The 144,179-nt window shown below is 44.5% G+C and overlaps 2 long non-coding RNA genes and 2 other non-coding genes across 10 annotated transcripts; 1 reads left to right on the top strand and 3 right to left on the bottom strand.

The window, feature by feature from the left end:
- Positions 1 to 40,238: 40,238 nt before the first annotated feature.
- On the bottom strand, positions 40,239 to 40,342 carry LOC115935716 (small nucleolar RNA U13). Its single transcript, XR_004071334.3, has one exon. It is a non-coding gene; the product is annotated as a small nucleolar RNA U13 (small nucleolar RNA).
- A 33,286-nt stretch (positions 40,343 to 73,628) lies between these two features.
- Positions 73,629 to 92,730, bottom strand: LOC129524217 (uncharacterized). Of its 7 annotated transcripts, XR_008667954.2 has the most exons (5): positions 92,616 to 92,730; positions 79,809 to 79,908; positions 79,035 to 79,240; positions 78,407 to 78,503; positions 73,629 to 78,067 (listed from the first exon to the last, which is right to left on the bottom strand). It is a non-coding gene; the product is annotated as an uncharacterized lncRNA (long non-coding RNA). The 7 variants fall into 7 exon arrangements; XR_008667957.2 differs by lacking the exon at positions 79,809 to 79,908 and having other exon boundaries at positions 79,035 to 79,237; positions 92,616 to 92,727; XR_008667956.2 differs by lacking the exon at positions 79,809 to 79,908 and having other exon boundaries at positions 92,616 to 92,726.
- On the top strand, positions 92,421 to 143,749 carry LOC129524218 (uncharacterized). Its single transcript, XR_008667958.1, has 4 exons — positions 92,421 to 92,698; positions 115,804 to 115,926; positions 142,005 to 142,146; positions 143,442 to 143,749. It is a non-coding gene; the product is annotated as an uncharacterized lncRNA (long non-coding RNA).
- Positions 105,291 to 105,394, bottom strand: LOC115935712 (small nucleolar RNA U13). Its single transcript, XR_004071330.1, has one exon. It is a non-coding gene; the product is annotated as a small nucleolar RNA U13 (small nucleolar RNA).
- Positions 143,750 to 144,179: the final 430 nt, after the last annotated feature.

Genomic DNA, 144,179 nt, shown 5'->3' with positions numbered 1-144,179 from the left:
ACCCCAGGACTGGACGCCACTGATTTGTGGAGGGGTCGGCCAACCCTGCAATAGGGATCAGCTCCGACCCACGGACGGAGTTCCGCCCTCCGCATGCTTTTGTAAATAAAGTGTCATTTGCCCCTAGCTGACGCTGATTCATTTGGGACTGCGGGGTCTGCAAAGCCTAAAATACTGATGAACTCGTCCTTTTCAGAACATGTTTGCCAGCCCCTGCATGCTGCAGCCCAAGACCAGAAGTCCTGCAAGTCTCTGGAGTTCGCTTCCTGCTGCAGGTCCTGCCTCACGGGTATTGGATCAGTTACATGCTCTAGGGACACTCCCTGTTGTTTGGGGCAGAATGGGGTGCACCTCCTCTTGCCCTCACAGGGCCTGGGTCCCCTTAACTCACTGTTCTCCTTGTTTGTGACTGGCCTGCCTCTCTTGCAGAATTGGGAGAGCCCTCAGGGTGGAGGGAGCAGGGCTTCACCTGTGAATCTCATAGCTAGCCAGGGTCTGACATACAGTAGGCGCTCAAGGTATGTGCTGTCTCAGTGGTTTAGTTGAATGATCTTCACTAAAGCCATATAAAAGCCTATGCTGGGCCGGGAGCTGTGGCTGATGCCTGTAATCCCAGCACTTGGGGAGGCTGAGGCAGGTAGATCGCCTGAGCCCAGGAGTTCAAGACCAGCCTGGGCAACCTAGTGAGAACCCGTCTCTACAAAAAAGAAAAAGAAAAAGAAAAAAAAAAAGCACTACATGCGGTGGTGCTTTCCTATAGTCCCAGCTACTGGGGTGGCTGAGGTAGGAGGACGGCTTGAGACCTGGGCTTGAGGTGGTGGGTTGAGGCTGCAGTGAGCTGTGATTGTTCCGCTCTACTCTATCCTGGGCAACAGAGCAAGACCTTGTCTCAACAAAAGAAAGAAAGAAAAAAAAAAAAAGCCTAGGCTGACTGTTCATAGGATGAGTAGAGGAGTCTTGGTTTGTGCAGAGAAAACTAGAGAGATTAAAAGAATGTTTGGCTGATTCAAAGCTTTCTCTGACTTCACTTTTGCTAAGAATTTGATGACTGTCATTCATCGAATCGCAATAACAGCAAACAATACAGGTTTTTTTTTTTGCAAACAATAACAAAAATAGTTTTCATAATGTGCCAAGTATGATATAAACTGCTTTACATGTATATCATTCACATAATTCTCACAACAACCCTATGATGGGCACTATTATTCCTGATGTACAGATGAGGAAACTGAGGCACAGAGTGGGTAAGCGACTTGCCCAGGTTATATACAGCTAGTAAGTGACAGAGCTGAGACTCAAATCAGGCAGCCTGGGGCCAGAGTCAAAGCTTTTTTTTTTCTCTCTCTCTCTTTTTGTGGCAGGATCTTGCTATCTTGCCCAGGCTGGAGGGCAGTGGTGCAATCACAGCTCACTGTAGCCTCCATCTCCCAGGCTCAACTGGCCCTCCTGCTTTAGCCTCCTGAATGGCTGGGACTACAGGCATGCAGCACCATGGCCCGGCTACGTTTTTTTTTTTGTTTTTTTTTTTTTTTTTTGAGACTGTCTTACTCTGTCATCCAGGCTGGAGTGCAGTGGCACGATCTCGGCTCACTGCAACCTCCACCTCCCAGGTTCAAGCAATTTTCCCTGCCTCAGCCTCCTGAGTAGCTGGGATTACAGGCACCCGCCACCATGCCTGGCTAATTTTTGTATTTTTTTTTTTAATAGAGATGGGGTTTTGCCATATTGGCCAGGTTGGCCTTGAAGTCATGACCTCAGGTGATCCACCCACCTGGGCCTTCCAAAGTGCAGGGATTACAGGCGTGAGCCACCGTGCCTGGCCAGGTTTTCTAGTTTTTGTACAGATGAGGTCTCACTACCTTGTCCTGGTGGATTTTTAACTCCTAGCCTCAAGTGATCCTCCTGCCTCGGCCTCCCAAAGTGTTGTGATTACAGAAGTGAGTCACCACACCTGGCCCAGAGTCAGAGCTTTTAACCACTATGTTACACTGCTTGAGAGTCACAGTAAGTAATAATAACCCCACCCACAACCATGCAATTGTGAAGCCACCTCACAGGGTCTCAGCAAGAGCCACCCTTCCAGTACAGCAGTCATCAGCCCCACCCGCTCTGCTGAAGCCTGCAGGGGAGGCTGCACGGGCAAGGCAGATGACGCATCCTCTCAGAGAAGAGGAGTTCAAATCCCAGAGCCGCCTCTTCCTAGCTATGTACCCTCAGACAACATCATTAATTTGTTTTCCTCATCCTTAACAATGGGGCTCACAGCCTCTTCCCCGGGCTGTTGTGAGGGTGACATAAAGCATGTCCCAGAGTAGATACAAAAGAGGCCAGGTGTGCACAGGGTGGTGGGTAGGGCCATTCAGCCCAATTGCGGCCATTCATTTAATGGGATCCGGATACACCTTCGTCTACGGATCTAGCCAATTGCTGCTGCCTATTTAGGTTTTGCCTGAATCTTGATCAAGAATATCTGATAACCTTTCCTGCTTTGTTTTATTTGAAAACATTGTAAACTCAAAAGGGCTTTTTAAGTCACCTCTGGCCTCCGCCCTCCGAGCGGCACTCTCTCCAAGCCACTTTATATACACATTCAGCCCTCCTCTCCCTTCTACCAGGAATAAGACCGTGGCCATGTCTCACTGATGATCCAATAGGATAGAGACGGACAGAGAAAGAATCCAGCCCCGACAAAGCACACTTAACTTTCCAGCCGGGCACGGCTGTCAAAAATAGGAAATGAGTTTCTGTGAAGCTCTCTCTCTTCCTCCTCTGAGAAAATCAAACTGAGTCTCAAATTAACCCAAAGGTGAAGAGACTGGCTGTGGTTTTATCTTTCTGTCAACCCCCTCTTCGCCCTTCTTAGATTTATTAATGTAAACCAATCTGTGGACCTTTTGGCCTCACGAATTGGAACTAAAGCTGGTACTGAGGGAGGGGAAAGGGTTTACGCTAAGGCAACAGCGCCACCTTGTGACCAATATTTTTACTACTGTCAATGCGCTCCAGCCGCGGACCTCAGAGGGTGGTGATGCGGACAAAATATGAACAAGATTGCTTCCCGAAACTTCTCGGTTTTGTCAGCTGTTATATATATATATATATATATATATATATATATATATATATATATATATATGTTTTAATATATGTGTTTATATATGTGTTAATAAATATATTTTTATATATTTTATGTTTTAATGTTTTTATATATGTTTTAACATATATTTGTTTTTATATGTGTTTATACATATTTGTTTTAAAATATATATATGCTTGTTTATTTTTCTGCATCCAATCATCCATTATATTTATTTCTAAGAGACGGGTCTTGCTTTGTCACCCAGGCTGGAATGCAGTGGCTACGGTCATGGCTCACTGTGGCCTTGACTTCCTGGGCTCAAGCGGTCCTCCCAACAGAGCCTCCCAAAGTGTTGGGATTACAGGCGTGAGCCACTACGTCCAGCCTTGTCAGCTGTTCAAGTCTTAACCAGAGCATTAAATACGGACCATACACATGTAAATCACGGATATACAGTGCATTGCCTGTTTTTGCATGTACCTCAAGAGTTGTAGACTCCGGAAAATGGGTGCTCTTTATTCATTAGGTGGCTTATGAACACGTTTTGCGTTTTAATGCATTGTCATTAACCCATTCATACTGTGTCCCAAACCCTGTAGTGACATCAGAGAGAAAAATGATACATACCACAGAGTCCCTGACTTTGGACAGATGACAACCTGGTCAAGATGATTAAGTTCCCTCAAATTGCCTTGAATTGGCCTGATACCGTCTCCCCACACCCTGTAGCACCCAAATGCAGGTAGACAATGAAATTAAGTGGATTTCAAACACGACCACACTAACTCTAAAGCATTCGTCACTGGCCAAGAAAATGTGATTAGGAGCTTACTCGAGCTAGCAGATTCCTTCAATGCATTCAGTCCTCCCTTCACCCAAGGACAGATTAGGAAGCTCCAGCCAATGGCGCATGTCTGTCTGTCACTGAGAAGGAAAATGGAAGTATCTTTTCTTGAGGAGAGAGTTCCCTTCGTCTTTTCTTTTTTTCCTTTATCTCTTTTTTCCTTTGTTCCCTCCCTCCCTCCCTTCTTCCCATCTTTCTTTTTAACTTTCAGCATTTCAAATCTCCAGTGGATACATTTCTGGTGAAAAGTCTAACTAGAAAAAAAATTGGGGTAGTGGTGGTGGTGGTCATGCTGGAATTTTACAACACGGATTATCTCAGGGTACTCAGAAAACTCTAATGGCTATTATGAGTGTCTTTTATAAAGTAAAATTGGAAACCTAAGTTGACTGTTTCTTAATAAATTCAGTTTGTTTGGCAGACAACATATCTCCAGGCGGAGGATCTTTATTTTTTATTTTATCTTTCATCTTTAGATGAAACAGGTGGAACCCCTGCTTTAGATAGAAGTAGGTGCTGACCTCTAGTGGACATGTGTAGCAATACAGCTCTACACAGAAGTAGGTGCTGACCTCTAGTGGACATATATAGCACTACAGCATTACAGAGAAGTTGCTTAGGGAGAATACTATTGAAAAATGCACTCTACAAAGATTGCTCTGTTTTCTGCTTTTGCGGATCCCGCAGGATCCTGAAAATTTCTCCTGTACCTTCCACATTTTGGGAGTGCTACAGTTTGGGTATTTGACCCTCCAGATCTCATGTTGAAATTTGGCCCCCACCATTGGAGGTGGGCCTAGTGCCAGATGTTTGGTCATGGGGGCAGATACCTTATGAATAGATTAATGCCCTGGGCAGGGGGTTAAAACGAGCTCTTACTCCGTTAGTTCTGGAGGGCTGATTGTCAGAACGAGGCTGGCACCTCCACCCCCACCTTGCTTCCTTTCTTTCCATGTGGTCTCTGTACACACCAGCTCCCTTTCACCTCTGCCCTGAGTGGAGGCAGCCAGAGGCCCTCACCGAAAGCAGATGCTAGCACCACGCTCCTTGCACAGCCTGCAGAACCATGAACCAAATTAAATATCTCTTCTTTATAAATTACCCAGTCTTAGGTATTCCTTTATAGCAACATAAAATGGACTAAGACAAGGAGCCACAAATCTGCAATTCTTTGGCTGATAAATTATCAAATACAGCTAACTAGCTTCCTCTCTTTTGCACATGTCTGGCCTGTCTCCAGGCACCTCTGCTTTCTCTTCATGAAGCACCCAGGTAACCCATTATCCAGAGCTCTTACTAATTCTATTCAGTGTTTGTTTCTTGCTGCTGGGGCAGGAGGTGGAGAACAAAGGGAATGAGGGAACACTGAGAAATTTCTCTTCATTGTGACCAGCTAGAGCAAATTGTCCTTGGTCTTCTAACCCTGCAGCAAGTATTTATTGCTAAAACACACACACACGCGCACACACACACACACACACGCATGCCATTTATGCAAAACACATTAGTAAGGGTATTTTTCCTCTTTAAGCACCAAGGAAAGCCAGGAAGAAACAGCGCAAACAGTTTTGGATGGGAAAACAAACAAGGTTCTAGCCCTGGCCCTGCTCAAATGACCATAGGGCACTAGGAAAGTCTATCAGTTCCTCAGTTTTCTTTTTTCTTGTTCCTTTTTTTTTTTTTTTTTAAGACCGGTTCTCACTCTGTTGACCAGGCTGGAATGCAGTGTCATGGTCACTGCTCACTGCAGCCTTGAATTCCTGGGCTCAAGTGATTGTCCTGCCTCAGCCTCCCCAGTAGTTGGGATTACAGGTACACACCACCATGCCTGGCTAACTTTTTTTTTCTTTTTAGTAGAGACGAGGTCTTGTTGTGTTGCCCAGGCTCGTCTCAACCTCCTGGGATCAAGCAAGCCTCCTGCCTCAGCCTCCCACCTGCTGAGGCTACAGGTATAAGCCACCCCTCCTGGCCCTCATTTTTCTCAAATGTAAAGTGAGAGAGTCTAATTAAGTGACCTTTAAAGACAAATTTAGCTTTGCTTTTGTATGATTTATGTTGTCTGGACTCTTACTGAAATTTCTATTCAAAGGCCCCACTGCTGAAAATTTGGTTGTTAGTGCATAGCCATGCCCGGGAAGACAGTGTGGTTTCAGGCCTGTCAGATATCAGATTGGCCCACATTAGGCATGTATTAGTTATCAATTGTTGTGTAACACATTGCCGTAATGCTTAGTGGCTTAAAACAACAACATTTATTATCTCACCCCATCTTTGGGTCAGGAATCTGGCTGTGGCTTACCTGGGTCTCCTGTCTCAGAGCCTTTTACGTGGGTGCAATCAAGGTGTCAGTTGGGGCTGTGGTCTCACCTGAAGGCTTGACTGGGAGCAGGATTCATTTTAATGCTTACTCTTGCGGCTACTAGCAGGCTTCATTTCCTTATGGACTGTTCAGTTGAGGGTTTCAGTTTCTCTTCTTTCCTTCTTTTTTTTTTCAGGGTCTCACTCTGTCACCCAGGCTGGAGTACAATGGTACAATCTCAGTTCACTGCAACCCTGCCTCCCAGGCTCAAGCAATCTTCCCACCTCAGCCTTCTGAGTAGTTGGGACTACAGGTGCAAACCACCACACTCAGCTGATTTTTGTAGTTTTTGTAGAGATGGGGTTTCACCATGTCACCCAGGCTGGTCTTGAAGTCTTGGACTCAAGCAGTCTGCTCACCTCAGCCTCCAAAAGTGCTGGAAGTACAGGAATCAACCATCGTGCCAGGCTGGTTTCAGTTTCTTGTACATGGGCTTCTCCATAGGGCAGTTCATAACAAGGCAGTGTGCTTCATCAGAATAAGCAAGTAAGAAGAACTGGGGAGAAAGAGAGAAGAGGAGATGGAAGTTACACACTCTTGGGAGCTAATAAGTGACGGCCCATCACTTGTGCCACGTTGTATTGATTAGAAGTGAGTTACTAATTTCAGCCACTAAAGGAGAGGTGATAATACAAGGAAGTGTGTGGTAGGAATACTAGGAGGCAAGGGGTCTTTCGGAGCTATTAAGAAGCTGCCTATCATGTTGTGTGACTTCAGGAAAGTGAATGTCCATGTACCTGTTTCTTTCATTGTAAAATGGGGATAATAATGCCTACCTCACAGACTTGAGGTAGGAAATACATGTAGATTACTGGGGACATTTTACCTCAGAGCCCTGTGATCATTACTTCCTGTATCCTCCCTGTAGGAGGCCTTCCATATACACGAGAGGATAATTGAATTATCCATGCTGTTTTATGTTTTCTCCCCAAATAGGCTTTGAGCTCCCTGAGGAATAGTAGCAAATGGAAAATAATGAAAATGTGATGATTTATTTATTTTACCCTTACAGTTACAAATCAAAATAATAAGATAATCTTTAAGCCACCAATTGTATGCAGGAAAGAAGTTCAGTAGTCATTGGAAGGCTGGTTTCTGTATTTCTCACCATGGTATTCCTAGCACCATAGCACCTGGTCTGTGGCAGACACTTAATAAATATCTCCTGAATTGTACACTGTTTTTGTTTTATAAACTATTTCTCAACGAAACTGGAATAGCATATTGTTTTGGCTTAAAGAGGCTGCAATCTTCTTAATATCATAGGGAATATTATTGAAAAGAAAGAACCCAGACATCATTGTCTTACCCTTTGTTAAAGTCATGAATTTTCCACGTGGAATATTGTATGATTTATGGTACTTTAAGAAAAGAAGCTCCCAAGAAAGCATAGTTTGAATGATGATTATTATCAGAAATCCAAAGGCCTGTATCTTCAGCATAAGGGTGAACTAGCCCTCAGGTTTTCATAATCTGGTTTGTTCAGGAAACCTCAAGCATTTCCTAGATGGGTAGTGCCTCTACTGCAGGCAGGAGCATGTGCAAATCCTCTCTGGGGAAAAGAAGCCTCATCCAATGTCTAAGTGCTTCCTATAAATATTTTTTTTTTTTTGAGACAGAGTCTCACTTTGTTTCCCAGGCTGGAGTGCAGTGGCACAATCTCGGCTCACTGCAACATTTGTCTCCTGGGTTCAAGTGATTCTCCTGCTTCATCCTCGCAAGTAGCTGGGATTACAGGGGCCCGCCACCATGCTTGGCTAATTTTTTTGTATTTTTAGTAGAGATGGAGTTTCACCATGTTGGTCAGGCTGGTCTTGAACTCCTGAGCGCAAGTGATTCACCCACTTCAGCCTCCCAAAGTGCTGGGATTACAGGTGTGAGTATCATGCCTGACAATAATTATTGTTAGTATAATAGCAGTACACAAAAATAATAAATGCAAAAGGAGAACAAAATAATAACTAAGAACCAGAAAAACAACAGAACAAAGTCCACAAAGATGTCATTGGAATATTAAAATTCCAATAAGAATCGAAACAGTTGAACACAATTAAACAACTGTCGTTCTTACTATATTTAAATGAACAAAACATAAGCTTGGATGCATCTACGGGGAAATAGAAGTAAACAACAACAAAAAGCAAATATAATAGAAAAAACAAATATAGCTTCTAGAAATAGAACACACAATCCTGAAATTAAAAGTTCACCAGATTGGTTCACAATCATGTTAGGCATAGCTGAGGAGATAATTAATCACCTTGAAAATAGGCACAAAAAATTTTCCAGAAAGTAGCGCAGAGAAAGAAAAGATCAAATATATGGAAAAATGATTAATAGGCAGAGAGAAAAAGTCTAACATATATTTTATTGATGTTCTATAAGTAGGGGGGAATGGGGCAGCAGCAACGTATGAACAGAGAAAGGTGAATAATTTTTTAGAAGTGCTGAGAGAGAGCAAACCACAGATTTGCTGTGAATCGCAAACTGGTTCAATACAAAAAAATTTACACTGAGATTACAGTAAAGCTTAAAAGATCAAAACAATGGAGATCTTAGAAACAACCATGCCCAGAAAAGGCTGGGCATGGTGGCTCATGTTTGTAATCCCAGCACTTTGAGAGGCTGAGGCAAGATGATTGCCTGAGGCCAGGAGTTTGAGAGGAGCCTAGGCAATGTACTGATACTCCATCTCTGGAAAAAAAAAAAGTATAATAATTAGCTGGGCATCATGGTGCACACCTGCAGCCCTAGCTACTTGGGAGGCTGAGGTGGGAGGATTGTTGGGTCCAGGAGTTTGAGGTTACAGTGAGCTGTCATTGTACCACTGCACTCTGGCCTGGGTGACAGAGCGAGACCCTGTGTCAAAAACAAAACAACAAAACAAAACAACCAGAGGAAAAAGACATCTTCAAAGAAGCAGCAGTGAGACCAACTGCTGACTTCTCAATGGCAACAATGGGAAACCAAAGACAATGGAATGGCATTGTCAATGCATTAAAAGAAAATAACTACTACTTTATATACCAGAAAGAGCTATTTCAGGAATGATTTTGAAATAGACATATTTTACATTCAGACAAAATGAAAGGTTTTTCATTATCAAATTCTCAATGAGGCAAATTCTAAAGGATATATTTCAAACAGAAATCATATGATACTAAATGGAAGAAATGAATATAGAACACAAAGTGGTAAATATTGTCTGGGCATGGTGGCTCAAGCCTGTAATCCCAGCACTTTGGGAGACAGTTGCAGGTGGATCACCTGAGGTCAGGAGTTCGAGACCAGCCTGGCCAACATGATGAAACCTCGTCTCTACTAAAAATACAAAAATTAGCTGTGTGTGGTGGTGGGCACCTGTAATCACAGCTACTCGGGAGGCTCAGGCAGGAGAATTGCTTGAGCCCAGGAGACAAATGTTACAGTAAGCCGAGATTGCAGTGCTGCACTTCAGCCTGGGCGACAAGAGCGGAACTCCACCTTAAAAAAAAAAAGTGGTAAATATCTAGATAAAATCTATATTAACATTGGTGAGATAAAACAATAACAATACCTTGTGAGGTTTAAAATAAAATTAAAATACATGACAATGCCAGCAAATATGTTGGAGGGGGAGAAATGAAATGTAAGTATTCTAAAGATTTTTAATTGTCCAAGAAAAGAGTAAAATATTGACTAACTTTAGAATCTGATATGTTAATTATGCATGTTTTAATTTCTAGGTATCCAGTAAAATAGTGGAAATAGAATATATAACTTATAAATCAGGAGTAGGAAAAACAGAATAATAAAACATAATTAAGTAGCAAGAAGGTGGAAAACAGAACAGACAGGACCATTAGAAAGCACAAAACAAGACTGAGCATGATGGTTCATGCCTGTAATCCCAGCACTTTGGGAGACTGAGGCAGGCAGATAACTTGAGGCCAGGAGCTTGAGACCAGCCTGGCCAAAAAGATGAAACCCTATCTCTACTAATAACAAAACCCAAAACAAAACAAAAAAGAAAGCACAAAACAAGATGCTAGATTTAAACTAAATCTATTAGCAACTGCATTAGATATAAGTGAATCACATGCTCAAGTTAACAAAGATCCTCAGGTTATTAAAAAAGAAGGAAAACGAAATCATGTGCTATTTAATAAGAGATGTTTTAAGCATAAAATAATCAAAGCATGAGTAGGAGGATAGTGTATTAGCTTTCTATTTCTGCTGTAACAATTTATCACAAACTTAGTGGCTTATGTGATACAAACAAGGTTTTATTGAGCTAAAATCAAAATGTTTTCAGGGCTGTATTCTTCCTGCTGGTTTTAGATACAAAAACATTTTTGGCCAGGTGTGGTGGCTCATGCCTGTAATCCCAACACTTTGGGAGGCCAAGGCAGGAGGATTACTTGAGCCCAAGAGTTCAAGACCAGCCTGGGCAACATAGGGAAGCCCTATCTCTACATAAAATAAACAAAATTAGATGGGTTCAGTGGCATGTACCTGTAGTCCCAGCTACTCGGGAAGCTGAGGTGGGAGGACTGCTTGACCCTGAGAGGTAGAGGCTGCAGTGAGCTGAGATTGTGACACTGTACTCTAGCCTGGGCAACAGAGTGAGACCCTGTCTTAAAAAAATAAAAAGAAATCTATTTTGGGGTCTTTTCCTGCTTCTGGAATCTTCTAGAAGTTGCCTACATTCCCTGGTTCATGGCCTTCCTCCTTCATCTTCAAAACCAGCAATATTCAGCCAAGTCTTTCTCACATTGCATCATTCTGACCCAGTCACTACTTCTGCCTCTTTCTTTCACTTTTAAGGACAACGATGATTATACTGGGCCCAACTGGCTAATTCAGGACACTTTCCCTATTTTAAGGTTAGGTGATCCCCTTGGCTACAAAACGTATTTGACAGGTTCTAAGGAACTAGAATGTGGACATCAATGAGGGCCATAGATAGGGAAAGATATACCATGAAAGTATTAATCAAAAAGAAAGCCAGGGTAGCTATATTTCTTTATGTTTTAGAGATAGATGTCTTACTATATTGCCCAGGCTCACCTCAAACGCCTGGTCTCAAGGAATCCTCTTGCCTTAGCCTCCCCAGTAGCTGGGACTGTGGGCATGTGCCACCACACTCAGCTTCAGTGTAGCTATATTTATATTAGACACAACAAACTTTAAAAAGTCAAAAAAGACCTAAATAGATATGCCCTATTCATCAATTGGAAGTCTTAATTTCATTAAAACACCAAATTTCACCAATTTAATCTGTGAATTTGATACAATCCCAACCAAAATCTCAGCAGGAGTTTTTGTAGACAGAAAAGTTAAACATAAAATTTATATTAAAAAGCAGAGGGGATTGCTGGCAAGATGGCCGAATAGGTACAGCTCTGGTCTGCAGCTCCCAGCAAAATCGACGCAGAAGGTTGGTGATTTCTGCATTTCCATCTGAAGTACCTGGTTCACCTCATTGGGACTGGTTGGACAGTGGATGCAGCCCACAGAGGGCGAGCCAAAGCAGAGTGGGGCATTGCTTCACCCAGAAAATGCAAGGGGTTGGGGAATTTTCTCCCCTACCCAAGGGAAGCCGTGAGGGACTGAGGCTGAGGAACCGTGCCCTCCAGCCCAGATACTGCGCTTTTCTCGTGGTCTTTGCAACATGCAAACCAGGAGATTCCGTCCAGTGCCTAAGCCACCAGGGCCCTGGGTTTCAAGCACAAAAGTGGGCGGCCGTTTGGGCAGACACTGAGTTAGCTGCTGGAGTCCTTTTTCCATACCTGACTGGCACCTGGAACGCCAGCGAGACAGAACCGTTTACTCCCCTGAAAAGAGGGCTGAAGCCAGGGAGCCAAGTGGTCTGGCTCGGCGGGTCCCACCCCCACAGAACCCAGCAAACAAATATCCACTGGCTTGAAATTCTCACTGCCAGCACAGCAGCAGTCTGAGATCGACCTGGGATGCTGGAGCTTGGTGGGGGGAGGGGCATCTGCTATTGCTGAGGCTTGAGTAGGTGGTTTTACCCTCACAGTGCAAATAAAGCCACCATAATGTTCAAATGGGGTGGAGCCCACCGTAGCTCAGCAAGGCCACTGTGGCCAGACTGCCTTTCTAGATTTCTCCTCGCTGGGCAGGGCATCTCTGGAAAAAAAAAAAGGGCAGCAGCCCTAGTCAGAGACTCACAGATAAAACCCCCATCTCCCTGGACAGAGCACCTGGGGGAAGGGGCGGCTATGGGCGCAGCTTCAGCAGATTTAAACGTCCCTGCCTAGCAGCTCCGAAGAGAGCAGCAAATCACCAAGCACAGCATTCGAGCTCTGCTAAGGGTCAGATTGCCTCCTCAAGTATGTCCCTGACAGCCATATACCCTGACTGGGAGACACCTCTCAATACAGGCCAAAAGACACCTCATACAGGAGAACTCTAGCTGGCATCTGGCAGGTGCCCCTCTGGGATGAAGATTCCAGAGGAAATAATAGACAGTAATCTTTGCTGTTCTGCAGCCTCAGTGATAATAGCCAGGCAAACGGTCTGGAGTGGACCTCCAGCAGATGTGCAGCAGAGGGACCTGATTGTTAGAACGAAAACTAAAAAACAGAAATGAATAGCACGTCCACTCAGAGACCACATCCAAAGGTCAACAACATCAAAGACCAAAGGTAGATAAATCCACAAAGATGTGGAGAAACCAGCACAAAAAGCCTGAAAATTCCAAAAACCACGCCTCTTCTCCCACAAAGGATCAAAACTCCTCGCCAGCAAGGGAACAAAACTGGACGGAGAATGAGTTTGACGAATTGACAAAAGTAGGCTTCAGAAGGTGGGTGACAACAAACTCCTCCAAGCTAAGAGAGCATGTTCTAACCCAATGCAAGGAAGCTAAGAACCTTGAAAACAGGTTAGACAAATTGCTAACTAGAATAATCAGTTTAGAGAAGAACGTAAGTGACCTGATGGAGCTGGAAACACAGGACGAGAACTCCGTGAAGCATATGCAAGTATCAATAGCTGAATCTATCAAGTGGCAGAAAGGATATCAGACATTGAAGATCAACTTAATGAAATAAAGCATGAAGACAAGATTAGAGAAAAAAGAATGAAAAGGAACGAACAAAGCATCCAAGAAATATGAGACTATGTGAAAAGACCAAACTTACATTTGATTAGCGTACATGAAAGTGAGAGGGAGAATGAAACAAGTTGGAAAACACTCTTCAGGATACAATCCAGCAGAATTTCACCAACCTAGCAAGACAGGCCAACATTCAAATTCAGGAAATACACAGAACACCACAAAGATACTCCTTGAGAAGAGCAACCCCAAGACATATAATTGTTAGATTCACCAAGGTTGAAATGAAGGAAAAAATGTTAAGGGTAGCCAGAAAGAAAGGTTGGGTTACCCATAATGGGAAGCCCATCAGACTAACAGTGGATCTCTCGGCAAAACCCTACAAGCCAGAAGAGAGTGGGGGTCAATATTCAACATTCTTAAAGAAAAGAATTTTCAACCCAGAATTTCATATCCAGTCAAACTATGCTATATAAGTGAAGGAGAAATAAAATCCTTTATAGACAAGCAATTGCTGAGAGAGTTTGTCAGCACCAGGCCGGCCTTACAAGAGCTCCTGAAGGAAGCACTAAGCATGGAAAGGAACAACTGGTACCAGCCACTGCAAAAACATGCCAAATTGTAAAGAACATCGACACTATGAAGAAACTACATAAACAAATGAGCAAAATAACCAGCTAGCATCATAATGACAAGATCGAATTCATACATAACAATGTTAAACTTAAATGTAAACTGGCTGATTGCCCCAAATAAAAGACACAGATTGGCAAACTGGACAAAGAGTCAAGACCCATTGGTGTGCTGTATTCAGGAGACCCATTTCATGTGCAGACACACATAGGCTCAAAATAAAGGGATGGAGGAATATTTACCAAGCAAATGCAAAGCAAAAAAGAGCAGGAGTTGCAGTTTCAATCTCGGATAAAAGAGACTTTAAACCAACAAAGATTAAAAGAGACAAAGAGGGCATTACATAATGGTAAAGGGATCAATGCAACAAGAAGACCTAACTATCCTAAATATATGTGCAGCCAATACAGAAGCACCCAGATTCATAAAGCAAGTTCTTAGAGACCTACAAAGAAACTCACACTCCCACACAATATTATTGGGAGACTTTAACACCCCACTGTTAATATTAGACAGATCAATGAGACAGAAAATTAACAAGGATATTCAGGACTTTAACTCAGCTCTGGACCAAGCGGCCCTCATAAACATCTGCAGAACTCTCCACCCAAAATCAACAGAATATTCCTCTCAGCACCACATCACACTTATTCTAAAATTGACCACATAATTGGAAGTAAAACGCTCCTCAGCAAATGCAAAAGAATGGAAATCATAACAAACAGTCTTTCAGACCACAGGGCAATCAAATTAGAAATCAGGATTAAGAAACTCACTGAAAACTGCACAACTACATGGAAACTGAATGACCTGCTCCTGAATGACTACTGCGTAAATAATGAAATTGATGCAGAAATAAAGATGTTCTTTGAAACCAATGAGCACAAAGACACAACGTACCAGTATCTCTGGGACACATTTAAAGCAGTATCTAGTGGGAAATTTATAGCACTAAATGCCCACAAGAGAAAGCAGAAAGATCTAAAATGAACACCCTAACGTCACAATTAGAAGTACTAGAGAAGCAAGAACAAACAAATTCAAAAGCTGGCAAAAGACAAGAAAAAAACTAAGAAGAGAGCAGAACTGAAGGAGATAGAGACACAAAAAAACCCTTCAAAAAATCAATGAATCCAGGAGCTGGTTTTTTGAAAAGATCAACAAAATAGACCACTAGCCAAACTAATATAGAAGAAAAGAGAGAAGAATCAAATAGAGGCAATAAAAAATGATAAAAGGGATATCACCATTGATACTACAGAAATACAAACTACCATCAGAGAATACCATCAACACCTCTACACAAATAAAGTAGAAAATATAGAAGAAATTGGATAAATTTCTGGATACATACACCCTTCCAAGCCTAAACCAGGAAGAAGTTGATTCCCTGAATAGAACAATAACAGGTTCTGAAATTGAGGCAATAATTAATAGCATGCCAACCAAGAAAAGTCCAAGACCAGAATGATTCACAGCAGAATTCTAAAAGAGGTACAAAGAAGAGCTGGTACCATTTCTTCGGAAACTATTCCAAACAATAGAAAAAGAGGGAATCCTCTGTAACCCATTTTATGAGGCCAGCATCATCCTGACACCAAAACCTGGCAGAGACACAACCAAAAGACAAAATTTCAGGCCAATATCCTTGATGAACACCAATGAGAAAATCCTCAATAAAATACTGGCAAACCAAATCCAGCAGCACATCAAAAAGCTTATCCACCAAGATCAACTTGGCTTCATCCCTGGGATGCAAGGCTGGTTCAACATATGCAAATCAATAAACATAATTCATCACATAAACAGAACCAATGACAAAAACCACATGATTATCTCAGTAGATACAGAAAAGGCCTTCAACAAACCTCAACACCATTTTAACCTAAAAACTCTCAATAAACTAGGTATCAATGGAACGTGTGTTGAAATAATAACAGCTATTTATGACAAACCCACAGCCAATATCCTACTGACTGGGCAAAAGCTGGAAGCATTTCCTTTGAAAACCAGCATAAGACAAGGATACCCTCTCTCACCACTCCTATTCAACACAGTATTGGAAGTTCTGGCCAGGACAATAAGGCAAGAGAAAAAATAAAGGGTATTCAAATAGGAAAAAAGGAAGTCAAATTGTCCCTATTTGCAGATGATATCATTGTATATTGAGAAAATCCCATTGTCTCAGCCCCAAATCTCCTTAAGCTGATAAGCAACTTCAGCAAAGTCTCAGGATACAAAATCAATGTGCAAAAATCACATGCCTATACACCAGAAACAGACAAACAGAAAGCCAAATCATGAGTGAACTCCCATTCACAAGTGCTACTAAGAGAATAAAATACCTAGGAATCCAACTTACAAGGGACGTGAAGCACCTCTTCAAGGAGAACTACAAACCACTGCTCAAGGAGATAAGAGAGGACACAAATAAATTGAAAAACATTGCATGCTCGTGGAAAGGAAGAATCAATACCGTGAAAATGGCCATACTGCCCAAAGTAATTTATAGATTCAATGCTATCCCCATCAAGCTACCCCTGCCTTTCTTCACAAAATTGGAAAAACTACTTTAAACTTCATATGGAACCACAAAAGACCCCACATAGCCAAGACAATCCTAAGCAAAAAGAACGAAGCTGGAAGCATCACACTACCTGACTTCAAACTATACTACAAGGCTACAGTAACCAAAACAACATGGTACTGGTACCAAAACAGATATATAGACCAATGAAACAGAACAGAGACCTCTTAAATAACACCACACATCTACAACCATCTGATCTTTGACAAACCTGACAAAAACAAGCCATGGGGAAAGAATCCCCTATTTGATAAATGGTGTTGGGAAAGCTGGCTAGCCATATGCAGAAATCTGAAACTGGATTTGTTCCTTAAACGTTACACAAAAATTAACTCAAGATGGATTAAAGACTTAAACCTAAGACCTAAAACCATAAAAACCCTAGAAGAAAACCTAGGCAATACCATTCAGGATTTAGGCCTGGGCCAAGACTTCATGACTAAAACACCAAAAGCAAAGGCAACAAAAGCCAAAATTGACAAATGGGATCCAATTAAACTAAAGAACTTCTGCACAGAAAAGAAACTATCATCAGAGTGAACAGGCAACCTACAGAATGGGGGAAAATTTTTTGCAATCTGTACATCTGACAAAGGGCTAATATCCAGAATCTACAAAGAACTAAAACAAATTTACACGAAAAAAAAGAACCCCATCAAAAAGTGGGCAAAGGATATGAACAGACACTTCTCAAAAGAAGACATTGATGCAGCCAACAAACATGAAAAAAAGCTCATCATCACTGGTTACTAGAGAAATGCAAATCAAAACCACAATGAAATACCATCTCATGCCACTTAGAATGGTGATGATTAAAAAGTCAGGAAACAACAGATGCTGGAGAGGATGTGGAGAAACAGGAACACTTTTACACTGTTGGTGGGAGTGTAAATTAGTTCAACTGTTGTGGAAGACAGTGTGGCGATTCCTCAAGGATCTAGAACAAGAAATAACATTTGACCCAGTAATCCCATTACTGGGTATATACCCAAAGGATTATAAATCATTCTATTATAGGGGCACATGCACATGTATGTTTATTGTGGCACTGTTCAAAATAGCAAAGACTTGGAACCAACCCAAATCCCCATCAATAATAGACTGGACAAAGAAAATGTGGCACATATACACTATGGAAAACTACGCAGCCATAAAGAAAGATGAGTTCATGTCCCTTGCAGTGACATGGATGAAGCTGGAAACCATCATTCTCAGCAAACTAACACAAGAACGGAAAACCGAACACCACATGATATCAGTCATAAATGGGAGTTGAACAATGAGAAGACATGGACACAGGAAGGGAAACATCACACATCAGAGGCCTGTTCAGGGTTGAGGGGCTAGGGGAGGGATAGCATTAGGAGAAATACCTAATGTAGATGACGGGTTGATGGGTGCAGCAAACCACCATGGCATGTGTATACCTATGTAACAAAACTGCACATTCTGCACATATACCCCAGAACTTAATGTACAATTAAAAAAATCCTCAGCAAAATACTAGCAAACAGAATCTGGCAATATATAGAAAGAATATACACTATGACTATCCCAGGAATGCAAGTGTGTTTAACATACCTAAATCAATTAACAAAATATACTCATTAATAGAATGAAGGACAAAAAAACCAGATGATCAACTCAATAGTTGCAGAAAAAGCATTTGACAAAATCCAACACCCTGTCATGAAAAAAGCCACCCAACAATCCAGGAATAGAAGGGAAATTCCTCACCCTGATAAAGAACATCTAGGGAAACCAACAAGTAACATCATACTTAAAGGTAAAAGACTGAATTTTAGGATTAAGAACAAGATACTGACATCTGCTCTTGCCACTTCTATTAAACATTGTTTTAGAGGTTCTAGTGAGGGCAATTAGGTAAGAAAATGAAATAAAAATTGATACAGATTGGAAAAGAAGAAGTAAAACTATCTCTATTTGCAGATGACATGAGCTGGTATACAGAAAATAGAAGAAAATCCACTAAAAATCTCTTAGAACTAATAAATGAGTCTTGCAAGTTTCAGAATACAAGATGAATATAAACAATATTTCATTGTATTTCTATGTTTTCCTAGCTTTTTCATTTCACCAAGTCCTGATGGAATCAATCGTATTTTTGTACAGTAGCAATGAGCAAACTAAAAATGAAATTAAGAGAGTAGTTTTATTTAGAACAGCACCAAAAGAATAAAATACTATATTTGTCCATTCCCAACTGCTATAAAGAAATACCTGAGACTGGGTAATTCAAAACGAAGAGGTTTAACTGGCTCATAGTTCTACTGGATGTACAGGAAGCATGGCAGCATCAGCTTCTAGAGAGGCCTCAGGAAACTTTCAATCATGGCGGAAGGCAAAGGGGGAGTGAGGCATCTCATGGTCAGAGTAGAAAGAAGAACAAGCGGGGTGGGAGGTGCTACACACTTTTAAACGACTAGATCTCCCAAGGACTCACTATCACGAGAACAGCACTAAGGTGATGGTGCTAAACCATTTATGAGAAAACTACCCCTTTAATACAATCACCTCCTAACCAGACCCCACCTCCAACACTGGGAATTACAATTCAACATGAGATTTGGGTAGGGATACAGATCCAAACCATATCAAATGCTTAGGAATAAATTAACAAAAGAAGCGCAAAACTTATAAAATGAAAATTACAAAACATTATTGAAAAATGTTAAAGAAGAGCTAAATAAACGGAAAGACATCCTATATTCATGAATGGAAAGATGTAATATTGTTAAAGCGGCAATACTCCCCAAATTGATATGGATGTTTAATGCAATCACTATCAAAATCCCAGCTGCCTTCTTTGCAGAAATTGACAAGCTGATCCAAAAATTCATATGGAAATACAAGGGACTCAGAATAGACAAAACAATTTTGAGAAAAAAGACCAGGTTCACATTTCTTAATTTCAAAGAACTACAAAAATATGAAAATCAACACAGCATGTAACGGGTATAAGAATAGACACATAGATCAATGGAATAGAACTGAAATTCCAGAAATAGGTCCTGGCATGTACAGTTAATTGATTTTTTTACTAGAGTGCCAAGACACTTCAGTGGGAGAAAGAACTGTCATTTCAACCAGTGGTATTGGGTCACATGGATTATCCACACGCAAATGAATATCCACATGCAAATAGAAATTTACATGGAATAAAGCTGGATGCATATCTCACACCATATGCAAAAATTAACTAAAAGATTGATTAAAAACCTAAATTAAAGAGCTAAAACTATAAAACTCTCAGAAGAAAACACAGGTATAAACTTGCATGTCCTTAGATTAGGCAATGGTTTCTTAGACATGATACCAAAAGCATAAGCAATAAAAGAAAAATATAGATAAACTGGACATCACCGGAAGTTTAAATTTTTGTGCCTCAAAGGACACGACCAAGAGAGTGAAAAGACACTCTACAGCATGGTAGAAAATTTTTGCAAATCATGTCTGATAAGAAATTTGTATCTAGTATAAAGAACTTCTACAACTCAATAATAAAAAGGTAATAACCCAATTAAAAAGTGGCCAAAGGATCTGACATTTCTCCAAAGAAGAAACACAAACGATGAATAAGCACATGAAAAGATAGTCAACATTATTGGCCATCAGAGAAAAGAAAGTCAAAACTATTGGTATCTAGTGGGATATACCAATTCACACCACTGGAATGGCTATTATAAAAACAAAGAACAAAAAACTAATTAAAAAAAACCAATAATAACAAGTGTTGACTGGGTACGGTGGCTCACATTTGTAATCCTAGTGTGTCCGGAATTGGTGGGTTCTTGGTCTCACTGACTTCAAGAATGAAGCCGCGGACCCTCGTGGTGAGTGTTATAGCTCTTAAGGCAGTGCGTCTGGAGTTGTTCTTTCCTCCCGGTGGGTTCATGGTCTCGCTGGCTTCAGGAGTGAAGCTGCAGACCTTCTCGGTGAGTGTTATAGCTCATAAAGGCAGTGTGGACCCCAAGAGCGAGCAGCAGCAAGATTTATTGCAAAGAGCCAAAGAACAAAGCTTCCACATTGTGGAAGAGGACCCAAGCGGGTTGCCACTGCTGGCTCGGGCAGCCTGCTTTTATTCTCTTATCTGGCCCTACCCACATCCTGCCGATTGGTCCATTTTACAGACAGCGGAGTGATCTGTTATGACAGGGCGCTGATTGGTGCGTTTACAATCCCTGAGCTAGACACAAAGGTTCTCCACCTCCCCATTAGATTAGTTAGATACAGAGTGTCCACACAAAGGTTCTCCAAGTCCCCACCAGAGTAACTAGATACAGAATGTAGATTGGTGCATTCACAAACCCTGAGCTAGACACAGGGTGCTGACTGGTGTGTTTACAAACCTTGAGCTAGATACAGAGTGCTGACTGGTGTATTTACAATCCCCTAGCTAGACACAAAGGTTCTCCAAGTCCCCACCAGAGTCAGGAGCCCAGCTGGTTTCACCCAGTGGATCCCGCACCAGGGCCGCAGGTGGAGCTGCCTGTCAGTCCCGCGCCGTGCGCCCACGCTCCTCAGCCCTTGGGTGGTCGATGGGACTGGGCGCCATGGAGCAGGGAGCGGGGCTCGTCGGGGCGGCTTGGGCCAAGCAGGAGCCCACGAGGGTGGGGGAGGCTCAGGCATGGCAGGCTGCAGGTCCCGAGCCCTGCCCTGCGGGAAGGCAGCTAAGGCCCTGCGAGAAATTGAGCACAGCACCTGCTGGCCCAGGTGCTAAGCCCCTCACTGCCCGGGGCCAGCGGGGCTGGCCGGTGGCTCCAAGTGCGGGGACTGCCCAGCCCACGCCCACACGGAACTCGCACTGGCCCCCAAACACCTTGCGCAGCCCAGGTTCCCGCCTGCGCCTCTCCCTCCACACCTCCCCACAAGCTGAGGGAGGCGGCTCCGGCCTTGGCCAGCCCAGAAAGGGGCTCCCACTCTGCAGCGGCGGGCTGAAGGGCTCCTCAAGTGCTGCCAAAGTGGAAGCCCAGGCAGAGGAGGCCCCGAGAGCAAGCGAGGGCTGTGAGGACTGCCAGCACGCTGTCACCTCTCACTACCACTTTGGGAGTGTGAAGAGAGTGGATTGCCTGAGCTCAGGAGTTAGAGATCAGCCTGGCCAACATGGCAAAACCCCGTCTCTACTAAAAAAAAAAAAATTAGCCAGGCGTGGTGGCACACACCTGTAGTAGCAGCTACTCGGGAGGCTGAGGCAGGAGAATCACTTGAACCTGGGAGGCAGAGGTTGCACTGAGCTGAGATCATGCCACTGCACTCCAGCCTGGGCAACAGAGCAAAACTGTCTCAAAAAAACAAAACAAAACAAAAACCCAAAAAACCAAAAACAAACAAAAAACCTCGAAAAATAAAAAAAAAAAAAACCTAAAAAACAAGTGTTGGTGAGGATTTGGAGAAATCAAAACCATGATACTCTTCTGGTGAGAATGTACAATGGTGCAGCTGCTTTGGAAAATAGTCTGGCAGTTCTTCAAAGTGTTAAACATAGAGTTTCCATATTATCCAACAACTCCACTCCTAGGTAGATCCTCAAGAGAAGTAAGAACATGTCCACACAAAAACTTGTACATGAACATTCCTAGCAGCATGTTCATAAAAGTCAAAAAGAGGGAAAACTCCAATGTCTATCCATCAACTGATGAAGGGACAAATAAAATGTGATATGTCCATAGAATGAGATATTTGGCAATAAAATGAAGTATTGATGCTCCTCAACTCACACTGAGATTACATCCCAATAAACCATTGTAAGTTGAAAACGTCGAAAGTCGAAAAATGCATTGAATACACCTCATCTACCAAACAACATAGCTCAGCCTAGCCTACCTTAAACGTGTTCAGAACACTTAAATTAGCCTACAGTTGGGCAGAATCAGCTAACACAAAGCCTATTTTATAATAAAGTGTTGAATATATCATATAATTTATTGAATACTATAATGAAAGGGAAAACCAGAATGGTTGGATGGGTTCTTGAAGCACAGTTCCTACTGAATGCATGTTGTTTTTGCATCATGATGAAGTCAAAAAATTGTTAGTTGAGCCATTTTAAGTTGCGGAATGTCTGTATTGATACATACTACAACATGCATGAATCTTGAAAACACTGTGCTAAGTGAAAAAGAAAACAGTTACAAAAGACCGCATATTGTATGATTTTATTTATATGAAATGCCCAGAACAGGCACATCTGTAGAGACAGAAAGTAGTTGCTGCCTAGGACTGGGGTCAGTGGGATGAGGTGTTTCAGCAGTGGTGTCTAAGGGGCATAGGTTTTGTGTTTTGTTTTTGTGGTAATTAAAATGTTCTACAATTAATTGTGGTCCTAGAAGTGCACTTTGTGAAAATACTAAAAACCACTGGTTTGCATAAGTTGAAAGTGTGAATTGTATGATATGTGAATCATATCTCAATAAGATGGGTATGGTACAGGACTCTCTGTACTGAAAAAAGGAAGGGTATGGAGCAGTGAAAACTCTCAAGTGATGTTGATGGGAATGAAAATTAGCATAACCACTTTGGAAAGATGTTTGCCAATATCTAGTAGTTGAAGACTACATAGTATCTCTATGACTCAGCAATTTTATTCCTGAATATATCCCCTTGGGAAACTTGTACACATGTGTAGCAGGATACATTTATGAGAATAGCAGCGTTAATTGCAATGACTCCAAAATGGAAACAACCCAAATGTCCATCATTAGAGTGTGTAATTAAATTGTAGTATGGCAATATCATGGAAGACTGTTGAGAGAACAAAATGAATGAACTAAAACTATTCTCACCAAATGTGGATGAATCCTAAAAACTTAATGTTGAAGGAAAGAAACATGACACCAGAAATATAGACAGTATTAATTCATTTACATAAAGTTCAAAAACCTGAAACTAAAAAGCAGAAACTAAAACACAGAATTTAGGGGGGCTATCCATAGATGGTAAAAGATAAAGAAATACAAAGAAAGTAATTATCTAAAAAGTCAGAATAGTGTTTACTCACCCTCTGTGGGGAGGGGACACTTAAGGGGTTTTGGGACCTTGACAAGGACCTTCCTTGATCCAGTATGAGTACACAGCTGTTCCCTTTAAAATTACTCATTAAACTGTATATTTATATTTTTTGGCCTTTTTAAAATATGTAGTAATACACAATAAAAAAGCTCAAAGAAAAGTCTGAAAAATGTTTGGAATTAATAAAGAAAATGTATTAATATTTTAAAATTATTTTAAATATATTATTCGTAGATATTTGAAGCAAATTGGAAAGAATTCTATATGTTCATATATAATATTGTCCTACTGACCCAGAAATGGACATGTTGCATTATAAACAAAAGAACTCATTACCTCTAGTGCCCTCAGTGAGACTGTATGCTGAAATGTAAGTAGGTTCAAGAAGGGTTTGGAGGAATTGATGGAAGATAGATCTCAAACAGTGATACGTATGATAAATTCCTAACCTTTTGAAGTGGATGTCGAAGAGGGTAATTGGATTCTCTTCAACATGTTTCCTGTTGCTGCTGTCAGATAGAAAGCAAGACTGGATCGATGGAGGGTCTGACCCAGGAAGGCAAATCTCATCTTCTTCTGTAACTACGGAAGATACAACTCTTCCCCAGAGGATCGCATTCCACGGCAGGTGCCCAGAATGAAGGACAAGGCTCATCAACCAGTGTTTACCATGCAACTTAAGACTAGAGTAGTTTCTGGGTCCCTATTTTCAAAGAATTGATAATCTGACTGGGAAGACAAAGTGACACTCGTGACCAGAAGCTTCAAATTTTGAATTATGTGGCTTTAACAATAAATATATTCTCAGGAAAAATATTTGCAGATATTAAGTTAGGAAAATTTACAAATCAATAAGAAAAATATAAACAACCCCAAAGAAAAATGAGCAAAGGGACTGGATAGGCAGATCACAGAAAAAGAAATCCAGACACCAACAAGCATATGAAAAGTTGGTTACCTTCATACTCAAAATGCAGAACTGTAGATCAAAGCAATAAGGTGTTCTTTATCACCCGTATTGTCCATTCTCACATAGCTATAAATAACTACCTGAAACTGGGTAATTTAAAAAGAAAAGAAGTTGAAGTGGCTCATGGTTCTGCAGGTTGTTCAGGAAGCATGGCTGGAGAGGCCTCAGGAAACTTACAATATGGTGGAAGGCAAAGGGGAAGCAGGCACATCATCATATGGCCAGAGGAGAGAGTGAAGGGGGACATGCTCCACGCTTTTAAAAAACCAGATGTTGTGAGAATTCACTCATTGTCATGAGAATAGCAGGGGAGAAATCTGTCCCCATGATCCAATCACTTCCCAACAGATCGTTCCCCCAACATTGGGGATTACAATTCAACATGAGATTCAGGTGGGGATGCAGAGCCAAACCATTCATCACCTATTATCTTGGCAAATATTTACGAGTTTGAAAATAGCCAGTGTCAGTGAGTGTGTGGGCAAATAAATATTGCTTGCTACTAGTAGAAACATAAATTGCTATTTATTAATTCCTAATTACTAAATTAATATTTACTAATCACTAATTACATCCGTACAACCTTTTTGAAGAACAAGTATCCAATATCAACTTTAAAAAAACACACACATACTCTTTGACTCAGCAATGTGAGTACCAGGAATTCAGCCCTTGGATATTCACCTAAAAGTACCAGTGTAGAGATAGATAAGAAACAAGTAACATAAATTTCCCGCATGGAGGGGAAAATGGTGGCTGGCGGCTGTCTAGGAGGGATGCAATGGGGATTACAGAGAAAGAAGGGGAGACTTTTTGCTTTATAATCTCTTAGATATTTGAATTTTGAATTTTGTAAATGAGTTTATAAAATCATTAACAAATTTGTTTTACATTAAAAATAATTTTAAAAAAACTTAAAAAGAGGACCTCACCACTGTAAGATGAGTGTATATAATAATATTATTCCTAGTAGCTGGGTGACAAAATAATCTGTAAAACAAATCCCTGTGACCCAAGTTTACCTAAAAAACAAACATGCACGTATATACCTGAACCTAAAAGTTAACAAAACTCAATAATTATTATATGGTTTCAAATAGCTAGAAGGGGGGTATTGATGTTCCCAACAAAAGAGAATGATAAATGTTTGAAATAATGGATATGCTAATTACCCTCATTTGATCACTATACATTATATGTATCAAAATATCACTATGCACCCCATAAATATGTAATTATTATTTGTCAATTAAAAAACATAATTTAAAAAAGGACTTCAAGATATGTTCATTGGAACATTACTATTGCAAATCACTGAAAAATACCCAGATGGTCATCAACAGGTGACTGCTTGAGTAAATGTACAGACAGTGGAATCTATGTAGCTGCTTAAAAGAGTGAGATGAGGCCACGCATGGTGGCTCATGCCTGTCATCCCAGCACTTTGGGAAGCTGAGGAGGGAGTATCGCTTGAGGCTAGGAGTTCAAGACCAGCTTGGGCAACATAGTGAGACCCTATCTCTAAAAAAAAAAAATAGCCAGAAGTGGTGGTCCCTGCCTGTATTTCCAGCCACTCAGGAGAATGAGGTGGGAGGATCACTTGAGACCAGGAGATGGAAGCTGCAGTGAGCTATGCTCGTGCCACTAAACTTCAGCCTGGGTGACAGAAATGAGTGGGACAAACTCCATGGGGGAATATCTCCTAGATACATACAACAAAAGCAAGCTATAGATGTCTCCACAGAGGAATTCTAAGGAGTTGTGTTTTTTTTTGTAAATTAAAAAACATACATGCAGATAATCTTTGAGGGGGGAACTGGGAGTGGGGAGGGAGGAAGATTTATCTTTATTTTGAAATGTCTATATTGTTTGAATATATTACATTTTCCTTTTTAAATACGTAATTTTTACTTTAAAACATTTTAATAAAGATTTTTGGAGATCATTAATTTAGCAAACGCCTACTGAAATTTGTTGTGTTCCAGATTCTGTGGTAGACAGAAGGGAAGAAAAAGTATAAAAAAGACATAGCACCTTTGCTGGAAGAACTCAGTCTCACTGAAGACCATTTATAGATAATTATAGCACAGTGGAAAAAGCTCCACTGAGAGAGAGAGACTAATGCTGTGTGGCGGGGTCACAGAAGACTTGGGTTTTGGAAAAATTTGTCAAAGTTCCTAGGCAGAAAGAGGGGTGCTGCCCTAAACCAGGCAGAGATGACCAGGAGCTGACCCAGGTCATTGGCAATGGGATGGACTGAAAAACCTTTTCTATAGTAGAATCGACTCAAGATAGGTGATGAGTGGGCTGTGGGCAGGTGAAGGAGAAAGCTATTTCTATTTGATTGAGTTAGGAACATCAACTGAATTTGGTATTATTTTCAGAACAGCAGAAACTGTTATGCAGTGTTGGGATGCAGCAGGCATATGAAGGTCCCCACCCCCAGAGAGGCTTAAGTCTGGTTGGTGAGAAAAATGATATTGGCTTTTACCTGTCATTAGTCTAAGCTGACACTTCAATTCACTAAAACCTGCCCTTTTGCCAACAACCACTCAACCTCTCTGCTGCCATGTGTTGAAGAGCAGCACCCTGATCGACGGTTGCACTGCCTGGCTCTGCCACTCAATGGCTGCGTGATCATGAGCAAGTGACCTCACTGCTTCCACCACTCTTTCTTCATCTGTAAAATGGGGATGAGGATAGCACAGGCTTTATGACACGTAAATGATGTAAGGAATGTAGAGACTTAGCACAGTGTTTGGCATGTAACAGTGCTCACCAAATGCGATCTGTGACTGTTACTATTATTTTATAAAAATCATGGGGGAGGGACTGGGCACGGTGGCTCATGCCCGTAATCCCAGTGCTTTAGGAAGCCTAGGTGGAAGGATCGCTTTGAGTTTTGAACTCCAGCCGGAACAGCATAGCGATACCTGTGTCTTTACAAAAAATAAAACTAAAAACATAAGCTGAGAGTGGTGGTACACGCCTGTGGTATCAGCTACTTGAGAGGCTGAGGCGGGCAGATCCTTTGAGCTCAAGAGTTCAAGGCTGCAGTGAGCTATGATCATGCCACTGCACTCCAGCCAGGGTGACAGAGTAAGACCCTGTCTCAAAAAAAAAAAAAAAAAAAAAATCATGGGGAAAGGAGTTCAGGTGTTGATCAGCAAAGCTCCTCCAGGCCATTTTAAGTTGTGAGGAGGCAGCCCTGCTGCTTGAGCTGTGAGGACTGGCTATGTACATGCAGAGTTTGGTAATAACATCTGTAATAGTGACACATGTGTTTGTTACTGTGCTACATGGTCATTACATATAAATAGCAAGCCATTCACGTAAATAAAAATATTTACTTTTTTAAAGAGACCAACCTGGCCAACAGGGTGAAACCCCGTGTCTACTAAAAATACAAAAATTAGCTGGGCATGGTGGCAGGCACCTGTAATCCCAGCTACTCGGGAGGCTGAGGAAGGAGAATCGCTTGAACCCAGGAGGCAGAGGTTGCAATGAGCTAAGATCGTACCATTGCACTACAGCCTGGGCAACAAAGTGAGACTCCATCTCAAAAAAAAAAAAATGGCAATAAGAAGAAAACGGGCCAAGTGTGGTGGTTCACACCTGTAATCCCATTACTTGGGAAGGCTGAGGTGGGAGCATCACTGGAAGCCAGGAGTTCAAGACCAGCCTGGGAAACAAACCAAGATCCCATCTCTACCAAAAAAAAAAAAAAAAAAAAAAAAAATCAGCTGGGCATGGGAGTGTGTGCCTGTAGTTCTAGTTACTCAGGAGACAGGATTGCTTGAGCTCAGAAGTTTGAGGCTAGTGAGCTATAATTTCTCCACTGCTCTCCAGCCTGGGTGACAGAGCAAGACCTTGTCTCTGAAATAAACAAGAAGTAAATGCATTGTTGATAAAGTCAGAGAATAATGAGGGAAATGTTTTGTAGAGAAAACAAAGCTGGAGTGAAGGCCTAAGAAGAAGCCGAAGATGTTTGATTGCAGAGTTACGGGGCTAAAGCCAAAGCTACGTTGTGTGTGAGATGCAGAGACGCATTCCGGGAAGAGAAGGGCATCTGAGGCTTTTAAAGAAAAATCCAAAAGAAGGAATAAAGGGGATTGGAAAAGAAATGAGTGAGAAGGGAAGAACTAGGGCTGGTAGTGACCGTTTCCTCTTCCTAGAATGCCTCTTCAAAGAGAAAGCATTTATTGATGAGCTGCAATTCATTCCTTCACTTGACATCTGGAGATGGTTTGAGAAATCCTGCTGTAGAGTAGCCAGGGCTGCTGCTAATGCCTGCCTAATCCCAGATGGCTGGAAGAAGGTGGGTTCCTTCCTTCGGTCTCCTGTCCCAGAGATGCCTTTTGCATGAAGATGCCTTGGCCTTGTAGGAACAGGAGAGGAAGATGAGCTTCCTTGGACGTAGAAAGGCAAGGCTGGGAGGAGAGAGGGATCTGGGGCCCAGAGGCGAGGCTTCTCAGGTGGCCTGTGCCTCCACTACCATCACCATCAGATCCCTGCTGCATGTCTCCAGGCAAATCGATTAGTATGTCCATCTCAGCAGACCCATTCAGCAAGAATGAGTTCATATGCCAATGTATGGGTTGGCCCACATGCCCTCTGAACCAAAACCAGAAAGCAGGCTGTTGTGTGACATCAACCCCTGAGAAGCAAGGTGTCTTTCTTTCTCGTTTCTGCTGGGACATCCGCTGACTTCAGGTAGTCAATGTTACACTTAGGGAAGAGGGTGGCAGGATGAGAGGCAGAGAGGGAGAAGCAGTTTCGAGTTTATCAAGAGTGGAAGGGCTCATGCTGTATTTAATTTTATTTAATTTTTCATTTCTGTGGGTACATAGGAGGTGCATCTATATTTACAGGTTACATGAGATGTTTTGATACAAGTATGCAAAGCTTCATAATCACATTAGGGTAAATGGGGTATCCATCACCTCAAGCATTTATCATTTGTGTTCCAAACTATCCAATTATACTTTGTTATTTTTAAATGTACAATTAAATTATTGACTACAGTCAGCCTGTTGTACTACAAAATACTAGGTCTTAGGATTCTTTCTAGCTACTTTTGTACCGACTAACTATCCCCAGTTCTCCCCACCCCTCACTAACCTTCACAGCCTCCAGTAGCCATCATTCCACTATCTCCATGAGTTCAATCATTTTAATTTTTAGTTCCCACAAATAAGTGAGAAAACACAACACTTGTCTTTCTGTGCCTTACTTATTTTACTCAGCGTAATAACCTCCAGTTCCATCCATGTTGTGGCAAACGACAGGATCATGTTCTTTTTTATGGCTGAATAGTACTCCGTTGTGTATAAGCACCATATTTTCTTTATCCATTTTTCTGTTGATGAGCTCTTGGGTTGCTTCCAAATCTTGGCTGTTGTGAACAGTGCCTCAGTAAACATGCGGCTGCAGATATCTCTTTGATATACTGATTTCCTTTCTTCTGGGTTTATATCCAGCAGTTGTATTGCTGGATCATATGGTAATTCTACTTTTAGTTTTTTCAGGAGCCTCCAACTGTTCTTCATAGCAGTTGTACTAATTTACATTCCCGCCAACGGTGTACAAGGGCTCCGTTTTCTCCACATCCCTGCCAGCATTTGTTATTGCCTGACATTTTTTTATTTTATTATTTATTTTTTTGAGACGGAGTCTCACTCTGTCGCCCAGGCTGGAGTGCAGTGGCGTGATCTGGGCTCACTGCAAGCTCCACCTCCCAGGTTCATGCCGTTCTCCTGCCTCAGCCTCCCAAGTAGCTGGGACTACAGGCGCCCGCCACTACGCCCGGCTAATTTTTTTGTATTTTTAGTAGAGACGGGGTTTCACCGTGTTAGTCAGCATGGTCTCGATCTCCTAACCTTGTGATCCGCCGGCCTCGGCCTCCCAAAGTGCTGGGATTAGGGGCGTAAGCCACCGCCGTAACCCAAGCTGGAGTGCAGTGGTGCGATCTCGGCTCACTGCAACCTCCGCCTGCCGGGTTCAATCGATTCTCCTGCCTCAGCCTCCAGAGTAGTTGGGATTACATGTGTATGCCACCACACCCGGCTAATTTTTTTGTATTTTTAGTAGAGCTGGGGTTTCACCATGTTGGCCAGGCTGGTCTTGAACTCTGGACCTCAGATGTTCCACCTGCCTCGGCCTCCCAAAGTGCTGGGATCACAGGCGTGAGCCACAGTGCCCAGCCTGTTATTGCCTGACTTTTGGATAAAAGCAATTTTAACTGGAAAGAGATGATATCCCATTGTGGTTTTGATTTGCATTTCTCTGATGCTCAGTGATGTCGAGCATATCTTATATACCTGTTTATTATCTCTTCTTTTGAAAAATGTCTATTCAGGTCTTTTGCCCATTTTAAAATCAGATTGTTAGATTTCTTTTTCTATAGAGTTGTTTGAGCTCCTTCTATGTGCTGTCATTAATCCTTCGTCAGATGGGTAGTTTGCAAATATTTTCTCCCATTCTGTGGGTTGTCCCTTCACTTTGTTGATTGTTTCACTCCTTGCTCTATTTTAAAATCTTTCTGTATCCTTGGTCCCTTTTAGGAATACTAGCAGTGTCACTTTATTAGGATCTATAGTTGCATTGCCTTGAGGCCTATGAGCTTTTAAGGAGCCTACAAAAAATATCTGAGGTCTAGAAAAAAGAATGTATGACTCTAAGATGGAAAAAATTGAAATAAACATATGTTTGAACTATATGAACATGTGAACTAAATGAACAAATATATATAAAGTGTAAATTTCTGTCAATTTTATGATTGATTAAATTTAGTGTTCATAAAATGTCATTACGCGTATAGTTGAAAGCTATCTATAGGTTTACTTTTCTCACTTCACAGGAATTCTGGTATATGCCTATCTGCAGAGAAGTTGTAGCGGAATTAAATGTGTTCCTCAGAGGTAAAGAATTTCAGAAGCCGGATTATAAAAATTATTTTAATTTTTTACAGCAAAAACAATTGTACTTAACGTGAGCCACATGTGCGCTTGAGAATGCTTGATATTAGGTAGGATGAAATTTCTCAAAGTGAGAACACGGAGGGACTGTGGAATCTTAAAATGGCAATGCACACATGTATCTGCCTGCAAGGATGTTCACCACAGTTTGGTTTACAATAGCAAATAACTTCAAGTCAGTGACAACTGGAAAAAAATAGCAAATAATTTGAAATCACCTACATTGACACCAATCAGAGACTATTTTAACAAATTATGGTACCACACAATAGATATGAGGTGATTGCTGAAAATGAGGTCATCATAGGAAATTATTTAATTTGATCTAGAAAGACCTTCGAGATGTATTAAAATGTAAAACAGTTTGTGCAATATGATTGCCCTTGTTTATACAAGGAAAAACTATTTCTAGAGGAAAAGACTGGCAAGAGGTACATCAGTGTGGTCCCGATGAGAGGTTATCTCTGGGTGGTAGAATAACAAGTGAGTTACATTTTATTTTCTTTTATAATTCTCTGTGTCTTCTACCAGGAGTATTTACTATTTCTGGAAAGCAGACGGATATATTTTATACGGATAGGAAACACTTTATAATGGATGACTTTTTTCCTGATAATCAATACGTTCGAGTCAAAGAAGGCTATATGTAGGGTTGGACTGAGTGGAGTCAGCAGACATCTGCCTTTCTCAAGTTTGAGGTTGAACACATTGAAATGTTATAAAAATAGAACTACCGTTTGATCCAGGAATCCCTGGATCTACCCAGAGGAAAAGAAGTCGTGATACGAAAAAGATACTCAGACACACGTGCTTATAGCAGTACAATTCACAATTGCAAAAATATGGAACCAGCCCAAATGCTAATCCATGAGTGGATAGAGAAACTGTGGTGTATACCACATCATATAGATACATATATGTGTATATATATATATACACACACACACACACATCACATCATATATATATATATACACCACATCATATATATATACCCCATCAATATGTATATATCACATCATTCATACATATATATGATGGAAAACTACTCAGCTATAACAAGCAATGAATTAATGGCATTTGCAGCAACCAGGATGGAACTGGAGACCATTATTCTAAGTAAAGTAACTCAGGAATGGAAAACCAAACACAGTATGTTCTCACTCATAGGTGGAAGCTAAGCTATGAGGATGCAAAGGCATGAGAATGGTACAGTGGACTTTGGGGACCCAGGGGAAAGGGTGGGAGGGGGTTGAGGGATAAAAGACTACAAACTGGACGTAGTATATATTGCTCAGGTGATGGGTGCACCAAAATCTCACAAATCACCACTAAAGAACTCACTCGTGTAACGAATACCACCTGTTCCCCCAAAACCTATAGAATTTTTCTTTAAAGAAATGTCATTTAGACAGAGATTTTGACTACATAATAGCAACACTCATGTCACCACCAGTAGTCAAAATAAGCCTTTTCTTTTCTCTTTAAAAAAAATTTTTTTTATTATACTTCAAGTTTTAGGGTATATGTGCACAAGGTGCAGGTTTGTCACTCGTGTATACATGTGTCATGTTGGTGTGCTGCACCCATTAACTCATCATTTAACATTAGGTATATCTCCTAATGCTATCCCTCCCCCCTCCCCCAACCCCACAACAGTCCCCGGTGTGTGATATTCCCCTTCCTGTGTCCATGTGTTCTCACTGTTCAATTTCATGGAGCTTTGCTGTGTTGCCCAGGCTGGTTTCGAACTGCTGAGCTCAAGCGATCCTTCCACCTCAGCCTGTCAAAGTGCTGGGATTACAGGTGTGAGCCATGGCACCTGGCTTCTTTTCTATTTTCTTTTGAGACAGGGTCTTGCTCTGTCTCCTAGGCTGGAGTGCAATGGTGTGATCATGGCTCACTGCAGCCTCTGCCTCCTGGGCTCAAGCCATCCTCCTGCCTCAGTCTCCTGAGTAGCTAGTGTGCAACACCATGCCCAGCTAGCTTTTTATTTTTTTTGTAGAGATGGAGTCTCAATATATTATCCAGGCTGGTCTTGAGCCCCTGAGCTCAAGTGATCTTTTCGCCTCAGCCTCTAAAAGTGCTGGGATTATAGGCATGAGCCACTGTGCCTGGCCCAGAATAAGCCTTTAAAAAACTAAATTGTATTTTGCAGTCCTTCAATGTTGTCTCTTATGAAGACTTATAAAGATAAGATTCCAAGACTTCACCTTAGCCTGCCCCTTCTCCTCAACTGTATCCATATCTCCAGCGTGATCTCCAGCTACTCTGATGCCCCTGCGTGACTGTCTGAAGGCACAGACATGTGCCCCTATCACATTGGGTAGGGAAAAAGCAGCTTACATACAAAGCATGTCTGGCATATCCTCATTTATGTAAAATTGAAGACACCTATTTTATATAATATTAATTTTTTTTAGAGATGGGGTCTTACTATGCTGCCCAGGCTGGAACACAGTGACTATTCAGAGAACCCATAGTTTAATCTGTATACATGCACAAAACCTTCAGGAAGGAAATGCTCAAAACGTTCACTGTGGTTACCTCCGGGTGGTATCATTGTGAGCAACTTTAAAAATACATGGTTTGAAATTTTTACAGGGGTAAAACGTCATTTTTATAAAATTGGTCTGTGACTCTTGGATTGTTTGGCTCATTCTTTGTTTAAGAGCTCTGATAGGAAAGAGCAAATGAAATATGATCTCAGGCCAGGCGCAGTGGTTCACACCTGTAATTCCAGCACTTTGGGAGGCCAAGGCGGGTAATCACCTGAGGTCAGGAGTTTGAGACCAGCCTGACCAATATGGAGAAACCCCATCTCTACTAAAAATACAAAAAAAAAAAAAAAAAATTAACGGGGCATGGTAGCATGCGACTGTATTCCCAGCAACTCGAGAGGTTGAGACAGGAGACTTGCTTGAACCCAGGAGGTAGAGGTAGCAGTGAGCCGAGATCATGCCACTGCACTCCACCCAGCATAGGCAACAAAGCGAGACTCCATCTCAAAAAATAATAAAAAACAAACAAATAAATAAATAAGACATCAAAATGCCAAGTGTTGTGACTTATGCCAGAAATCCCAGCACTTTGGGAGGCTGAGGTGGGAGGATCTCTTGAGACCAGGAGTTTGAGACCAGCCTGGGCAACATAGCGGGACTCCATCTCTATAAAATATTTAAAAACTAGGTGGGTGTCGTGGTGCATGCCTGTAGTCCCAGTGACTTGGGAGGCTGAGGCAGCAGGATCACTGGAGCTCAGGAGTTTGAGGCCACAGTGAGCTATGATCATGCCACTGCACTCCAGCCTGGGCAACACAGTGAGATCCCATCTCAAAAAAAAAATTCTCAAAAATTAATTTTTAGAGAAAAAGTGGATGGAGAGTGTGCATGGTTAGCAGGATGAAGTGGGGCTACTGGAATGCTTGGCTTTGTTCTGGGGCATGTGTGCTTGGTCTTGGGGTGGTCGTCACCACTGAGCATGTTACGAGGGACACACAGATTTGATTTTACCCCAGGCCAAGGACTCAGAATGTTGTCACTGCTGAGGCCACTGTTCTTCCACGGAGGGGCACAGGCCATCTCCTTTAGGCAAGAATCATGAATGTAGCCAAGAGTCTCAGCTACCTGGGAGGAGGGGACCTCTGTGTAGGCCAAGCAAATAGAAGAAAAGCACCTTTTGAGAGGCGAACATTCAGCATTCAATTTAGAGGGTTGTGGGAGGCAGTATGAAAAGGTGGGTAATTAGGAGGATCTGGGATCAGAGAGGCTTCTCTCCCCATCCCACCCTACCACTCAAAGTGGGACCTTCTTACCATTCCAGACATGTTCAATTCTCATGCCAGTGACAGACTTGTTACCCCAACTGCTGGGAGTGTGGTCACAGACTACCTCCAGCTGCCAGCACCCCCCAGGGTTTGCCTCAGCTGCAGAGCCACCTTGCCCAAGGCCACACCCTTCAGGGCTGTCCCATGTCCAGTGACTGATCGAGAGGGCATATAAAGGCCTGGCCACCCCGGCCCACTTCGAGAAAACCACAAAGTGCCATTCAGGCTCCAGAGCTTCCCGCGTGCTGGCTGAGGCTGGCAGTGGTTGCACCAGAGCTCCACTTCTTTGTCTGCCTGCTCCTGCTCCCCTCTCTTCCAAGGGTATCATCTCAAGGGCACCCCCTGAGGAACACACTGCATACTAACCCTGGAGTCTCCTTGCTGAGGAGCCCAACCTGGGACAGTTAAGTGACTTAGTCACTCCGAGCCTCCATTTCTTTTCTTGTTTTAGAGATGGGGTCTTGCTGTGTTGCCCAGGCTGGAGTGCAGTGGTTATTCACAGGTGCAGTCATGGCTCATTACAGCTCGAACTCCTGGGCTCAAGTGAACCTTGTGCCTCAGCCTCCCAAGTAGCTGGGATTACAGGCACATGCTACTGTGCCCACCTTCCATTTCTTCATCTATAAAAATCAGGATGATAATAATTTGGTCTCCATTGCATAGGATTGAGAATTATATGAGGTCATATATGTAAAACACTTACCAACTTTGTACATAATTGCTTAATAAATGGTAACTATTGGTATTGCTATTACGAAAGAAACAACCTATCCTTGACTCTCCCCATCATAATTCATTAACAGTTTATCCAGTAGTTTAGCCCCTAAGAGAAGGCTCCAGAAAGTGTGGACACAGGGTGAATAAAGGCTGGTGGAAGACAGAAGTGAAGAAGGTTTGGAGAAAGGGATGTTACCAAACAAGGGCAGCCTGCAAAAAGGTGCATTCTTCTAATAAAATATCAGTCCGGGCCAGCTGCAGTGGCTCACACCTGATAGCCCAGGACTTTGGGAGGCCGAGGTGGGAAGGCTGCTTAAGCCCAGGAGTCTGAGACCAGCCTGGGCAACTTAGCGAGAACTTGTCTCTACAAAAAAGAAAAAAAGAAAAATTAGCTGGGTACGATGGTGCATACCTGTAGTCCCAGCTACTCGGGAGGCTGAGCCAGTAGGATGGCTTGGACCCAGCAGGTCATGGCTGCAGTGAGCTATGATGGCACCACTGCACTCCAGCCTGGGCGACAGAGTGAGACTGTCTCAAATAAAAACAAAAAAAAAAGACCAGTCCACAGGCATCTGGGCCAACAACAAGCCTCCTACAAGTCTAGTTACCACAAGGCAGTTCCCATCGGGCTGGCCACTTTGGAGCAACCTAACCAGTTGTGATCTTGGTCTGCCATGCTGGGAGAAGCTGGAGCCGCAGTAGCTTCCAGGAGAGTGGGCATCCTCCGTGGTCCATCTTCTCGAGGTGCTGGGCCTAACACAGGTAACGGTGGCCCATGCTGCAGGACTGTCCACGCAGTGGGGCCTCAGGGGTGTACAAGGCTGGGCCCTCACACTTTAACGAGGACTAGAGAGGGGTATGTCTGCCCTCCCCACTGTCACTTCTGTCTTCCGCATGCATGCCCCTTGCCCATTTCCTGGGCCTTGGTGTCCGACTGTAGGTCCTCCCAGACGCCTGGCAGCTGTCCTCCTCATCTCCTTCATGTGGTGCTCCATTCAGAGCAGCAGAGGGAACCATCGCTTTACAGTGGTGGGGACTTTTTGTTCCCTCAGATGTTTTTGTATCTGGCTTGGCTGCATTTTCCTCTAGAAATCTGCGTCCTGGGTATAGATTTGGCTTTGGGGGAGCCGTCCATCTGGATGTGTTTGATTGTAAATTACCGTCGTGTATTTAAAGTTATGGCCGTCCATGATGAAGAGCAGACCTGGGCATGTGGTTTTCTAGCCCAGAGATTGCACGAAGCCTCTGGGGCTTCAACGACTGCAGGAGGCGTGCAGTCTGTAGAGTCATCGGGTATTCTGAGACATCCTATTTGTCCCCAAGCTCTGGCAAGTGAAGCTCAGAGCAGCCCTGGCCTGCCAATCCCTTTTCACAGTGCCTATAAATTTCAGAAATCTTACTTTGAGGATATCATTTAGCTAACACATAATTTTTTTCTGGCAGTTTATTGATACTTAAAAATAATGTTTGCCGTACTCCAAGTTGGGACTAGTGTACATTGATAGTCTACCATATGGCATCACTAGGAAATAAGGGAATTCTTTCTCTCTCTCTCTAAATAAAGATAAGCCCATTAAATAGAAAAATCACTTCCCAGGTAAATCTTTCATATATATATATATGAATATATACTTCACCTTTTAAAATAATTCATATCATTACTAAATACTAATGATCTCCCAGGCTTTTACATACATTGTTGTATTTAGCCCTTAAAAACCCCAAAAAGCCGGTATTATTCTCACCATTTAGCCAGCGAGAAAAATAGAAGCCCAGAGAACTTATGTAACATGGCCAAAATTATACGCTGGGTGAGCGAGTGCCCGAGTGGGGATTTGAATTCAATTTTGTCCAACCCTGCAGCCCATGGGATGGCCACCACGCTGTGATGCCTCACTTATTTCTTTCAACTTAGAGGTGATCAGGCATATTTTTAACCTTTTCTTCATGAGTTATCAACAAAATTATGAACATCAGTGATAACGCAGTGCCAAAGGACTGACTCAGGCAGGATCCTCAGGTGAAGTGATGGAAATCAAGTAATGCTTAAGCAAAGAGAGAAGGAGCAGGGTGCAGCCGGGTCTCAGGAATGAACTGGGACTCAGACCCATACCCATCGGGACCTTCTCCATCCTTCCTCTCTGCTCTACTCCATGCACCTATTTCTATTTTTTTTCTCCCTTTTCCTGCAGACCAATCTGAAGGTGGGCAGTCCAGAGCTGGTGTCCACGACTCTAAGGCATCATCAAAGACCTAGAGTCCTCACAGCTTCCCGCTCTGCCTTTCTTTTGCTTTTGCTCTTGTTATCAAAAGATGGCTGCCATTTTTGTAGGCACCTGCCTCTCCTCCCAGGCTAGAATACAGGATAAAGGTGAAGGGCAATGGAGAATCTGTCTTTTTGCCTCCAGTGCACAGGCGCAGATCCTGCCTTACCATCATGGAACTTCTAAACCCTCAGGGAAGATAAACATGGAGCAGTTAATTGCACAACTGAAGAACGCCGTTAAGAAGACGTAAGAGTACCCAAGAGAAATGAGTGCCTACGAAAGGCAGCTGTAAGAACGTTCATATAGCTTCATGCATAATAGCCCCAAACTGCAAATAACCCAAACGCTCAACAACAGAAGAATGAATAAATAAATTTCATACAATGGAAGACTACTCGGCAAAAACAGCAACAACCCGCTGCTGAATGCAACAGCATGAATCACTCTCACAGGCGTAGGGCTGTATGCGAGAAAGCAGACACAAAAGAGCAAACGCTGCATTCTGTTGATATGAAGTCTAAGAAGAGGCCAGAGAAGACAGAAGAGCGTTTACCTCCGAAGGGGGGTTAATATTGGTATTTTTTGAGTCAGGGTCTCGCTCTGTCACCCAGGCTAGAGGGCAGTGGTGCAATCTCAGGTAATGCAACCTCCGCCTCCCAGGTACAAGTGATTCTCCTTCCTCAGCCTCCCGAGTAGTTGGGATTACAGGCTCGCACCACCATGCCAAGCTGATTTTTGTATTTTTAGTAGAGACAAGGTTTCACCATTTTCCCAGGCTGGAAATGGTTTATATCTTGATCTGAATGGTGATTTTGCAGTTGTACACATATGCAAATTTGTCAAGGTGTGCACTTGTACACTTTTCTCTATTTACATTATCCCTCAGTTTTTCTTTTCTTTCCTTTTTTTTCCAAGTCTTGCTCTGTTGCCCAGGCTGGAGTGCAATAGAGCAACCTCAGCTCACTGCAGCCTCTGCCTCCTACATTCAAGCAATTCTCTTGTCTCAGACTCCCGAGTAGCTGGGATTACAGGCGTGCATCACCACATCCAGCTACTTTTTTTTAAGTAGAGATGGGGTTTCACCATCTGTCCAGGCTGGTCTCAAACTTCTGGCCTCAAGTGACCTGCCTGCTGTGGTCTCCCAAACTGCTAAGATTACAGGTGTGAGACACCGTACCTGGCCCATTATCCCTCAATTTTTTAAAGGTAAGTGGATGTGGACCTAAAAGGGAATTTTCAAATTTTTTTTTTTTTTTTTTTTTTTGAGACAGGGTCTCACTCTGTTGCCCAGGCTGGAGTGCAGTGCTGCAATTACATCTCACTGCAGCCTCAAACTCCCAGGCTCAAATGATCCTCCCACCTGAGCCTCCTCAGTATCTGAGACCACAGGCACCTTGTTCCAAAATAAATAAAGAGAGATAGATACGTAGATAGTCCCTGAAGCTTGTAATTGGCCTTGTAGTTTTCACTATTGGCTCACAGCTGTGTTGCACAGTAGTTCTCAATTGTGGCTGTGCATTAGAATCACTTTTGTTTTAATTTTGTTATTTAATTTGATTCATTTTCTTTTCTTTTTGTTTTTTTGAGACACAGTCACACTCTGTCGCCCAGGCTGGAGTGCAGTGGCACGATATCGGCTCACTGCAACCTCTGCCTCCTGGGTTCAAGTGATTCTCCTGCCTCAGCCTCCCAAGTAGCTGGGATTACAGAGCAAACCACCATGCCCAGCTACTTTTTGTATTTTTAGTAGAGACAGGCTTTCATCATGTTGGCCAGGTTGGTATCAAACTCCTTACCTCATGTGATCTCCCGCCTTGGCCTTGCCAAAGTACTGGGATTACAGGTGAAAGCCACCACGCCTGTCTTTTTTTTTTTTTTTCCTCATGTCAGACAGGTAATGTGCCAACGTTGTAACAAGGTTTGAGGGAGGCACATTTCACACTTGAGCACAACATCCCAATAATCGCACTTATGACCTACAAAAGGATCTAATCTTTGACACAGGTAATCTATTTACATGATTTAACATTCAACTAATTTTAAAAGGTCCGTAGGAAAAGTTGCTCTCTGCCCTCTGTCTCCCAGCCTCCTATAACTCCCTCAGAGGCAACCCTCATCCCAAGGATCTTGTGAATCCTTCCAGAGATTTTATGCTTCTATAACCAAAGGCAAATACACATTATTATCCCCTATACAAATGGAAGCGTACTGATTTATACCAGCTTCATTCATACAATATTGGATCTTGAGACTTTTTTCTTACCAGTGTAATAAACAGCTGCCCCAGTCTTTTTGATGGTTGCCTAGTATTCCAGTGTCTATGTTTACCAGCATTTATTTGAGTCCCTGAGTTTTTCTAAAGATACTCATGCCCTGGGGCTTCCTCAGCTCTAATGTGCCTGGGTGTGAGGTGCAGGCAGGTGTGGGAACCACTGGCATGGCTCACTGGTCTCTTTCTTTCTCAGCCTATGGTAGGAACAGTCCGGGTTTCCTAGCACTTAGAGAGCTGGTTCAGGGTTTTGGAAAGTGAAATGAATTCCTTCTTTCTGATGAACAGAGAGCAGTCATAGATAAGACTCTCATTTGCAATGGACACAGGACCAAGAAATTGAGAAAAGCTGGCCCAAAGCCCTAGTCCTTTATGTAAGAGTAGGGAAGGAGATTGCATGGCACAGTCCCTAGGTTTGCAGATAGCACAGGACTTGACAGGTAGTGGAGATACAAACAAAAAGTCATAAGATACATGAAACTCTTGCCAGATTCTCTGAGCTACAGAGAAGTGGTAAGTGGGTTTCAGCCCAGGTCAATGAAAGATGGAATTTTTATTTTTATTTTTTTAGAGACAGGGTCTCGCTATGTCACCCAGGCTGGAGTGTGATGGCGTGATCATAGCTCACTGAGCCTTAAATGAACTCTTGGGCTCAAGTGATCCTCCTGCCTCAGCCTCTCGAGTAGCTGGGAAGTATAGGTGCCTGGCCAACATGAAATGTTGACAAAAATAGTCCAGACTATACTTATAGCTCCTAGGGCTAAACATACGTCTGTGCGTAATATTAGATTGTTTTCTGAGCTCATCAACTTTAGGCAGCCAAAAAAGTTGGCTATATGTTGGGCCCAATCAAGTAATAGAAACATAAGATAAAACATTATTATACTATCATATAAAAGTATTGCATTTTAAGAAAGAAACAGGGTCTTGTTCTGTCACGCAGGCTGGAGTGCAGTGGTGTGATCATAGCTCACTACAGCCTGGAACTCCTTAGCTCAAGCAATCCTCCCACTTCAGCCTCCTAAGTAACTGGGACTACAGGTGCATGCCACCACGCCTGGCTACTTTTTAAATTTTTTGTAGAGACAGGGTCTTGCTATGTTGCGCAGTCTGTTCTTTAACCCCTATTCTACCGCCTCAGCCTCCCTAAGGGCTGGGATTATGGCTGGGATTACAGGTGTGAGCCACTGCATCTGGCAAAATTATTGCATTTTTGAGTCTGAATTTTATGGAATTTTGGTCAATAAACCTCAGAAAAATATGCTTAGGATGTGAGCAGGGCAGTTTCAAAGTTAAAGGAAAAGGTAAGGACAGGGATTTGGAAGGAAACTGGAAGCATCTGGACTTTTTAATACGGTAAAATTGACAGATGATATGCCTAATGATTTTATTTTATAAAATTAAATAGACCTGGCCAGGCGTGGTGCCTTACGCCTGTAATCAGCAGTTTGGGAGGCCGAGGAGGGTGCATCACTTGAGATCAGGAGTTTGAAACCAGCCTGGCCAACATGGTGAAACCCCATCTCTACTAAAAATACAAAACAATTAGCCGGACATGGTGGCAGGTGCCTGTAATCCCAGCTACTTGGGAGGCTGAGGCAGGAGAACTGCTTGAACCCAGGAGGTGGAGGTTACAGTGAGCCAAGATCACGTCACTGCACTCCAGCCTGGGTGACACAACAAGACTCCATCTCAAATAATAATAATAATAATAATAATAATAATAATAATAATAATAATAATAAATTAAATTAAATTAAATAGACCTAACCTCAAACTGGAAACAACCAAAATGTCCTTCAGTAGGTGAATGGTTATACAAACTGTGCTACAGCCATGCTGTGGAGTACTATTCAGCAAGAAAAACAAATGGCTATAGATGCATGCAGGTACTTGGGATGAATCTCAAGGGAATTATGTAGGGTGAAAAAAGCAAATTTCAAAAGCTTACATGCTGTGTGATTCCACTTAGATAACATTCTATAAACGAAACTGCAAGGTGCAGTGGCTCATGTCTGTAATCCCAGCACTTTGGGAGGTCGAGGCATGTGGATCACTTGAGTCCAGGAGTTTGAGACCAGCCTGGCCAACATGGTGAAACCCCATTTTTAGGTCGGGTGCAGTAGCTCATGCCTCTAATCCCAAGACTTTGGGAGGCTGAGGTGGGTGGATCACCTGAGGTTGGGAGTTCAAGACCAGACTGGCCAATGTGGTGAAACCCCATCGCTTCTAAAAATACAAAAATTAGCCAGGCATGGTGGTGTGCACCTGTAATCCCAGCTACTCAGGAGGCTGAGACACGAGAATAGCTTAAACCCAGGAGGCGGAGGTTGCAGTGAGCCGATATTGTGCCATTGCACTCCAGCCTGGGTGACAGACTGAGACTCTGACAAAAAAAAGAAAGAAAGAAAGAGAGAGAGAGAAAGAAAGAAAGAGAAAGAAAGAAAGAGAAAGAAAGAGAGAGGAAGGAAGGAAGGAAAGAAAGAAAGAAGGAAAAAGAAAGAAAGAAAGAAAGAAAGAAAGAAAGAAAGAAAGAAAGAAAGAAAAGAGAAAGAAAGAAAGAAATCTTGTGTCTATAAAAAATAGAAAAATTAGCTGGGTATGGTGGTGTGTGCTTGTAGTCCCAGCTACTTGGGATTCTGAGGTGAGAGGATCACCTGCAACCTCGCTTGAGATTGAGGCTGCACTGAGCATGATTGCACCATTGCACTCCAGAGCCTCGGTGACAGAGCAAGACCCTATCTCCAAACAAAACAAAACACCCAAATTATAGAGATGGAGAATAGAATAGACAAGTGATTGCCAGGGTTAGGGAGGTGGGGAGGAAGGGACATGGCTATGACTGTAAAAGTGAAGGACCAGGGGGCCGGGCGCAGTGGCTCATGCCTGTAATACAAGCACTTTGGGAGGCCGAGGCGGGTGGATCACGAGGTCAGGAGATCGAGACCATCCTGGCTAACATGGCGAAACCCCGTCTCTACTAAAAATACAAAAAATTAGCTAGGCATGGTGGCTGGTTCCTGTAGTCCCAGCAACTTGGGAGGCTGAGGCAGGAGAATGGCGTGAACCTGGGGGGTGGAGGTTGCAGTGAGCAGAGATCGCACCACTGCACTCTACCCTGGGCAACAAAGTGAGACGCCATCCCCCCAAAAAAATTAAAAGTGAAGCACCAGGGACCATGGTGGTCATGAAACTCTTACATAGCTTGCCTGTGGTGTTAGTTTTACCCACCCATGCAATAAAACTATGTAGAACTAAATACACACACGCACACACAACTAGTGAAAATCTGATGTAAAACTAGTGAAATCTGAGAAAGGTCAGTGGATTGCACCAACGTCAATTTCCCAGTTGTGACATTGGGTACTACAGTTACACAAAATGCTACCGTTAGTGAGAGACTGGGTGAAGGGCACAATGGATAGATTTGAGATCTGCAATTATCTCAAACATCTAATTTAAGAAATCAAATAAGCCTAGACTGTTAGTGCTAGAGAAAAGTGGACATGGACCACTCTGACTTTTACCCAACTCAAAAGGGGTCAGCTGCTGACCTTTAATAGAGGCAGATTTTAAACAAATGAAAACTATGCACCTTTCCACACACTGAATAATAAACTTATGAAATGTATTAGCCTAACAAATGAGAGGATGAAGATTTATACAATGTGTGTGTGTGTGTGTGTGTGTGTGTGTGTGTTTCTATATATATTAATTAAAGACAGCATCTCCGCTCTGCCACCTAGACTGCTAGAGGGCAGTGGCGGAATCATAGCACACTGCAGCCTCAAACTGCTGGGCTCAAGTGATTCTCCTGCCTTGGCCTCCCAAAGTGTTTGGATTATAGGCATGTTGAGCCACTGTACCTGGCCCAAATGTACCTGGCCCATATATATATATGCAACATTGGGTTTCTAAGACACATGAAGTTTTGGGAGCATTTGTGACCTTGGAGTTTGACATCACAAATAAGAGCCTCATGCATCTACAATCAGGTCCCAAGTCAATTTAAAATGAGCTCAGTGAACATTTGCTGAGTTCCTATGAAGTGTCAGGCATGTCTTGGTTGCTCAGTGTTAGAAACGCTGGGTGCAGTGGCTCGTGCCTGTAATCCCAGCACTTTGGGAGACCAAGGCCGGAGGAAAACTTGAGCCCAGGAGTTCAAGAGCAGCCTGGGCAATATGGTGAGACCTCATATCCACAAAAAGTCAAAAAATTAGCCAGATGCGTTGGTGTATGCCTGTGGTCCCAGCTGCTCAGGAGTCTGAGGTGGGACGATCGCTTGAACCCAGGAGTTCCAGGCTGCAGTGAGCTATGATCGCATCACTACCCTCCAGCATGGGTGACAGAACAAGACCCTGTCTCAAAAAAAGAGGAAAGAGAGAAAGAGAGAGAGAGAGAGAGAAGGAAGGAAGGAAGGAAGGAAGGAAAAGAAAAGAAAAGAAAGAAAAGAAAAAAGAAAGGAAAGAAAGAAAGGAAAGAAAGAAAGAAAAGAAAAGAAAGGAAAACATAAAAGACACAACCCTGTCCCTCCTGGTAAGTGTCCCATTGTTCAGGAATTCAGTGCTGGTGACATTACTTGTGGAAGGGAAACGAATGTCACCCTGACATATTATTTTTAATGATATCCTGATTAATAGTCATACTTGAGGCTATTTTAAAAATGGAAGCAGTCACCACGAAGTGTGATAGGAATTACCCCAAAATAGACTATGTTATCCTCTGTGAATAATTTAGACACCAGCATTCCGAAGGCAGCGAGAGCATGAGGACTGTGAACAAACTGATTGGGAGCTTTGGGAAAGTGGGGCTGGCATCTTATTATCTCCGCAGCCCAGGACTTAACAGTGCGTGCTTGGTATGCAGCAGGAGCTCAATAAGTAAATGCTGACTTGACAATCACGATCTTTTTATTCTTATTTTATGTAAGTTTAGGCCAGAAGGAGCTTATGGGACTCTACCACTGATAAATGGAAACTGATTTTGACTAGGATCAGGAGGCACTGGGATAGGATATGAAATAAAAGAGAAAAAGCAGAGGACAGAGGTAAAGACCTGCTGGCACAGGATGGACCTGGAGCTGTCCTGGGAACACCTTTGGCGATCAGGGGTTCTCTGGCCTGCAGCAGCTCATTCCCAGACAGTGGCTGCTCTGCTACTGTGGACTTGAGCTTCTCCCCTGGGTAAAGGAATGAAATCCCACCCACTCACCCCTTTCCTTTCAGAAGTAGTGTGGGGATGCACCTTTATTGGCCATTGAACATTCACAGAGATGCATTTAGCATCATGAACATTATAAAAACGACAGTGGCAAATCATTACAACTGCTTTTTGGTGGTAAGCTTCTCAGAAGAAAATTATGGAAGAGATGTGGTACAAAACATGAAGACAGCATTTAGCATACCCAGCCTCATTTCCTGCCATCAATGTCAGGTTGTTGTTGTTGTTGTTGTTGTTGTTGTTGTTGTTGTTTTGAGATGGAGTATTGCTCTGTCACCCAAGCTGGAGTGCAGCAGCATGATCTTGGCTCACCGCAGCCTCTGCCTCCTGGGTTCAAATGATTCTCCTGCCTCAGCCTCCCAAGTAGCTGGGATTACAGGCTCCCGCCACCATGCCCAGCTAATCTGTGTAGTTTTAGTAGAGATAGGGTTTCACTATGTTGGCCAGGCTGGTCTTGAACTCCTGGGCTCAAGTGATCCACCCCACCTCGGCCTCCCAGAGTGCTGGAATTACAGGCGTGAGCTATGGAGCCTGGCATGCAGGGAGTTCTATCTTTAACCTCTAGGAGCAAATAATGAATACCTACCAGTACGGTGGGAACTATGGGCATAAGGAAGGTGATCTCTGTCATTTATTGGCAGAAGTGGATATTTAGATCAACACCCAAGAATTTAAAAATGTTATAGGCTAATTCTTTTTGAATGTCACATTTTTATCTCTCTCATAACAAGTCAGAGAAGACTGGAAACGCTGCAGAGTGAGTGGCCTCATGAGACTCTTTCTCTCTCTCTCTGCCATGTGAGGACGTGGTGAGGAGGTAGCCATCTGCAAGCCAGGACAAGGGCCCTCACCAGAAACGGAACTGGCTGACACCTTGATCTTAGACTTTGCAGCCTCCATAACTGTGAGAAAATAAATGTCTACTGTTGAAGCTGCCATCTATGGTATTTTGTTACAGCAGCTGGTGTAGACTAAGACAGCCTGTGACTCTGAAGCATGGATGGGAACATCTAGATGGATGTTGAAGACGTTGATTCCACAGATGCCGGTGGACCCCCTGGCCTTGCAGAGGTTGTCTGCCCTGCCAGCTCGTCTGCTGTGCCTGGAAGGTGCTGTCAACACTTCTCCTTGTTGATGCATTAGGTGATCCCCTAAGGAACACCCTCATCTCCGCTGCCAGGCTGATGACTGGATTAAGTTCCAGCACACCCTGGCTGGAAATGAACCGGGCCAGATGAGGGAGAAAAAGAGAATCCACACCTAAGGAATTGTAGGAAACAGACAGCCAGAGCGAGGGAAGGGCTTCTGGGATTGGATTTTAGGGTGTTTGATCAGGTGGGTTGGAGTGGGAGGTTGGATAAATAAGAATGGATTAACTTGGAGACTCTTTCTTAGAACATGAGGTGTTAACACCCAATTGAGGACCCTGAGGGACGGAAAAACTCAGCTGCTAGGCCAGGGTGGTACTTAGATGCCTAGAGAAAAGCAACGGAATTGTTAACACAGAGCAGAGTGGGAAATGCTTGAGCTGCTCTGGAGGATGCTGGCAGAAGGTATATGAGGCTGAGGGAGCAGGTGTGCTGGGGTGGAGAAGCAACACAGTGTTAGATGGAGACCCACCAGAGGAGAACGTTCCATGGAGGGCCCAGAAGACACTTCCACCAAGGGCACCAGGAATGAATGACATTCAGCAGTGGCTCATCAGGCCGGAAGTAACTGAAGGAGAGATGGTCACAGAGAGGGCCTCACTACCCTCCATGGGGATGAAGGGGCCCTGAGGAACAGAGTCCAGGGCAGCATGCAAGCCCCAAAAACCATGAAGCCATAATAACTCTAAAACCTGGCAAAGCTGGAGTGACAGTCATGGGGCTTGACCCTCAGAGAGTTTTGGAAGTGGTTTGTGAAACATGGCATCTCTAAAAGATAGACAAGCAGCCAGAAAGTGTGCTGCATGACATCTTTAATGAAAAACAAGGCAATTAGCTGGGCTTGATGGTGCACACCTGTTATCCTAGCTACTGGGCTGAGGTGGGAGGATTGCCTGAGCCCAGGAGTTCAAGGCTTCAGTGAGTTATGATTATGCCACAGCACTCCAGCCTGGGCAACCAAGCAAGACCCTCTCTCTTAAAAAAAAAAAGTGAGAAGGAAGGAAGGAAGGAAGGAAGAGAGACAGAAAGAAAGAGAAAGAGAAAGAAAGAAAGAAAGAAAGAAAGAAAGAAAGAAAGAAAGAAAGAAAAAGAAAGGAAGAAAGAAAGGAGAGAGAAAAGAGGGAGGGAGAGAGAGAAAGAGAGAGAGAGAGAAAAAGAAAGAAAAGAAAAGAAAAGAAAAGTATAAGACAAATAAGGCAAGAATGGAGGTCCCGTGGGCTTGAATAAAAATTCAAGATCCCTTGTTCAATTCCTAAGCCTGAGCCAATTTTAATATCAGAAACCAACAGACTGAAGAGACAGTCCCTGAAAAGAAGGAATCTATAATACTAGGCAAGTATGCATTTGTGAGGATTCCCCCAAATCCTTCCCCAAAGGGAGTTAATTTATTTGGATGAGGTTGTACACTGGGAAAAAGGGAATAGCCAGATATTTTGAGGACCATTGGACCCAGGATTTGCAATGACATTGATAGCCAGAGATCCAAGGTGTCATTATATACCCTTCTAAGAGTGGAGGTCTATGAGGGCCAGGTGATAAACGGAGTTCCAGTAAAGTCCAGCTCACAGTGGACCCACTGGGTCTGCAGATCCACCAGTGGTCATTTCTCCAGGCCTGAAGGGCACAACTGAAATGGGTGTACCTGGCAGTTGGAGTAACCTCCACATCAGGCCCTGGTCTGTGGATTATGAAGGTATCATAGTCGAGGAGGCCAAATGGAATCTCTGAACTAACCTCCTCACACCCCACACCCAGCCAAAGTAATAAAAAACAATATCACAGCAGGGGTTGGGGAGGGGAAGATTAATACCATCATTAAAACTTAAGGATATAACAGTGGTGGCCCAGGTTATTTGCCAGTCTGGACTCTGCAAAAGCTGGTTGGATACTGGAGAATGACCATAGACTACTATGGACTTTTGCCAAGTAGTAGCCTCGATTTCAGTGACTGTATTGAACATGGCATCACTGTTAGGATGGATTAGCAAAGCTTCATAGGTGGTCATTGATTTGCTGAATGCATTCTTTTCCATTCTAATCAGAAAAGAGGATCAGAAACACTGTATTCTACTAAGATGGACAATAATAAGCATTCACAGTTTTGTCTTACATCTACAGGAACTCTTCTGTTCTTGGTCATCGTGTAGTCTGAAGACATCTAGATTATATCATTACATGGGTGCCAACCTGCTGATTGGTCAAAATGAGGAAGAGGTGGCTGGTATGCTGGATCCAGGCTTGGGTAAGACACATGCACTCCAGTTGGGGGTGAGTAAGCCCTGTGAAGAGCCAGGGATTGGCCACTTCAGTGAAGATTTTAGGAATCCAGTAGAGTCAGGGGCCTCCAAAGCAAAAAAAAAAAAAAAACAAAACCTTTGTGTATCTTGCATCCTCTATCCCACTGAAGGAAGCCCAGCACCTTACAGGCATTTTTGGCTTCCAGAGGCAACACATTCTGCAACTAGGAATACTGTTTTGGCCCATATACTGAGGGACACTAAAGGTGACCATCTTCAAGTGGAGGCTCAGAGTAGAAAGGGGTGCTTCAGCAAGTCCAGACTGAGGTGCAGTTGCCCTGCTGCTTAGGCCATGAATTCTGGCAGATCCTATGGTGGTGGAGGTGTCAGTAGTGAGAAAAAGCACAATATAAAGCTTACGGCAGGTACATGGGAAGAAATGCAATGGAGGCCGCTGGAACTTTGGAGCAAGGCTGTGCCATCATCCTCTGAAACTGATACAGCCTTTGAGAATCAGCTTTCAGCATATTACCAGGCTATAGTGGAGATGGAACACTTGACCAATTTGCCCATGGGGTACTTGGTGATCACGCATTGGGAACTGCCCATGGTGAGTTGGGTCCTGTCTGACCTGCAAAACCATAAGTCTGACAGCTGCAGTCCCATCATACCATGGACGTGGTCCATCCCAGGCTGGGGCTCACCTGGCCCAGAGGGCATGAGTAAGCTATATGAGCAAGTAGTGCAGACTCCCTTGTCATTCATCACATCATCTCTGACTATGTGAGATCCTGCATGACCAGCTGAAAGAGGAGGAAAATCCCAAGCTTGCTTTGCAAATGGGTTGGCTGAATATGGGGAGCAAACTAGAAACAGATGACACTCTTCCATCCAACTACTAACCAGGCCTGACCTGCTTAGCTTCTGAGATCAGAAGAGAAAGGGGGCTGAAGCCAGGGAGCCAAGTGGTCTGGCTCAACAGGTCCCAACCCCATGGAGACCAGCAAGCTGAAACCCACGGGCTTGAAGTTCTCACTGCCAGCACAATAGTCTAAGGTCAACCTGAGATGCTCGAGCTTGGTGTAGGGACGGACATCCGCCACTGCTGAGGCTTGAGTAGGCGGTTTTACCCTCACAGTGTAAACAAAGCTGCCAGGAAGTTCAAACTGGGCAGAGCCCACTGCAGTTCAGCAAGGCCACTGTGGTCAGATTGCCTCTCTAGATTCCTCCTGTCTGGGCAAGACATTTCTGATAAAAAGGCAGCAGCCCCAGTCAGGGGCTTACACAGAAAACTCCCATCTCCCTGGGACAGACCACCTGGGGGAAGGGGCAACTTTGGGCACAGCTTCAGCAGACTTAAATGTCCCTGCCTGACGGCTCTGAATAGAGCAGTGGACCTCCCAGCACAGCATTCGAGCTCTGCTGAGGTTCAGACTGCCTTCTCAAGTAGGTCCCTGACCCCTTTGTATCCTGACTGGGAGACACCTCCCAGTAGGGGCCGAGAGACACCTCATGCAGGAGAGCTCTGGCTAGCATCTGGTGGGTGCACCTCTGGAACGAAGCTTCCAGAGGAAGGATCAGGCAGCAATCTTTGCATTCCACAGCCTCCGCTGGTGATTCCCAGGCAAAGAGGGTCTAAAGTGAACTCCCAGCAAACTCCAGCAGACCTGCAGCAGAGGGTCCTGATTGTTAGACGGAAAACTAACAAACAGAAAGGAAGAGCATCAACATCAACAAAAAGGACGTCCACTCAGAGACCACATCCGAAGGTCACCAATGTCAAAGACAAAAGGTAATAAATCCATGAAGATGGGGAGAAACCAGTACAAAAATCCTGAAAATTCCAAATACCACAATGCCTCTTCTTCTACAAAGGATCACAACTCCTCGCCAGCAAGGGAATAAAACTGGATGGAGAATGAGTTTGACGAATTCACAGAAGTAGGCTTCAGAAAGTGGGTAATAACAAATTCCTCTGAGCTAAAGGAATATGTTCTAACCCAATGCAAGGAAGCTAAGAACCTTGAAAAAAGATTAGACGAATTTCTAAGTAGAATAACCAGTTTAGAGAGAACATAAATGAGCTGATGGAGCTGAAAAACACAGCACGAGAACTTCGTGAAGCACACACAAGTATCAATAGCCGAACCAATCAGGTCGAAGAAAGGATATCAGACACTGAAGATCAACTTAATGAAATAAAGTGAGAAGACAAGATTAGAGAAAAAAGAATGAAAAAGAATGAACAAAACTTCCAAGAAATATGGGACTATGTGAAAAGACCAAACCTACATTTGATTCGTGTACCTGAAAGCGAAAAGGAGAATAGAACCAAGTTGGAAAACACTGTTCAGGATATTATCCAGGAGTACTTCCCCAGCCTAGCAAGGCAGGTCAACATTCAAATTCAGGAAATACAGAGAACACCACAAAGATATTCCTCGAGAAGAACAACCCCAAGATGCATAACTGTTAGATTCATCAAGATTGAAATGAAGGAAAAAATGTTAAGGGCAACCAGAAAGGTTGGGTTACCCACAAAGGCCGAAGGCCATCAGACAAACAGTGGATCTCTCTGCAGAAACCCTACAAGCCAGAAGAGAGTGAGGGCCAATACTCAACATTCTTAAAGAATTTTTAACCCAGAATTTCATATCCAGCCAAACTAAGCTTCATAAATGAAGGAGAAATAAAATCCTTTACAGACAAGCAAATTCTGAGAGATTTTGTCACCACCAGGCCTGCCTTACAAGACCTCCTGAAAGAAGCACTAAACATGGAAAGAAACAACTGGTACCAGCCACTGTAAAAACATACCAAATTCTAAAGACCATCAACACTATGAAGAAACTTCATCAACTAATGGGCAAAATAATCAGCTAGTATCATAACGACAGGATCGAATTCACACATAAAAATATTAACTTTAAATGTAAATGGGGCAAATGCCCCAATTAAAAGACACAGACTGGCAAATTGGATAAAGAGTCAAGACCCATCGGTGTGCTGTATTCAGGAGACCCACCCCATATTCAAAGACACACATAGGCTCAAAATAAAGGAATGGGGGGAATATTTATCAAGAAAATGGAAAGCAAAAAAAAAAGCAGGGGTTGTAATCCTAATCTCTGATAAAACAGACTTTAAACCAACAAAGATCAAAACAGACAAAAAAGGGCATTACATAAAGGTACAGAAATCAATGCAACAAGAAGAGCTAACTATCCTAAATATATATGCACCCAATACAGGAGCACCTAAACTCATAAAACAAGTTCTTAAAGACCTACAAAGAGACTTAGACTCCCACACAATAATAATGGGAGACTTTAACACCCTACTGTCAATATTAGAAAGATCAATGAGACAGAAAATTTACAAGGATATTGAGGACATCAGTTCAGCTCTGGACCAAGCGGACCTAATAGACCTCTACAGAACTCTCCACCCCAAATCAACAAAATATACATTCTTCTCGGCACCATATCACATTTATTCTAAAATTGACCACATAATTGATAGTAAAACACTCTTCACCAAATGCAAAAGAATGAAAATCATAACAGTGTCTCAGACCACAGTGCAATCCAATTAAAACTCAGAATTAATAAACTCACGCAAAACCATACAACTACATGGAAACTGAACAACCTGCTCCTGAATAACTACTGGGTAAATGATGAAATGAAGGCAGAAATAAAGACGCCTTTGAAACCAATGAGAACCAAGACAACATACCAGAATCTCTGGGACACATTTAAATAAATTTCCCTCTACCCATTGTGTAGAGGGTAATTTATAGCACTAAATGCCCACAAGAGAAACCAGGAAAGATCTAAAATTGACACCCTAACATCACAATTAAAAGAACTAGAGAAACAAGAGCAAATAAATTCAAAAGCTAGCGAAAGACAAGAAATAACTAAGATCAGAGCACAACTGAAGGAGATAGAGACACGAAAAACCCTTCAAAAAATCAATGAATCCAGGAGCTGGTTTTTTGAAAAGATCAACAAAATAGACTGCTAGCCAGACTAACATACAAGAAAAGAGAAAACAATCAAATAGATGCAATAAAAAAATGAAGGTGATATCACCAGTGATCCCACAGAAAAACAAACTACAATCAGAGAATACTATCAACACCTCTATGCAAATATACTAGAAAATACAGAAGAAATGCATAAACTCCTGGACACATACACCCTCCCAAGTCTAAACCAGGAAGAAGTTGAATCCCTGAATAGATCAATAACAAGTTCTGAAACTAAGGCAGTAATTAATAGCCTACCAACCAAAAAAAGTCCAGGACCAGATGGATTCACAGCCGAATTCTACCAGAGGTACAAAGAGGAGCTGGTACCATTCCTTCTGAAACTATTCCAAACAACAGAAAAAGAGGGAATCTTCCCTAACTCATTTTATGAGGCCACCATCATTCTGATATTAAAACCTGGCAGAAACACAACAAAAAAAGAAAATTTCAGGCCAATATCCCTGATGAACATCAGTATGAAAATCCTCAGTAAAATACTGGCAAACGGTATCCAGCAGCACATCCAAAAGCTTATCCACTATGATGAAGTGGGCTTCATCCCTGGGATGCAAGGCTAGTTCAACATATGCAAATCAATAAACGTAATACATCACATAAACAGAACCAGTGATAAAAACCACATGATTAGCTCAATAGATGCAGAAAAGGCATTCAACAAAATTCAACATCTCTTCATGCTAAAAACTCTCAATAAACTAGGTATTGATGCAATGTATCTCAAAATAACAAGAGCGATTTATGACAAACCCACAGCCAGTAACTTACTGAATGGGCAAAAACTGGAAGCATTACCTTTGAAAACTGACACAAGACAAGGATGCCCTCTCTCCACTCCTATTCAACATACTATTGGAAATTCTGGCCAGGGCAATAAGGCAAGAGAAAGAAATAAAAGGTATTCAAATAGGAAAAGAAGAAGTTAAATTGTGTCTGTTTGCAGATGACATGATTGTATATTGAGAAAACCCCATTGTCTCAGCCCTAAATCTCCTTAAGCTGATAAGCAACTTCAGCAAAGTCTCAGGATACAAAATCAACGTGTAAAAATCACAAGCATTCCTATACACCGGTAACAGACAAATAGAGAGCCAAATCGTGAATGAACTCCCGTTCACAATTGCTACTAAAAGAATACAATACCTAGGAATACAACTTACAAGGGATGTGAAGGACCTCTTCAAGGAAAACTACAAACCACTGCTCAAGGAAATAAGAGAGGATACAAATAAATAGAACAACATTCCATGCTCATGGATAGGATAGATTCAATGCTATCCCCATCAAGCTACCAATGACTTTCTTCACAGAATTAGAAAAAAACTACTTTAAATTTCATGTGGAACTAAACAAGAGCCCACATAGCCAAGACAATCCTAAGCAAAAAGAACAATGCTGGAGGCATCATGCTACTTGACTTCAAACTATACTACGAGGCTACACTAACCAAAACAGCATGGTACTGGTACCAAAACAGAGATATAGATCAATGGAACAGAACAGAGCCCTCAGAGATAATGCCGCATTATCTACAACTATCTGATCTTTGACAAACCTGACAAAAACAAGAAATGGGGAAAGGATTCCCTATTTAATAAACGGTGCTGGAAAAACTGGCTAGCCATATGTAGAAAGCTGAAACTGGATCTCTTCCTTACACCTTATACAAAAATCAATTCAAGATGGATTAAAGACTTAAATGTTACACCTAAAACCATAAAAACCCTAGAAGAAAACCTAGGCAATACCATTCAGCAATACCAAAACAGCATGGTACTGTTACCAAAACAGATATATAGACCAAAGGAACAGAACAGAGGCCTCAGAAATAACACCACACATCTATAACCATCTGATCTTTGGCATACCTGACAAAAACAAGCAATGGGGAAAGGATTCCCTATTTAATAAATGGTGTTGAGAAAACTGGCTAGCCACATGCAGAAAACTGAAACTGGACCCCTTCCTTACACCTTAGAAAAATTAACCCAAAGTGGATTAAAGACTTAAACGTAAGACCTAAAACCATAAAAACCCTAGAAGAAAAACCTAGGCAATACCATTCAGGATCTAGGCCTGGGCAAAGACTCATGACTAAAACATCAAAAGCAAGGGCAACAAAAGCCAAAACTGACAAATGGGATCTAATTAAACTAAAGAGCTTCTGCACAGCAAAGGAAACTGTTATCAGAGTGAACAGGCAATCTACAGAATGGGAGAAAATTTTTGCAATCTGTACATCTGACAAAGGGCTAATATCCAGAATTTACAAAGAACTTAAACAAATTTACAAGAAAACAAACAACCCCATCAAAAAGTGGGTGAAAGATATGAACAGACACTTCTCAAAAGACATTGATGCAGCCAACAAACATATGAAAAAAAGTGATCATCACTCATTGTTAGAGAAATGCAAATCAAAACCACAATGAGATACCATCTCACGCCAGTTAGAAAGGCAATCATTAAAAAGTCAGGAAACAACAGATGCTGGACAGGATGTGGAGAAATAGGAATGCTTTTACACTCTTGGTGGGAATGTAAATTAGTTCAACCATTGTGGAAGACAGTGTGGCGATTTCTCAAGGATTTAGAACCAGAAATACCATTTGACCCAGCAATCCCATTACTGGGTATATACCCAAAATTTATAAATCATTCTGCTATAGAAGACACATGCACACATATGTTTATTGAGGCACTATTCACAATAGGAAAGACTTGGAAGCAACCCAAATGCCCATCAATGATAGAATGGATAAAGAAAATGTGGCACATATACACTGTGGTACGCTACGCAGCCATAAAAAATGAGTTTATGTCCTTTGCAGGGACATGGATGAAGCTGGAAACCATCATTCTCAGCAAACTAACACAAGAACAAAAAACCAAACACTGCATGTTCTCAGTCATAAGTGGGAGTTGAACAATGAGAACACATAGACCCAGGGAAGGGAACATCACTCACTGGGGCCTATCGGCAGGTGAGGGGCTAGGGGAGGTATAGTATTAAGAGAAATACCTAATGTGGATGACAGGTTAATGGGTGCAGCAAACCACCATGGCACATATATACCTATGAAACAAACCTGCATTTTCTGCACATGTACCCTAGAACTTAAAGTATAATAATAAAAATAAATAAAAATGAAAAATAACAGACGACAGTCAGATTTAGGGGTGTCCCTGAAACTCAGTGGAGAGATAAGCTCTTCCCAGGAGACAGGGTTGTGAACAGTGCACCTTGTCATCAACCCTTTGCATAGGGAAAAAAAAGTGGCCCAAGATGAGAATGTGTGCAAATCCTGGATGGTGACTAAGGAGGTCTGGGGCTGAGGTGTGTGAATGTACACTTGAGAGTGGGCATACAGTGTGAAGGATTCTGTTGCACATATTCATGTCCACTAGGACACATCCATCATGGAAGAGCCTCTGAACAATCAATTAGACAAGATGACTTGGCCCAGTGATGCTGGCTGTCAGTGTCCACCCCAGAACTGGCATGACAGGAACACGAACAGATAGATGGCTGAGGTGTGGAGATGGAGGCTATAAGAGGTCAACGGCATGGCTCCGGCTTACCAGTCTAGCCACTGTGCCTCTGAATGTCAGCAGCAGAGCTGCGCCTGCTACGGCGCTATTACCCTAGGACACCAACCTAAAAGGGCCAGTGGTTTGTCTTCACAGGTGTAGATCCTTTGGGAATGGATCCGCCTTTCCTGCCCAGAGCATCTCAGCCAGCACTACCATCTGGGGGCTTATAGAATGCCTGAGCCATAGCCATGAGTCCCACACAGCACAGCAGCCAACTAAGAGACACACCTCATAGCCCACGACCATGGGGTTCGCTCACTGCATCACACACTGCAACCCCCTAGGGCAGCTGGCCTCATAGAATGCTGGCATGGCCTTTTCAAGGAGCAACTGAAGTGCTGGCTCAGAGGAAACCCCCACAAGGACGAGGTGCCATCCTTCAGTGTGCAAAGACTTGTATATGTCAGTGTGTCCCCAAAAGGAAAGACCCATGAGTCTGGAAACCAAGGAGTAGAAGGAGAGGTGACTTACCACCAGTCTCTAAGACCCACTGGGGGATTTGGGGCTTCCTGCTCTGCGACTCCGGGTTCTGCAGGGTTGGAGGTCCGGATCCAAAAGAGGACACACTCTGGCCAGGAGACACAGTTAAGGGTCTTGTTGAACCGCAAGTCGAAGCTGCTGCCGGGACACGCAGGATGCCTCGTTCGCAAGGATCAGCAGGTTAAAAGAGAAATCATCTTATTGGCATGCGTTATTGACCTAATCAGCAGCAGGAGGCAGGGGCTCTTTTACCTAGTGGGGGCGGGGAGGAACAGGGGCAGAACCCAGGGGCTGGGCTCAGGTGCCTCCTGCGGCTCCCTCACCCACTTGTAACTGTGAATACGCAGGTGCAGTCACTCCAGACTGAGCAGGGTATGATTCTAATTTAGACCCTTCAGGAATGAGGGTCCTCCCATCAGGTGCGCTACCGACACCTGCTGACCTGATAGCTGAGGGTGAGGGGAATTTAAATGCCGGGCGGAGGAGGGGTTAGGATGCTCCAAGACCCTCGGCCGTCACGGGGGCTGTGGTTTATCGCTCAGGAAGAAAGGCCCCTGGGAACTTTGGAGGAGCTGCTTTCTGAACTTTCCTGGTTGGAGAAATAGATCTGTGTGGGGGAAGGGGTGGGCGGTGGTGGTAATGAGCATGCGTCTCACGGACCATCATCAACGAGAAGCGTCAACAAATCAAGGGCCCAGGCGGCTGCGCGCAGACATCCATGGCTGTGTGTGCCCTGGGCTGCCCTCCCCGGGGGGCAGCTCCCTGTGAGTGGCTGATTGCTGCAAGGATCTAACGCCGGTTCCTGGAAGACATCCACGGATAGCTGACTTTGGCTGGAGGACTCGCTGACCCTTCCTTAGAGGGCATGCAGTCTGGGACACGTCCACGCCACCTCCTTTCCCTCTCTCCTCTCTCTTCCCTTTCCTGGTTTGCTGTCGGACACGCCATCGCAGCCTATCTTACCTCCCTTCCCATTTTTTTTTTCCTCACACAAGTGCTTTCTCTAATATAACCTTTACACATTTGATCCCGACTTGGCACCTGGTCAGTGGTGTGCTGGTAAATGGATCCCCCCCAAACAAAAGCTCTCATTTGTAGCATTGGCTGATTTCCACGGTATAGGTGGCCCCACCATGGCAGTCTTCTACTAATGGTTCTTGGGAAACTCCCAGGTAGCGGCTTCCATGAGCTGGCACCACTCACTCCAACGCAGCACTTCATGTGCCTCTGGGGGCTGAGAGACACGGAGGGGCGTGAACCCATGGTGGATCCTATGTGCTTCAGGGTAGGGTGAGTCAAAATCTGGGGAAGGCGGAGGAGTCTGCTGATTGCCAGCATTTGATCTCAGTAACAGGGTCTCTTCTCGGTGCTTGAAATGTCTCTTCGGTGTTTCGGACACTAGAAATCTGACATGCGCCAGTCCTTAATGACATATCCACAGTTCTAGTCATTTGTCTCTATCCCCCTCAATCCAAGCAGCAATCTGCCATCTGATTAGCCTTCCTAAAGCAGCACTCTGACCATGTAAATGCCTCTGCTAAAAAGCTCCAGTAGCTGCCTTTCCTAGGGAGACGTTTCTCTAAACATGTGGAATGCTTTTGGAGGATGTTAACAGGTGTCACGAGAATCCCAGGGCAGCATAAGCCAACAAGTTTGGGCAACACTGACTTTAGCAAAATGAGGCAGATATCTTTACGTCAGGATTTATCAATGTAAGCTAGCGTGCACAGCAAATTGGCCATAGGGCTATGCAGCCTTTCTCAAACCTGTTTGTCCATGGCTCCCTTCCTCCGCTTTTTTCAGAGCATCTCATAGAATTAGTGTCCTGTGGAACACTATGGAAACGGTGGATGTGCTGACTTACAGAATAAAATCCAAACTCCCTAGTCTAGCCTTCAAGGCTCGCCATTGTCTGGGTTTCAATGGCTGGCTGACCTTGTTTTCCTTCTGGAACCCTTTGTTCCGGGAAACTTAAACCACTCACTGTGCGTACCCATGGATACTTCACTGCCTTTGATCCTTTCATGTCCTTCCCCTGGTCTCTAATGTCCTTCTTCCTCTTCTTTATATACTGAAATTCATCTATTCTTTCAGGCAGCTCAATGCCACCTTTTCTATAAAGTCTCATCTGAAACTACATGAATTTGAAAAAAAAATGTGGTAAAATACACTTACGTAAAATTTACCATCTTAATCATTTTCTAAGTATGTGGTTCAGGGGCATTAAGTACCTTCACAGTGTTGTGCAGTCATTACCCCATTCATTCCCAGAACTCTTTGGCAAAACTGAAACTCTGTTCCCATTGACAGTAACTTCCCACTCTTCCATCCTCCCCCCTCCTCTCAACCCCCATTTTTACTTCTGTCTCTGAATTTGACTAGGTGCCTCATATAAGTGGAATCATACAGTTTTATTTTTTGTGTGTGATTGGTTTAGTTCACTTCATATAGTTCATCCCACAAACAAATTCACGAAGGGCATAAAACTAGAAAGTCTCCAGAAGGCTCCTGACCTGGGTCCCCAAGGTCAAGCTTGGCAGCTCCTCCATCCTTCCATGCTCATCCTGGAGCTCAGCGGCCCTGTTGAATGGAGATGTTGAAGGATGAATGGGGAATTGTTTCTCAGCATTCCTGATCCCAACTACTTTGGGAAGAAGACATCCACCCAGCGGACTGCTCTTTCTGTTTTCTTCTTCCACTCAAGGTTCATCTATGTTGTAACACGTACCAGAATTTGTTTCCTTTTAAGGTTGAATAATATTCTCTTGTTGATACATAGCATGTTTTACTCATTCATTCATTGGCCAGTGGACACTTGGGTTGCTTCCACATTTTGGCGATTGTGAATAATGCTGCTGTGAACGTGGGTGTGCAACTATCTGTCTGAGTCTCTGCTTTCAATTGTTTTAAGAACATACCCGGAAGTGGAGTTGCCGAGTCATAGGGTAATTCTACATTTAATTTTTTCAGGACCCGCCATATTGGCTTTCACAGCAGCTGCAACTTTTGACATTCCTGAACCCACACAACCTTTTACCAGCACACTCTGCGTTAGTTATTAGTTATACTCCTCAGTATATTTTTAGCCATTTATACAAGTCTTCTCTTTCTTGTATTATAAGTCCCTAAAAGGTAAGAGGCATGACACATTTTTCTTTGCTTCTTCCCAGATGTCGAGAATAGTGCATTAATGTGGTGCTCACTGATGTTCTGTCCCTTAATATTGGGCCTCACCACTTGCGGGAGGACTGAATTTCTCTCCACACTGACATACTACTAGCAGTTTTCACTAATAGTCACACACATACACACAAACACACACACCAAAACACACTCACATCATAATCTTTCTACTCTTCATTGTGGTAAACAGAGCCTCTACCAAAGGATAGCAAAGAATGTTCACACGATTATTGGCACCAAGAATGTCCTCCCAATGCACCAGCATACCTAAAATGTTGGGTGGAGATGGTGCCTTTTCCAGTGGAAGCTACTCATGGCATCAGAACAAACCCACCCCACCGACAAATTCACAAAGGGTGTAAAACCGGAAGGCCTCCATCGGGCTCCTGACCAGGGCCTCCAAAGTCAGGTTTGGCAGCTCCTCCATCTTTCCATGCTCATCTGGAGCTCAATGGCCCTGTTGAATGGAGATGATGAAGGATAAATGGAAAACTGTTCCTCAGTATCCCTGGTCTCGACTACTTTGGGAGGAAGACATCCACCCAGCAGGCTGGTCTTTCTGTTTTCTTCTTCACATTCCTCTTCGCATAGTTACTATTCCTCTTTTCACAGGTTAACATTTAACTTGGAAAAAAAAATTAGCTCCTTAGAATTTCGAGCAAATGTTAATCACTACCAGCAGTCTCCGCTGTCCACCTTACACCTTCTCCTGAGGTGGGCAAGGCTAATTTAGCTTGTCAGTGGAGGTTTTGTCTGCTGTTAACCTCTTCACCTCTTTGTCTTTCCCAAGTTTGTTTGCTTTAGCAGGGTTTAATTGGATTAAGGTTCTGGTCTCAGAGACTTTCAGATCTGGAACTTTTATTAGATGAGACGAGATCATAGAAAACAGAAGGTAGGGTGGGAGGGCCACTAATTCAACACCTGGCCCACAGGGGAGAATTAAATCCAGAATTAGTGAGAATTGGGAGCAGGACCTCCCCACTGGGGTTTTCTTCATGTTCCAAACTGCTCTTTGGAATCCATTGTCTCAAGGACCCCATAGGAGATGAGAGTATAGGCATTACCTGCGTTGCTCTCTCTCTCTCCTTTTTTTCATGTTTTAGGGAGGAGAGAGGAAATGTTGGTAGCTTGCTAGGGAGAGAAACAGTACAGTAAGACAGAGGTAGTGTGGTGTTGTGAAAAGCACCAAATGTTGTATATACAACTGGTTAAAAAACAAATAGGTAACAACTTGTGGTCTTCACAACCAGCTTTTGTGGTAATCTGAACTTGGACACAGAGCATGCTGGGAACTTGGCTCCAGGATTGGGACAAATGGTCAGTATTTCAAACACAGGACTCCAGAGGATGGGTTGAACTTGGGTGTCAAGATCTTCTGAGGAGAGCAAATGGGGAGGTAGAGGCCAATCTGATGGTTTGGAGTTTAGAAATAAGATATTCTACCAGGACCAGCATCACACGGCTTGCTTATTGCACAACTTCAGAGGAACTGTTCACAGCAGATTGGTGGTAGTTGTGGATACTTGTGGTCTTACCTGGCCAGCAGTACATTTTTCTAGGTGGCTGCCCTCCCTGCCATCCACAGTTACCATAGGTGCTCCCTGCATGCACTTAACTCCAGCTTGATCAGTTGAGGTTTTCCATCCATTTGGTCAAGTTGACTGGCACAGGGGTGGCCACCTGACCTAAGCTGGGCTATAAAATGCAAAGCTTGGGACATCCCAGTGGCCATGTTTCTTGCTGTGAACCTGGGAAGCAGAGGCCAGTTAGCAGAAAAAGAGAAGATTTCAACATCTGCAGAGAGGCGCTGAGATGAGAAACTCAGAAAGATGTTTAAGTCAGTGTTTCCACCTGTCCCTGGGGCACTGGGTTCCATGAGATACTAAATGCCTCTGAGTGTTTCAGCTGGTTCAGATTGGGTTTCTGTCACTTGAAATCATAAGAGTTCTGAATAATATGCTACCGATCAGGGTCAAGGATGTGAAAGTACTTTGTTTTCAGTGCTTCCTCAGATTTGGAACAGGAGCCTTGTGGAGGTTAAATGTAGCTCTCAGGAATTGGAGGCAGGAAAGGTGTAGGAAGGGTTTCAGCAATCCAATCAAGGAGGGAGGTTTGAGGATTTAAGCAAATAAACCAGGTGGTGGGGAGGCACAGGACAATCACTGGGCATGCAGGTGAGCAGGGCACCACCCAATGCAGGACTTAGGAGAGCTAGGCTTTATTCAGTGGGTAATGGGCTGCTGACTCCACCTCATTTGTCAAAACTGCACTGGAGTCTGGGCATGGTGGCTCTTACCTGTAATCCCAGCACTTTGGGAGTCCAAGTCAGGAGGATTGCTTGAGCCCAGGAATTCCAGAGCAGCCTGGGGAACATAGCAAGACTCTATCTCTACTAAAAATAAAAAATAAAATAAAATTAGTCAGGCATGGTGGCATGCCCCTGTAGTCCCAGCTACCTCAGAGGCTGAGGTGAGAGGATCACTTGAGCCCCGGAGGTCAAGGCTGCAGTGAGCCATTATTTTGCCACTGCACTCCAGCCTGGGTGACAGAGACAGACCTTGTCTCAAAACAAAACAAAACAAAAAAACAAAAACAAACAAACAAGAAAACTGCCTTGGAATTTGCCAAAGTAATGATTGTCATGACAATAGCATCAACAACAACAAAAAACCCAAACCAACAACCCAATTAAGACAGGGCAAAGAAAGGACTTGGACATTTTTTCAAAGAAGGTATACAAATGGTCAAGAAGCACATGAAAAGATGCTCGACATCACTAATCACTAGGGAAATGAAAATCAAAACCACAGTGAGATACCACCTCGCACCCTTTAAGGATGGCTACTATAAACACACACACACACACACACACACACACACACACACACACACACCCCACACACACCGTAACAAAGATTGGCAAGGATGTGGAGAAACTGGAACCCTCGTATAGTGTTGGTGGGTATATGGAATGATGTAGCATGCTGGGTCTTCAAAAAATTAAAAATAGAATTACCAGACACGGTGGCTCACACCTGCAATCCCAGCACTTTGGGAGGCGGAGGCTAGTGGATCACTTGAGGTCAGAAGTTCGAGACCAGCCTGGCTGACATGGTGAAACCCCATTTCTACTAAAAATACAAAAATTAGCTGGGCGTTGTGGTGGGCATCTGTAATCTCAGCCACTCAGGAGGCTGAAGCAGGAGAATCACTTGAACCTGGTAGGCAGAGGTTGCAGTGAGTCAAGATTGCGCCACTGCATTCCAGCCTGGGTGACAGAGTGAGACTCTGTCTCAAAAACAAAACAAAATAAAACAAAGCAAAACAGAATTGCCATATGACCCAGCAATTTCCACCTGCAATCTAGCCCCAAACTTTCCTTCTACTATATTGTCATTGTACCTGTGCTTAATTCTGCAAAACTTCCTCACATCTGGGATGGAGTGGATGCTAATCTTACCACTTAGGGTGTTCCCTCCACCCCAGATCCCACCTGCCTCTTGAGGTTTCCCCAACCCTCTCATTGGAAAACATGTCTCTTTCATTTGAACTCTCCAGGCATTTTGACTATCTGTCTTGTATGGGACTGCTCATATTTGCTTTGTCATAATTGCTAATGTATTTGTCTTATCTACTGGACTGTGTGCTTGCTGACGGCAGGAAGGGCGTGAGCCTTATTCATCCGCAAATTCCACCTAGCTAACATTGGTGATTGACAGGCAGCACAATTTCAATAAAGAGTAGTTGAAAAACATGACTATAGGGGAGGATGAGAACCCTGGTTATTAATGGAATGAGAAATTAGCACAGAATTAAATTTAGGAACATGTACCACACCCATGTCTATTTTCTCCTCATTTGGCTTGTGAATAGGAACAGCTATCAGTCACTAGTGTGTCCATGCTAGTCTTGTTATTTCTGCTGCACAGATGTACTGGGTTATTGTTTCAAAGAATAACCCTCCACAAAGGCTTGTTATCCCTGCTCCTTACACACACATGCATGGCAAGACAATCCTGGAGAGCCCAAAAGCCTTCCTAGAATCCCAGTGGGGAAGGTCAGGAAGATGTTCCTGGAAAAGGGCCCCTTCAGGGACTGTGAAATTTTACCCTGGATGGGTGCAGTGGCTCATGTCTGTAATCCCAGCACTTTGAGGGGCCAAGGTAGGAGGATCATGTGAGTGCAGGGGTTAGCGACCAGCCTGGGCAAGATGGTAATATCCCCTGTCTACAAAAAAAATTTAAAAAATTAGCCAGGGGTGATGGTGCATGTCTGTAGTCCCAGCTACTCAGGAGGCTGAGGCGGGAGGATCCCTTGAGCCCAGGAGTATGAGGCTGCCGTGAACTGTGATTGTGCCACTGTATTCCAGCCTGAGCAACAGAATGAGACTCTATCTCAAAACATAAATAAAATTGTTCCCTGCTACTGTCTGAATGTTTGTGTCCCCCCGCCAATCATATGTTGAAATCCTGATCCCTTGAGGTGATGGTGTTAGGAGGTGGAGGCTTTTGAGGGGCAATGAAGTTGTGAAGGTGGAACCCTCATGAATAGAACTAGTGCCCTTATAATAGGCCTGAGAGAGCTCTTTTGCCCCTTCTGCCATGTGAGGTCAGTGAGAAGGCGCCATCTATGAACAAGGGATTGGACCCTATCAGACCCCAAATCTGCCAGTGCCTTCATCTTGGACTTGCCAGCTTCCAGAATCGTGAGAAATTTATTTCTGTTATTTTATTTTATTTTTGAGACAAGGTTTCACTCTGTTGCCCAGGCTAAAGTGCAGTGGCATAATCACCGCTCACTGCAGCCTCGACCTCCTGGGCTTAAGCAATCCTTCTGCCTCAGCCTCTGGAGTAACCAGGATCACAGGCAGGCACCACCGCACCCGGCTTATTTTTTAATTCTTATTTTTTTGTAGAGATGGGGTCTCTCCATGTTGCCCAGGTTTGTCTCAGACTCCTGGGATAAAGTGATCCTCCCACATCAGCCTCCCAAAGTCCTGGGATTACAAGTATGAGGCACCATGCCTAGCCCTCTGTTGTTTATAAGCCACCCAGTTTGTGGTCTTTTGTTACAGCACCCAGACAGGACTAAGACATATTCCAAAGAGGCCCTGAACATGCGGAGCCTGGACTCATCCATTTCACAGGCCACGCACAGAACAAGTGACAGGCCTGGCTTCAGATTTGGCATCTGAAAAAAGAGAAGGAGCTGCTCCTTGGGCCTAGGGGTAATGGCAGTAAGTATTTACTGAGCACTTACCATGTGCCAAATAGTATGCTCCACCTGCACTGTGTGGTAGATACTAACCATGTGGCTATTAAGTACTTGAAATATGCTCAGGGCTGGCGGCGGTGGCTCACGCCTGTAATCCCAGCATTTTGGAAGGCCGAGGTGGGTGAATCACCTGAGGTCAGGAGTTCGAGACCAGCCTGACCAATATGGCGAAACCCCATCTCTACTAAAAATACAAAAATTAGCTGATCGTGGTGGCACATGCCTGTAATTCCAGCTACTTGGGAGGCTGAGGCAGGAGAATCGCTTGAACCCAGGAGATGGAGGTCGCAGTGAGCCAAGATCATGCCACTGCACTTTAGCCTGGATGACAGAGTGAGGCTCCGGCTCAAAAAATATATATATATATAATATATATATTATACATATAATATATATTATATATAATATATATTATATAAAATATATAATATATATATTTTAAAAATTCAGCTCTTCAGTTGCACTGAGCATATATATATTATATATTATTATATATATAATATATATTATATATAATAATATATATTATATAATATATATTATATATAAAATATATAATATATATTATATATATAATAATATATATTATATAATATTATTATATATATAAAATATATATAGTATATATATGCTCAGTGCAACTGAAGAGCTGAATTTTTAATTTAAACTAAATTTTAATTTAAATTAATTAAAATTTAATTGTTAAATTTAAATTTAAATTTAAATTTAAAAACAGATACTCTATTCAGCTATTAGAAAATATTTAAGAATTGTTGGAACTAACATGGGTATGTGAATGTACTTTTACAACTATTACATAAATCTTATGAAATCTAAATAAGAAACAAGTATTTCTGATGAAAATTTAGCATCTGAATTGAGATGCATTGGGAGTATAAAATACACATCAGATTTTGAAGATTTAGTATGAATAAAAGAATGTTAAACTTCTCATTAATATGTATTTTTTTTGAGATGGGGTCTTGCTCTGTCACCCAGGCTGGAGTGCAATGGTGTGATCATGGCTCACTGCAGCCTCAAACTCCTGGGCTCAAGTGATCCTTCCCCCTCAGCCTCCTGAGTTGCTGGGACCACAGGTGTGCACCATCATGCCACTTTTGATTACATGTATTGGGTTAAATAAAATATATGATTAAAATTAATGTCACATGTTTCTTTTTTACTTTTAAATGTGTAGCTACTAGAAAATTTTAAACACCACATATGGCTTTCGTTATATTTCTGTTGAACAGCGCTCCGTGATATGCTGAATATTTTCACATGCATTATCTCATTTCCTCCTGACAATAACCCTTTGAAGTAGACACCATCATTATATCACCTTTTTACAGAGGATGCTCAGAGAGGTTTAACAACCTACGCACAGTTACACAGCCTGGTGGTAGCGCCGGGGACCAAGCAGAGGTAATGTGATAACCAGGCTGGCGGTCATAGTGGGCTTCGCTTTCTCTGGGGGCTGAGGCCTTAACATCCAGGGGCTTTTCACGGAATCACACAGAGTGTTACAGTCTCAAAGGCTCTCATAGGCATTCCTTTTGGTAATATTTTTGGAAGATGCTATACATACAGCAATTTTTATAGCTCTGATTTGGCATTTCTGAATGTACTGGAAGCCTCAAAAAGAAAAAAAGGAAGGCACCAAGTCTGTCTGGGCTTCTGAGAGGCCCTGAGATCACATTAAATAATTTTCCTAGCTGCCCCCACATGCTGTCTTGGATAGGTTTTGGTCAATAGTGTGATGAGTGATTCGGGAATCAGATAGGACAGGTTTAGTACAATAGAAAAGCAGTCCAGTCCAGGCACAGTGGCTCATGCCTGTAATCCCAGCACTTTGGAAGGCTGAGTGGGGCAGATCACCTGAGGTCAGGGGTTTGAGACCAGCCTGGCCAACATGGTGAAACACCATCTGTACTAAAAATACAAAAATTAGCCAAGCATGGTGGCGCATGCCTATAATCCCAGCTACTCAGGAGGCTGAGGCAGGAGTATTCCTTGAACCTGGGAGGCAGAAGTCGCAGTGAGCCAAGATCATGCTGCTGCACTCTAGCCTGGGTGACAGAGCGAGACTCCATCTAAAAAAAAAAAAAAAAAGCGAGGCTACCAACCTTCACACTATGCTGTTGCTGTTGATTAAGTGTCCACATGAAGGCGGCAAGATGCTGAGGTAGGAGTAGAAGGCCGGAAAGAAGGGAGAGATAGTTGACATTTCCAAACGCAAAGTTTTCTAAGAGGCTGGCTGGAGGCTGGGAAGGCTCTCACTCTCCCTGAAAGTCCTAACACATCTGCTTCTTGCCCCACGAGAACTTGTTCCTGGGTGCCGGCTTTGCCATTTGCGGGAAGCTCAGATGCACTGAGAATGGGACATGGGACAGGGTGCTTGGAGAGCCGGGGCTGCAAGGACATGAGAGAGTTCCGGTTAAGCAAGGGAAGGAGCTGGCTGAGGATGGGAGAGTGACCAAAACCAACCCAGGGAAGTGTCCAGTCCCAAGTTCCAGCTTTGCCTGGAGACACTTTGCATCTACCTTGGGTTAGCAGGTTGAAGTGGGCTTACTGTGTCACATAGTCTGGTATTTAATCAAACAATTCGTTAAATATAATTCATGGAAGCCGAGCACGGTGGCTTATGCCTGTAATCGCAGCACTTTGGGAGGCCGAGGCAGGTGGATCACTTGAGGTCAGGAGTTCGAGACCAGCCTGGCCAACGTGGCAAAACCCCATCTCTACTAAAAAATATAAAAATTAGCTGGGCGTGGTGGTGCACGCCTGTAATCCCAGCTACTCTGGAGCCTGAGGCAGGAGAATTACTTGAACCTGGGAGGCGGAGCTTGCAGTGAGCCAAGATTGCACCACTACATCATTCCAGCCTGGGTGACAGAGTGAGACTCTGTCTAAAAAAAAAAAAAAAAACTCTTGGAAACAGCAAAATCAGAATTCACGATTATGCGAAGGGCTGGCTTCAAATTTGCAAAGATGCAGTAGCCTTGACCTAGACTGATATCTACCTGTCATCATAGGTATCGACATCATAGATGTCCCTGCCAAAAGCTTGGGGTGCTCCTACCAGTTGGTACTAATAGAGGAGGCAGAGGACAGAGCAAGCCATGAGGATTCATTAGGCTTCTTTACATGTGTTTTCCTGTTGTGTTATGTTTAAAAGGTTGAGCACCCATGTGTCTGGAACAAAGGAACAATGATGTTATCCTCAAGCAGAAAGTGGAGGCTCTGATCTGATTCTTCCTTACTGCTTTTGGGTGCCTTTACAAGAAACTCCTACAACTAGACTTGGTAGGTAAGTGCCTCTTTTCTTTCTTTCTCTCCTTCTTCCTTCCTTTCTTTCTTTCTCTTTCTTTCTTTCCTTCTTTCTTTCTTCTTTCTTTCCTTCTTTCTTCTTTCTTTACTTCTTTCTTTCTTCTTTCTTTCCTTCTTTTTTTTTTTTTGAGACAGGTTCTCACTATTATCTCCCAGGCTGGAGCACAGGGGCCCGAGCACAGCTCACTGCAGCCTCATCCTCTGGGGCTCCAGCGATCCTCCCACACTTAGCCTCCTGAGTAGCTGGGACTGTAGCTGGGATTGTGCCCCATAACGCCCGGTTAATTGTTTTGTTTTTTTGTAGAGATGGAGTCTTGCCATGTTGCCCAGGCTGGCCTCAAACTCCTGGGCTCAAGTGATCTTCCCTTCTTGGCCTCCCAAAATGCTGGGATTACAGTCATGAACCACCATGCCCACCTCTTCTAAAATGTTAAATATCTCTGGGGAAGTTAAAAGACTTGTTCAAGTGGCTCACGTGTTAGTATGAAATGGTTTAACCTCACTATCTTTATCCTAATACCTCTTGAGCATTGAGAATATAGATATTTTCAAGGGGCTGGGGGAAGGAGAGTAGAAGGAAATAGAAGTTGATTATAGTTGTTGTTGTTGTTGTTATTAGTCTTGCTTAGAGGGCATACCCCAGTGGGAAAGGCCTCGGTTGAGATGTGAATTGGAGTGGTGACAAGAGAGATTTGAATATGAGGATCTTTGAAAGTTAAAGTGCTCTCGAAGGACGATAGAAGGGTTCTAAAAAAGAGGTTTCCCCCCCCCCCCCTTATTTTCCCAGAAATTCTGTCTGGGACTGGGCACGGTATGTGGGGTCTTTATGCTTGGACTATTTTAAAAATAAAACTCAGCTGGGTGCGGTGGCTCATGCCTGTAATTCCAGCACTGTGGGAGGCCAAGGCGAGTGGGTCACCTGAGGTCGGGATTTCGAGACCATAGGCAGTCCTTTGGTAATATTTTTGGAATATTACCAATTCACCTGGCCGACATGGTGAAACCCTGTCTCTATTGAAAATACAAAAAAATGAGACAGGCATGGTGATGCATGCCTGTAATCCCAGCTCCTCAGGAGGCTGAGGCAGAAGAATCTCTTGAACCTGGGAGACCCAGGTTGCAGTGAGCCGAGATCATGCCACTGCATTCCAGCCTGGGCGACAGAGCCAAACTCCATCTCAAAAACAAACAAATGAGCAAACAAAAAAGAAAAGAAAAGAAAAGAAAAGAAAACTCCATGCCTCTGGACAAGCTAGGCAGGGGCTGAGGATAGAAGATGAACCAGAAACACTGTTAGCCCCCTCCCTTCCTAGGACGCCACTCTAACTAGCCTTTGCCCAAGAGGCCTTCATGCCTAATTGTAGCTTTTCAACAGGAAAAGCAGGACAGCTGCTGCTAATTTAATTACATCCAATTTGGGTGGTATTTATTGAGCCTTCTGCGTAAGGCACCTTCTTAACAATGTCCCAGCCCTCCACCACAGTCACCACCCACCTCCCCCCTACGACAAATCTGACCATAGGATTTCCAGGCGGAGAAGAAAACCTCCCACCTCGGGCTTCATCTGTAGGGGCCGCAGTCCAAGCCAGCGGCTCTGACGTTTTGTTTTCTCCGCATTCGGTTCTGATGCCGACACTGCGCAGGTTGTTACGGAACTGCTAGAGATAAGTGTGAGGGCACATTAAGGCATGGGAGGCATTCTTTCCAAGGGGGGAAGGAGAGGAAGCAGACAAAGAAGGGCCTCTGCTGTCGTTAGGATTCTCACTTGTATGTTTCTGTTTCCAGAGCACCAGTGATGGGAAGTGTTTGCTTCTATCAGTGAACTCAAGGCACAAAAAACCAAGGCAAAAGAACACTTTTTAAAGGCTCTTGCCCCCAGTTGCATCAGCTCCATCAAGCAGGGTTGCGCAGTGCAAGGCTGGAATGGTTTCCAGGGCCTCTTTGGGGGAGGAGGGGAGAGCTGCCCTCCTCATCTCTGAAAATAGTGCTTTTTCAAGTTTCCCTCCTTGAAATGTGAAATGACATCCTCCAAGCACCCTGTTTGAATCTATGGTGTTATGTATATGTGGTGGCTTTAAGACAGTCTCGGAGGGGCTCCTAGGGAGGTGGGGAGGGGAGCCCTGAGGCCGGGGCACCTTGCTTGCTTTTGATGGAAAACTGCTCTCCAAAAATGGCTCCAGAGAAAGCAAATCTTGGGATAGTGAAGGGAGAGTGGAGAAGCTTAGATTCCTTTTTAAATGGAAATTATTTCCACTGCAAAGAAGACATTTCCCTCAAAAGGGGGAAAACGTCTTAAAGACACCTCCCCCAGCTCAGCTAGCGCTGGGACACAAGCAAAATGCCTGACCGGCCGGTAAATCATCTTGGGAGGAGAGAGTTTAAATAGAGGGGAAGGCAGAAAAGCAGAAGCCCGGCATAGTGTGAGCTGATTCCAGCAGAGGCTGAGAGCAGCAAGGGGCCTGGGCTATGGGATACATAATTGGCTAACGAATAATAAAGCCAAAATTGGATATTAACAGCAATTAATTTCTGTAGAGGCACTGGGGAAAAGAGCTGCAGAAAACCCCATTGGGCCTTAAGCCGAAGCAATCTGAAATTAAACCAGTGTCTCAATTAAATGGGAATAAATATTGCCACATCAATCTGTGCAGAGTGGGAGGGGGCTGACAGAAGCCCCCCGTGCAGCTCAGGGCACCTTCCTGCACGTCCGAAGCTCTCGGTGGCACAGCCTCAGTCAGGCACATCCTAGTCCTGACCTGTGGCCTGTAGAGGCCACCCGGCCCATGACCTTGAGGCCAGGGCTCTGAAAGTTATTTCAGGGGACGGCCTGTTGACCCAAAGGGACCTTGCATCACTCACTGCACGCTGATGGACCCAACAGATGAGGAAATGGAAGGAATTGAGTTTTTTTGCAAACAGCGACCGCGTCCTAATGGCAGCAGCGGTTGCATTTGCAAGGAGATTCATGGAGACAGAAAGAGCCTTCTGCGCCTTCCTTCCAACCGACTTCGAGCGGCTACGTCCCCTCCGGCTTCGGATCTGGAACTAACGCTGACTAAGGCCGAAGGAGGAATGTGTCTTTTTCTTTGTGGGTTGAAGATTTTTATTGTGGTTTTGGTTTCTGTGGAGAGGGTTGCGGGGGTGGGGAAGGACGGTGTTTGGGGATGGCGAGGACACGTCTCTGGGTCCTGGGGGAAGATGCCCGCTCCCTGGCCGGGTCACTGGGGGTATCCGGGAGAGGAGGCTGGAGGTATGGGGGGGGGCGTCCTAATGGGGAATCCAGGAGGATGCACTGAGACGGACCCCCTACTCCAGCAAATAAAACCCAACCCCCAAGCGCTTTCGCGGCGGGGTCCTCTTCCCAGGCTGCACCTGCCAGCCCCTCTTTCTTGCAAGTTCTGAGGCTTTCAGGGATGCAGGGTGGGGTCCTCGAGGCCGCAAGTACTGAAGTGGATCAGAGAGAGGCCCGGAGCCGCACTGCGGGCGCCGGGCGCATAGGCTGACCGGCTGCACGGCCGGGAGGGCGCGGCTTCTAGGCCCAGGCCTGCGGCTGGGGAGCGCTGTGGGTGGCCAGGGGAGGACGTGACCTCCCGCCCAGGCCTTCGGTCTGGCTCGGCCACCCTTGGAAGCAAAGGATGTACCCTCGTCTCAATTCGTCCCGCTTCCTGCCCCAGACTCCGTAAAAATCTCTAACGTTGACCGTCGAGTGTCCATCTGGCGCTAGAGTGAAATCGATGTGCATGGAAAATGGAAAAATGACCTCTCCGGGGATAGTCCCTGGCGTTTGTCGCCCTGACCTCTTCGCCTCCCCCTCGCCTTAGAACTTGGGCTTGGGGCTCATCCTAGAAAGACCCTGAGACTAACCCGCGTCTACCCACACCTCGGATGGATCCAAAGCTTTGGGAACTGCAGGAGGACCCGAATCTCAGGAGTTCTAGGTCTGCATGATTCGGGAGAGAGAGAGAGAAAGGAAAAAAAAAGTCAAGCCTGGGAAATGGGAGCAAAAAAGAAAAGGGAAACCAGCGCCTGCTCATCTTCTCCTTGCTCCATGGAGAAGTCTCGGGTGCATTCGAAGAGAAATAGACGAGAATGTCTCTTGCGTGCTGGGAAGCGAGTCACTGAGAAGCCCTGGGCGCGGTCCCGGCCGACGGGGCCCGAAATGGGGCCCGCGCTCACAGTCGCGGAGCCGCAACTCGCCGCAGAACCGCCCTGGGAACATCACGCAAAGTTGCAACACGCACTTGCAGCGGAAGCATTGCCTCTTGGACCCCAGGTCTCAGTATTTTGTGTGTGCTTAAGCAACAAATAGTTTGGATTTGAATTTCAAAAGAACCCTCCCACTGTAATTTTGAGAGAGAAAGCCCTTAGTGATTCTGGAAGTTTGTTTTCTGGGCTTCCCGGCCCCTGACCCAGGCCCTCAGGTCTTGGTAGCGTTTCTATTTTAAGACAAAAGGGAGAAGGACAGGAAATAAAAAGATGAACCTATTGAGAGTTGCTGACACTTTTATTTCTGACCTGGAACATTCCTTGCCCTCAATAAGGCCTGATTTTTTTTTTTTTTTTTTTGAGGCCATCTAAATTTGGTGCTGGAAGATCATTCCAGACCTTCTACACAGCTCTATAAGGCAAAAAGCCGCACACATTGCCTCCCATAAATTCCGTTTGAAGTCCTTTCTTCTATGTCTACATTTGTGATGCAATTAAGTATTGAATACATTTTCTTTAAAAAAAAAAAAAAAGCTGAAATGAGATTGAGAAAGACTTGGCAAAACACCCAATGAAAGAATTGTAGATGGGACTTGGGAAAAAAAGTCTTTATTAGGTACCATCATTCTCATTCTTGTTATTATTGACATCCTCGTCACTGTGAATCAGCCAGCCCAGCCTCCAACACACATACCACCAGCACAACTCCTCATGTTGACTCATGGGCCCCGAAACCACCCACAGACTAGATGAGGAAAGGGAGGCTCCATCTGTCCTAGGGAGAACGCTTTGCAGCTGCCCCCAGAAGACTCCATTCTAAGGTTGGAATGGGAGGAGGATATTATGTAAGTTCAAGAGGAGGAAAGAGAAAATGTTTTCTCTGTGGAAGCAGCATAGATGGATGGACTTTTGGTGGCTAAATGCCTTCCTCTAAATGCTAGCATTGGATACGGTTATGCGGGAAAATGTATGTGTGCATATGGGCACACCCCTCCTCCGAATATCTCTCTGGCAAAAGTTCCTCATACACTCACAAAAGCCGCCCCCATCCCTTTGGTAACAGAAGTAACTTACAGGAGTTTACCTTTGCCTCTGCTAGAAGGTCAATCTCTTTTCCGCTTAAGCGGAGATCTGGGCTGTTTCTGGCAGGGGAAAGAAGAGTATCACCAATTTTTCCTTTGACACATTTCTAAATCTGGAAGTATCTGGTAGAGTTACCTCAAGAATCATATAAGCTTGCATCACGATGAGGACTGTGATGGCAGTGGTGCATATGAGCCCATCAGGTCCTTTTTCACGTATTCAGTCAGCAAACTGCCTCAACCGTGTCCTACTTTTTCTTAACCATATAATTCCCCTTTCATTTAAGCCAGACTGTAGCTAGAGGGGCTCAAATAGGTAAGAGAGAAGATATTAAAGAGTTAAATGCACTCAAAGGGGAGAACTATTCAGGTTTCTTGTAAAATTACTGGTGGCATAAATAGGCCCCAAATACAGAAGGGAAGGGCTGACCTTCACTCGGACACCTCATTTGAGCACAGAAGGGGCCTGGCAATTACACATGGGGCCAAGTGGTCTATTCATCTCTTTGCCATCTTCAGCCATTAAAGCCCTACATAAACATACATTTCGTAATGAGACCCACCCGGTGGACACAGGCAAATGCCCACACCCATGCACACAGACCTAGTAGACCCAGAACACTCCCACACACATTAAAGCTTTCTGGAACAAGAGTTTACATAAGTAATGAAGTAAAAAATATGCCCCTCCCATCATAGATTATCTGCAGCAGAAACCTGGCAGGCGTCAGCCATGGTACCTGTGGTTTAAGCTCTCAGCTTAAAGCATCTGAAAGGGGCATTACGTGGGAAGGCATCTGGAGGTTTTACCGGAGGGCACGTCAGCGAAGGGTACAGCAACCTCTGAAGGAATTACGGGGAAGCAGTTACTAAAAAGAGGCTCGTCAATGTGGACGTTTGTGGGGCAAGGAGTTTAGTAATCGGAGGCTTAAACCATGCCTAAGAGAAGCATCCAGCAGCCTTCACAGTGAGCAGAGGGGGCAGAGCAAGGCGCTTTACAACCCAATGAGGCCCAGCACTGACTGCTTTCTTGTTCCCAAACCTGTCCAGAAAGGGCGGAGGAGACACCAGGACTCAGAAAGCTACTGGTTTCGGGGGAGGTATATTTTGAAGGCAACAGCAAATAGACAAGGGCTTGTGAAGGCTCAGGGGTGAGAGAAGCTGTTCTCCCTTTCTGACCTGCAGCCAAGCTTGCCTTCTGGGACTCCAGAGGCAGCCCAGCACCTGCAGTCTGCAGGATGTGCACTGCAGCTTTCTCTCTGCGGGGGCAAGTAGGTTGTGCCACATTCTGCAGACCCAGAGAAGGTTCTGGAAGTATCTAGATGAGGTGCAACACAATTAACCTCTGCCTGACTCTAAACACTGCCTTAGGAGGGCAAATGAAGAGCCTAAGAGGTAATAATTACACAAGGATTGCACATAGTAGGTACTTAATAAATATTTGGGGGAACTGAGGTCGGGGAGGGGCCCTGATCCAAGGCATCACTGAATACTAATTTATTTAGCAGGCTAGACTGAGGCTTTGGAGAGGAAAGAAGTCCTCAGTAAGCTTCAGTGGAGACTCTTAGGCCTTGATTATTGTGTCAGGAATCAAATTAATCTCCTAAGCATCCCTTATGGCCTTGGCCTTGCAAAGCCAGGCCTCTGCCACGCTCGGGGGAAGGGATGCAGCAGGCTTCCTGGGCAGAAGGATCCAGCTCTTGGCCTCCTTTCTCTGCTCCTCCCTCTACTGCAGGGACCTGCCCCTCCTCCATTTCCTCCACCTGGAAATTAATGAGCTTAGGTCTTGCCCCATCCGCTGCAGCTTGGTGGTTAATACAGAGCTGGAAATGGGATGAGATTGTGGCAGCGCAGTACGAGGGGGGTCTGTAGGACCAGCTGCTGCTCAGGGTCTAGTGATGGGAAGAAGGCCTGATTTGGGAAGCAGGTTCTTCAGGATGAAAAGCTTAACCCTTTCCATTCCCTGACAGCCTCTTTCAAAACAGTCTTTCCTCAGACCCCCAGTTGCACACATTCTGTTTTTCCTTCTGTTCACATTTTTAAAGGAACACATGTCTCCCTTGGGTCCATGTAGGTTATTGTGCCTCTCCCTTCCTCTGCAGCTCCTGGATCTCTGCCTGAAACTGCAATAACAGCTACAGGGAGGGCGTGAGGTGCTCCTTAGAGCCATGACCACGCTTTCAGCTCCGATGGAGCTTGTGAACCCGCTGGGAGCTGGCTCCTTCTTGTCCACATAGCCCAACGACTTCCTTAAGCTTGTCAGGTGCTCTCAGCTCTACAGCAAAGGGTGACAAACAGCTCCCCCTCTCCTTTCCAACCGCCTGCCCTCCTCCCCAAACCTCAAGCAGAACACAATATATCCGCAGTCCAGGCCCTGAGGCAGTCTGCCAGTCTCTGGATGCCAAATTATTATTTTTTTAAGGGCAAACCAAAAAACTCAGCTCAGAACAAAAACACAGTCACGGAGGAAGGTGTTGACCCACATACAATGAGTCCTGAGCCCAGAGAAAAATCTGCACACACAAGCACTCCGCAATGCGCTCCCAGGCGACCCCCTCCCCACGCACACCGCATCTGTGCTGCACAGATCTGCTTCTGTCACAGAATCAGCTTCTGTTTCTCTCCCTGAGTCTGCATCTCTAAGCCCCTGTCTGTCACAGGCTGCACACCTCCCCACCCCACGGGCTCCGGTGCGGGACAGGCAGCCGGAGGGAGCTCGAGACCCCTCCCCTCGCGCCCGCGGCTGCTGCGCGGAGGTCTGCGGAGGGCGCCTGGCTCTGTCGGTCGCTCCTTCCTTGGCGGGCCCTCGCCGACCCACGGTGCTCAGCCAGCCCCATTCTTGGCATTCACCGCGTGCCTTAATTGTATGGACATTTAAATCAAGGTCCGCTGTGAACACGGAGAGAGAGGCCTTTCTCCTGAGGAAGGAAAGGAGGAAGGAAGGAAGGAGAGGTGAAAGAAAGGAAGAGGGGTGGGTAGAAGATGGAATAAGAAAACCAGGAAAAAGAAATAAAAAGCGGCGCGTGTGCGTGCGCACTGACAGCGGGGAGAGGGATGGGGGTGGGGAGCGCCGGAGGAAGGGACCACAGCATCCTCCCCGCCGCAGCTCCCCCAATCACACAGACAATGAGATAACAGCGACGTCTTCCAAAGGCTCTTTGTTCTCCCCCATCCTTTCGCATCCAGGCTTTTTCCTGCAAAGCGGAGGGGGTGGAGGGATGGGGGTGTGGGTGGAAGTGGGAGACGGAGGGGTGCCTCCCCCGTGTTAATTACCCCGGCTCCCCTCGCCCCTTTCCCCTCGCCTCGCCTCCCCTGCAGCTCCAGACAATGAAAAAACAACATCGACCCCACCTCGCCCCAGCGCAGCAAACCCACCCACCCACCCATGTCGCCCTGTGCTTTGCCCAGGAAACTGAAGGGGGCTAAGAGGAGGAAGAAGAAGAGAGCGAAGGACAAGGAGAGCAGCGGTGGCTCGGCAGCGGCAGCCGGGGCTGGGCGCGCGGCCGCCGCCTCTTTACCTCCATCGCTGAGTGGGGGCGCAGCCGGGCCGGGCGTGCCGCAGGGGCGAGTTGCCGCGGTCCGGGGCTGGGACCTGGGGATTCAGCCTTCCGGAACTCGCCTGCTGCAGTCCTCTCGCTCAGGTCCCAAGTGGTGGAGGGGGGAAAGGAAGAGAGACGAGAGAGAGAGACAGAGAGAGAGAGAGAGAGAGGAAGAAGAAGAAGAAAAAAAAAAAAACATAAGAGCGAGGCCCATCTGGCCCCTCATCAGCTTTGTCAAGTCTTGCATACGCTAAAATGCTAATGACCTAGATAGCTCATGCAAAATGCAGCAGGGAGGGCGGGAGCGAGGGAGGTGGGAGGGAGGAAGAGAGAGGAGTGCAGGGGGGAGGGAGGGAGGAGAGGCGGAGGGAGGGAGAGAGGGAGAGAGCACCCCTACACTCTCCCCACCCCACCCCCAACTGTCAGCGGGCTTTACCAGGTAAAGGGTGGACGTAGATTTAAAAGGTCACTCGTGTATAATGCGGCTGGATTCCCGGGTCAAAAAAAGGGGGCGAGACAGAAGATGAGAGTCCCTAAAGCCAAAAGGACAATAAGACATCATTTTAAGCCCCCACCCCCATGCCCTGCTCCACCTCTCCACACTGTTTACACACAAATCCTGTCGCCGCCTCATGCATGTGCACGGACATGTCAATTTCTCATCAATTTCTCAGCGCTCCTATCGGCAGACACCCGAATTCTCATTCCCAGCAAAACTCATCCACTGGACCCGAGGGAGGAGAAGACCCCTTCTCCTCCTCAGTGCTCTTCGGGCTGGCCCATCCCTACTCACCTCCATCTCCACTCTCTACTCCCTTAGCCCTCCAGGCAGCAGAGGGCTCCTTCTCTTTTCTAAGCCTTGAGTCCCCTGTCCCCTTCCCAACCCCCGCATCTTGAGAAGGAGAGGCAGAGTAGCAGGAAAGCCAAGTCAAGTCCACCTAGGTCTCCCACAATTCAGCTACCCCTCCCAGAAAAAAAAAAGAGACCCCAACAACCCCGACCCCTCTCCTACGTAGACACTGTGAAAGCAAGCCACAGGGACAAATAAAATTCAATCCGAATACCCTCAGCGTTCCGCACGCCGGGCGGACGCCCTTCCGCAGCGGCCACGCGTGTTCTGGGTTCAGCGCTCCTGCGCGTCCCTTCTCGCCGAACCCAAGGTGCTTTGTCCCGGCGGCCACACAAGGTCTTCGGCTTTTTGTTCTCCTTTTTAAGAGACTGGCCGCAGTCCCCAGCGATTCAGCCGGCCCAACCAAAGGCAGTGGATCTACTGAAATGAAAAGGATCGAGATAATACACAGGCAGATGAATGAGGGGGGGATGCTGGAGGTGCAGGAAGCATCCTGGGAGCGGCCGCCCGCGCCAAGCCCGAACTGCTTGCTGCCTTCGCTGGGGAAGGCGCAGGAGGCGAGCCGGCGCTGGTGGTCGCTCCACCTGGCAGGAGGAAATGATAACCATGATAAGGAACGTGATGATGATGATGATGGTGATGATGATGATGATGAGCATGATTTAAAAAAAATCAGTCTCCCTCTTGGTGAACCAGAGCATGCGTGCCGGAGGGACTGCACTGCTGGCGGCGGCGGCCGGGGGAAGGAGAGCGGCGCAGGAGGCAAAGGTTGAGGAGGCAGCACCCTCGGATGAATAATAACACCGCGCCGCGCAAGTTGCGGAGCCGCCTGGAAATCCAGCCCTTCGCGTGAACTCGCGTCGAGCGCGGATTGCAGGGGATGAGGAAGAAGGGGGAGGGGAGGGGAGGGTGGAGGAGGGAGGGGGAGGGGTAGAGGGGAAGGCAGAGAGGGACAGAGAGAATTGGGAGCCTTTTAATTTTTCCTTACCAAGCCCTAATCTCGTGCGCCGTCCTCTTTGGCTGAGGTCGAGCTCCTTTTTAAAAATTATTACTCCTTTAAAGGATTATTCAGGTAAAGGAAGCCGCATCTGCTGACGGTTCCGAAAACAAGAGGATTAGGAGCCCGTCCACAGATCCAGGCCCGCAGACCCCCACCCCCTCTGCACCAGCACACGTCATTCTCACTGCCCCCGGGTACCTCCCTCTCCTTCGTGCTCGGGGAGAGCTGTGCCAAGGAAAATGCGGATTTGGGGAAAGTGAGAAGTGGGAGAGCTCGGAAGAGCGGGAAAGCCAAGGCCGGAGGTGGCGATTCGCACCCCCACACTCACACGCGCTTCCGTTTATCCGTTTCTATCCCGGGAAAAGGGGGCGCCTGCCCGAGCCCACGCGCGCCGCCCCATCTGCAGCGGTCGGCGCCCCACGCTCCCTGAACGCCCCCCAGGTGGCACCAGTCCCGGGCAGAGTCCCCTCGGCGGCCGCGGGCGTCAAATCGACACCTGACTCCACAGCCCCCTTCCCTCTCCTCTTCTTCCTCCTCCCCGGGGGTCCAGGCACCGCCGTGCGTCCACTCCCGGTCTCCACGGCTTAGGCAGACGGAGTGGGGGACTCCGGGGACCCGCGCGCCCTCTCCTCCTCGGCCCTGGCGGGAGGCGCCGGGCTGGGGTTTCCGCGGGCCGCGGCGCGTTTTAGGGCTGCAGGGGACGCGGCGGATGCGGTTGACATCACTGCGGAGAGCGCGCGGCTGCCGGGCCGCTGCGGCGACCTGAGCGCCGGTGCAGCCTCCCCCACCCCGCCTGGGCGGGCGTCTGGGCAGGACAGCTGCGGGGGGTTGGGAGAGCAGTGGGGGGGAGGGGGACGATCGCCCCATCCCCCGCCCCCCCGCAGTCAAGGTGAACATGAAGGAGAGCGGGCGCGCGTGCCCGCGCCTGGGAGACGCGCGGCCCCGCCCCTCCCGGAGCCCTCCCGCGCGCCCGGGCCAGATGGACGCCCGAGATTAGAGGCGCAGAAGTGCGCTCCACGACGGGCCCACCCGTCCCGCGGACATCAGACCTACTTCGGGGAGGCGCCTTTTGTTGTGGTGGCAGTGGCGGTGTTTGTGTCTTTCCGGGAGCACAGGGTGAGCTTGGCCTTGAGGAATGACTCAGAATGAATCCGCCTATAAGAGCCAAACTAAAGACGACCCCCCGCCCCAGCCCCCCAACCATAACCCAACGCCTGCCATGAGAAACGTTCCGACTTTCCAAGGGGTCAGTGCCTCAGCCACGAGGGGCAGCCCTGACCCGCGCGGTTCACGCACACGCAGGGCCCATCTGCTTCCCCTACTCCGGCTTTTCTTCTCTGATGACTTAAAAGAGAGTGAGTGAGGGAGAGAGAGAGAGAGAGAGAGAGGTCTAAGTGTTTCTTGGGCACTGCTGGATTCAGGGCAACTAGAGATGGGGAGAACAAGCCCCGCCAGCTAAAAGCAGCCCTGCTGAAACCACACAGCCCGCGAGGGTTGCAGCAGAGGCGCCCACCCAGCAGGAGTGGCTGCACGAAGGGTGACCCGGGCGCGGCCCTTCTCGCTTCGAGGCCATTTCGGCTCTTGTCAATTATTGGGTGTTTGTCCCAATATAAGTAGAATGGCGATCTCAAACCCTTTCAGCACTAGCCTTCGCTTCCAACAATGCACCACTAGAAGCTTAGGAAAGAAGCAGTTTTTGTAAATTTCAAGAAGCAGAAAGCTTTGGTTTAAACAGAGAGAGAAGGAAAAAAGAGGAAGAGGATGAGGAGGGGGAAGAGGAGGAGAAGAAGAAAAAAGAAGAAGAAAAATAAGAAATAAACCATTGCCTGCAACTGATGTTTAATTTCTGAAGACCATGCCTGATTGGAAAAAGCCATCATTTGGGCTGTCTTTCAGGGAAAAACTTACCATTGTGATAACGTTTCCCTCAAACTAATATACTTTTGTGGTGGAAAAACTACACTGGCAGTGGCTTGGTTCAAGACTCCCACCATTTTGATAAGGGTTTTTAGCTTCAGGACAATTTGTTTCCTATTCACTAAGAATTCCTTTCGCAGATAGTTTCGGAACTCCTTGTATATGGAGGGATGGGGCCGTGACCCGAGTTGGCCTGGACTGAAGGACAGTGGGACACGCTGCTGCTCCCTTTTCCGTAGTTTTTCTTAAAGGCCTGGTTTTGTTTAGATTGAGGACGGTTTCTGGCAGTCCCTCCTCGCCGTTGCTGCAATGCAGGGTATTTGCCGCTCATCTTGCGGCATGGGGGGAGGGGAGGAGAGAATGGTTTTGTAACAGGCTCTGCAGGCCTGAGTGGGAACGCCTTAAATGATGAGCCCCGGGTTAAAAAAGAAAAGAAAAGGACAGAAAAAAAAAAAAAGAAAAAAAGCAGCTGATGCTGAATTAATAGTTAGAGCATACCCCTGGGGCTTGCTCCAACTAGGGGGTCAGAAGTCCTTTCCCCTCCCCCAGTCACGGATTTCATATCTGTTTTTAACCAGTCTGATCGGGTGCTGGGACATTTGTGATGGCTTCTTAAAACCTAAACCTTTGGGCTTAAGAGTTGTCTATGCTCCTGATCAAACTCACCCCAAATACTAACATGTTAAGAAATTATATTGTAAAACCTCCCCAAATCCGATTGACTGGGCTGTTTGGGGCCCATATGGCCGGACAGCTGTGCTGCTCCACGTGAAAAGACATCATTGCCCTTCCGATGGTATAAAGCGAGGGTTCCCCAGAGAGCTCAGACATGACCTAAGTATTAGCTTAGCCTGGGGTGAAGACTGAGTTAAATCTCACTTCTTGGAGGTTAAAATAAAGACAACAACAAAAATCAAAAGAGATGCACTTTTGAATTCATGGTATATTGCATGCCTCCTGCTGGTCCCACCAAAGGAAGGAAGGACAACCCGAGAAATAAACTCTCTTTAGCTTACCACAAGCATGACGTTAGACAAACTGAAGACACAGGAAAGAAATATATTATTTGCCAAGCGTACCATGTGTCAGTGACATTTGTGGTTCCCTGTTCAGAGAAGCAGGGTTCTGACCTCAGCCGATGCCTGTGTTAACCATAAAGAACAGCCATCAGAGTGTAATTTCCATGGTGAGAAGATGAAACCGTGCTTTAAAAAGGAAAGCCCATTATGAAATGCAGCCGGATTTAATTTTTAATATGATGGCGGATCCCCTAACGCATTCTTTGCTGGTGTTTGCATTCAGGAGTGATTCATTCTGTGGCAGAAATCAAAATAACATTCTGCAGTACTTTTAAATGCGCTTCTCGTTTTTAAAGGTGTCCTGAAATAGAATATTCTATAACCTTTCAGTGGTGGTGGCTGGAGAAGCGGAATACAAAACTCTGTTCCTAGTGAAATGCTCAGTCTAGATAAGACCCGGCTTGTTCTTACTTATCTGTTTGTGCATAGCCCCTTGCAGTCTCTCCAGGCCTTAACAAATGTTTTAAAAATAAGGGAGACAGAGAAAAAGAGAGAGAAAAAAACTCTCACAAATCAATCTGGAAAGTGAAATGAGGGGAAAATAGTGGTTAGATGGTTAGATACATAAGCTTTTAGTCCAAGTCAGTCAACATTGTTTTGGAAAATTCTTTCAATAGTGAAACTCCCTCATTTGAAACCTTTATGTACAGTAGCAGGTACTGAAGTGTTTTTGTGTTCCTTGAATATCAGTTCACATTTTTGGAAATAGCTACAGAGAGTTCTGCAGTTACTGTGTCTTTAAAAAAACAATTTTGGAGGTATTATTTGCATAGCAAAACTAATGACGGAACCCTGGAGATCATTTGGTGCCCCCCTTACTACTATAAAAGAGTAGAGCAGGGCCCAGAGAGATGGAAAAAGAGCTTCTACAGATCATGTGGGTGGTTTGTAGCAATTTCAGCAGTGAAGTTAAGAGCAAATCCTCAGTCTCTTCATTTCTTGCCAGTATGTATTTTTTCCTCATGTATTTGAACATGAAAAGCTTCCTAAAGATTTTGGCAAATAAAACAAATAGTGGACCCTAGTGTGTTCATGTAGTGTTTAGCTTGGGTTGAATTTTGAAATTTGAGTTTTTTTCTATTTAAATGTCTCTAGTTTTAGCAATATTTCAGGAGGTATTTAGGAAAACACACCCAGCCAACCTCTTGTGACCCTGGAGGGATAGGGCAAGAGCCACACAGAAGTGTCAGAGCCTTTGACCCAGTGAATTAAGAGCCCCAACGTGTCTAGAAAATAATCACGTTAAAGCTAGGACTGGGGTTCTGAGGAAGGACTCCCCCAGCCCAAGACACAGCTATGGAAAACATAGTGTTCTTTCACAGTCATTCCGGGGGCAAGAGTCTGCGACACAAATTCAGTCTATCAGCAAATTGACAGTCACCACGTCAATTTGTTTTGTTTCTGCATTACTTAATAAATTATTCATATTGCACAAAAAAGGAATCTATTTTTTAAAAGACCCAAAAGAAAAATAAGCTGTGGTCTCGGACACGTGTGTGATCTTGCGCAAGTAAGTCACTTTCCTTGTTTTCTATCCTCTTCCTCAACATGAGTAAATGATTATGTGCGCCCGGCACAGCATAACTGAATGCTTTCTGTGTTTTCACCTAAGCAGATTCAACCTGAGTCCTGCAGCAGATTTAAAAGCCCTCCTCTTTAGCGCCCATCCTGACCTAGATTGCAGGATGAAGGCTAATGATTCATTTGCAATGCTCATGATGGGCATCTACTGCAGGGGTTCCCTCTCCCCTCCTTGTTCCAAAAGGAACCCTGTTACCCTTATCATCTGATATTACCACAAGTAAATATTTTTGTTCAATTGCTACATAGGGCATGAGGCTATTTCCTAATGAATTATCTGCCCCAGGGAGGCGAACTAAAACTCACCAGTGCTTCAGGCAATTTTTAGCATGTGTCAGATTGTGTTTGCATTAGAGAACTTGGACTGTGTTTTGGTGCAGGCAAACTGTTTTTCTTTTCCTCTTTGTGCAGAGATATACAATTCAACATACCTTTACAAGGAGAAAAGACTTGCTTGTGTGTGAGTCTGATGGGAGCATGAAAACGATGTTCTATATGCATAAAGCATGAGACCATGCAGAGGATGGAGTGCTCGTATTCAGTTGCCAGATATTGTTATAATGCAAACTGGACAAGGCTTTCTTTGAATTTCATTTAGAAGCAGCTACCATGTACTATACATTATAAAATCAGAGGATTACACTTGACAAAATGGCCTTGACTAATAATGAAGTGCCGATTGGTGTGTTCATTAAATACACAGATTTGAAGCAGAATTAGTAGCGATGACTGAAATGGAAATCTTGTCAATCATAAATGAGGCAGCTGACAAGTTAGAAGGGGGAAAAAACCCCTCAAATGTGACTCAGATCTTGTAGGTTTGTGTCTGAGGATGATTTAAATAAATTTGGACATTAGGTGGTGACAAGACAAAAATGAAAAATAGCATCTAATTGGGCAAAAAGACTGTGGTAGGCCTGGGGGATTGTAACAGAAAAAAAAAAGGAGATGGAAAACGGAAAAAGGAAGAATGAGGGGGTCATTTGCAGGATAGCTTGTTTGTACTGAATGAATGAAGAGATGAAATCTAGAATATTTATTTCCCAGTAGCCGACACTCAGGAGACATTTAACTATTGTTCATAAAATAAAATCAGTGTCCCTCCTGTGTTCAGCAGCATCAAACAGATTATCTGCATATATAACTCTGCTGGGAGGCGAGAGTGTCATCAGCTGGAAGTACAGTGTGGGGAACGTTGGCTTACTTTCAATCTTTAATTTCAAAATGCGGTAACTAGGCATTTAAAAACATTGTACGTAAGACAAAGGGCCACTGTATGGCAGCTCCATGCCAGCCACAGGGCTAGTTAGATGTTTTTCTTATATTATCTACAATCTCAGATCCACACTAACCCCATGTTACAAAGAGGTGACTTTCTCAAGTGCAGAAGCTGGCATTGGGATCCAGATATAACTGGCCCCAAAGACTCTCCTTTTTCCGTTACAACTGCATGCTGAAGTCTTCCCAGAAGGAACAAGAATAACATTATATAATGTAAAGCTGATATAAAAGATGCTAAGCGTTTGTCCTGCCTCATGTACCAAGTTGAAATAAGCAGGGTGAGGCTGACAGAGCAGATGAAAAACATCACTTAAGATCACTTTTTTCCTGCTAAACTCTGTTGTACACTATGCAAATATGATTGCAAAAGTGGAACATTATCAACATTTTAATGCTAGTTATCTTTCAAAGATGATACTCAGAGTAATCAACATAAACTTAGTATACTGTATCCTAAATAATAAAAATGTTGCCTTGCATCATTCTGATATCCTCAGTACGACCTAGAAAGCCGATCGGAATGATATATAGTGATAATAGCATGCTGCATTTAAACAGCATCCTAACAGTCACAGCGTTTGGCCACCTGGGTTGGGGCGGAAAAGGGAGGTTGGGAAATTGAGGACTTAGCAGCCCATTTGGGGGTACATTGCCCGGGGAAATTCTTGGGGTGGCAGGCTGTAAATCAGTATGAATGTATTTCTGGATGATCATCCTGTTTCCAGTCTCCCCTAAAGCCGGGCCGGTAAGGCAAGACCCCCTGCTTGGCAAAGATGTTCCCTGGTTTTTGGTGCCTGGGCAGATACCCTGAGTTGATAGTAAACAACAGAACACAAGGGATAGAAAAAGCAGGAAGAAATTTTTCTTTAAATGATGGGAACTTCATTTTTGTGGGATTTGCTTCTCTGTTTAATATATATATTTTTTCTTTGAGATGATGGAGCTGCCGGCGGACAGAAAAATATGGCGTTCATTACAAATTCCTTACTAGTCATCTGTCTACAACTAGAAGATTAGCAAGAGAGTTCCCTGTCCAATAAAGGAGCCAGCACGCTGGCAAAACGCTATGCGGTGTGGGACTGCCGGCCTGGGAGGCAGGAGGCCTGGATTCTAGTTCTAGGTTTGCCACAGACAGAAACCTTGGGCTAAATTATTCCCTCCCAGGTAAATGAAGAGTGGAGGGGCTCTTTCTGCCTACCCTGTGCTCCACCTTCCTCTTTGTTCTGTTTCCTGCTCCCCCTTCATGAGGATCCCTCCGGACTCCTCAGCCAATCTGCTTGTAGGGCAAGATCTCGACTCAGCAACTGGCACCTGACTGTGTTTACTCTCTTAAGGGAATTTTTAAAAGGCCGGACCATCAGTTAACATTTTGAGAACCCCTAAGCAGATGAGCCATGGATGTTTGGGGGAGACAGCGGATGCCTTCTGGGCAATGCTGAAACGGTGCTGGTTTTGTGTGGCTCCTTGGCCCCTTCTGCTGTAGACGGGACACCCTGTGAGAGAACAAGCATGGGTCTCAGAGCCGAGACAGATTAGAATCCACATCCCAGCTCCAGGCCCTACCTCCTCGGTGATTTGGGCCAGTTTTCCATGTGCAGTATGGGGACAATGATAGTCTCGACACCATAGGGCTGTCGTTTACTGAGAGAACACCCAGTGAATCCCAATTTTGTGTTTCTCCATCTTTCTGCCTCTTCTCTAAAGGATGGACCAAAGTGAGCTACCCGAGAGGCTGAGGTAGGGAGAATTGCTTGAATCCGGGAGGCGGAGGTTGCAATGAGGTGAAATCACGCCACTGCACTCCAGCCTGGGCGACAGAGCAAGACTCCATCTCAAATAAAACAAAACAAAAAACAAACAAACAAACAAAAAAAATTGGTGGACCAAGGTGAGCCTGAGGACTGCAGCTCCTGTCAATGGTTCCCAGCCCCAGAAGAAGAGCCGGCAGGGGCCAGCAGTGAACTGCCATGCTCCATGCCGTTCTCCAGCCTGTGTGGTCCATGGCTGGCCCGAGCCTGAGCCAGACGGAAGCCTGTGGAAAGATTATTTCATATCGATCCCATCTTTGACCCACCATATGACTGAACAAGCATTGTCAGAACAGCACATAAGGAAATGGGGAGGCACTGCTACCGCTCCTTTCAGAATTCCAGAAGGAGCTTTTAAAATCCTGAGGCAGGGTTTTAGAAACTCCTACAGAAATGGAGCTTGAACAGGAGCGGGGGACATTGCCTTTCTCAGCTGATTGGCCGTCTTGACCCCACTGTGTGTGGGGTGGTGGGAGACCAGAGAGAATCTTAGAGCTGGCAGGTGAGGAAATTGAGGTCCAGAGAAGTGAAGTATCTTCCTAGCCCAAGGCCGCAGAGTTATTGATTAGGTAGCTAGAAATCAAAAACAAAAGCACTGCACGACCTCGCAGGAAGCCAGAGGAAGGGACCGGTGAGAAGAGGTAGAGTTTTATGTTGAGGTAACTTGGAGAGTCTGTTGCCTTTCTTTTTCACCCAGCCTTAGCCCGGCCCTGCTAGAACCCCAAACGTTTAGAGCTTCCCTTGAAGAGAGGTAATAGTTACACCTATGTTAGAGTCATTGTCAGAATAGAATGACACAGTGCATAAAGAAATAGTTAACACAGTGCCATGTCCTAGTACGTGCTCAACAAATATTAGCTGAAGATATTTTTTACCTTAAAAAAAAAAAAAGAAAGAAAGAAAAGAAAAAGGCAGCCATTGGCAAATAAAGGCTGTTAGTATAATTGGTTTTATTCCTGATAAAAGCCAGAGAAGTTCCCTGATGTTTTATGGGTGATAGTTTAGCAGAAGAGGCTGATTGTCATCATGTTTTCCAAAGGTCTAAGAAACTCTCTTTCTTTTGGGGGACCTGATCCTTAAAGTTAATGTCTGTTTTCAAGGAAGTACACCCCACAGTGGCCACTTTATCATCATTCCATTGCTGGTACAATGTGTTAGCATGAACCATTACAAGAAGAAAAAGAGGAGAATTTAGATATAAATGTGAAATTCTTTGGAGATGTCTAGGAGAGACAAGATGAAATTAAGAACTTGTTTGATGTGATGGAACAACACAGGCTGCAATGAGAGAAAGTTCCAGTTTTTAACATCCTAAGGGACAGAATGTCAAAAAAATCCTTATGAAGCTTCTGAAAAATAGGGTCCAAAACCCTTCATTTCTGGCAATAAGAAGCCTGACAACCTCCTGGAAATTAGTAGCTAAAAATTTTAGACAAGATATTAGAGTATCATTTTAATTGCCTCATAGAGCTTAAAGGAAATAAATACAGCTAGATCAGAAAGAAAATCTAGCTATATGCTGTTTACAAGAGATTTATCAAAAACATGAGACAAAAATGATGGAAAAGTAATGATAAGTAAACACTAGTCAAAAGAAAGCTGACACAGTTTGCTAATGTTAGATAAAATAGACTGGAAGACAATAAACATTAATGGTGACAAAGATGGGCTGTATATAATAAACAATGAAAAAGAAAAACTACTTAGGAGAACAACTCTAAACTTGTATGCCCCTAGAAACATAGCTTCAAAATAGAAAAGCATAAAAAAAAAAAAGAAGAAGAAGCAACTTCGGAGAGAAAATGACAAATTAGAAAAGATATACAAGATTGGAACAACACAACTATCAAACATACTCTAACAGATACATTTGGAATTTTTCTTCTCAATAATTAAAACAATCACATTTTTTTGAGCACATGTGGGACATTTATAAAACTTGATTGTGTTCTAGCCCACAAAAGAAGTCTCAACAAATCTGTGATATCATATCATACAAACCGTGTCATTTGACTACAATATAATTCTGTTAGAAATAATTAACCCTCCCGCCAAATCACATACTTCTCCCCATAAATCTGGGGGTGGAGGGAAAGACATTTCTAAATAACTCATAATTCCAAAAAGAAATTATATTGTTAATTCTTGATTAATTAATTTAATGACTACATTTTAAAACTTTGTGTCATGGAGTTATAGTAACACTCAGAGGAGAACTGACAGTCTTAAAATACTTATATTAGTAAAGAAGAAAGACTAAAGATTGAAGATTTAAGTGTTCAACAAAATAAGTTAAAAACAAAAAACAGGTTAAGCCTAAAAAAAAAAGAGAGAAGGAGAAATAGAAAGTAGGAAGAAAAAAAGGGGAAAAGATGGTGAGATTTCGATCCTAATACCACCTGAAAAAGACCGTAGCTGGTTTATTGATGAGGAGAAACATCCTCCACTGCAAGTATCTTTCCCTCTCAGCTGATTGTAGTCTTTCCTCTGAGGGCCCTTCTCACTGATTCTGTGTTCCCTTTGCAGGGGTCTAGCTTGGTGTGTTCTTCCTGTCTGCAGCCTTCACATCTAGCCCAGGTGCTCTGCAATTTTACTGAATGACTTTTCTCCTTCCGTAGCTATTTGTGTATTTTGCCCTTTATGCTAGATTGTAAAGTCTTTGAGGTAGAAACGGTATCTTTCTCATCTCTGCTCCCCCACAACATGTAAGCCAGAACCTCGTGCAAAATAGCGACCTGGCATCTAGATGTGTTTGAAGTGGAATTGAGTTTGTAGACAGAGCTTCGGCTTATAGGCAGAGGAGGACATGGGAGAAGGAGAGTGGAAGTGATTTCGGACTCTCCCAGACTTGGGAATCTGGTGATCGTTCGGAATAAGCTAACTTCAGCGGCAAGGAGGGCTTTCCTGATGTGTGGGCCATGATTTTGTGGCTAAGAAACTAAAGAAAAAAGAAAGAATAATTGAAGGAAAAATTCCTTAAGCCCTTCTTTGGAGAGGAAACACATCCCTTCAGCTGTTGGTTTTGTAGAGGCACCTACTCTATTTCTGAGTTCTGAGTCCTGTCTGGTAGCACTGGCTGAGGAGTGGTTAGGGGTAGGGTAGGTGATTTTGGAGTTGGGTGCTAATCTGGGCTGAAGTTCCCCCACTACATTTTTCTTTTTTTGTGGTAAAATATACATGACATTTGCCACCCTAACCTTTTTAAGTTGTATAATTCGGTGGCCTTAAATATACTCACATGTGGTGCAACCACCACCACCATCCATTTCCAGAACTTTTTTTTATCATCCCAAACAGAAACCCTATCCCCACTTCTTTTTTTTTTTTTTTTTTTTTGACTATGCAACTTTGGTCAAGTTGCCAGTTTCTTCATCTGTAAATCAGGGCTAATCATATTATGTACTGAATAGGATTACTGTCAGGATTAAATGACATAATGCATGAAAACTGCTTAACATAGTGCCTGGCACTGTGTTTTATTGACTACGCACTGAATAAATGTTAATATAGGAAATGGCAAGAGGAAAGAGAATTTAAATCATTTAGAGCCAGCAGAGGGACACAGTAAATTTTTTCCCAACTCTGAATGTTTTGAACTAATGATTAGTTCCTGGAACGCATGCTGGGCAGTTTTGATGGGGCTTGACTGGAACTATAACTGTTGGCAAATAACCTCTCCAGAGCTGAAAGGTGTGGGGCTGGAGGAGGTTATTTCTAAAATCCTTCCACCACCAGTGTCACATCTAGCATGTCATGGAAACGCAAGATAATGCTTGAGTGAGTGAATGAGTGAATGCCTACGTATACATTTCAGTGCTTGAAGGGAGGATGGAGATCATTTTCTTTTAGTCGTCAGTTTGTCAGTGAGAAGGCTGAGACCCAAATAAGTAGAGTGACTTATTCAAGATCACACAATTAGGGGTAGAGCCGGTTTAAAAAGCCAAGATTCCTGAACATATTGTGCAATCTTAACTTGAAAGAGAACCCAGAGAAATGGGAGAAAAACTGGAGAAAACCTCAAAAGCTCACGCAGTTGCTAACTGAGAGTCAAGGTCTCCAATGTTCAATGTCATTTTCCCTTCTCTGACTGCACATCTGATCCAAAGTGTTGCAGATAATTGCTTTTTGTTAAGGAAAGAACATCCCCTTGCAGTTTAGGAGCAATGGTGATTCTAGTAAGGAAGATCATGGAAAATAACTGTTTTAAAACCATAATTCTTAGGGAAACTAGAAATTTTTAAGAGACCTCAAATAGCTTGCACTGTTTAACCTTACCTAGGCTCAGTCTGCTTCCTGGTCAGGTATGCATAGTAATACCTCGCAAAGCATGGCGAGCTTTAAATAACATAAAGAACGTGACAGTGGCTTGCACACAACCTGGCATATGGGTGGCGTTCAGCAAATACTTGTTGCAAGAAAAGGAGGATATCACTGATGAAACACACTCTCCAGCCCTATCAACAGCCCACTTGACTCTGCTGGGAAGACTTGCTGGTGCCGTATACACTTTGTTTGCAACGTGACCTGGAGAATAACCTCAGGAGAGGAGGTAACCATTAGGATGGAGCAATTTATAGCAAACACGTGCTGTTGTTTTGCTGCGGCACCCCAGGTTGCAGTTAGTCAGAAATGGCTTCCCATGTTTACTGGAAACATCGAGACGTGTCTCAGTGACACTAATGCTGCAAATGCAGGTTTCAGTCTCATACCCGGGGACACAGGTCACTTGGCACACAGGCAGTCACTGCTCACCCATGTAGAGCAATAGGAAGAATCCTGTACCAGGAATCAGAGCACTGGGTTCTAGAGGTGGCCACTTAGGAGCTTTGTAATCTCACGGCTTTACCTCTCTGAACCTCGGAATCCTCTTCTGTGAAACAAGGGGGTTGAATACATGATTTCTGACCCCTTCCCGCTTGAAAACACTATGATCTGTTTAGTTATTGCACTCACAGCTTTGCAAGTATTGCTGCTCAGTGAAAATGTAAGTGCCATACATGTGTACCATCACACACACACACACACACACACACACACACACACACACACCCTTCTAGACCCAGATTCTCCACTCAGGGAAATAGCATGAAAGAAAACCTGATGCCCCAGTGAATAGCCATTTTACTCACCACCTTTAGAATGACATAGCCCAGCTGCTTCTGGGCTAGAACCTCATCCTCCTTGTGACTCGATGCTTCTGCTGCCAAATGAGGTAGGAATGGTGCAATCTGATTTCCACCCCCTAGAGCAACTGCTGCTGCGGCGCTGCGGCCGCCCCTGCCTTTTCTACCATGGATGCTGCATCAGCACAGAAATGCTGAGCACAGCACATTTCTGAGCTTTGGGAGGCAGACCGGATTGCTGCAGAGGGAAATGGGTTTCCATTCTTCTCATGACTAGTTCCACACAGTGGGTACTAGTGGTGGGGGGAAATTTACTTGTAAACATTGCAAGCCCCAAAGGGATGAATGTGAGAAACCTTGGCTTTTGCCCAGATCAGAGCCCTTTTTGCAGTCAGATTGAATCAGAGCCCTTTTTGCAGTCAGATTGAATCGCTTGGGATTCTGATCTCTCTTCCTGCTCCAGACCTGCATAGTAAGGCAACATTTCTAAGTGTTTGTTGATGGTGATGATGACAGGGTCTTTAAAGCATCCTAGGGCAAATGCCTGCTTTTCTCTTAAAGGGTGACATTTCTGCAGGCTTCTAGGGTTCAGAGCGACATCATTCAGGGGTGATAGAATGAGCTATTCTTTGTGGTGCTGGCTTTCCTGGCGTAATCCATTTGGAGTAGAACAGGACAGAGCCTAGGACTCATTAGCTTTGGGGGAGGAGTTTGCGTTTTAATTTCCACAGATGTCTCCCTGAATTGCTCACTCAGCTTTTGGGGTACCAGTTCTATTGGCTAGTCTTCGCTTCCACATAAATCCTATAGCCGATGGTCTCCGGGCATTTTTGCCACCCTGAGGTTCAGTTTTCTCATCTGCAAAATAATATGACTCATGGTGTGATTATAACCCGGACATCCTGCATATGTACCCCAGAACTTAAAATAAAAATATAAATTAGAAAAAGAATTGTTTACATGACTTATGACAATGCTCTCTAAATCTTTTTATGATCCCCGTTGGTAAAAATTTTACTCTGCCCCCCAAATGTATGTATATTTATATATTTGTAAATTATATAATGCACTTATACCATTAGCCAACTATCTCAAGTCTTAATATACATTTAGGGTAAGGTTCATTATTAATAATAGTAGATATTAAATCACATTTTTAACCATGTGATAATTTAAAAAATTTTTGGCCAACTTCATATTGGATCTGAATAAGCCATCATTGTAATCTTGTAATGTGGTTGCAAAGAGCTCTAACCAGGAGTAGACCTGTCAGTTCTACCCTGTCAGGTTGCTTGTGTTATTAGTATTCACTTTCATTAGGGATTTCTTTGCAGGAATCTTTCTAAGCCAAGCAGCCTCTTTGTGGGGGGTGAGTTTAATTAAAACCAGTTTGTATAATCTGGAACTTCGTTTACCCCTCTCACATTGTGGAACTCTTGCTCTTCCCTCAGGATAATGTGTTTCCTAGAAGTGACACTTGGGCTACCGACACACAGACAAAAAAAGTCATCAGTCTCAACCCACATATTGAATATTAATAAAACTCCCTTTCTGATATTTTAGATTATAGGGAGGCTCTGATATTTTCCTTCCTGCATTTCCATGGATGGTTCTGCATATCTCCTGGGGTAGCTGCACCTTTTTTTTTTGTTTTTTTCAAAACCACTGAGTTAATGGATATAAACATGCTTTGTAAGTTGCCAAAATGGACTAAACCAAAGTGAGGATGCTGATATCTGGAAGAATTTCTTCATGTGTAGAGCTGTACTCACCTACAGCACTAAGGACACTTTCAGGAAGGATAGATCTCATTGGTGCTCACAATAAGAATTGGCCCAATAGGCCAGGTGCGGTGGCTCATGCCTGTAATCCCAGCACTTTGGGAGGCTGAGGCGGGCAGATCACCTGAGGTCAGGAGTTCGAGACCAGGCCAGCCTATATGGTGAAATCCCGTCTCTACTAAAAATACAAAATTAACCGGGCGTGGTGGCACGCGCCTCTAATCCCAGCTACTCTGGAGGCTGAGGCAGGAGAATCACTTGAACCCAGGAGGCAGAGGAAGGAGAATCGCTTGAACCCAGGAGACGGAGGTTGCAGTGAGTCAAGACTGTGCCATTGCACTCCAGCCTGGGCAAAAAGAGCGAAACTCCATCTCAAAAACAAAACAAAACTTTACAAAACAAAACCAAAAAATACAAAAGAATTGGCCTGATTATTCCTAGTTTGTGATTGGAGTCCTGGGCAGGGTAGGCTGGTCACATGGTCATATATAGACATTTCTGACTCCAGCGATGCCCCCTGCATGACTGCTAGAAACATCTCAAATGCACATTCCCATTCCTCATTCTCCAGATTGGAGACCCAGGAGAAGGATGCCTTCTGGGGTTTAGTATGACCATAGGATTATAAACAGGAAGAATGAAAAATGCTTCCACATTGTATTCTCAGAGGGCTTTGCTGAGTTGCAGAGAACCAGAACTATCAAAACAGTTCTAGGAGTTTAGATGGAAGACTCAGAAGTCCCTCTCTGGATCTTGAAAACATCAGTTCTTTCTTCAACAGCACTTAGGTTACAGTGTTCTGATATGAAATAAATGGGATCAAGTCATATTGGGTATTGAGGCAGAAGAGATGCTGCTTATGATCAGACAGACTTAGGGAGAGAAAGAGACAGAATATTCATAAATTATGACTTAGGCTAGGCTTCCTAGGGCGAGTCTCTGTAGCTCACCCTGGGATGACATTCACGGGGGTGGTGGGGACACAGACTTGAAGTCATTGTGCCCTGAAGATTTTCCTGGAGAAATCTAGAACCCCAGCTTTCTCTGGAATAGAGTGATAGTCTCTAAAGGACTCTTTGATAGTTTTCTGGGTCACTCTAAGGGCAATCAAGAAAGACCCCCATCCAGAGAATAGTCTGGCTTGACCACTGGAGGTAGTGATTATCTCTGGAGTAAATTTGGCTCCAGGAAGAATAATAGGGTAGAAGAAGCTCAAGGAGTATATGTTCTCCACTTCCAAAAAGAGGAATTAAAACAGGAAGAGATCATTTTAACCATATATTCCCTGAAAAATAAACGGCACTTTAGGGCCTTCTTTCTTAGTATGTTCTCTGATAATAGCAGAACTGTTGCTGGGCACATGCTGCCTAGCAAGACTACAGTTCCCAGCTTACCTTGCTATTAAGTGTAGTCATGTGACTGAGTTCTTGTCAATGGAATCCAAATCATTTCCAGGTCAGTTTATTAATAGAGTAGTGTGTTTTTATCGTGCTGTATTTCTCCTTCCCATGGCATAAACCTAGACATGATGATGACCAGCTTTGGACATGTGGATAATGATGATTCTTAAGGGATGGTTGAACAGTGATTAGATAATTGAATCACTATGTGGAGCAAAGCTGCTGTCCTATCTCCAACCCCAAACCTGGACTACTGTAGTTGATACTGTGGTAGGGCTTCCCAGGTCTTCCCCTTTAGTCCTGAAGCACTCATTTTCTCAGATTCTGGGAGCATTAGCACCTGATGGGTCACATTTGAATTCATCTTTAGGAATTGCTCTTGGCCAAAGAGAGCTGCGTCACCAGAATTTGCACTCCCTCCCCCAGGAGCATCCCACATCCAATGATTGGACAGTGCTAAGTTAAATTGGACATGCCTCAGTTTTAGACAACTCTAAAGGGACATCAGAGCCCCATGGGGCATTGGCTGAAGCTTCTGTTGCAACTGCAACAATCTCTCTGCCCAGTTGCTGCTCCAGGGAGTGCTCCCCAGTAAACCTTTAGCATGCAAGTCTCCTAATTAGTTTATTTCCTGGACAATCCAAACCAATATGCTACTCATATTGTGACTGTTACATTAATGTGGGGAAAAAACCCTTATTTATTTATTAGGTCTCCACAGTGTTGTGTTTATTTGTTACAGCACCTCAAACTTTACCTTCTTTCAATTATTGAGTAGTGAGAAACAAAGTGACCTGTGGATCAGATTTGACTCCTTGTTCTGTTTCATCAGGAACTCATTTTTTTTTTCACTTTGAACTTCACCTCTCTTGGCCCTAATCTTATTTGTGAAATGAAGATGTTGGATTAGATAATTTTAAACGTCTCATCCAACTTTAATAATCTGTGGTTATCTTCTTTTTAAAAAGTATTTCTTCATGAGGATGGAGAGATACACAGTGACAGTTGTATTCCTTAAAAATTTCCACCCAAGCAAAAGATTTGGAATGTGACCCTCCATCGTGACCTCTCTTTTGCTTCTACTCATCCCTTCTCCTTACCTTCTGCCTGCACCACCTGTCCTCTGTTTCTCTCTGATGCATCTCGTCCACTAGCCAGAGAGGAGGTCCAGAAAACCTCAGTCGTTTCTTTGAGCTCAGCTGCTTCTGTATGCTTCCAGCTGAAATTCCATCTGGAGCTAATGTTGTAGGCCAACTCCTCCTGTGAAAGCTGCCCTTTTTCCATTGCACCTCTCCGCCCCACACCCCAGGGGTGGCTTGGGCAGAACTGGCCACTGAGGACAAATATTGTAGTTTTTCTTCCCCAAGTCAGAGCTCTTTTGCAATCAAAAGGCTCCTGATACATGTCCCTGAGAACATGATGCTATGCCAGGCGCTGTAACTAGCTAGGGGGACCTGGCCCTGCCTTCACTGCACTTACATACAAGCTTGGGCATTGTCACTTGAACAGTCAGAAATGGTTAACTTTGTATTTAACAGTGCTTTGCAGTTTATAAAGTATGTTTTTTTATTACTTCAATTCATCTCTATGGAAACTCGGTATTATTATTCTTCTCATTTTACAGATAAAGAAAAATAAGTTAAAATGACTGTCCTAAGATCACATCCTAGTTGGCAGAATTAGGATTGGAACCTAGGTCTTCTAATCTCAAAACTTGTACTTTTTTTCTTTCCCCTTTTGCTAACCTAGTAAATTCCTTCTCAAGATTTGTGCCTAGGTCCTCTAGGCAGGTCACCGGACTCCTTTGAAACTTGGCTTATGTCTTGGTGTGTAAGTTATTAGTTTGCAATCCACCATTCATTCCCCCAACTAAGTTGGGAATGCCTTGAGAACAGAGATTGTGTCTTGGTCATTCTTGTGTTTCACTTGAATAACTAAATATTCTTGGTTGCCAGTAAATCAAATGGTTTTCTCCCTATAATACCAAAACCCTTTACATTGTGCATTGATGATAGTAATGAACATTGGTCATGTGTATGGACAATAGGAAGCTGCCCATGGGTGTCGCATTATAAGCCTTGAGAAATATCTTTTTATTGCCTTCAAAATACATTTCCCAAGTGGCAGTATAACTTTTCATTCCATGGCACACAAGGGTTTTCATTTTTTCCTTTTCTTTTTTCTAGAGACAGGGTCTTGCTCTGTCACCCAGGCTAGAGTGGTGAGGCGTAATCATAGCTCACTGCAGCCTCAAACTCCTGGGCTCAAGTGATTCTCCCATCTGATCCTCCCAAGTAGCTAGGACCACAGGCATGTACCACCAAGCCTGGCTAATTTTTGTATTTTTTTTTTTTTTTTTTTTTGTAGAGATGGGGTTTTGCCATGTTGCCTGGGCTGGTCTTGAACTCCTGAGTTCAAGTGATCCTCCCGCCTCGATCTCCCAAAGTGCTGGAATTACAGGCATGACCCATTGCACCTGGCTGAATGTAAGGTTTTAAACGGAAGCCCACACTGACTTAAATTCTCTCTGGTTTATAAAAGATGTCTCCAAGATCCTCTTCCAAGAGGAGGTTGGAAGTGCATTGTGGAAGAGGCCCAGTGTAAGAGAGCAGCATTTGAGATGAGGAAACGAAGATCCACTGAGAGGGAAAATGGGACTAGAAAAGTGGATTTTTGGAATGTTATTGGCAAATTATCTGACCTGGCAGTTTGGCTGGTACAGTTCTTGAAGCTTCAAAAATTTTTCTATGCCTTCAAGAAGCTGGTGTCAGTGGTGGGAGTAAAGCTAGAGGTAGAGATTTAGGCACTTTGTCCCAATTCTGCCTTTTAAGCAGCTGAATTCCAGGCTTAGGGATTGCTATGACCTTGAAGCTAAATCAGAGGCAGAGCATGGAGCAGCCTGGAAAGGTCCTTGATGCCTCTGCGTGTTCCAGGCATCAGGCTGTGCTGCTTCAGTACCGAAGACAGCGCCCAGAGGGTCCCCTTGGAGACAAAGCTGGGACCTCTGCCTGCCGCTGTTTAGACTGGGAAGTTCTGAATGTTTGATTCAATGTCCTTGGCAAGCTGTGCTGATGATTGAAACTCGGGGCCTTAAGGAAGGCTCAGCACCCAGGGGTGTAATTCAGATTCCTGTGGGTTTTCCTCCAGGCTTGGAATCATTTCCCTTTTGTGTGTCCTTTGGGTTTTAAGGCTCCCTTTTCCTTTTCCAGCAGCCTGCGGCACTCCTACAAGAAGGAAGATAAAATCCTGTAGCATCTCTTCCTTCTCCTCATAACTGATCTCATTCCCTTACGTCTAAGTAACTGTTTCTTTCCAGGGACCCCTGGCCCTCTGATTTCCATGTGAGAGCTGGCTACATAGCTCTGGATTGAAGGGAAGGCATGGCAGCCCACTAAAGTATAATTGGCAGAGAATAGGATTCCACTTTCTTTCCATTTTCCAGGCAGTATGTGGACCTTTCGGTAGGACTCATTTGGAGACGTGGTGCCTTAGCTCAATGGGATGTTCCTCCTAGTAGGAAAGTCAAGCTCAATTTCAGATCAAGGTGGAAGATAGCCTCTACAACCCTTCAGGACCTCAGAGATGCCACACATTGTGCAAGAAAGACAAGTTGATGTTCTACCTCTATGAAAGGCCATTCTGGGTATAGGTTGAGTTATTCACCAACTGTGTAATCTTGAGTGTGTTATTTAACTTCCTTGAGTGTCAGTTTCCTCAACTACAAAGGAGGATAACAACAAATACCTAAGTTAATATGAAATTAATGGGATCATGTATGGGAAGTTGTTTTGTTAACTGTAAAGTAAGCCATAATAATTAATAATAATCGTTCCTACAAAGTCTTTGACGGGAAGTAATATGCATTTCTGTCTTTTAATCACTGTGGGCTAGAAAAATGTCAAATCATGCCCATCACGGAGTCTGCAGATAGTGATGTCAGGCCACTTCCAAGGGAAACTTGTCATCCTACTTTGAGTTGGCTATTGCCTGTGATTGGCTTTGGTCCATTCCATATTCAGAAAAAAAGTTTACTTCCTCCATTAACTTAATAAGCCAGAGACACTCACACTGACACCATTGGTTTATCAGGCAGTCACAGTGTTGCTGGAAACAGCCAGTGACCCATCCCCTCCTCGCCACTCCCCATGGGCAGGGAGACAGCTCAGGACCTTGCAGAAAGCCTGTGTGTCTGTATGAGTAATTGTCATGTGCTTCCACCCATCCCCCAGCTCCCTTCATGTCACTTCCACTCATTGCTGTCACATCTTTGGGATGATTTGACTTTCCTTTAGCATTCTTAAGACAGGCTGCCTTGTGTTGCCTGAAAAGGAGGGTAAGCCATATCATTACTCAGTCTGAGGACAATGCAATTCTTGCCTATACGCTCCTACAGGCTTTTATTCCCTCAGTAGTCATTCTGTTGTGTCCTAGCATGGTTTGTGCAATGATCACTCTATTCCCCCCTCTTTTTTTTAACACTACCCCAATCTTGTTCATGTATCCTCCATTCCCTATGAAACCATGTGCCAGTGGAGAGCTGACCTCACCCTCAGCTCCAGAGTGGTTTTGACTGGGGAAAGGGTATATTTCCCCTTGGCTGGTGGTTAGTACTGCAAGGTCTCAGGAAAAGGCTTTCTTGCTTCTAAAAGATGATGAAGGGTCTGGATGAGATGCTAAGAATTATTCCTGCCATTCTATTATTAAAGCCAACTCTGAGGATGACAGGGAAGAGAGATGAAAAGAACCCGAGTCCTTGGTGACACTGCCAAGCCACCAAATCAATCAATTCTGAAACCTGCACTTCTACTGGCCTTTCTGTTATGTGAGATAATAAAGTTCTTTATTGATTGAACAGGGGTTTCTGTTACTTGCAGCTAAAAGCATTCTGATAGACTCAGTTGCTTGTCAGGAGATGGGTCTAGATCATTTGTCAGAGATACAAAGCAAATTCGACCTGCTATTGAACCCCACAAGTAGTACCCAAAAATAATCTATGGTGCTTCTTCAACCAACAGCATTTTGAAAACTCACTCCTGCCAATCTTAGCCACTTGTGTCAGATGACATTCGGTGGCAGTAGGTTGAGGACATAGTCTGCCAGTTTGTGGATTCTATTAGGTGTTTGGATTCCTTCTTAATCATTGTTCTATTTCCTCTAGGTGCCAAGCCTCATTTTATAACTTAATTGCTTCATTTGTGTTGTATTCTTTGCTTTGGTTGGAAGGATGTTCTGTAGTTACGTTGAACAAAGGTCCTACCGGGGAAGGAGATCTTTGGCAAGTATTAGGTTGGTGTAAAAAGTAATTGTGGTTTTTGCCATTAAAAGCAATTATTTTCTGCGCCAAGTTAATAGAAGGACTCAAAACTCCTTGGAATCCAGTTTTGAAGCCCAAGATCCAGTGTATAAAGGGTTCCTTGGGGCGATATTTATTAGTATTCCTGCAAGGAGCATTTTGAGAGGATATCATGATTACCCTTCTATGCAAGGCTCTTTAACTGATGACCTCTCAGCTGGAACAATAATTTCCTCCTCTTGACTCTGGGGTATTGCCTGCTTCACAAGAGTGACAGACAATGGAGGAAGCCATGTTTAGAGACTGCTTGATTCTTCACACCTGTAGATAGGTGATTGATACACAACTAGATAGAAACTAGAAAATAAATGACAGATGGGGAAACTGAGGAACAAAAGAGGCTATAAGGAGATTAATTCCATATTTCAAATAGATCCAATAACAACATACAGCCCAGAAATAATGCGAAGCAATTCCCACGTGCAAGTTTTTGTGGGATAGATACTTTCCTTGTCCTTCAGGGTTGGGGAAGTCCACGATATAAACAAGAACAAAGTTACTTTTAACGATGAAACTACCACACCCGGCCTGCTCAGGGATTTTAACTCAGGACTGTTGGGCACCAAAGGATTTAAGTGTGAAAACTTACAGCTCCTGAATTATTAGAATGTTACTTAGCTCTCCAAGCCCTACCAGTTTGAGAGTGTTTCTGACAACAGGTAAGTAGAGCGTTTAGTCTAAACATATGAATAAAGTATTGGATGAATTCTTATTAAATAGTGTCTAGGCTGGGCGCGGTGGCTTATGCCTGTAATCCCAGCACTTTGGGAGGCCGAGGTGAATGGATCACCTGATGTCAGGAGTTTGAAACCAGCCTGGCCAACATGGTGAAGCCCCATCTCTACTTAAAATACAAAAATTAGCTGGGCCTTGTGGCGCATGCCTGTAATCCTGCTACTCAGGAGGCTGAGGCAGGAGAATCACTTGAACCCGGGAGGCAGAGGTTGCAGTGAGCTGACATCGTGCCCCTCACTCCAGCCTGGGCGACAGAGCAAGACTCTGTCTCAAAAAATAATAAGTAAATAAATAAATAAATAAATAGTGTCTAATGTGCTCAATTTTTGAGTGTACTGATTGTGCTAGGATGTTCTAGAATTGCCCCCCCAGGCCATTTCTTTATTTTTAATTTATATGCTGCCAAAGGCTGGGACTACTGGAAATTTCAAATGAATTTTCCTCTGCAGTTTGGGCTAAGAGCTGGGAGTGCTAATTCACAGATGCCTAAACAAACACCGTTTGACATCCTTGGCCTTACCTACAAAATGGGAAGCTGGTTACTAATAAGCGTGCTCCATAAGCAAGAGCTCTGTCTCTTCTCCTTTCATCTTTGAGTGGTCTGGCCAAGTTGGAAATTGGTATGTGTCTCTGTTTCAGAACTCCCAACAGATCCCTCTGTATTGAGAACTGGTCAATGTGATGTAAACCATAGTTTCTAAGTATAAAAACGTGGTAAATTTGAGACATGGAATTCAAAGCTAAATGTTAAAAACATTTGAAATACAAGTACTAGAATATCAACACACAAAGCAAAGAGTTGGAGTCCTCCAGTACCTTATTTTAAGTAATCTAGGACAGAGAACCAGAGAGTGTTGGATTTAAAATGGGCCTGTCCAGACTGCTCTCAGCCCTGAGTTTGAGGAAATATTAAATAACTTGCTAAAATCACACAGCTATTCAATGCAAGGAGAGCTGAGCTTTAAACCCAAGTCTGTCTGACTCCAAAGGGCATTTTCTTTCCACTGTATCATTGCGCCAAGAGCAAGCAGCGTCACACAGGGTCTTAGTCCATTTGGGCGGCTGTAACCAATGGAGATGTGACAGATGGGGAAACTGACGAACAGACCATAACCAGCTTAGCTGACGAACAGCAGAAATTTATTTCTCACAGTTCTGGAGGCTGTGAAGTCCAAGCTCAAGATAGATTTGCTGTCTGGTGAGGGCCCGCTTTCTGGCTCATGGATGGCAACTTCTTCTTGCTGTATCCCTACTGGCAAAAGGGGTGAATGAGCTCTCTGTAGTTTCCTTTATAAGGACACTAATCCCACCCTGAAGACTCCACCCTCATGACCTAATCACCTCCCAAAGACCCCACCTACTAATGCCATCACCGTGGGGGTTACGATTTCAACAGGAGTTTTGGAGGGACACAGACCACAGTATGGAGAAAATCAAATGAGAGAATGATGAAACAAAGCATACGCTGAGCATCTTATAGGGGGCATGGAAAATGTTCCTCACTGGAGCAGGAAAGGGGGGCATGATACCTAGACGCTGTTTTGAGCAGGAACTCCTTCCCTTCCATTCGCTTCATCTCTGTGGGCTCCTGTTTGCCCCTGTGGAAGATGCCAGGTGGGTGTTGGGTAGGAGGATAAACTTAGAACAGGGATGTCCTTCTCAGCTCTAATAGTCTAGAGACCTGGGGGCTTATTTGTTTCTTTCTTTCTTTATTTTTTTAGACAAGGTCTTACTCTGTTGCCTCGCCTAGAATGCAGTGGAAAGATTCCAGTTCACTGCAACCTCTGCCTCTTGGGTTCAAGCGATTCTCTTACCTCAATCTCCCAAGCAGCTGGGACTACAAGTGCCTGCCACTACACTTGGCTAATTTTTTGTATTTTTAGTAGAGATGGGGTTTCATCATGTCAGCCAGGCTAGTTTTGAACTCCTAACCTCAAGTGATCTACCTACCTCTGCCTCCCAAAGTGTTGGTATTACAGGCATGAGCTACCACACCTGACCCTGTTTCTTGATCTTTTAAACTTGATGGGGCAAACCATGGCTCTCATGTAAATTCCAACTTACCTGTAACAGTGCCAGTGGTGTGATAGCCTTAGCTTTCATGCCAGGCAGGAGAAGAGAAGAGAGGGAGCAGGTTCTGCCACAGGGGTGGAGGCATGAGCCTCACTCCTTGTCTGACCCTACAGAGAACTGTCCCTTATCCCCTCTCTGCTCTCCCACTGTGATCCTGGGGAGGAGAATGAGATCATGTCTGAAAAGTAAACAGAACTTCTTAGAGCAAGAAGCTGAATAACTTCAAGGCCTGCAAATGCCATCATCTGTCTCTAATTTCTAATCCTCATTCAAAGACGAGATCGAGCTGATCTTTTAAAAGAACTGGTCAGGTTCAGCTCTTTTTTTTTTTTTTTTTTTGAGACAGAGTTTCCCTCTGTTACCCAGGCTGGAGTTCAGTGGCGTGAGCTCGGCTCTCGGCTCACTGCAACCTCCGCTTCCCAGGTTCAAGCTATTCTCCTGCTTCATCCTCCCCAATAACTGGGATTATAGGTGGCCACCACCTCGCCTGGCTAATTTTTGTTTTTTTAGTAGAGACAAGGTTTCACCATGTTGTCCAGGCTGGTCTTGAACTCCTGACCCCAGGTGATCTGCCTGCCTTGGCCTCCCAAAGCGCTGGGATTATAGGTATGAGCCACCATGCTCAGCCACTGAACTGGTCAGCTCTTGAATCAAAGAGCTGAACCCTCTTATTTTCCTCTTCTGCGCTTTCAAATGGTGATAAGAGCCCCTAATGCCATGGCAACAGGAGCTGTGGAAAACCTAACCCAGAAATGTGGGATGGAAGGGACTCCTTTGGAGTTGGCAGCCTCTGAGGAACAAGAGGGTCATCTCCCTGAAGGCCTTTTTCTCCATTTTGACATTGCCCACTGCAGCTAAGATTTTAAGGAGCAAAAAACATGGGCTCTGGTGTCACGCAGTGCTCAGTGTAAATGCCAGCTTTGATCCTTCCTGGCTTTGTGGTCTCTGAGCTGATGTTGCAGGATTGTTGTGTAGATTATGCCAGAGGATGGATACTTGGAAGTGCTTGGCACATATTAGATGCTCAACAAATAGAAATCATTGTGGCCTGTTTTTTTTTTTTTTTCTAACACAGGGTCTAGCTTTGTTGCCCAGGCTGCAGTTCAGTCGCACAAATATAACTCACTATACTCTCTACCTCCCAGGCTCAAGTGATCCTCCCACCTACAGGTGTGTGCACCACACCAGGCTAATTTTTTGTTTTTAAAGATGGGGTCTCGCTATATTGCCCAGGCTGGTCTCAAACTCCTGGGTTCAACTGATCCTCCTGCCACACCCTCCCAAGATGCTGGGATTACAGGCGTGAGCTGCTGTCCCTGGCCTTTTTTCTTTTTCTTCCCATCAGATGAGTAATGGGCAGACATCGTAACAAGGTTTGAATGAGGCACATCTCACACAATCGCCTGAAAACCCAATCATCATGCTTATGAACCACAAAAGGATCTGGCCTGTTTTAAGGACTGTTTTTTTTTTTTTTCTTTTTTTTATCTCTTGCTGTAAGTTCACTCTGGCAGCCTCTGATGATGAGGTTCGAGGTAGGAGTGAGAATAAGCATCCATATGTCAGGCTTACTTCGAGCTAGAAAGATCCAGGGAAAACCTGCCGGAAATTTTCCTTGTTTATGCGGCTCGTCTCTGCTCAAGATATATTGATAATGGAGGGAAGAGAAAATCTGTAGATGGACAAATGGGAATCAGAATACCTGGATTCCTACAGCCCTGACTCCCAGAGAGATCCTGGGCCAGTCGTTTCCACTCGCTGGCTTTGGACTCTGCTCTGTCCTGTGGGTTTAAAAAGTTGAAAGCTCTTTAGAAAAAGCACATATTAGAGTTTGGATGAGATGAGCCTCCTCTGCAAAATATCTTTCTACTTAGCTCCCTGACGACTGCAATTCTGTGCCAGCGCCTCCTCCCCTGGAGTCTGGAGTCAAACAAGGGTTTTGTCTGCTTGGACAAATGCAATCACTGATGAATCACTGAGTACATCATGGCTCTGGGAAGGCTGAAAGAGGAAAGACCAGCACTGGGGTGAGAGGAGAAGAGAACACAGACAGCAGAGGCTGCCAGGCCTCAATACAGCTTCCACCTTCCAGCATTTGCCAAGGGCCAGGCCATTGGCCACCGACCGACAAAGTGTCTGTGCACTGGTAGAGAGGGAGAGAGGAACTCAGGAGCTCACTGTGTACCCTTGGGAAGGCCATTCTGTCTCACCAGGTCCTGTAAAATAAGAGCACTGGGCTGTTTCCACTGTGAAACTGACTATGTGCCTGCATGGGAGGATGCTGCCCAAGGCATCAGAGAGCCAGGGGGTAGCAGCCAGGAGCTCTGCAGTGGAGACTTCCAGAGCCTGCTCAGAGGGAAGGACATAGCTCATGGCTGAGGCGAGGTTCCCTTCGCCTCTCTCGCAAGCCCTTAATGATAGAAAGGAAGAATACCGGACGTGGGTGGTGGCATATGGAGGGAACCCCTCTCACTCTCACTTATAGTATTATTTTATTTTTTCTTTTTCTTTTCTTTTCTTTTCTTTCTTTCTTTTTTTTTTTTTTTTTTCTTTTTTTTTTTTTTTGAGACAGAGTCTCGCTCTGTCGCCCAGGCTGGAATGCAGTGGCGCGATCTCAGCTCACTGCCACCTCCACCTTCCAGGTTCACGTAATTCTCCTGCCTCAGCCTCCTGAGTAGCACACCACCACACGCTGCTAATTTTTTGTATTTTTAGTAAAGACAGGGTTTCACCTCGTTGTCCAGGCTGGTCTTGAACTCCTGACCTCAAGTAATCCACCTGCTTCGGCCTCCCAAAGTGCTGGGATTACAGGCATGAGCCACCGCACCCGGTCTATTTTATTTTTTCCACAAATAATTATTGCCCACCTACGGCATTATCAGGTACTCGTTCACATCAGTGTGCAAAACACAAAAATTAGTGTCTTTGTAAAACGTGTGCTCTAGTGCACAGAGACAGACAATGAAAATAAATGTCAAAATCATGTGTTAATAGTGTCCTATGTGATAAGGACTATAGGAAATGCCGAATCGGGGTTGTGATTGTGGGGCTAGGGGCGGGGTGTAATTAAGATAGATGACTTTTGAACAAGAATGGGAAAGACCTTGGCTGACCTTATTTAGAATATAACTACACATTAATATTCACAAAATGCCCTTTAATGATGCTATTCATTAGTGCCACTTGTTTGTTAATAATTAATAAACGAAGTATTTATCTGTTCATTTTTTTCCCTTTAATAAAGCCTTAAAGGGAGAAAAGGTGGAGAGCCGAGGAGACACAAAATGTGCACATAATGTCTCTTTTCCTATAGATGTTCCTGTTTCCCCCCTTATTCCTTCCACGGCCCCCTGGGATTTTTCCAGGCGAGCTCTGCCTCCTGTCCCCGCCCCCTCCCGCCTCTGCTCCAGTTCTCCCGAGAGCCTGTCAGTTTCAGTCCGCTGCGGGCAGGCGGAGTGGAACCGCCAGGCGGAGGGGGACAGAAGAGGGAGAAGGAACCCTGCAGCTCTGCATCCGGCCGTGCCCACCCCGGCTCGCCTCGCCTCGCCTCAGCTCCCTCCACAAAGCGGCACTCGCCTGCAGCTCTGGTTTCCAAAAGTGGTCGGGGCTCTGGCGAAAACGATGCACATGGAGGCAGGAGGCGGGAGGCTCAGGTCCCCTTCCCGATGAACCGGACAACCTCGGGGACAGTCACTCAAATGCAAGTCTTTGCAGTCATCAAATTCGAAATACGGGTGATAATAACATTAACTGTGATACCAGATCCGGGTTCTTGTGAAACTTGAATAAGAAAAATGTTCGAGCCAGAGGGTTGGCTCAAACTTGTAATCCCTCTACTTTGGAAGGCGGAGGCGGAAGGATTACTTGAGGCCAGGAGTTCGAGGCCAGCCTGGGCAACCTAGCAAGACCCTATTTCTACAACAACAACAACAATAATAATACTAATAAAACAAATTAGCTGGGTGTAGTGGTGCTCACATGTGGTCCCAGCTACTTGGGAGGCTGAGGCAGGAGAATCGCTTGAGCCTAGGAGTTCTAGGCTGCAGTGAGTTATGATCGCACCACTGCACTCCAGCCTGGGTGACAGAGGGAGACCCTGTCTCAAAAAGAAAAGAAAGCAGCAACAACAAAGTAAAAAAAAAGGAAAAAAAAAGTATTTGGAAGTGTTTTGCAAAGTGCCGTAATAAAACTCGAGATATGATTCTGGATGCAGGGCAGGAAGTCATGTGCTCCGTTTGGAGGGGCTAGGCAGGAACAGATGCCCTTGTGGCGTCAAGGAGTTTGTGTTTCCACAGCGGGGAGGATAGGTATGCCTTCACCATAGCAATGCACACTGTGGTCCAAACCTCGGTGGAGCTCTATCCTGGCCTGAGGGTTATAATAATCCCTTCTCTGCATTGGGTTTGAGTAATGGAACTGTAAATGAAGCTGGGTACAGTGGCCGATGCTTGTAATCCCAGCACTTTGGGAGGCTGAGGCAGGTGGATCATTTGAGCCTAGGAGTTCCAGATGAGACTGGGCAACAGAGCAAGACCCTGCCTCTGCAAAAAATTTAAAAATTAGCTGGGCCTGGTGTGCACTCCTGTAGTTCCAGCTACTTGGGAGGCTGAGGCTGGAGGATTACTTGAGCACAGGAGTTGGAAGCTGCAGTGAGCCATGATTGCACCACTGCACTCCAGCCTGGATGAGAGAGCAAGACCCTGTCAAAAAAAAAAAAAAAAAAGAAAAGAAAAGAAAAAGAAAAAACCCAAAAAACCAACAAACAAAAAAACCAACTCAACAAAATGGAAAGTTGGTAAACGACTGGACTGAAAAAATACAGTTCAAGGACATATGTACATGTACATGTGGGGTGGGACTTCTGTTTCACATATGGAATTTGATGATCTGACAGGCCAGGTAGCACCTAGGATGGTGAGCTTGGAGGGATGAGTTAGAAGGGTTGGGGATGTGGCCAGGATGCTGGGCATGTGATTAGGATGCTGGGGGTGTGGTTACGATGCTGGGGGTGTGATTAGGATGCTGAGGGTGTGGTTAGGATGCTGGGGATGTGATTAGGATGATGGAGGTGTGATTAGGATGATGGAGGTGTGGTTAGGATGTGGGGTATGGTTATGATCATGGGGGTCTGGTTAGGATGCTGGGGGTCTGGTTAGGATGATGGAGGTGTGATTAGGATGATGGAGGTGTGGTTAGGATGCTCTGTGAGGGGTGCTCTTCCCACCTGAAGGACCACATTCTCACCGGTGATCCTTACAGATATTGCTGTTCCTTCAAAGCCGTCGGTAAATAAGGTGAATTTTTACATTTTGTTGAGACAGAACAGTTTTTTTCGAGCATGTGCTCTGTACCCATTTTCCATTGCTTCATCTGTATTTTTAATTGATTTGTTGGGGCCCTCATTACCTTGTAGATAATACCCCTTTATTGGTTCGCTGCAGTGGTTTTTGCAGTTTGTGGTTTAACTTTGTTTAAAATTTTTTTTACACCTTTATTGGGGTATAATTGGTAAACGATAAACCACACATATTTAAAGTGTTTGATTTTATCAGTTTTGGAATTTGTGTACACCATTGAAATCATCATCACAATCAGAATAACATATATTTTTATCTCCCCCCAGAAGAGTCTTTGAGTTCCTTGGAAGTCCATCCTTTTCTCTACTGATATCTCCAGGCAACAACTGAGCTCCTTTCTGCCATCATAAATTAGTTGACATTTTTTTAGAGTTGTATGGTCACAGAATTATACAGTCTATACTCTTTTTTATCTGACTTCTTCCACTCATCATGATTTTGGGTTTCATCCATGTTATTGCACGTATCAAAAGTGTATTCTTGTTGCTGAGCAGAATTCCATCGTGTGGATGTGCCATGATTTATCCATGTATCCACTGATAAACATTTGGGTTGTTTCCAGGTTGTGACTATTAAAAACTGAGCTGCTGTGAAAATTTTTGTACAAGTCTTTGGATGTCAAGTAGGAATTGGACAGCCAAAGATGAAAGCATAATTTAAGGGAGGGGGACTACATGACCACAGAGAGGTAAAGCCCAGGATACCGACAGGGAACAGTGCTGTAGTGGTCCAGGTAGCTGGGGTTTAGGATATTCATTTGGAGAGCAAGGGAAGAAGAAAGAGCAGGTTGGACTCAGATCTCAGAAGACTTTGGAGTTTATGCTTAAGACTTTGTTTCATGCAATGTGCAGTTGGGAGCCATGGAAATTTTCTTTTTCAAGGTGGGAAAGAACAATAAGATTTCAACCCTGTTTGGATTGACTTTCCCTCTATCCGTATTTACTGAATAGTTAAGCTTGATGACCAGTTTGCTTTTACCGTTTGTACTGGGTAATATTTACTTACGCTTTAAGCGAGGAGCCAGCCCATGGCAGAGTTCCTTTCTTGGAGAAAGGAAGCTCTCTTTCTGGCTCACATCTTTCCCCATTTGTATAATATCATAAACATGTATTGCTGTGAGCTCTCCTCCTTCCCGGGTATCATTTAGGTACTGGAAAGTATGTATTCCAACAGGGTTTGTAAAATGTAAAAATGGATTTCTGGTAAATAAATTCTAGCTTCTCACTAACTTCCATTGAAAATGGAAGATATATGAAAATCAGAACGTATTATTGCAGAAAAATATCGCCTTGTGATATGATTTAGCTGTTTCCCCACTCAAATCTTATCTTGAATTGTAATCCAAAATGCATTCCCCAGGTATTCTGGGAGGAATCTGGTGGGAAGTGATTGGATCATGGGGGCACTTTCTCGTATGCTGTTCTCATGATAGTGAGTGAGTTCTCACGAGATCTGATGATTCTATAAGGGGCAGTTTGTCCTGCTCACTCTCTCCTCCTGCCACCTTAAGGAGAAGGTGCCTGCTTCCCCTTCCGTTATGCTTGTAAGTTTCCTGAGGCCTCCTCGGCCATGTGGAACTGTGAGTAAGTGAATTCAACCCCTTTTGTTTATAAATTACCCAGTCTCAGTGTATTAGTCCATTTTCACACTGCTGATAAAGACATACCCAAGACTGGGCAGTTTACAAAAGAAAGAGGTTAAATAAACTTACAATTCCACATGGCTGAGGAGGCCTCACAATTATGGCAGAAGGCAAGGAGGAGCAAGTCATATCTTACGTGGATGGCTGCAGGCAAACAGAGAGAGAGAGAGAGCTTATGCAGGGGAACTCCTGTTTATAAAACCATCAGATCTCATGAGGCTTATTCACTATCATGAGAACAGCATAAGAAAGACCCATTCCCATGATTCAATTACTTCCCACTAAGTCCCTCCCACAACACGTGGGAATTCAAGATGAGATTTGAGTGGGGACCCAGCCAAACCATATCACTCAGGGAAGTTCCTTTTGTGTTTGTGTGTGTGTGTGTGTGTGTGTGATGGCGTCTCACTCTGTCGCCCGGGCTGGAGTGCAGTGGCATGATCTCAGCTCAGCTCACTGCAACCTCTGCCTCCTGGATTCAAGCGATTCTCCTGCCTCAACCTCCCAGGTAGCTGGGATTACAGGCGCCCACCACTACTCCCTGCTAATTTTTTGTATTTTTAGTGGAAATGGGGTTTCACCATGTTGACCAGGCAGGAAGTTCTTTACAGCAGTGTCAAAACAGACTAATACACCTTGTAAAATACATCGTGTGATACTTGGAAGGGATTAGGGTAGGGAGAGGTTCCTGGGACCTGAATAAACAGTTATGTAGTCAGCCTCTCTCCATGGAGGGGCACCGGCAGCTAGAGACAACTAAAAAATCAACACCGTGATCACATTCTCATTTTTGCCATTGGCTAAACCCAACTAGAAGCCAGAGATCATGGGGTTTCTCCTTGTTGTGATTTATATAAGGAGAAAGTAGGATGGAGAAGGTGAGAACATACCTGGGAGGTGCGTGAACACCAAGACCCATGTCACATCTACACCTGCCCCCACCCTAAACCATGCTCCATCTTTCACCTTGTTTTGTGCTTCTGGGTCACCCTGGCCTCTGGCTTCTGGTTAGGTCTGGCCCGCAGGAGGCACCACCGGGAGGAATGTGGCAGGGTGTTTATTCCTCTGGCTTATCCTCGCTGTATTGCTGCACCCCATGCCCAAGAACCAAAGGTCACAGCTCCTATTAAGGAGCCCCTCCCCACACAGCTACTCTCTCCAGGTTCTGGACACCAAGACCATCCCTTGTGCCTTTGGATCCTGGAGTGGTAAGGCGCCCTCCATGTTGCTAGCCCCGGGGTACTGCACCATCCCTTGTTAGTTTCTTCTAGTCTTGCTGCCGCCTCTGTGAATAATCTCTTGCTATCTCCCCTCTTTTACCTGGCTTGCACTGTCATCCATTTCCTGCCAGGATTCTGACTGTTCATGTTGTGCAGAGACTAGATACATCCTTGCAAGGTAGAAGAGACCAGAACACATTTTAGAGCATGGTTTGCTATTATGGTTTCTTCTCCCTGCGTAACAGCTGATAGGAACATAAGTTGCACTGTGGCTGTGTTTACTAAAGATCATAGCATACGAAAAGTGGGTCAGTGGTTTCGTACCTGTTCTAATTTATCTTTTGGCAGATGGCTCCATCTCTAATTCCCGGTCCACTTTTCTTAATTAGGCTGCTGAAATGTTATTTGCTGTGGAAGTTTTGTTCTTTTCAGAGTCCATCAACCTTCTCTCTGGCCCTGCCCCTGCCCCGCCCAAGGGTCTCTGCCTTGTTCTTGCCTGGACTAGGTGTTTTCTTAGGTTCCTGGTAGAGTTGCACAAGATATAAACTTTTCTTGCGATCCTTGGTTTTTCATCAGTTGATGGAAGAATTAGGAAAGGGCAGATGTTGTGTTAATATTAGGAAGCTTGTAGTCCTTATAAGGTCTGGCACCTAATTACACACAAAATACTAACTCTAATAATAAAAATGTTAAAGACATTTGAACATAAAAATGAGCATAAGCCAGGAGTAAGTTTAGTCAACAGATATTTATTGAATGCATACTATACTATGTACCAGGCATTGTTCTAGGTACCAAGGAATGCATTGGGCCGATCTCAGCCTAATGGTATTAGTATTAGGCTGGTACTAATAGGTATAATTAGGTATTATGGGCTTCTTAATGCATTAGTGTATCTGCTAGCTAATTAAGTAGTTAATTGAATTACTAATTGTTTAGCACATCATTGGAGATTTATTGGCTTTGGTGAGGTCACCACTGAGGAGTGTTGGTCTATTGATGGAGTTTATTTAGACCCTGTCACAGCTGCACTTACCATATAGCATGTTATCAGGCAATGTGTATCCTGTACTGCGGTTAGGAGGACAGGCTTTGCAGTAAGAGAAGCCCATTTTCAAAGCCTGGCTGTGCTACTCAGTATCTGTGTGATTGTGGGTAAGTAAAGTAACCATACTATGCCTTAGTTCTTTTGCTTGTCAAATGGGAATGCCTAGACTATCTACCTCAAAGTAGATGCTCCTACATGGTAACTGTTTATATGCACAACCTTAGGATGCTTACTGTCTCCCCTTGAATTACAGTAGTTTTTTTGTAGACTTTGCACCTCCTCCTTCAGACTGCATGTACCTATAGGGCAGCTCTGTATCTCTTATGGTGCCTAACATAGGTGCTTGATTGCTGATTATTGATTGATTGGTGATTATAGTTGCTAACACTGACCAAATGCCTACTGCGTGTTAGGTGGCACCGTTCTGACCCTTGATGTAGGAACAATTTTATGAAGTAGGAACTCCTGTTTACCCACTTTTACAATTGAGAGAATGGAGGTAAAGAGAATGCTAAGTAAACTGATTAAGATTGGCCTGGTGCGGTGGCTCACTCCTGTAATCTAAACCTTTGAGAGGCCAAGGCAGGTGGATCACCTGAGGTTGGGAACTCGAGACCAGCCTGGCCAACATAGCAAAACCCCATCTCTACTAAAAATACGAAAATTAGCTGGGTATGGTGGTGAATGCCTATAAGCCTAGCTCCTCAGGAGGCTGAGACATGAGAATCGCTTGAACCTGGGAGGTGTAGGTTGCAGTGAGCCGAGATTGCGCCACTGCACTTCAGCCTGGGTGACAGAGCAAGACCCTGTCTCAAAAAAAAAGATGACTAAGATTATTGAGATAGTGAGAATCAGAGTCAGGATTTGAACCCAGGCATCTGGCTCTAGAGCCTACATGCTCACTACTGCACTATGCTGTCTCCCGGGGATGTGTTTTACGAGGCCCTGCAATTACAGCAATAAGTCAGGACTTCAGTGGGGATAAAAATGGCTACACAGGTTCTCACATTTTCTAAGCTGGGGAGGGATGCAGCTTCTTTACGTTACTAAGGTATTGCATTCATTTGGTTCCAGGGTGTGTTCAGTGCCTGGTACATGCTTTTTTGAATTTGCTACCGACCCATTAGAGTAGATTTGCTTGTTCTTTATCCTCCAGTCATGCAGACCTCTCTAGGGGGCCTCACTTTATCTCCCTTATACTTATGCAAAATTCAGGGATAAAATTATGCTATAGAATACAGTGAACCAAGCTAACTGAATATGTGCCCATGATCTTCTAAGGTCCTGTCAACTCCATCTCCAACCTAGGAGGATCACTGACTCAAGAAGCAGTGCTCTAGGACCGTAAGGGAAAGAGTGTTGGCCTGGAGCTCAGATATTTAGCCTCAGTTCCAGCTCTGCCTTTTACCAGCCAAGGGCCATACCCAAGGAATTTAACCTCTTTGAGTTTCACTTTCTGTTTGCAAACTGGAAAGACCTTTCCCAGCTTGACATTTGCAATTCATGTAATTTCTGTCTTACCTGCCTGACTGTATTTCATAAATATTTATTTGAGGACTGCTGATATGGTTTGGCTGTGTCCCTACCCAAATCTCATCATGAATTATAGCTCCCATAATCCAAGTGTTGTGGGTGGGACCCGGTCGGAGATAATTGAATCATGGGGGCAGTTTCCCCCATATTGTTCTCATGGTAGTGAATAAGTCTCATGAGATCTGATGGCTTTATAAGGGGAAACCCCTTTGCTTGGTTGTCATTCTCTCTTGCCTGCTGCCATGTAAGATGTGCCTTTTGCCTTCTGCTATGATTGCGAGGCCTCCTCAGCCACATGGAACTGTGAGTCCATTAAACCTCTTTTTCTTTAGAAATTTGCCAGTCTTAATCCAGTCTATCATGGATGGACATTTGGGTTGGTTCCAAGTCTTTGCTATTGTGAATAGTGCCGCAATATATACACCATGGAATACTATGCAGCCATAAAAAAGGATGAGATCATGTCCTTTGTAGGGACATGGATGTAGGTGGAAACCATCATTCTCAGCAAACTATCGCAGGGACAAAAAATCAAACACTGCGTGTTCTCACTCATAGGTGGGAATTGAACAATGAGAACACTTGGACACAGGAAGGGGAACATCACACATCAGGGCCTGTCGTGGGGTGGCGGGAGCGGGGAGGGATAGCATTAGGAGATATACCTAATGTAAATGACGAGTTAATGGGTGCAGCACACTAACATGGCACATATATACTTATGTAACAAACCTGCACCTTGTGCACATGTACCCTAGAACTTAAAGTATAATAATAATAATAAAAAGAAATTACCCAGTCTTGGGTATGTCTTTATCAACAGCGTAAAAACAGGCTAACACAGCTGCCATGTGTAAATTCTACAGCTAAGTATGAGGAAGGCATGGTCTTTGCTTTTAAGGAGCTCTTGGTCTGGTGGACTTGGAGAATTGATATTCTAGGAAGAGGATAATCAAGCATCAGAAGAACCAGAGGCACCTGTTAAGAATGCAGATTCCTGGTCCTCACCTCCAACGTGTTGAACTAAAGTCTCTGGTTCTTATGCACAACAGGTGGAGAACTGTCACAGTGCGTCCTTGGATGACGGACCGCAGATGGAACACCCAGCAGGAAGTAACTCCTCCACCGAGGATGGCATTCATCTCTCTACCACCTGCATGGTTTTTGCTATAACTGTGAGCCTGCTCTATTATTTACTTAATAGATTTCTTTAAATTCCTTCACTTAACCATCTGAAATATATTTATTTGAAATGAAGACTATGGCATAAATGTTGATGGGGAGCAAATACTGCTTGCCATGCTAGAAAGCAACTGTAAAAGGAATGCAATGAAAAAAACAGCCACGCAATCTGGCTAGACACTGCTGAGGCTTTGCAGTGTCTAAATTGGTTAAAATGGGTGATTAGCAAGTATCAGAGAGATGAGCTTGTGCCCAGAGAAAGGAAGCCCAGTTACTGAAACAGAGGTCGATGCGATGTGGATGGTGATCACTTGAATATTGAATAAGAGGAACAGTTCTCAAATGTATTTTCTTGACCTTTCTTCAGTAAACATTTTAGGTTTCACATACAGACCAGTATGTGAAACAGATTAACAACCAACAGCAAGACAAACACCAAAACAGCTGCTCTGCAAAAATCCAGGATAGGGAATCTATTTCCTCCCATGTCAGACCCCAAAGCCCTCAGATTGCACTTCGAGAAGCTCTGATTTAGGGGAGCAGGAGACTCCTGGAGGCCTGGTGAGCATGCATGTTTGGGGTTTCATGAGCACAGTGACAGGGCCCTGCAGCCTTTGTTCCAGCACGGACTGTAGGAGCAAGGATAAAAGGTAGGTGTGGGGGCCTGGCATGGTGGATCATTCCTGTAATCCCAGTGCTTTGGGAGGCAGAGGCAGGAGAATTACTTAATGCCAGGAATTTGAGACCAGCCTGGGCAATGTAGTGAGACCCTGTCTCTACAAAAAATTAAAAAAATCGCTGGGTGCAATGGTACATGCCTGTAGTTCCAGCTACTCTGGAGGCTGAGGTGGGATGATAGCTTGAGCTCTGTAGGTTGAGGATGCAGTGAGGTGTGATTGCACCACTGCATTCCAGCCTGGGCAACAGGGTGAGACCCTGTCTATTTAAAAAAAAAAAAAAAAAGGTAGGTGAAGGAGAGTGATGAGAGGAGATTGGCCACATTTGGGGGATTTTGTGAGATTTTCTGACCTAGGAGTATGGTTATTTTATTTTATTTTATTTTATTTTACTAGTGCCTTCAGATTTAGGGAAACAAGAGGAGCGGAGTGTTCTTGGCCTGGGGCAAATTGCTGGGTTTGTCCCTTTGCTCCGGGAGGTACAACCAAATCCAGGAATAGTGGCTACGGAAGTACAACCTGTATTTTGGATTATTTGTAACAGAAAATGTTTTTGGAATTTGGGGTTATCTGTGCTCCTGTCCCTGTAGCTCTAGTGAATCAGGAAGTCAACTGAGCTCAGAGGGAAACCTCATGTGATCAATCAAACCACTTCTCCGGAATCTTCTGTGATGCCCAATTGGAAGACTTTTTGACCCTGAGGGAAAAGTCTAGGCTGAACCAGTGTGTTCAAGTTTGGAGGTAAACCAGAGTTAGATGAATTTGTCACTTTTTTGTTGTTGTTTTTTGAGACAGAGTCTTGCACTGTCGCCCAGGCTGGAGTGCAGTGGCACGATCTTGGCTCACTGCAACCTCCGCCTCCCAGGTTCAAGCAATTCTCCTGCCTCAGCCTCCCAAGTAGCTGGGATTACAGGTGCCCGCCACCACACCCAGCTAATTTTTTATTGTGTTTTTAGTAGAGACGGGGTTTCACTGTGTTGGCCAGGGTGGTCTTGAATTCCTGACCTCGTGATCCGCCCACCTTGGCCTCCCAAAGTACTGGGGTTACAGGCACGAGCCACCGTGCCTGGCCCAAAGTTGTCATTCTTAACACAGGAAGTTTAGCCAAGATGGTGGCCAACTGCAGTGGCTACTGTGGCATTCCACCAGATTCTGTTTGTGGGCTTGATGCACCCATTCCCGGGCTCCTGGGAATATTGGCTGCAAGTGGCTCAGAGCTGGGATTTGCTCTTGGCAATGGGGAACTGCTTCTTCCAAGGCTGTTCCCTCACATCCCTCTCAGGGGTTGGTTTGACAGTGACCGGCTGATACAGGAATACAGAGGCCTGGCCCCTTGCCTCCATCTGGGGCAACTCTGAGGGCTATCTCAGCACCAGAGCATGGTAGGTGTGGTTCAGGTCCAGGTTGTATCAGCATCCTGAGTCAGCTCCCATTTTCCTGTTTTCTTGGTGACATCATGATATGAAATCAGACAATGGAATTAGCAATATTAAGTTTCCAGGAAGGTAGCATTCCCCCGAGGGAGAAGGGTGGCTCCACGAGACAAGACTGCTGAGAGCTTCAGAACCCCTCTCCTAAGCCTCCGTGCAGGGCGGCTCAGCTCTGTGCTCAGGGACAAATAAGAAAGTCTGAGCCAATGCGTGTAACATTAAATGTGTACATACCCATGCACAATTCAAATATAAACATGCACCCCAGTGAGTAGGTTTTCATCTGTGTGTACATCTTCCCCAGATCCAGTTTCTATTCTGCCCCGATCTGCTTAGTCTCACCTTCCCTCTGGTTCTTGGCTGTCTGATCAGCAGAGAACCCCAGCTGCTTTCTCTGTCACCTTGCCTCCTAACACTGCCATCTGTCTCAGCCTCCCCAGCGAGGGCCAGACCTTGGTGAAGCCTCCGTGATGTCTGCTGTGGGGATAGCCACGACAGCTCCGAGCTGGGAGACCTGACCACTTGCCATAGGGGACAGGACATGGTTTCCCCAGTGGCTGCCCGGAGGAGGTGGGGAATGCCACTGGGAAGTGTAGAGAATTTTAACATCCTATGGGGTGAACTTTGACCAAGAATGGACAAGAGACAGGAAAGAGCCAGGAAATACATGACTCACTTTGTCTGGCTCTCCTGGGCTGTGTAAGGTGCCATGGCTGCATGTGGACTGTCTGAGTTGGTTTGGCTGCTATAACAAAATACCATAGTCTGGGTGGCTCATAAACAATGGAAATGTATTTCTCAGTTCTGGAGGCCAGAATCCAGGATTGAGGTTCTGGCAGATCCAGCGTTTGTGACAGCCTGCTTCCTGGTTCACAGATGGCTGTCCTGTCACTGTGTTCTCACATGGCAGAAGGGGCCAATGAGCTCTCTGGGGTATCTTATAAGGACACGAATCCCATTCATGAGGGCCCCTCCCTCATGACCTAATCACCTCCCAGAAGGCCTCTCCACACCATCACCTTGGGGCTTAAGATGTCAACACATATGTTTTGGGGGGACACAAGCATTTAGACCATAGTATGGTCTTTCTGGAGACTTCCTGTGTGACTCAACAACTGGCTGTGATTTTTTGTGACCCTGTAGCCACCTCGGTAACACACAACTTTGTATTTTTTTCTGTCTTCCCTGCCTCCCTTCCCTTCTCCCACCTCACTGCTGTGGTTCTGGGAATGAATCATAGCAATGAGTTGGTATACGATTTGCTTCAGGCCAGGCATGGTGGCTCATGCCTGTAATCCCAGTGCTTTGGGAGGCTGAGGAGGGAGGATAGCTTGAAGCTAAGAGTTCAAGACCAGCCTGGGCAACACAGTGGGACTCTCTCTCTACCAAAAGAGGTTGACATCAAGCTCTGCTTTTTCGGGAGCCTGGGGTAAGATGCCATCTGAGAACCTTTGTGTACATTTAAATAACATTTTATCGTTGAGTGATATGTTTAGCATCCTAATGTGTATGAAATACCTACATGTGTGTGTCTGTTGAACTGAATGAATGTGTGTGCTAATATCTAAGTGAATGTGGAGAGATCTAATAGAGATCTAATAGCTGGGGGGTTGATACATGTGAAAATCAGGATATTAGCTATCTATTGCTGCATCAAAAATTACCCAAAATATAGCAGCTGAAAACAACAAACATTTATTATCTCACAGTTTATAAGTGGGTCAGGTTGTCAGGGGCAGCTGAGTTGGTGATTCTGGCTCAAGGTCCCCCATGGGGCTGCAGTCAGGGGGTCACGGTGTTGGCCAAGGGCTCACAGCCCAAAGTGGGTAAGTCTGCTTTTCTGCTCACTCTCCTGGCTGTTGGCAAGCCTCACGGTGTTGCCACGTGAGCCTCTCCATAGGGCTGCCTCGTGACGTGGTGCTTGCCTTGCTCTAGAGAGAGCAAGCATGAACCCCAGAAGGAAACAACAGTCCTTTTTTTTGGGCCAGGGTCTTGCTATGTTACCAGGCTGGTCTCAAACTCCTGGCCTCAAACAGTCCTCCCACTTCAGTCTCCCAAAGTGCTGAAATTATAGTAGTGAGCCACTGCCCAGCCAATAGTGCTTTTTTTAACTTCTAAATTTTTAAAACACTTATTTTTAGAGAAAAGATCGCACTCTGTCAACCAGGCTGGAGTGCAGTGGTGTGATCACTGCAGCCTTGATTTCTTGGGCTCTAGGGATCTTCTCGCCCTAGCCTCCCAAGTAGCTGGGACTACAGTCATGTACCAACGTGCCCAGCTAATTTTTAATCTTTTTGTAGAGGTAAGGTTCTCATTATATTGCCCTGGCCTGGTTTTGAACTCCTGGACTCAAGTAATCCTCTCACTTCTGCCTCCCAAAATGTTGGGATTATAGGAGTGAGCCACTCTACCTGGCCATGGACTTTTTATAACTGACTCTTGGAAGTGACATACCATCACTTCTGCCATATTCTGTTCTTCAGAAGTGAGTCATTAAACCCAGCCCACACTCAAAGTGAGATAATTACACAAGGGTGTGAATACCAGGAGGCAGGGACATTTGGGGGCTGTTTTAGAGGCTGCTTGCTACAGTTGGCATATTGTTCCAATTCTAACTTATACCAACAGTCCCTTATTAGTCTTGGAAAAATCCCCTTGTTTCATCCCACAATCCTCTTGCATATATTTCAGAAGTTGTTCTGCTTTAGCAGAAATAGATAAGTGGAAGGGCCTTATAAACTGTAAAATACTTTATAAATTGTAGTTGTTACTGGCCAGGCACAGTGGCTCATGCCTGTAATCGCAGCATTTTGGGAGGCTGAGGCGGGTGGATCACCTGAGGTCAGGAGTTCAAGACCAGCCTGGCCAATGTGGTGAAACCCCGTCTCTACTAAAAATACAAAAATTAGCCAGGCGTGGTGGTGCGTGCCTGTAATCCTAGCTACTCGAGAGGCTGAGGCAGGAGAATCGCTTGAACCTGGGAGGCGGAGGTTGCAGAGAGCCGAGATCAGGCTATTGCACTCCAGCCTGGGTGACAGAGTGAGACTACCTCTCAAAAAAAAAAAAAAAAAAATTGCAGTTGTTACTAAAGAAGGCTCATCAACAGGGAGGAGTCTGTTTCCATAGATGTGGTTCACAGCAACCTAGTGGGCTTACTCTAATTTATTAAAGCAAAGTGCAGTAAGCAGAACCCTGTGTTTGAAAGATGCATATTCACTCCTCATTCATCCCTACCCTCAGGCTCAAATGCTGTAACCAGATATGGACCTGAGGGCATGCCAAAATGAAGGAAAAAACCATCTGGTCAATTTAATCAATCCAATAAAAGCATCCTTTCAAACTGGTCCAAAGATTTGGAGCCCAGACCTCTAGGTAAACGACTGGCTGAATTTTCGGATTCGACTGATAAGATGATTTGGGGTTGTGTAGACACTACTTAAGAGAGCAAGGGTCAAGTAGCAAATAGAGAGTCTAATTGGGCTTAAAACTTGGAGTCCTCGCCTTGAGCCAGGCTGAGCTCACCACCCGGCTCCTGGGAGGGGCTCTGAGTCTGTGGGTGGAACCCGGGGAGTCAGAGGGGGGAGAACTGTGAAGAGCTCATCGTTTCATTTTTCTGGGCACTCATCAGGGGGCTGCTTTCTGTCTGTCGCTGTCCTCCGATTCTTCCCACCTCCATTTTAGATGACACGGGTGATGGATCACTTCCTGAGGTTGCCTCTTCCTTAATGCATCCATTCTCTGTTCTCTGGGGGAACTGCGCTTCCCTGCTCTTCTCCTTGGACAATTCCCTTTGGGCCAAGGCACCAACCCACACCACCCTGGGGGGTTCTCAGCTTATTGGGAGTTCCACCAACCTCTTCTCTTTCCCAGAATCACTTTATGGACTGAGACCAAAGACAGGCTCAGAGGCCCTGGAGGGAAACTTAGGAAGGGGAAGCTGGGATGATTAGGGGGAAACTGAGAAAGGGAGGGGGAAACATTAAGAGACCTCTGTATAGTACATTAGCTCAAGGAGGCGATACGTGCAAAATGCTTAGGACAGTAGCTGGTGCACAGTAAACACTCAACATCTGTTAGCTGTTGTGATCATTACTATCCTCATTATCATCTGCATTTCTCAGGGCAATTTATTGCTTTTCACTTTGTGACAGTGATCTCTGAAATCCAAATAGGGTGACGGACCCAAAGCTCCTAGCACTGGGCTTGACAGGAAGTTGGTACTTAACAAAAGTTGTCATTTCTGTCAGTATCTGTTCTTCCAGGTTTCTCTGTGTCTGCCACGGTGCCTGGTAGAAAGTTGATGTGAGTTCAATCTGTTGGCTGAATAAAGAAGCTTCATTTTGTTGGCTATACCAACAAGCAGGCTGTTCAGAAATGGTTCTCAGTGAAGAGTACTTTTTGGCCAGGAAAGGGCACTGTGGCTATGCATGTCACCATGTAAAGGGGCACTGGGGCTGGATGTCTGCAAAGACAGACTGCCATTTTCTCCACACCGTGAAATGCAGGTGGATGGGCCATGCCTGGATTTCTCAGTGAGATCACAGCCCCCTGCATTGCATCTGCCCCCACCAACCTCCTCCTCTAATGGTCTGCTCCCCAAAATATTGGCTCTGCATTTCACTTGGATACTTCATAATACCTAGTGGGTAAGCAAGATCCTGATTCCTTTTCACTAAGGTGCCCTTGCCAGATCTGCTTCCTGCCTGCTTCCTTCCTTCCTGCCCATAGAAAGGACTCACACTTTTGATGACATTTATATTGATGTGCCTTGCTGTAGCCTCAAAGGTTCTTTATAGACATTAGCACCACATTGTGACCCAGAGTTTTGTTTGCTCATCTCCTGAGGTGCCTAGGGACTTCTCAGCGCTTGTCCTGGGATCTATGGGCCTGTGTGTCCTGCATCCTATGAGAATCACGTGTGTAGAGAACACACCATCCCTACTAAATAAATGCTAGAATGACTGCATTTTACAGATGAGGAAGTAGCCTCACAGCAGTGATGTTTTTTGTTTGTGGCAGATGCATTAGGTGATTACATGAAACCCCCCCGCCCCCGCCATCTCTTTTAACTACAAAAGCTGGGAAACCTAAATATTCCCTCTCCCAGCTTCCTTTGCAGCTAGAAGTGGTCTTCTGACAGTACTAATCACTGAGGCCCAATTGGAACTCTCTGGGCGTTTCAAGAACTGATAAAATGGACAGATGTTGCTGGAATGACTTCCCTTCTCCCGTCTGTCTGTCTTTCCTAAATATGGACATGGCATCTGGAGCAGGGTCAGCTAACCTGAGACTGTTAGATGACAAAAGTCCTTAGCAAATGAAGGCACAGTGGAAAGATAGAAAGGCCTTGAATTCCTCATGGCATCACTGAGGTCTAAACCAGTGCAGTAACCACCCGCCTTGAGGCGCCTAACTCTCTCAAAGGTATGTGGCTGTCCTTGGGGAAGGAAGCGTGAGAGCCCTCCTTAAGCTTAGAGTCACAGAACTTCTTTGCTCTGCCTCAAGGCATAGTGAAAGAAGTGGCTGAGCGGACAATTAGGAAGTTTGCCTCCCTCCCATGACCGACTGAGAGTTTTGAACAAATTTCTGGGAAAAGCGCAAGGATGGGTCTGCTATGAGCTGTCCGCCAGCTTGGTGCTGATATGCACATTATGCCACCTAGCTATTGAGGAGCCGGGGAGCTGTCCCTGCAACAGCCACAGTGAACTCCTGCTGCTTGACTCTGCCGCACAGCAAAGAGGTCAAGGTGTGTGTGTGTGTGTGTGTGTGTGTGTGTGTGTGTGTGTGTGTGTGTACATGTGTGTAATTTGCATGTAATGTGGCTATTTCTATCATTCCAGTGAAAAGTCATCCCTGACGATTGGGAGAGCTCATAGGCTATGGCCTTTCAAAACATTCTTCACTAAGGGGAGAGCTGAGTCTGGTGAGGATGGAGGGCTGCGGTTCAAGTCAGCTATAAAAGAGCCTGAACTCTCTCCTAGTCTCTTTGGTCCAGGGGGATGACTTGTCTGGGAAATGTGGAATACAACAACAAAGGAGTCTGTGTAGACAACTTGCCTAGTTTGGTGCTGATTTTTAGGTAAGTGAGAAGTAAAACCTGCAAGTGCTTCTTTCCTGAAGCATCTCAAGGAGATGTCCCACCAGGGCCTTCTTCTGGGATATACTCTTCTAAGAGCATTTCTGGGCTCAGGGACAGCCTTCAGGCCTTAATTTTTCTTCTGAGAATCCCAAGGGTTGGATGTTTGGCTCATCTCTTTTGGTGTCCTGTCTTGACACAACCTTGCCAAACAGGACATAGCCCATAATTTTTATTCCTTGCTTCCCATCTCTCAGTAAATGCACAATTCCAAGCATTGTTGTTGTTGTTGTTGCTGATAGTAACTACTGAGAAACTGACATGGGTTAAAAACAAAAACAAAAAACAAACATAGGTCAGTTGCTAAGTTACATGCTGTCTTAAAAGCTTTTGAGAAATAGCTGGTTGAAATCTTGGTTGAAATCTAAATGGTGCTTCTTTCGACTCTACTTAACCCCTTTCTGACCCTTTCACTGGTCCATCTACTGGAGTTTTTGATCCCTTGATTTCTCTTTTGATTTCCTGGGCCAGTGCTTCTCTATCTCCCACCTTTCGGAGACATCCCAGCCTCTTTCTTCTGCAGGACCTGGTGAGGTGAAGAGGGGCAGATGCAGCAGGAGGGCTGTGCAGATGACAGTCTCAGAAAAAGGGCTCTGATCTGGTTCACCTCCACCTGTGAGGAAGCTACCAAGTATTTATCCTGTCCTCCAAATCACACATCACTCAGGAAGGCTTCTTTGGAAATCCCTCTGTCTCTATGACCTTAGAAGGAGCCCACTGCAATGTTTAACAGCCATGGGATCAAAATTTTTTTTTTGTTTTTGTTTATTGAGTGAGATCTGTTGCCCAGGGTGGAGTGCAGTGGCATAATTTCGTCTCACTGCAACCTCCGCCTCCGGGTTCAAGCAATTCTCCTGCCTCAGCCTCCTGAGTAGCTCACATTACAGGCGTGTACCCCACACCCAGGTAATTTTTGTATTTTTAGTAGAGACAGGGCTTCACCATGTTGGCCAGGCTGGTCTTGAACTCCTGACCTCAAGTGATCTGCCCGCCTCGGCCTCCCAAAGTGTTGGGATTACAGGCATGAGCCACCGTGCCCGGCCTAACTAAACTTTTTTCTAACATCCAACTTACTTAAATTGAGACCTGCTTTTCTTTGACCTGCAGAACTATTTCTTAGCCTTTCTCATAATCTTCCCACTCCATGCAAACTCTTTATGAAGGCAAAGGAGTAATTCTCAAACCTCCTGCCCCAATATTATTTGGGGCTCAATACATATTTATTGAACAAATGAACAATTTCCTTCTCATTCCATGCCAACTCTTTATGAAGGCAAAGGAGTAATTCTCAAACCTCCTGCCCCAATATTATTTGGGGCTCAATACATATTTATTGAACGAATGAACAATTTCCTTCTCATTCAGTCTTGGGATGTAGGCAGAGGGAGTCCAGTGTATGGACTGTGTGAGTGGCTAAGGAGGATATGGTGATCCTAGATCACTATTGGGAAGTGGAACTGCTCAGTCCTCAGCTCCTCACCCTGGGTCCTTTCTTGGGGTCCCATTCCAGGCTTATGGCTGGGTAGGTCTTTCTATTGGAGAGCCCACGACTTGTGCTTGGTAATTAAAAGAGAAGGTCTTATGTAGCTATGCCTCTGGCTTTAACTCTGATTGCCTTTTCCTATCTCCCTTTCCCAATTACCAAACTTCCCCCATCTTTCAGTTTTTCATTTAAACTCCCTCTTTTCTGTGAGGGCGATCTAAGGAGGCCAGCGAGAAGGCTGTCCCCTTTTGGTGCTTAGAGTCAAGATATGCAAGATCACTCGATTAACACTAAATTACTCGTATATTACATTGCACCCAACCAGAATGTTTCTCTAGTTAGTTAAGAACTCACAGATGCCACAAAGGTAACTGGATTAATGCATTTTGAAACATTCTGGATATCGGCTTTAGAAATCCGGAGGTTAGAGACAAGAAAGATTTAGTATTGGTAAGAGATGCTGTCACAAGAAAATAAGAGGTTTTAGTAATAATTCAAGTATAATCTCCCTGTCCTCTGTGGTCATTCACTCTCTCTGCTGTCTATGTCCCATTTGCTGCCAACAAACTCATCTGCTGTTTCTTTACCAGCTCCCACTGCTCCACTTGACCCCTGGGTCCCAGGTTCTCTTCTAGTCACCACGTTATGGGTTCTTTTCCCTGTCCATCACTCATTTTCTGCAAGGACAGGATTCCACTTCTTTTTGAAGGTGGGTTTCCTAACAGAGGTTGGTTCTCCAGCACACAGACAAGTTGTACTCTACCAGGTATCTGTGGGATGATCTTTCCAGCACAGTCAGTTTGGGAACTTTAGCTTTGTAGAACTCCAGATTTAACAAAAGCTTCATTAGTGGGTGATTATCCACTTTACAAAGGATTTCTTTAAATAGCAAATTCCCAGAATGGGCTTAAAATAGATTTAATTTAACCCAAGTCCAATTTGTACACCCTGTTCAATAACATGCTGATTGTTAGAGATGAGGTGTATGTGTGCTATGTATTTATAGTCTATGTATTTATAGACTGCTTGTTTGTTTTTTTAAACCTCCTACTTCTTACCTAGTAGACCACACTCCCTCTTTCAAATTCTTCAAGATTCACTTCTAGGAGAAGCCTATTTTCTAATGAAAAAGAGAATCAGCTTGGTCCCATCAATACTATTGTCCATGATCAGAGAGAGGGGATTTTCTTCACTAAAGACTACCCCAAGACACACAGCCTCTTCCATTTCTCTCTTCAGATCTCTGTCTCTTTCTCTGTCTCTCAGAACACACAATCAGCAATTGTAAAGTTCACACTTGACTTTAGTCTCAGTCTCTGGGTCCCTATTATCAAGGCTGTGTCCACACCACTCATGGGCTTTGGGATAACAGAAGGAAAGACTATGGCCTCATGCCTGTACCTATCATTAAAACTAGACAAGGAGACCTCCCCTCCCTTCTGTTGAATCTCTCTCTGAAATTCTGCAATACATATTGCATAGTTCAGTACACATGACATGTGGTTCTCGCGCTATGGCTATATCTATGGGATTCTTGCTAATCTGGTGGAAAATGAAGGTAATTTAAGAAGAAAATTCAGCTTATCTGTACAATTATTGCTTAAATGTTTCACTTATCAATGGGGTATTTTGGAGGACATGGAGTCCTCATCCATATGTAATTGTTAAAGAACTGTTTAAAGAAAAGGTTTAACAAATTATCGCCATGGTCTCCTTAATGGTCTTCCTTAAGTTTCACCTCTTTCTCATGAAAATTTATCCTTTCTTAACTGTGTGTCTCAAACTTTAACGTGCACGTGAATCATCTGGGGAGCCTGTTAAAATATAGATTCTGATTTAGTATGTTTGAAATAGGGCTTGAGGTTTTTAGAATTTCCAACAAGCTACTGGGCGGTACCGATGATGTTGGTCTATGCACCACACCTTGAGTAGCAAGGCTCTCTAAACTGCCAGAGTGGTCATCCCAAATGTGAATCTGATCATGTCACTTCCCTGCTTTATTTATATTTTACATTTTATGAGACAGGGTCTTACTCTATCACCCAGGCTGGAATTTAGTGGCACAATCACAGCTCACTGCAGCCTCGACCTCCTGGGCTTGGTGATCCTCCCACCTCAGCCTCCTGAGTAGCTAGGACTATAGGTGTGTGCCACCATACCTGGCTAATGATTTCGTATTTTTTTAGAGATGAGGATTTGCCTTGTTGCCCAGGCTAGTCTTGAACTCCAGGACTCAAATGATCTGCCTTTAAGGTTAAGGTAAAAATCCTTCGGTGACATACAAGGGTCTTTATAATCAGTCTCTGCCTGCCTTTCCAGTGTCATTTGTGACACACGCTGTTCCCAGAACTGCTCAAGCTCTTCTCTGCCTTTGCCTGTGTGTTAGTCCCCATTGACCTGGCAGATTTCCACTCACCCTGCTAGAATCGACTCATACATCTCCTCCTCCAAGAAGCCTCATCTGTCACCTCAAGGCCTCTGTGCTTCCCCCTTGGAGGGAAGTACTTGCTGCGTACCTTGATCACCTGTTGCATGGCTGGAAAGTTTTGTCTACATTTTGTTCTCCCCATTAGACTTTCAATTCCTGCCTTGGTCATATTCTCATAATCTGAGGACCTCCAGCTCCTAGTCCTGTTCCTGACACACTGAATACATATTTGAGTGAGTGTGGAAACGAACTTGTAATGTTATCTTTTTGCTCCCTACATGGTGCTTGCTCAGCTAAGGTCAATCTATCTCTGATTGTTGTTTGCTAAGCCCTCGTTCTCGGAAACCTATGTTCAAGCTTCTATGTGGGGAGATGAGTCTGATGTACGGGAGTCACGTCTAATTCCATGGCCTGAACATTAGCAGCAGTTAATTCATTGCTGTTGTTTGGAAAATGTTAATTAATCAACTTGATTCCCCTGGTGCTAAAGGGAAAAAGTCAAACTACTTTAAAAGCAGCATTTACTGCTTCAGGTAAGTAAACTCTGCTAACAAAGGCAACATTCTCAGACCAAGCTGCCCATTAGAACCACTTGGGAATCTTTAAAAATACTGGTGCTTGGGTCCTATCCCCAGGAATTCTGATGTAATTGGTCTGGGGATAGGATCTGGCATCAATATTTTAAATATCTACCCAGAGGATCCAGTGAGATCCACTTTACCAAGGTAAGCATCATAACTATCAATCATGACTCTTTCCTAGTAATCAGTTGCCACTTATCTGATGATGGATTATCCAACTGTTGTTCCTCCTTAAAAAATCTTGATTTAAATTTCTTCTCAACATAATTAGCAAGGTCATAAAATTCTTACATCAATGTATTCACTAGCTCTCATGTACAGGTATGCTTCTATGCAGTCTTTAATTTTACTAAGAGGTCTTTTGAACTAAAACCCTTGTGTATCGCCCCAACCAGGTTCAAATCAGAGAGAAGGAGAATCAGCTTTGGATGGCTTTCCATCAATCCTGGATTGCTGCTTATCTCTAGAATGGACACAGCTGCTTAGCTCTAGAATGGACACAGATGTGGGAAGAGTTCAGATTAGGGCAGGTGTACAACTTTTTAGCTTTGTCTGGGTCAGTTTGAATAGAGTAATTTATTTGAAGAATTGTGCAGTCTTAGAACTTGCTATCCCCAGGTAGCAATTTCTGGATTAATTATCATTTTGAAATAAAGCTGCTACTGATATTCCTTCATTGGCACAGAGAATTAGCAATAGTACTTACAAATGCTTAGCTCACAGAAACTTGAAGAATCAGATGTGCTTTCACTGGGGGCTCATTTTCCCTTTAGAGGGCATGGGCTTTGCAAGAGCATGGTCCAAGTGCATCAGAGGAGACTGACATGATTTCCCTGCTCTCCTCTTACTGAGCAGATAGATGGGAATAGGGTCCTGGGAGCCACTGTCCCATAAAAGGGAGTTTGACAAACAGAGGCCAATAGCACTGTTGCACATTCCCTAAGGCTGTAGTGCTTTCTGGCATTAAATCTATTGGCACAAAGGGGTCAGTAGGATAAACAGGGCATAGGCTGGTAAACTTATGGTCAATCGATAGTTTAATGTCACTCATAGTCCCCAGTCTGGTTCAAAGGAGGTGTTTTCTGGCTTATACACGGTCTCAGTAGATTTCCCACCCACCTCCAACCTATAAAGGTGTTTCCCAAATAAGATCAAAGGTTTAAAATGTCTTTAACACAGGCTGGTAATGCCTTGATAACCCTAGAAAAAAGTTGAGAATTTATTTTCCTGATAAGTTTATAAGAAAGTTTTATTATTATTATTATTTTTATTTTTATTTTTTCAACAAGATCTTACTCTGTCACCCAGGCTGCAGTGGCACAAGCATAGCTCACTGCAGCCTTGAACTCCTGGGCTCAAGCAATCTTCCCACCTCAGCCTCCCAAGTAGCTGGGACTACAAGCACACACCACTACGCTTGGTTCATTTTTTATTTTTTGGAGAGACAGGTCTTGCTATGTTGTCCAGGCTGGTTTTGAATTCCAGGGCCCACGTGATGCTCCCACCTTGGCCTCCCAAAAATTTGGGATTACAGGTGTGAGCCACCATTCCTGACCTAGGAAAGCTTTAAAAGCAGCCCCACTAGAGAGAATTTCCTTGAAGGGAGGGGGCTATTTGTTCTTTTTTGGTATTCTTCCCTCTGCCTCTTCCCCACGTTGTCTTCCAGATTATGGATACTCACAAATGACAGTAAATAAATGTGGTGAAAGATTTTGAGTGCTTATTATAGCCAAGTCCTTGTACTTTATATACAATCTCTAATTAAATCTTCCCAGTAATTCTGAGAGGTAAGTAATATCATCACGCAGTTTTACAGATGGGACTACTAGGGCTCAGTGAAGTCAAATAACTTGTTCAAGACCATGCAACAAGTAAGTGCAGAAACCACATTCGATCCAGGTTTGTGTGATTACAAATCTTTGTTCTTAATTTACCTGGTTGTCTTACCATGGTCCCAGAATACCTCAACCAGAAGCACAGAGTGGGGGATGCGATTTGTAGAAATGCAGATTTCTAGGCTCGACTCAGAAAAGATTCTGATTCAACTGGTTTGGTGTGGGACCCAGTGATCTACAGCCTCTCAGGAACATGCTTGTTGAATTGCCTTGCACATCAACCTGGCTTTCTTGGTGATTAGGGGTCTAAGTCTTCATCTCACATAGCTGTTGTCGAGATACCCCAAAATGGTTCGAACCTTTCACACCCAGACTTGTCTTAGCAACACTAGCTGTCTACACATCAAGAGGAGCTCTTAGGCCGGGCATGGGGGCTCATGCCGATAATTCCAGCACTTTGGGAGGCTGAGGCAGGAGGATTGCTTGAGCCAAGGAGTTCAAGACCAGCCTGGGCAACATAGTGAGACCCTGTCTCTACAAAAAATTAAAAAATTAGCCTGGTGTGGTGGCCTGGGGTCCCAGCTACTTGGGAGGCTGAGATGGGAGGATTGCATTAGCCAGGGAGGTCGCAGCTGCAGTGAGCTGTGATCGCACCACTGCACTCCAGCCTGGGTGACAGAGTGAGACCCAGTCTCAAAAAAAAAAAAAAAAGTTATTGTGCGGCACAAATATGCATTTTACTGCAGTCTCCTCCAAGGCAAGTGGCATCACCTGTTTCCTGGAGTGGCCCCCATTTTTTTCTGCATCAGTATTAATGTACCAGTCACATACAATGAAAGCTCTCGAAATATACCAAGGACTCCCTCAGTACCCTCTCTCACTGTAAACTGTGCTCTGGTATATTTTCTCAAGTGGGGCACTTCTGTCAACCTTAAATGTTAATTCTGCATCACTCTATAAAGGCGTGGCTACGAAGTCTCAGGTAATGTGAACTTCTTCCTTCCTGTGAATTCTAGAATGTGACTTTAGGAAGAAGCTTAGAGTCTGAATAGAAGTAAACTTTGAGGTCCTTCTACCTCGCACCTGCCCTGTGCCTGATGGAGGAGAATGGCTGTTCTTGTCCTCTCCCTGAGGGGGCGCTTATCCTCTCCAGAGGCCGTGGCTGCCATTGTTTGACAGCTCCAGTTACTCCTTCCAAAAAATTTTAAAACTGTGAGGCGTATCATATACATCAAAGAGTGAGTAAAATGTGTGTGTACAGTTGGAGGATGATAGCATTATAGAACGAACATCTGTATATATTCCTCACCATGTTAAGGCATAGAATGCAAGCAGGCCTTTGACGCCTGGCACGCACACCTCCTGTTATGTCCCCTGCCTTCCTTCCTCCCACCAATGTCTCCTTCCCAAGTTCTGGTGTTAATCATTCCTTGATTTTCTTTATATTTTCCCACTTACATATGAATCAAGTTATCGCGTATGTTTCATCACAGAGGTTACCATCATGGACTCAAGAGCCAAACTGCCTGGATTCCCATCTCAGCCCTATGATTGACTGGTTGTGCGATACTAGCAAAGTAATTTCTCTTCTCTGTGACTCAGTTTCCTCATCTGTGAGATTGGAGTAATAATAGTTCTTACCTGAAAGTTGCTGTGAGAAGTAAATGAATTTATGTTGCAAGACTTTATAATGGGACCTGTACGTAATAAACATCATGACAATAGTTATTGTTATTTACATTAAGCTGATATCTACCTTCCTGCAGATCATTACTTCTCAGGTATCTGTGGTGAAAGACCTTTAAAAAATATTTCTAATCCATTGTGGACTGATAATTTTTAAAGTACAATAACATTGAATAATTAGAAAAGTGAAATAGGCCGGGCGCAGTGGCTCACGCCTGTAATCCCAGCACTTTGGGAGGCTGAGACGGGTGGCGCACATGAGGTCGGGAGTTCAGGACCAGCCTGGCCAACATGGTGAAACCCCGTCTCTACTAAAGATACAAAAAATTAGCTAGGTGTGGTGGCGTGTGCTTGTAATCTCAGCTACTCGGGAGGCTGAAGCACGAGAATCACTTGAACCCAGGAGGCAGAGGTTGCAGTGAGCAGAGATCACACCACTGCACTCCAGCCTGGGTAACAAGAGTGAAACTCCATCCAAAAAAAAAAAAAGAAAAGAAAGAAAAGTGCAATAAAAACTCAGATATACAGAATTCAAACTCTGTTTTTTTACTGTTAGAGCCAACAGAAATAAAATTACGATGTCAAATTGTTATAAGTGTTTTTCAATGATTATTTTCAATTTCTAGACTTACTTTTCATGAACTGGTAGCAAACAGCTTGTGGACATCCACCAGCTCACAGATACAGTAGTTTCTGGTGTTAAGGAATCTTCCGTGTAAAGACTAGAGAACTGCAGAACTGAGTTCTGATTTTTCTGAGTCAGGAATAACACAAGAACCAACTTAATTTTCTGAATCTTTTTTTCCTTTTTTAGACACGGGGTCTTCCTCTTTTGCCCAGGCTGGAGTGCAGTGGTGCAATCATAGCTCACTGCAGCCTCAAACTCCTGGGCTCAACCGTTTGATCCTCTTGCCTCAACCTCCCAAATAGCTGGGACTACAGGTGTGCACCACCATGCCTGATGAGTTCTTTATTTTTTATAGAGACGGGGTCTTACTATTTTGCCCAGGCTGGTCTTGAACTCTTGGCTTCAAGTGATCCTCTTGCCTGGGCCTCCTAAAGTATTGGGATTACAGGTGTGAACCACGGTGGCTGGTCTGATTTTCTGAGTCTTGAATTAGATTGTGAGCTCTCTGAAGCTATCTCCTGCATCCTCTCCTCTCTTCAGCAGTGCCTTGAGTCCTCTAAGTGTCGGGGGCTATGGAGGGTTCATAAGACAGTTGTAGGGAGACCCATGAATGTTATAAGTTGAACTACATGAACTTGCCAACATTCTACTCATTTTGATTTATTTTATTTTATTTATTATTATTATTATTATTATTATTAGCAGTAGTAGTAGTATTTGAGATGGAGACTCGCTCTGTTGCCCAGGCTGGAGTGCAATGGTGTGATCTTGGCTCACTGCAACCTCCGCCTCCTGGGTTCAAGCAATTCTCCTGCCTCAACCTTCTGAGTAGCTGAGATTATAGGCACACGCCACCACAGCCAATTTTTGTATTTTCAATAGAGATGGGATTTCGCCATGTTGGCCAGGCTGGTCTCTAACTCCTTTCCTCAGATGATCCTCCCACCTCAGCCTCCCAAAGTGCTGGGATTACAGGCGTGAACCACTGTACCCGGCCATTTTGACTTTAAAAAAGGCAATTTCGTATGTTCCAATCTGCTATTTAGGTTTCCAGGTCTGACCTGTTTGACCTGGGGCTGTATATTACACTCTCCCCACAGATCTGTGGACTAATCCTCATCAGGGACTGAAGTCCTCCCATTTCTAGGAGCTCACACAACCTCAAGTGCTGGATGGGGAAGGATGGCCTGGTGATCTCCTCCTGCCTGTGTCCTAGCTTTCAGTTGCTACTAGAACCCAAGGCCGAGGAGTGGCTTGCCCTGACCCCAAGGTATCTGTCAAGGAAGATCCTGTTGTGCCATTTGAAATGGACAAAACCTGGCTGAACATAACCCTGTGGGTTGAAGTCAGGACTCCCGGGTTCTTACTTAAGCTCTGTTATTCATTTGCAGCCTGGGTCATTCTGCCTCCTAAATACACAATTTCTACAGTGACCCAGATGCATCCACATTGGACTCAAATCAGGATTGAAATCAGCTGGTAGTTCAGAGCTGCTTCTGAATTAGAAAGTCTATTTATTTTACTATGTGTTTTTAAATTAGTAATATTCATACAAGACTAGGGGGTCAGAGGCTCTGCTCACCTGATGTGAAAATTACTATTTTTAATTCTGACAACTGTAGGGGGAAAATAATCACACCGTCTGCTTGAATTTTCATCAAAAATAGTCAATCTGGTGACCCTGGATTAACATGTTATGTTTTCCAGAAAGCCCCAAGAGATGAGTTTTATAGTCATTTGATCTGAAAGAAGGAACATGTCAGTTTCTGCCTGCCTGAAATCTGCCTGACAAGATTCATGCCTGCCACTGGCCCTCAAATTAAGGGACAAGCTGCCAGCGGTGGTCACAGGTTACTGATCCTGCATTTGGAGATGTGGGCCAGAGAGGGGAGCGTGGCTGCTCAAAGACAGCCTCTGACTTTCATGTCCCCTTTCTGTGCACTGTTATGAGCTCGGTTGTGTCCTCCTAGAATTTGTATGTTGAATTCCCAACACCCAGTACTGTGACTGTATTTGGCAATAAGGACTTTAAAGAAGTGATAAAGTCAAAATGAGACCATTAGGAGGGACCCTTCCAATGTGACTGTGACCTTATGGGAAGAGGAGATGGCAGGGGCACAGCACAGAGGGCAGACTGCGTGATGAGGCATCAAGAAGAGGGCCTCAGATGAAACCAAACCTCCCAATACTTTAATATCAGACCTCCAACCTCCAGAACTGTGAGACAATACCTTTCTGTTGTGTAAGCCACAATACCTTTCTGTTCTGTAAGTCTGTGGCACTTTGTTATGGCAGCCCAAGAAAACTAATACATGCACACACATGCTTGGATGCATGCATATGGCCACAGCCATAAAGGCACACACATAGAGACACAAACAGAGATCACCCACAAAACAGCCACGCAGACCTGGGCTCACTGCCGTACACACTGCCATGCGCTCCACTGCTAGCAGGAAGTATAAACAGAGATTGCTAAACTCATTCTCAGCCTAGTTAGTGGACAATATCTCACAAAGGGTAAAAGATCACGAAAACAAGCACAAAGAATAGTGCAATTCAGAAAAGGGGCAAGAGGGCTGAAGCATGAGATGGGGAAGTGGTCCAGGGTGGTGCACGGGAGAGTGATGGAGTGGAAGTGCTTTGGTTCAGGTGGTAGACAGTCTGCCTCTCAAAGTAGCTCTGTGACTTTGGGAGGCTGGGCATGGTGGCTCACGCCAGTAAGCCCAGCACTTTCAGAGGCTGAGACAGGTGGATCGCTTGAGGTCAGGAGTTCAAGACCAGCCTGACCAACATGGTAAAACCCTGTCTCTACTAAAAAAATACAAAAAATTAGCTGGGTGTGGTGGCATGCACCTGTAATCCCAGTTACCCAGGAGGCTGAGGCAGGAGAATAGCTTGAACCTGGGAGGCGGAGGTTGCAGTGAGCTGAGATCATGCCACTGGGTTACAGAGCGAGACTCTGTGTATAAAAAAAAAAAAAAAGAAAAAAAAAAGCTCTGTGACTTTGGGGAAGTCTCTTTACCTCTCTGGGTCTTGATTTTTCTATTTGTAATAATGAGAGGTTGGAGGAGCGAAGCGGTTCTCGAACTGTAGCTTGCATTGGAATTACCCAGGATGCTCAATAAAACACCGATTGTCAGGCCCCCTCCCTGGAATTTCTGACTACATGTATCTGGGGTGGGGCTCAATGCATTTCCAAAAAGTTCCTAGGTGATGCTGATGCTGCTGGTCTGGGGACTACATTCTGAGAACCACAGGACTAGAGGAACCCTCTGGGCTTTATTAGATGTGAAATCCTGTAACGATGGGCAGACATCAAGACTAAATATAACTGTCACTGTGGTTCTCGACCAAGGCGATTTTGCCCTGCGGGGACCATTTGGCAATATCTGGAGACATTTTTGATTGTCACGCTTGGGAGGAGGTACTACTGGTATCTAAGTAAAGAGAGGCCAGGGATGCTACTAAACATCCTACCATGCACAGGGCAGCCCCCCTGTGATGAAGAATTAAATGATCTGGATTAAAACATCAATAGTGCCCAGGTTGAGAAACGCTGCTTTAAGTGATCCAATTCATCTAGATTTGCGTTTGCAAAAGATTGGTAGATGTTGGATTACACCGACTGGAAAGATTGATGCTGAGTTTTCATTGCTCTGAGGGGAAAGATCTATATAAACGACGCAAGATTCTTTGAGCTAGATTCCTCTTTCCAGAGTTTTTGCTCTTTGCTCCGGGACCTCACTCAAGGCTGGACAGGGTGATTACGGTTCTTGAGAAGTTTGCAGATTTCAGATCCCAGAGAAGCTTCCTGACAAAAACATAAGGGCTGGCTCCCAGCAGGGCACATTCCCAAAGCAACATCTGTCCAGGACCGGGAAGGCCTGGCTGTGTTAGAATGGGACTGGGTGTTGATTGCATTGTGTTTCCTTTCTCTGCTTGCTTCCAATCCATGGGCTAGAAAACGAGGGCAGCCCTTGTGGATTCTGATTAGAAGCTTCACAAATCAAGTCGCTAAATTTGCAGAACATTGTAAGTCAGAAAGACGTGCGTGTGTGTGTGTGTGTGTGTGTGAGAGAGAGAGAGAGAAATTTTGGATTTTGTGAGTGTGTGCATGTGTGTATGGTGAGAACCACGTATTCAAACCATTCCCTATTTCTGCACCTCATCCTGCCAATTACAATCTGCTTGGTGGTGTGAAACTGACAGCCGGCAGCAGTGATGGAGACAGGAGGAACGGTGAACAAGGGCTTTGTGCATTCTCAGCTTTAGAGAGAATGTTCAGTGGGGCAGACAGGCATGTAACTGGCAGGTTTAGGAATCAGTAAAAACCAAGAACTGGAAGTCCTAATTTATCGTCTGTTTCAATACAAGGCTACACACAGGCTATTTAATATAATGCATTGTTTACAACTGGAGGAGAGTGGAAGTTATCGATGCATTACAAATGCAGGCAAATGCATCTCATAAGCCGAGGGGTAGGTAATAACAATTGCAGAAGACTAAATTTGACTTTAATCCCCTGAAGAATGGCATGCATACAGCTTAAAATGATAAAAGCTAGAGGGGGTGGGGAGAGAGGGAAAGAAACGAGGGAGAGAAGGAGGCAGAGTGAGACAGAGAGGCTGAGAGACAGACAGAGAGAAGAAGAGAAATGCAAACTGATTTTCTCCTGGGATTATCTATTTCTTGATTAGGAAATAGAGTGGAAATTGAGAGAAAAGATTTTTGAAGACCTTGTTTTGATAAACAGCATCATGCTTGGCAGGGTGTTTTCGGTAGCAGGTCTGGTGTCTGCGTGGTCAAGCAGCTTGGAGCGATTTACAGACCTGCCAATCCCTTAGATAATCCCAAAGGCAGAAATAGAAAACAAGTCCTTGTTTGATTAGTGCACGTAACCTGGTCTGCGTCCTTCTCCTGGGGTCTTTAGAGCCATGGCTACAGTAACTGGCTGTACACAAGCTTGCCTTGTCTTTGGGGTTAAAATTCCTCGACTGTTGACACAGTACATGATGCTTTGGGCGGAGTAGGTGTCCTGTGAATGCTGGCAGCATGAACATGGGGTGATGCAGGCGCTCACGAAGAAAGGATATGTCTGGACTCCATATTTCAGTCTCAGCTGTGAAAGTGACTTCAGAGTAAGCAAAAGAGAGTCAGCTCCCCACCCACACTGAAATCTCTCTGCATTATTTATTGACAAAGGTGTCCAAATGCTGGGTGGAAAACCACATGATAGGGCACCTCCTACCCCTGGTGCATCCCACTCCTTTGTGGAATGGGACTTAAGAATGATCACCACGTATTGGGTATGTGGACACTGCTGTGCTGAAATCTCTATGTGGCTTATCTCTCTTTATGCTTATATCCAGCTTAGGAGGTATTAATCATTATTCCCTTCTAAAAGACGTAGAAACTAAGGCACAGAGAGGTTTCAGAGCCAGTAACTGGTGGAGGGAGGAAGGACTCAAGCCCAGGCAGACTGACTCTGCAGGCTGTGCTCTCAACCATCAAGGTCGTTCTTCCTTGAGTTGACCTGAAATTTGCCTCTCCCACCTCCCTGCAGGATCTCCTTGCAGCGGTTAGTCCCATGCGATGGTGTGCCCACTGCTGGATTTCCATTATCAACGTGAGTCACATTTGTCTGGTTTCTGGATGTGTTTGCAGGGCACCATCTGCCTTCTCTGGTGATCCAGTGGCAAACAGAGGGAGAAAGGAGATTGGCACTAGAAGATCTTCCTGTGACAGCTTTCTAACTGTGACAGCCAAGTGCATCCAGCCTGGGTCATGGAGCACAGAGAATCCCTGGTCATAACTGCATGAAGTCACTATTTGTGGATCACTCTGAGATAAACAAATGAACTCACTCTGGAGAATAAACAGTGGTCTGGGTGACCCCATCTGTGTGCTTAGGCTGCTTGAATCCTGAGGACAGCCAGTAATCTCACCTCTCTAGGCTAACCCCAACATAGCAGGCTCTGAGCAAACATTTGTCAACTATCTGATCTGACAGCATTCTGGCTGAGAGCAATGCTGCCAGCTCATGTCCTCAGAAGGGCTGAGCCTGGAGAGAGAGCACATTTTTATTTAGAAGCTTGATCTTGACCATTTGTCCATGACTTTGGGGTAAATAGACTTCACAGCCTGGAGTCCTATTCCCTTGCAACCGGCATATATTTTTGTGCTTTGTGTCTTATGCATGTTTGCCTATGAGGCATGATGGGGCCATTGCTCCCTCCTGGTTTCCTATGGGAACTTGTGGACAGGTCACCTTCTCAATCTAGGATAGAAGTGCTCCCAGGATGTTTCAAAGAGAGAAGCTAAACTAGTCCAGACAAAATACATGGCATGCCCCAGACCAAATGGATTATTTCCTTCTCTTCCTGAGTGCCATTTCTACTGAATTTCTACCATAATTTTCGCAGTCATACAAGCTTGAAAAATCAGAGGCATCTTTGTCCTCTGCTGTGACTCTCACATCCAGTTAGTTGCCCAGTCCTAGTTACTCTGTCCCTGGAATGTCTCCCCCTAAAAAGACCTGTAGGTAGGTCTTTTTAACATTCATTTGATCAACTGTAGCAAACTACTAACCGGTTTCCTTGCCCCCAGCTGTCAACTCACTTTGGATGCTCCTGATCCTGCACACAGGCAGAGAAAGAGCTTCCTAGTGCAGTGGTTTTCAAACTGAGCCCTAGGAGCCCTAGGGTTTCCCTGCCATGTGTTAAGGCCTTTTCAATAAGCGAGGGACCAGGGCTCAGGTCTGCAGGAGTCTCTTGGGGCCCTCACTGCAATTCAACCAGTTTCAATTTCTAATTCAACTTCTAATTTTTTGAGATCTGAAAAAAAGACTTAAAAGGCCATAAAGAAACAGCTGTACTTTTTTTTTAAATCTCTTTTAGGACTTTGATATGAGATTCCACTTAAAGAAATGTGTTGCTAAGGATTTTCAAAACTGTTGTCCAAAACACAAGACCCTACTGAAGAAGCTATAAGATAAAGTCTTTGTCTTGACTTGAAAGCTCTCCAGGCAGGGTTTGGGGAGCCATTTGCTCATGGGAAAGTTATGTCCTTGGTTCTCAAAGACCCAGAGACTAATGGGGCCTGGGACATTTAGGTTTCTTCCAAACCAGGAGTAGCGGATAGTCAAGAGTGAGGGGAGTTGAAGGAATGATGGGTCAAGTTGGTTCATGCTCCAGTGTTTGTTTTCAAATCACTGGAAAGGTAAAACTGGAAATGGTTTGAGCTGAAGCTGAAACCTAACAGGAGAACCACTGAGACACCCCCACCGCACACCAGCAAAGGGCATTTCTCCCTCTGCGGTTGCTAGGGTGATGTGCATCTTTGGCAGTCTACAGAGGGAGATGATTCCCTTGAATTCTTGTCTCATTTGTCTCTTGCAAGCAGAACCAGGGGACAAAAACTCAGCTCAAAGTAGAACACAAGAAGTGCAGCATTGGGGTCCAGCTTTCCTTCTGGTCTCTGAAAGGGAGTGTGTGAGGTTTCTTAAAACTGGACTCAGGTGTGTTCTGCCTCCAGCCTCAGCTAAAGAGTCAGCTCTGCCTTTCTAAAAGGGACAACTGATCCCTTGAGAAAGTTGTAGCCTTTGTTTAGGAGTCTTTTCTGATTTTGGCTGTCATGCACAAGATCAACACTGAGGCTGGATGAATACTTGGAGCAAATGAGTCGTTATGTGTGAAAGGAAATCTAACATTTACCAAATGCATCCTTTATGCAGGGATTCAAAGTAGGTCAGTGTGATGGCAAAGTTATGTTCTAGCCACCATAGCATGCCATTGAGATAATTTAGACACTGTGAATTGCTATATGAGTGTTCAGTATTATTATTATTCTCTTAGTGTTTGAGAGGGCATAAAACTATGGTTCTCAGAGAAGAATGACGCTGTATTTTAAAAATGATTTTCCTATGCCTTCTCCAGAAGAGATTTAAATTGGTTCAGAATAAAAGACATAGAGCTAATAACACTCTAAACCATTAACCCAAGAGTGAGATGACAAGAACCAAGTCACAAAAAGGGAGCCAGGAAGTATTTCTAAATCAGAAAATGTAGGCTAGATAGCCACTTGTCCTGACCCCCAAGAGTCCACTGTGAGTATCTTTTCCAAAGTCTGTGTTCAGCAATATAACATTAGAAGTGGCAATGGTGGGGCTATTTACACCATGGAAATTGGCAAATCTTTCAAACTGGGTTTTTTTTGTCTCCAGGTGAGTTGGTTGTTAGACATTTGCCAGCACACCATTTGGCTAACAAATGCTACTACAAGCTAGTATGATGCGCTTTTGGCATTTGGCTCTGCTGTCTAAGGGGTGCTGGCTCCCAACTCCCTGCACTCAAGAGGAATGGGTTCCATTGTGATTGCTGGTGGTGATGGTGATGGCATCACCCAATTGGGTGAGTAGCTAAGATAAGAAGCATTGTTACAGGGACTCTTTGCTTTCAAGGAACATTAACTCCAAAGTTAATGGAGTTAACTTAAATTAACTCCATTCAAGTTAATTTAAGCAAAAAGAGAAAGCCATCAGAAGGATACGAGTGTCTCTCAAAGAACCCAAGGATACATTTCTGGGTCTTAGGAATGGCTGGAACCAGCAATTAGAAAGCCCTCAGACAGGAAGACTTTCTCTCCACTCTCTCTCTCCCTCTCTCTCTGACCTGTGCATATTCTCATCTGCTTCTCTCTGGCTATCTGCTTCATTTTTGCTTTCTGCAGACTCCATTTCTACTTCCATGTGGACCCGATGTAGTCTTCCCAGTCTTGATCAGTTTCCAGCTTAAGTACTCCCAGGAGGCCAGCTAGAACTCCTGTATTTCAATAATCACTTCTTAAAAAAGAATCTGATTGGCCCAGCTTGGATCAAGTAGTCATCCCTGATCCAACCAGCTGTGGTTGAGGGGATAAGGTCACTTGCAGGGACACTGGGAGAAGGCTCCCTGAAATAGGGCAAGGCGAGGCAGAAAGATGAGTTGACTAAGTATCTGTGATTAGCATGCATTCGTGTCCCTTGGTGGTAGCACCAATGGTAAAGGAAGAAGATACCAAGTTCTGGAAGACACGACAGACCATATTTGTTATTCTCCTCTGAATATGCATAAGCATTTCCTTTGATGAAGAATGACTTGTATTAAATAAGAACTGAACTCTGTTCTTTTTTTTTTTTTTTTTTTAGATGGAGTCTCATTCTGTTGCCCAGGCTGGAGTGCAATGGCGCGATCTCAGCTCACCGCAATCTCTGCCTCCTGAGTTTAAGCAATTCTCCTGCCTCAGCCTCCTGAATAGCTGGGATTACAGGCTTGCACCACCATGCCCGGGTAATTTTTGTATTTTTAGTAGAGACGAGGTTTCTCCATGTTGTCCAGGCTCGCCTAAAACTCCTGGCCTCAAGTGATCCACCCACCTTGGCCTCCCAAAGTGCTGAGATTACAGGCTGAGCTCTGTTCTTAAGCTTTAATGTTCATATTTCTGGAATATAGTCTATATGAAAGGAAACAGAACAATAGTGAGAAATGGGAAGAAGAAAGAGAACCACAGCAGTGAGGAACTATGGCAGTGCGGAGAAAATACTAAGCAGTCCTGTGGCTTGGGTGCTGTCTCTAGAGGATCAGCATGGAATTTGGCCAAAACAGATATAAGTCAGATTTAGGTCTCAAGCATTGAGGCCTGATGCAGCATTTATTTATTTATTTAGAGACAGGGTCTCTGTCGCAAGACCGGAGTGCACTGCTGCAACCTCAGTTCACTGCAATCTCAGCCTTCCGGGCTCAAGCTATTCTCCCACCTCAGCCTCCTGAATAGCAGGGGCTACAGGCATGCACCACCGCACCCGGCTAATTTTTTGTAGTTTTAGTAGAGGCAGAGTTTTGCCACATTGCCCAGGCTGGTCTTGAACTCCTGAGCTCAAGCAATCCACTTGCCTAGGCCTCCCAAAGTGCTGGGATTACAGGTGTGAGCCACTGTACCTGGCCTGATGCAACATTTACGGATGGGGAGACTCTTGCTGTGATTGTACTATTTGCCCAGTTTTCCACACTGATAAAATAGGCAATAGTTTAAGGGGAAAGAATCTGGGCCACCTTGGGTGTGCTGTCTCCCGGGACTCTGAGCAGAGCACCTTTTCCTGGGGAATGGTGAGGGAGGTGTGGTTGCCCTGAGCAGTGTAAAGGTATTGGTGTGTGACATACGCCACTGTCTTTGCAATGCAGACATCACGATCATTGGCATAATTTATTGCACACTGCTTCAAATGCTGTTCATACATAATTTCTAATCCTTGCTACAATCTTGCAGCATGGATGCCTGTGTTATCATCTTCAGATAGACAGCTTGGGGCCTCCAGAGAGCCAGAGCTGCTCAGTTGGCACACGGGAGGGCCAGGAATGGGATCTCTCTCTCTCTGGCTTAAAAGCCCATCCTCCTCCTTTTTAAAATTTTTTTATTTTTAGTTTTATTTTATTTTTTGCCACATGACACCCCCAAAAACAGAGTCAGACATGAGAAAAGGAATCAAACGCGTAGCCATCCACAGAGTTCCCGAAAAAAGAAAAGAAAGATTGTTTTAAGGACTTATTTTCATTAGGATTCCATTGATGACTTATTTTCGTTTCAGCTTGTATCTGGTGATGAATATTTACCTTATTTGAAGTCGCTGTTGTCAAAAGTTTTCTGGAACAGGTAATGTGAGGCCTTCAGAGATCTCTCTTTGAAAATGAAAATAGAAACGACACACACTGGGGCCTATAGGAGGGAGGAGGGTGGGAGGAGGGAGAAGATCAGGAAAAATAACTAATGGGTACTGGCCTTAATACCTGGGTGACAAAATCATCTGCACAATGAACCCCCATGATACAAATTTATTACCTATGTAACAAACCTGCACATGAACCCCTGAACTTAAAATAAAAGTTAGAAAAATGAAAAAAAAACTGGAAAATGTATGTACATATATACTTTGTATCTTTGAGTAATTGGTTCCTCATGACAAATATTTCCTTCCTCCAATTCAGTTCAGTGGACAGGACATGTCTAGGCAGGAGAGCCACAGACAGGGTGAGGGAGGCACCAGGTGGAGGAGCCCTGGGAGGTGCAATGGTGAACAGCACTGCTTCCGGGGTCATTGGCTGCAGCAGCAAAGCAAAGCAGAGTGTTCATTGTGATTTGTCATGGAGAATGATTTGCCGTGCATTTGCCTTCTTAGCCTATCTACTTCCCCTGTGAGTAGAACTACAAGACATACCTTTTAGGATTTTGAAGAACAGAAAAGCCTTTTAGGTGCATTGTCCAGAAAACCAAGAAAAAGCCCTAGTGGTTTGTTGCTCTGAACTTTGAAATCTTTGCAGCTGGATGT

This window comes from Gorilla gorilla, chromosome 7 (assembly GCF_029281585.2).
Source record: "Gorilla gorilla gorilla isolate KB3781 chromosome 7, NHGRI_mGorGor1-v2.1_pri, whole genome shotgun sequence".
Classification (NCBI taxonomy): Eukaryota; Metazoa; Chordata; class Mammalia; order Primates; family Hominidae; genus Gorilla; species Gorilla gorilla.
This window is presented reverse-complemented; position numbering and strand designations above follow the sequence as displayed.